General features: G+C 43.6%; 2 protein-coding genes across 2 annotated transcripts; both read left to right on the forward strand.

The window, feature by feature from the left end:
• The first annotated feature begins 54,274 nt into the window (after window positions 1-54,274).
• On the forward strand, window positions 54,275-110,323 carry ercc6 (excision repair cross-complementation group 6). Its single transcript, XM_014154371.2, has 24 exons — window positions 54,275-54,639; window positions 55,281-55,498; window positions 57,669-57,897; window positions 58,083-58,203; window positions 58,440-58,554; window positions 63,056-63,225; window positions 63,300-63,407; window positions 63,558-64,000; window positions 77,003-77,134; window positions 77,680-77,838; window positions 84,867-85,002; window positions 88,617-88,790; window positions 89,024-89,200; window positions 90,395-90,511; window positions 99,537-99,632; window positions 100,675-100,893; window positions 101,043-101,153; window positions 101,550-101,669; window positions 101,871-101,965; window positions 105,099-105,244; window positions 105,334-106,023; window positions 106,398-106,566; window positions 106,692-106,770; window positions 108,978-110,323. The coding sequence occupies exons 2-24, from the start codon at window positions 55,291-55,293 to the stop codon at window positions 109,428-109,430; spliced, it is 4,467 nt and encodes a 1,488-aa protein (XP_014009846.1). The 5' UTR covers window positions 54,275-54,639; window positions 55,281-55,290; the 3' UTR covers window positions 109,431-110,323.
• A 7,209-nt stretch (window positions 110,324-117,532) lies between these two features.
• Window positions 117,533-124,927, forward strand: drgx (dorsal root ganglia homeobox). Its single transcript, XM_014154370.2, has 7 exons — window positions 117,533-117,851; window positions 118,336-118,457; window positions 119,337-119,440; window positions 119,904-120,005; window positions 121,772-121,947; window positions 122,471-122,583; window positions 122,795-124,927. The coding sequence occupies exons 2-7, from the start codon at window positions 118,400-118,402 to the stop codon at window positions 123,196-123,198; spliced, it is 957 nt and encodes a 318-aa protein (XP_014009845.1). The 5' UTR covers window positions 117,533-117,851; window positions 118,336-118,399; the 3' UTR covers window positions 123,199-124,927.
• Window positions 124,928-144,179: the final 19,252 nt, after the last annotated feature.

Raw genomic sequence — 144,179 nt, forward strand, 5'->3', positions numbered from 1 at the left:
CGTAGGAAGGAGACCAAGGCGCAGCGTGCGTATCGTTCCACATCTTTATTATATTGTGAAACTTAACCAAACAAACTGTGACGACAGAGGTGCAACCTGCACTAACTTAAAATAATCTCAAACAAACACAGGTGGGAAAAACAACTACTTAAATATGATCCCCAATTAGAGACAACGATGACCAGCTGCCTCTAATTGGGAATCATACAAAAAACTCAACATAGAAAAAATAAACTAGATTCACCCCCCAGTCATGCCCTGACCTACTCTACCGTAGAAAAATACAAGCTCTCTATGGTCAGGACGTGACAGTACCCCCCCCCCGGCCGCAAAACTCCGGCCGCAAAACCTGAAACCAAAAGGGAGGATTGGGGGGGTGTCTAGTGTTGGTGGCGGCTCAGGTGCAGGACGAAGAACCTTCTCATCCCGCGGATCCTCCTGCATCGGAGGCGGTTCTGGTGCGGGACGAAGAACCCTCTCATCCTGCGAACCCGCCAGCATCGGTGGAGGGTCTGGAGCGTAGAGCTGGCACAACCCGTCCTGGCTGAACGCTCACTTTAGCCCGGCAAATGCGGGGCGCTGGCACAGGACGAACTGGGCTGTGAATGCGCACTGGTGACACAGTGCGTAGAGCTGGCGCAGGATATCCTGGACCGAGGAGGCGTACTGGAGACCAGGAGCGCTGAGCCGGCACAACCCGTCCTGGCTGAAGGCTCACTTTAGTCCAGCAAATGCGGGGCGCAGGCACAGTGCGCACCAGGCTATGAATGCGCACTGGAGATGCAGTGGACATCACCGCATAACACGGTGCCTGACTGGTCACACGCTCCCCACGGTAAGCACACCCGCTCTGCAGCGCTCTCAACGCCAACACCTTTCCCCGGAATCTTTCGTCGAGTTCCTCACTCGACTCCCTGACTGGCTCTGGTTCACCCCTCGGCTCCGCCGACCACTCCGTGCCCCCCCCACAATTTTTGGGGGAGCTGCCTCTCAGGCTTCCGTTGTTGCTGTGCTAATTCCTCGTAGCATCTCTGTTCCTCTTTTGCTGCCTCTATCTCCTCCCTTGGACGGCGATATTCCCCAATCTGCGTCCAGGGCCCCTTGCCATCCAGGATCTCCTCCCATGTCCACTCCTGGCCACGCTGCTTGGTCCTTTGGTGGTGGGAGATTCTGTCACGTTCGTCGTAGGAAGGAGACCAAGGCGCAGCGTGCGTATTGTTCCACATCTTTATTATATTGTGAAACTTAGCCAAACAAACTGTGACGACAGAGGTGCAACATGCACTAACTCAAAATAATCTCCCACAAACACAGGTGGGAAAAACAACTACTTAAATATGATCCCCAATTAGAGACAATGATGACCAGCTGCCTCTAATTGGGAATCATACAAAAAACCAACATAGAAATAATAAACTAGAACACAACATAGAAAAAATAAACTAGATAAACCCCCCCAGTCATGCCCTGGCCTACTCTACCATAGAAAAATACGAGCGTGACAGGTGTTCTGAAAATGGAGAAAGAGCAGACCATTCAACAGCGAATTCAAAGATACACCCATCCATAAAGGGATTCGCAGTGGCATTGTTTTTCCACAGATTTTTTTTAACCGTTTCAACGGATGTGCTACTTTGTCCCGATCCTGCTGTTTCAACTCTTTCTCTCAACCTATGAATGCTCAGCTATGAAAAGCCAACTGACATTTGCTCCTGAGGTGTTGAACACCCTCTATAACCACTGTGGTTATTATTTTGATGTAAAAAGGGCTTTTGTAAAATACATTTGATTGATTGTTTTCTGTGCTGGAAGCTGTGTATTGGCTAACTGTCTGTAAGGACCGACGCTGGAGAAGAGAAACAGGTACGGGGAGTTGAACATTTAATGTGGAACAGACATCGAACAGGACAGTGTTAGAACCGGCTATACAAAGACAAACAAACTTTAATGCAGAAGCAGGGAACAGAGCGGGGAACCAGACAGATATAGGGAAGGTAATGACAGAGGTGATTGAGTCCAGGCGAGTCCAATAATCGCTGATGCGCATGACGGGGGGAAGGCAGGTGTGCGTAATGATGAAGCCATGAGTGCGCAATGCTGGGGAGCCTGGCGCTCGAGGGGGAAGAGCGGGAGCAGGCGTGACAGTACCCCCCCCCTCTAGGGGCGCCACCCGGCGTCCCACTTGGACGAGCTGGCCGAGACACGAGCGCTGGACAAGCCGGCTGGGCGTGAACCCCCGACGAACCAGCAGAGGTGTGAGAGTCTGCCGAGCCGGTTGAGGCATAGGAGACTGACGATCCGGCTGAGGCATGAAGGCCTGTCGATCCCGCTGAGGCGTGGGAGCCTGATGTTTCGGCAGAGGCGTAGCAGCCTGACAGGCCGGCTGGGCGTAAAAACCTGACGATCCGGCTGAGGCTTGACGTGGGATGGGAGCCTTCCAAGCCAACCAGGGCAAGAAACCTCTCGAGCCAGATAGAGCGTGACAGCCCGACGAGCTGGCTTAGGCACCCCCGGTTTCATCGGTGTCGGGCCACGGACAAGTTTATCTGGTTACGCTTGAACCGGTTGTTATAGGGGACACGCTAACTAATACTATTTTTACATAAGGTGCAGGCATTAGGTCTATGTCTTGAAAAAAAATTACAGCAGGCTAGATTTACTAAATTAACTTTGCCTTTGCTTCTGGATATGTGCGCTTTATGGCATGCAGGGGTGAGACGCCATACACATCGTCCAATTCTCCCTTGTGCCCATAGGGTGAACTGGCGATAAACTGCCAGCCTGAATGCTGTGCAAACAAAATCATAAGAAAAGTTAGTCTGATACCGTAACTAAATCACAATGTATTTATGAGATCACCCCATTATTGGTTAGAATGAGATTTTATCAATCATGACGCTGTCTGCAATTTCGATCTCCGGTCGTCTAATCAAAAGGTAAATGTATTACCATAGCGCCAAACCGTGTTGGTGATAAATATCGTTATACGTTACTAATTATATATTCTTTGTGCTGTATCGCCACCGTCTCTCTTCAACACCATCTCTCTTCAACACACACACTTCTACTCTTGCTATTATCTGGCCGCATCCCCACTTACAGCTGTTTGTGTTTGGCTACGCAGAACCTCTAGCTGAGGTGTTTCAGGCTGCATGTCTGTGTTACATGTTACTGCTACGAGAACAAACTCTTTGATCAGGGTGTCACGACTCCTACCGTGGGTAGCACCCCCTCCTGTTCGGGTGGTGCTCGGCGGTCGTCGTCGCCGGCCTACTAGCTGTCACTGATTCCCTTTTCCCCCTTTTCGTTTATTGTGTGCCCTGTTTTTGGTTTGGGCTGATTAGCTGGGCTATTTTAGCCAGGAGGCCCGCCTGCTCTGTGTGCGGGATTATTTGTTCGTTGTATAGCTTGTGAATGCACGCTCATTGTATTTTGAGGTACGAGTGCATATTTTGCGCCGACCTGTCCTGTCCCATGTGTTTGGGCACTTTGGTTTTTGTGTGCGCTCTAGTTCGCTGTTTGGGCGGCTTGTGTTTTGCCGTTGTGTGTTTAATAAATAACACTACACTGCATTCTCTGCTTCCTGCTCCTGACTCTGCACCCACTACGCCCAAGCGTTACACAGGGGCAACGATCGGCTCAAACATGAACGGCTTCAATAGGTTTATTGGCTCACTAACTAACATTATTTCATTCTCTGTAATAAACTAATTCTCAGACTCTGAGCTACTCGGTTAAATTTAGCCATTTCTGAAAGTTCTAAAATGTTCTCTCATGCCAGTGACGCAACAATGCCAATATGACGATTTACAGTTAGCTGGCGTTCTAAATCCTAGTGTTTCCGTTCCCCTTTAATTACATGCAGTGGGATTGTGAAACGAGATAGTGTTTCCATGTGACACTCATTGAAAAGGAACAGGTTCACTGTCACTACCTTGCTGTCCAACCAATTGTTCATGAAATGCAAAAAAAATGTGCCATATATATTTAGGCACTCTTAGGTCTCTAATCAAATTGTATTTGTCACATGTGCTGAACACAACATGTTTAGACCTTACAGTGAAATGCTTACTTACAAGGCCTTAACCAACAATGAGGTTTTAAAAAAATAAGTGTTAAGTAAAAAACGGATGAGTAAAAAATTTAAATAAAAAAGAATTAAAGAGCAGCAGTAAAATAACAGTGTGAGGCTATGTGCAGGCGATACCGGTACAGAGTCAATGTGCGGGGACACAGGTTAGTCGAGGTAATTTAGGTAATATATACATGTAGGTAGAGTTAAAGTGACTATGCATAGATAATAAACAGAGAATAGCAGCAGCATAAAAGAGGGTGGGGGGGGGGGACAATGCAAATAGTCTGGGTAGCCATTTCATTAGCTGTTCAGGAGTTTTATTGCTTGGGGGTAGAAGTTGTTAAGAAGCCTTTTGGACCTAGACTTGGCGCTCCGGTACCGCTTGCCGTGCGGTAGCAGAGAGAACAGTCTATGACTAGGGTGGCTGGAGTCTTTGACAATTTTTAGGGCCTTCTTCTGACACCGCCTGGTATAGAGGTCCTGGATGGCAGGAAGCTTTGCCCCAGTGATGTACTGGGCCATGCGCTCTACCCTCTGTGATGACTTACAGTCGGATGCCGAGCAGTTGCCATACCAAGCGGTGATGCAACCAGCCAGAATGCTCTCGATGGTGAAACTGTAGAACTTTTTGTGGATCTGAGGACCCATGCCAAATCTTTTCAATCTCTTGAGGGGGAATAGGCTTTGTCATGCGATCTTCACGACTGTCTTGGTGTGTTTGGACCATGACAGTTTGTTGGTGATGTAGACACCAAGGAACTTGAAGCTCTCAACATGCTCCACTACAGCCCCGTCGATGAGAATGGGGGTGTGCTCGGTCCTCCTTTCCCTGTAATCCACAATCATCTCCTTTATCTTGATCACATTGAGGGAGAGGTTGTTATCCTGGCACCACACGGCCAGGTCTCTGACCTCCTCCCAATAGGCTGTCTCATCGTTGTCGGTGATCAGGCCTACCACTGCTATGTCATTTGCAAACTTAATGATGGTGTTGGAGTCATGCCTGGTCATGTAGTCATGGGTGAGCAGGGAGTACAGGAGTGAACTGAGCACATACCCCTGAGGGGCCCCCGTGTTGAGGATCAGCGTGGTAGATGTATTGTTACATACCCTTACCACCTGGGGGCAGCCCGTCAGGAAATCCAGGACCCAGTTACAGAGGGAGTGTTTAGACCCAGGGTCTTTAGTGTCGTGACGAGACTATCATTAATCTGATGACTGTTATTTCTCTAATCAAACTAATTATGTTTAATTGTCATGTAAGAATGAATTCATTAGGAATTTGGGGCACCACGGGAAATACATCTAGATGTTCCGCTAGCGGAACACCGCTCCAATATCCAATGATAGGGCGTTGCGCGAATTACAAATCCGAAAACTTCCATTTTTCAAACACCATTTTTAAAGACAAGACTCTCCTTTATCTAACCACACTGTCCGATTTCAAAAAGGCTTTACAACGAAAGCAAAACATTAGATTACGTCAGGAGAGTACCCAGCCAGAAATAATCAGACACCCATTTTTCAAGCTAGCATATAATGTCACAAAAACCAAAACCACAGCTAAATGCAGCACTAACCTTTTATGATCTTCATCAGATGACACTCCTAGGACATTATGTTATACAATACATGCATGTTTTGTTAAATCAAGTTCATATTTTTATCAAAAAACAGCTTTTTACATTAGCATGTGACGTTCAGAACTAGCATTCCCACTGAACACTTCCGGTGAATTTACTAAATTACTCATAATAAACGTTCACAAAAAACATAACTATTTTAAGAATTATAGATACAGAACTCCTTTATGCAATCGCGGTGTCCGATTTTAAAATAGCTTTTCGGTGAAAGCACATTTTGCAATATTCTGAGTTGATAGCCCGGCCATCACAGGCTAGCTATTTTGACACCCACCAAGTTTGGTACTCACCAAACTCAGATTTACTATAAGAAAAATGTGATTACCTTTGCTGTTCTTCGTCAGAATGCACTCCCAGGACTTCTACTTCAACAACAAATGTTGGTTTGGTTCCAAATAATCCATAGTTATATCCAAACAGCGGCGTTTTGTTCGTGCGTTCAAGACACTATCCGAAGGGTAACGAAGGGTGACGCGCCGGCGTGTATCGTGACAAAAAAATTCAAAATATTCCATTACCGTACTTCGAAGCATGTCAACCGCTGTTTAAAATCTATTTTTATGCGATTTTTCTCGTAAAATAGCGATAATATTCCGACCGGGAGACGTCGTTTTTCGTTCAAAGACTGAAAATGTAAAATGGACTCTTCACGCGCGCGCCCGTCTCATTGTTCTCAGATCGACCACTATCCAAAATGCGCTACTGTTTTTCAGCCAGGGACTGCAGAGTCATCATTCAATGTTCTGGCGCCTTCTGAGAGCCTATGGGAGCCATAGAAAGTGTCACGTTACAGCAGAGATCCTCTGTTTTCAATAAAGAGGCTAAAGAAGGCCAAGAAATGGTCAGAGAGGGCACTTCCTGTTTGGAATCTTCTCAGGTTTTGGCCTGCCATATGAGTTCTGTTATACTCACAGACACCATTCAAACAGTTTTAGAAACTTTAGGGTGTTTTCTATCCAAATCAAACAATTATATGCATATTCTAGTTTCTGGGCAGGAGTAATAACTAGATTAAATCGGGTATGTTTTTTATCCGGCCGTGAAAATACTGCCCCCTATCCTAAACAGGTTAACGAGTTACTATCTCTCAACTTAAACTCTAAAGATATACAGATGTCTCTTACATCATTAACAGTCAATTATTACCTCATCAGTCTCATTCTGAACATTGCATAATCCGTTGATCCGCAAGAACCCTAGCCCTTTTGAATATTCAGTACCACACAAATTGATTTAATCATTTATTTATTAACTAACTAAATAATAACAAAAATACCATACACACTTACATGAGATACAATTCCCTAGTGGACTGACATGATATGACGGCTTCTTACACAATGGAAAGGGGGTGGGGAAAGATAAAGCGAGGGAGCGGCAAAGAGAGTCAACTTATCATACATACATTTGGAAACTACGCTCACAGTAACCAGAATAATTAGCACCCTAACCACCGCTCATTCAGATTAGAAATTATATATATTTACGCATAGATGTCTTGCTCTGTCGTCTCTCTGTTGAAACCAATCGATCCGTCTATGGGTAGTAGCTCGATATAAGGCTCTGGTTGTCTACCAGAGGTCACAATGTATTTCTTAGTTGTAGAGCTTCTCTGGTCTTGGAGTGTTCGTTAAATAGATACAACCGTTGGTACGTCTGATCAGAGGGGATTGTCTTCCTTCCCCCTCGTGTCTTTAGTCAAAGTTCTTGTGACACTTTTTCATGCACAGCTGCAGACTGACTGTTCTGGTCTAGTCTTTACCTTCTTCACTCGTGTTCAGAGTTTTTAACCATTTCGTAACGTTCAGCTCGCACTGTATGTTGGCTGGTCTTTGGAGTTTAAACTATTTTTAGCCATAAATATTGTTCCCATATTCACTCTCTGGACAAAAAGGTTTTGGTGGCAAAAGTCTCTCTCTACACAAAGAAGTTTCAGTCTTCCAATACTGCAGGCCAAGGAAGAGTTTCTGCACTCTGTTAGATCATAAAACCGTCCCAACTCCCCACCTCTCCTCTCCTGTGGGAGAGAGAGGGGGGGGGGGTCTGGCTATCTGTCAGCCATTTTCAAAGCTGATATGGCACCTTTGATCCTCACCAAGTAGAGAGAGTCATGACATTAGCTTAGTGATGAGCTTTGAGGGCACTAAGGTGTTGAACGCTGAGCTGTAGTCAATGAATAGCATTCTCACGTAGGTGTCCTTTTGTCCAGGTGGGAAAGGGCAGTGTGGAGTGCAATAGAGATTACATCATCTGTTGTGATGGTATGCAAATTAGAGTGGGTCTAGGATTTCTGGGATAATGGTGTTGATATGAACCATGACCAGCCTTTCAAAGCACTTCATGGCTACAGACGTGACATGCGGTAGTCATTGTAGTACAAAATATAGATGTACTACACCGGCTTAGCTTCAGACCGATGCATTTCACAGCTTGGGAGGAAAAAAGAGTGTTTCGCTTTGGACTTGACCCTGAACTCCCCGCCACCCGACCATCCTCATCACTCCTTTACCCAAACTCCCCCTATTTATGCCAGGTCCTGTGAACTTCTCAGCTACTGCCCTTAACCCTGTTCTGCTCTCGGCCTTGTGTAATGAAGAGCTCCTTGAGGTCCAGGGTCCAGCTTTCCACAACATATAGTCCAAAAGATGATCTTGACCTGTTTGGAACTAATTTAAATTAAATTAAATGTTATTGCTAACATACACATATTTAGCAGATGTTATTGCGGGTGTAGAAAAATGCTTGTGTTCCTTGCTCCAACAGTGCAGTAGTATATATCAATTTACAGCAATACACAAATCTAAAAGTAAAAGAATGGAATTAAGAAATATATAAAAATTAGGATGAGCAATGCCGGAGTGGCATAGACTAAAATACAGTAGAATAGAATACAGTATATACATATGAGATGAGTAAAGCAGTATGTCAAATCAAATCAAATTTTACTGGTCACATACACATGGTTAGCAGATGTTAATGCGAGTGTAGTGAAATGCTTGTGCTTCTAGTTCCGACACTGCAGTAATATATTACAAGTAATCTAACAAATTCACTATGACTATTTTATACACACAATGTAAGGGGATGGAATAAGAATATGTACTGTGCATATAAATATATGGATGCGCGATGGCCGTGCAGCATAGGCAAGATGCAATAGATGGTATAAAATACAGTGATGAGTAATGTAGGATATGTAACATTATTAAAGTGGCATTATTTAAAGTGATAGGATACCTTTAATAAATCCATTTATTAAAGTGGCAAGTGATGTTTAACAGTCTATGGCCTTGAGATAGAAGCTGTTTTTCAGTCTCTCAGTCCCAGCTTTGATGCACATGTACTGACCTTGCCTTCTGGATGATAGCGGGGTGAACAGGCCGTGGCTCGGGTGTTTGATGGCTTGATTATCTTTTTGGCCTTCCTGTGACATCGGGTGCTGTAGGTGTCCAGGAGAGCAGGTAGTTTACCCCCAGTGATGCGTTGTGCAGACCGCAATATTCTCTAGAGAGCTTTGCGGTTGAGGGCGATGCAGTTGCCTTACCAGGCGGCGATACAGCCCGACAGGATGCTCTTGATTGTGCATCTGTAAAAGTTTGTGGGTTTTAGGTTACGAGCCAAATTTCTTCAGCCTTCTGAGGTTCAGGAAAAACACTAGACCAGAGATTGAAGATATCCATGAACACTCCAGCTAGCTGGTCTGCGCATGCTCTGGGGACGTGGCTAGGATGCTGTCTGGGCCGGCAGCCTTGCGAGGGTTAACACGCTTAAATGTCTTACTCACGTCGGCCACGGAGAACAGAGTTTTAATAGTCACCGTAGGAACAACATCCCCTATACACTTCCTGATGAACTCAGTCACCGTGTCCATGTATACGTCAATGTTATTCTCAGAGGCTACCCGGAACATATTGCAGTCCATGTGATCAAAACAATCTTGAAGCATGGATTCCGATTGGTCAGACCAGCGTTGAATAGATCTTTTGCACATGTACTTCTTGTTTGAGTTTCTGCCTATAGTAAAAATGGAGTAAAATGGAGTCGTGATCTGATGTGTCAAAAGGAGGGCGGGGGAGGGCCTTGTAGGCATCTGGAAAGTGTGAGTAGCAGTGGTCAAGTGTTTTTCCTAAGCGAGTACTATAGTGTATTGATAGAACTTCAGTAGCGTTATCCTCAAATTTGCTTTGTTAAAATTCCCCAACTACAATAAATGGGGCCCCAGGATATGTGGATTCCAGTTTGCATAAAGTCAAATGTAGTTCCTTGAGGGCCGTCATGGTATCGGCTTGAGGGGGAATAAACACGGCTGTGACTATAACCAAAGAGAATTATCTTGGTAGGTAGTGGTTGTGAGGTATTCTAGGTCGCGTGAACAAAAGGACTTCAGTTTCTGTATGTTATCACAATCACACCATGAGTGAAGCATACACCATGCCTCTCTTCTTCCCGGACAGTTCTTTTTTCCTGTCTGCGAGATGAACTGAGAACCCAGATGGCTGTTTGGACTAGGACAGTATATCCCGAGAGAGCCATGATTCCGTGAAATAGAGTATGTTACAGTACCCGATGTCTCTCTGGAAGGAGATCCTCAGCCTTGTTTACTCGTCTACTTTATTGTCCAGCTTTATTGTCCAGTCTGAGTCAGACTAGAAGTCCACTCCAAATACCTCTTTTCCGGCGGCGTCTTGGAGCAGCCTCTAGGATAAGTTCAATTTCCCTGGGGGGGTACGTACAAAGGATCCAATTTGGGAAAGTCTATATTCCTGGTCGAAATGCTGGTGGGTTACCGCCGCTCTGATATCCAAAAGTTATTTCCATCTGTATGTAGTAACACAAACATTCTGGGCTAATAATGTAAGAACTAAAAATAACAAAATAGTTACTTAGGAGCTACAACCAGGCCTCCCCCATCAGGGTCTGTCCACATTTTTCTACCCAGACTACTGTGCACAGTAGTGAGTGTAATGAAGGTTACGTATGTAACCACGGTTATGTGAGTTATATGGATCACGCCAATGTATTGGTATCACTCTGCAATGGAGGGATACATCCGAGGTGAGGATTTACAGATGTACACCTGTATCACATCTGGGGTCCTCCCCTATATGTTACCTGATTCAGGAAACTAGGCAGATGTTGCAAGTCACGACTTCACAGGAGAGCTGTTTGAACGTAAAAAATATTTTTTTATTAAAATGCGTTTTTTGGGCAGAAATGCCTTCTTGAACATGTGACGTTTCATGTGCCTTAATATCAAACTTGTATGCCATCTGTAAATATGAATAAAATTGTTAAATTACGAGCCTAGTTGGTTTAGCCACAGAAAAAGTGATCAACCTTCCTGCTAGCCATGATTGGCTGAGATAATGAGTGGGCTGGACAATCCGAGAGATGAGTTTTGATCGGTCTGCCACATAGCATGTGTCTGTCTATTGGAGCTGGTCAGTATGTCTAGGTAATCGTGTCAAACGCGGCTTTTAAATGTTTTTATTGCATAGTAAAACTGCATAAACCTTATGTCAAGTTAAAGTGTACTGTTAGCAAGCTAACTTTAGCTGGCTGGCTCGCTAGCTAACACTATGTGTATGCTTTCCACTTTCTTGAGGACGAGTTTTGAAATCAGTGAAATTCCAGTATGATAGCTAAGGAGATGGAGAAAACACCACTCTGGATTTCGTCGTCAAACTAAGGGCAACCATGCATGACATCAGACAGGAGACGCGTCCAACCATGATATATACTGGTAAGATAGTCTAGCTAGCTACATTTTCAGATATTACACGTTTCTAATTTTGACAGAAAGTGGTTTCATTTCAAGTGTACTGTTCGCTAGCTAACGTTAGCTGTCTGGGTCACTAGCTAATTTTGTGTATGATCTTATTCTTCATATCTCAGACACATTTGCTTGACGAGTTACAGCCATAGAACCTGGTTGGTTAGCTAGCTACCTGCAGATTCATGCAGGGTAGTAACGCAAAGAGTTCTGATTATGGTCCATTGTTTAGCTAACTAGCTAGCAACATGTCTTAACAAAAGACTCCACTCTAATTTTGACAAAATATTTTCATTTCAAGTTAGTGTACTGTTAGCTAGCTAGCTAATGTTAGCTCACTGGCTAGTTAACTAACGTTACATCATACGTTGGGATTCATTATTTACCTAGCTAGATATCTAGCTACATTTCTTAACAAAAGACTCTCATCTTAGTGTGCCAGAGCGCAGAATAACTGATGCATTTTTGGATGCTTAATACTGGTTGAATATGTCCGTGTCAGTAAACATCGGCAACAAAGCGTAATAACATTTTTGCCAGCAGCACTGTTACTGTCACCAACCCTCTGGATAACATGAAAACTGCCTAACCAGCTCTGCTAGGGGGAGTAAAATGGTCATAGTGGGGTGTTCTCTCATTATGTACCTGGAAGTAGCTAGCCAATGTTAGCCAGTTAGCTTGGGTGTTTGACTGTTGTTGTGAGGTCAGAGCTTTTGGAACAACCGTACTTATTGGCCAGAGCGTCCTGTGTGCGCCCTGAACATGAAATGCTCTGAACTTACGAACGTACAATCTGACAGCACAGTTGCAGTCACCAACGCTCTGGATAACATAACAGACTAACAACCTCTGCTAGGGCAAGTAATGTTCAGTGAGCTGTTCTCTCTCTCTTAGATGTATGGTAGTAGCTGGCAAGTTTGTACAGAACGCGTGGATCAACCCTTAAAGAGATGGGTGGGGCTAAGGCTTAGGAGGGTGTGAACAATGCTGAATGGGTGTAGACAAAGAAGGGCTCTCCAATTGTAGTACCAAAACATTGAAAGACAGTTTTCTCAAAAGTGAGTTTACAGGTTGATCAACTTTCAAAGCATAATTACTTTCCCATTGTTTCCTAAATGCAGTGTATGAAATACCATTTTGTAGCTCTGAGTCTCTACTTTTATCCAATGTAAAAAACAGAAATTCAAATGTTGCTACATAAGACCGAGTCCAGGTGGTGAGTCACATATGTAGACCCCATGGTCGAGACACATGTTCTCTACATAATTTTTGAGACGCGTCTAGCATCGTAGAGGATTGGAGTGATCCATATAGATCACATAAACGTGGTTACATACGTAACCTTCGTTATGTTTCACTATATTGGATCACTCCAATATATTGGTATACCAGTACCAGAGGGACCTGGCCAGCCAGCGGCGAAGTCCCAGTGCAGGATCGAGACGCAGGGGCCGTCAATGTGGAAGGGGGTCCTGGCACAGTCCCCGGAAGGGGAGGCGACACCCAGGACCACTGAAGCAACCGCAGAGGGAGGTGCCACATTTACCCGATAGTACCTAGCAAAGGTGCAAGAGGAAGCCCAGCTGGCTACAGCACATGTATCAGAAAGGGGCACTCCTCGCAGTAGAGCCCAGGACACAGCCACACCTTGTGTTGAATGTGCCACTACAGATCCCAGCACTGGCCTGCCAGCCAGACAGTATGCTGTCGTAATCGTGTCCACAATCCAGTGAGAGAGCCTCTGCTTTGATAACTCAGCCCCCAGGAGTCTCTCACCATAGCAGACAAAGAGCTGGTCTTTTGTTCTCATCGACCGTGTCCGCTCCACATAGGCAGCCAGTGCCCCCACTGGGCATAGCATGCCGGAGGGAGGCCCTGTCTCCCCCGCCACTGCCGGGGGGTCATAAGCAGACAGGATAAAAGGGATGTTCACATGCCTGTCTGACAGAACCTTTGGGAGAAATTAAGGGTTTGGGCGGAGAGATATACTCCTCCCACCGGAGTCCATCCGGTAGCACTCAGAACTTACCGAAAGAGCATGGAGCTCACCCACCCTCTTCATGGAAGTAATCGCTAACAAGAAAGCCACCTTCATTGAGAGGTATTTCAGGGAGGCTGCCAAGACCACATCCAGATCCCAGCTCACCATTGAGCGGGTCCTAGCTGGACGCAAGCGACAAACCCCCTTCATAAACCTGTAGACCAAGAGAGGGCGCCCCACTGGCCTGTCCATCCACCCCACATGGCAGGCAGATATAGCGGCCAAATACCCTCTCAGTGTAGAGGCTGCCAAGCCCTCATCCAATCGAGACTAGAGGTATTGGAGGACATACTGCACCTCGTATGACTCGGGCACAACCTCAATACCAGTGTAAGATCAGAACAACCGCTAGCGCAACTGGTATGCCGCGTTTGTAGCTGGTGCCCTTGCACTCTGCATGGTATTCATTACGTCCTCCTGTAGTCCTAACATGGACCATTGGTGCCATTCAGTGGCCAAGCCCACAGACTGAGGTGTGCGGTCTCGGATGCCACAGATTTTCCCCGGCCTGAGACAGCAGGTCGGGTCTCAGGGGCAGTTGCCAAGGTGACCCAGACAATAGGGACAGAAGGCTGAACCAGGGTAGTCTGGGCCAGTATGGGGTCACCAGCAGCAGACGATGCTCCTCCATCCTGGTCCTGCCCAGCACAGCCTGGATCAGGGGAAAAGGGGGGAATGCGTAAGCTCCAGCCCTGGCCAATCATGAACCAGAGCATGGAGTACCACAGGCGGCAGTGTGCATTGTCCAGGGAGGCAAACAGGTCCACCTGCACCCTCCTGAACTTGTCCCACTGGTGTGGCACCACCTGGGGATGTAGGCTCCAGTCCCAAGGTGGCGGGCCCTCCCTCGAGAGCATATCTGCTGCCACATTCAGGGTGCCAGGTACGTGCGCTGCGCGTAGAGATGCTAGACATCCCTGAGCCCAGAGAAAGAGCTCCCGTGTCATAAGATGGAGGCGGTGGGACCTCAGTCCACCCTGATGGTTGATGTATGCCACCACTGTGGTGATGTCCCTTCTCACCAGGACATGCCTTCTAATGTGCAAGGAAAGACCACACGGCCAGCAGTACAGCTTGGAGCTCTAGTGAATTAATGTGCTTGCCTCTCCAAGGGGGTAGCCAACAGCCACTGGCCAACCTGCCCTTGGTCACACCCCCCCCCAGCCAATCTGGGAGGCGTCTGTGATGACCAGCTCCCGGTGGCACATCCTCAGCATCTCCACCCCACCTGAGAGAAAGGAGCGACAGCGCCACCTCAACAATGCCCGGAGGCAATGTGCAGTCACCCGCAGCTGGCGGTGACGGTGGGAGTTGAACCACTGTTGAAGAGACCGGAGATGGAGCAAGTCCAGGGGAATCAGCAATGAGGCCATCGTCAGCAAGCCCAACAGGCGTTGGCAGGTCAGGGCGGATAACACCTGCCCCTGCTGAAAGTGGTCGAGGCAAGATAAGATCGTCTGAACCCAGGCGAAAACCGTTTCAGGTTCTCCTGGTCCCTATCTACCTTATCGGTCTGCTCCAGATTGTCATCAATCCCTGGACCAAATGTCAGCCCTGGGGTGATGGGAAGAGTGGTAAATGTGCTCAGGAGAGCAGCTTGCAGATGGGATTGGGCCAGCCAGAGATGGTGCCGGGAGAAAACCACATGAGCCATGGCCCGTCCGTTTGCGCGGACCACATCCCTCTGGAGCAGGGAAAGCAGGCAAGAAACCTCCAGCGCTTCCCGGAAGAGCTCCTCTGTGCCCTCCTGCAGCCGGGGCAACAGAGTTTGCAGGTAGGCCTGAAGCAGCATGGCCGCGTTGTAAGGTGGTCAAGAGAGCAGAGGGACCCATATGTGGCTTTCAAGTCCGCATCAAAGACTTTGGGGGGTCCCGGTTTCAGTCGCAGGTTCCTCCCTATAATCTCCCGGTCCATGGTGTCCATGGTCGGGTACTCCCGAAGTCCGAATGGTCCACACAAAACAGGCATCCAGTAGGGCGTGCCACCGCCCTCTCCACCGCCCTCTCCGTTCAAACCCAGGCAGTGCATACAGCAGGTATGCGGATCCCCAGAGGGGATGCCACCATCACACCTGTCACAAAGGCAAGCCATAAGCTCTGCCAAGCCTTCAAGGCCACTGAGCAGGGGTGCGACGCCATGGGAGAGCTTATGTCATGACCCGCTTGGAGGAATAGGAACCTGGTGAGTTATACCTTACCTAGTACCTCTGCAAAAACAGGGAAGACCCATGTGGGAAAAGCAGGCAGAGAAAAACCAGCAACCAATTAATGGATTTGATTTATTAGTTTTTTTTGTTTTTGTTATACAACAACTGCAATATTGCCTCGCCGGTTTAATATCCAAGCAGTAAAAATAGCACCATATGATGGAGTAACTCCTTTAAGGAACTCCAAAGTTAATGTCTCAGCGCAGTGGAAAGCCCACCACGATACTCTTACTCTCTGCAGGGGAAAGAAAAAGAAAAAAACCCTGCAGGGTAATTAGCAGAGAACTCCCGCCTATGGCATGGGGAGCAGAATGTTAACAATTATTTTATGTATTTTGTCAACGTTTATGATGAGTAATTTAGTAAATTCACCGGAAGTTTTGGGTGGGAATGCTAGTTCTGAACATCACATGCTAATGTAAAAAGCAGTTTTTGATATAAATATGAACTTGATTGATCAAAACATGCATGTATTGTATAACATAATGTCCTAGGAGTGTCATCTGATGAAGATCATCAAAGGTTAGTGCTTCAATTAGCTGTGTTTTGGGTTTATGTGACATATATGCATGCATGGAAAATGGCTGTGATTGTTTTTGGCTATGTACTCTCCTAACATAATCTAATGTTTTGCTTTCACTGTAAAGCCTTTTTTGAAATTGGACAATGTGGTTAGATTAACGAGAGTCTTGTCTTTAAAATGGTGTAAAATAGTCGTATGGTTGAAAAATTGAAATTATTGCATTTGAGGTATTTGTATTTCGCGCCACGTTCTTCCATTGGATATTTGGCGAGGCATTCCGCTAGCGGAAATGCAAGAGGTTGCAAGAACAAGCCAGTTGTCAAGTTGTGTAAGATAAATTACAGTTTGTGGCAGTAAGAGCCACCATACTAATGGAGGCACACGAAGTCGTAGTGTAACGCTAATGAAACACAAACCACGGGCAGAAGATACAGATAAACCACGCGCAGCAAGTGGCGCACTCAAGAGGAGGGGCTGGCCATGTGGCCAGCTGTTCCAGGCTGCAAACAGCCAGTGAGTATACTTCCACGCAAGATATTACACTTACCAGTGACTTACCAAACGAACTTCAGAAAGTTTTTACCTCAATCCGTACGGCCGTCCGCCGAGAAATGAAAGAGAACGTGTTGTCTATTTATAAGGGCGGACCCCAGCCGCGAAACAGGTGTACACGGGAGTAAATCTGTAAATCCTCACCTCGGATTTATCCCACTGCCGCGGAGTGATACTAATGTATTGGAGTGATCCATATAGTAAAACATAACACAATAGCTCTGTATGAAGGAAGTTAGATATACAGTGCTTTCAGAAAGTATTCAGACCCCTTGACTTTTTCCACATTTTGTTACGTTACTGTCACGACTCCTCTCCCTGTTCGGGTGGCGCTCGGCGGTCGTCGTCACCGGCCTACTAGCTGCCACCGATCCCTTTTTCCCTTTTCTGTTGGTTTTGTCTTCATTGGTTTCACCTGTGTTCTATTATTGATTAGTTGGGTATTTAAGCCCGTTTCCCCACCTGTTCTGTGTGTGGGCTTATTTCTGTCGTTCACTGTGTTTCGTGTAGTGGAACGTGTTTTTTGGATCCTTGTGTTTTTGATTACACCCTGTTGTTGTTCTTGGGTGTATACTCTCTTTGACGGTGCATTCATTAAAGCCCGATAGCAAACACTCTTGTTTCCTGCGCCTGACTACACACCCACTACATCAAGCGTTACAGTTACAGCCTCATTCTAAAATTGATTAAATAAAACAAAATCCTCAGCAATCTACACATAATACCCAATAATGACAAAGTGAAATGTTTTGGGGAAATTTTTGCAAATGTATTCATTATTTGCATTCAGACCCTTTGCTGTGAGACCTTAAATTGAGCTTAGGTGCATCATGTTCCCATTGATCACCCTTGAGATGTTTCTGCAACTTGATTGGAGTCCACCTGTGGTAAATTCAATTGATTGGACATGATCTGGAAAGGCACACACCTGTCTATATAAAGTCCCACAATTGAAAGCGCATGTCAGAGCAAAAACCAAGCCATGAGGACGAAGGAATTGTCCATAGAGCGCTAAGACAATATTTTGTCGAGGCACAGATCTGGGAAGGGTAACAAAAAAATGTCTGCAGGATTGAAGGTCCCCAAGAACACAGTGGCCGCCATCATTCTTAAATTGAAGAAGTTTTGAACCACCAAGGCTCTTCCTAGAGCTGGCCACTCGGCCAAACTGAGCAATCGGGGGAGAAGGGCCTTGGTCAGGAAGGTGACCAAGATTCCGATGGTCGAATCAGACCTCTAGAGTTTCTCTGTGGAGATGGGAGAAACATCCAGAAAGACAACCATCTCGGCAGAACTCCACCAATCAGGCCTTTATGGTAGAGTGGCCAGAAGGAAGCCACTCCTCAGTAAAATGCACATGACAGCCCGCTTGGAGTTTGCCAAAAGGCACCTAGATTCTCTGGTCTGATGATACCAAGATTGAACGCTTTGGAAAGGGAAAGGCAGGGGGGGTACCTAGTCAGTTGTCCAACTGAATGTATTCAACTGAAATGTGTCTTCCTCATTTAACCCAATCTCTCTGAATCAGAGAGGTGCGGGGGGCTGCCTTAATCTACATCCACGTCTCCAGCACCCGGGGAACAGTGGGTTAACTGCCTTGCTCAGTCCCGAATACCAAGCTTCATGTCCGGAGGAAACCTGGCACCATCCCTACGGTGAAACATAGTGGTGGCAGCATCGTGCAATAGGCATGTTTTTCATAGACAGGGACTGGGAGACTAGTCAGGATCGAGGCAAAGATGAACAGAGCAAAGTACACAGAGATCTTTGATGAAAACCTGCTCCAGAGCACTCAGGACCTCAGACTGGGATGACGGTTCACCTTCCAACAGGACAATGACCGTAAGCACACAGCCAAGACAACGCAGGAGTGGCTTCGAGACAAGTCTCTGAATGTGTTGAGTGGCCCAGCCAGAGCATGGACTTGAACCCGATCAAACATCTCTGGAGACACCTGAAAATGGCTGTGCAGCAACGCTCCCCATCCACCATGACAGAGCTTGATATGATCTGCAGAGAAGAATGGGAGAAACTCCCCAAATACAGGCGTGCCAAGCGTTTAGTGTCATATCCAAGAAAACTCAAGGCTGTAATCACTCCCAAAGGTGCTTCAACAAACTACATTTAAGTCATTTAGCAGACACTCTTATCCAGAGCGACTTACAAATTGGTGGATTCACCTTATGATATCCAGTGGAACAACCACTTTACAATAGTGCATCTAAATCTTTTAAGGGGGGGGGGGGGGTTAGAAGGATTACTTTATCCTATCCTAGGTATTCCTTAAAGAGGTGGGGTTTCAGGTGTCTCCGGAAGGTGGTGATTGACTCCGCTGTCCTGGCGTCGTGAGGGAGCTTGTTCCACCATTGGGGTGCCAGAGCAGCGAACAGTTTTGACTGGGCTGAGCGGGAACTGTGCTTCCTCAGAGGTAGGGAGGCGAGCAGGCCAGAGGTGGATGAACACAGTCCCCTTGTTTGAGTAAAGGGTCTGAATACTTATGTCAATGTTATATTTACGTTTTTGTATTTTTATAAATTTGCACTGTATGTTGAATCAGGGACCACACTATTGCAGAAATTCACACACACACATACGCACACACACAATCAGGCACACGCTCTTGCATACCCACAAAAACACACACACACACACACACGCACACACACACACACACACACACACACACACAGTCTCATTAGCAGAAATAGAGCTGTATTCCGGTGGTGTGTGTCTCGGTGCTCTAAAACATCTTATTTCAAATAGGGATAATTCTCTGCTGTCATGAAAGTCTGGACCATTCTGGCTCACTATTAAACTGGTGAGTGTGTGTTCAGCGTCGTTTTCCACTGCGGACCACATGGTTGTGATTAAACCCATATTAAACCCACAGACAATAGAGCAGTTCTATTAAATTGTGTTACAGGCAATTCTATTGGGCAGAGTAAATACCAAACATATCTACAACACCACACAGCCACAACACACAAACCACCAGAGAAATGACTGGGACTGTTTCAAAGACTACAGATGACTCCCTTGAAAAGTCCAAACTTATTAAGGAACAGAACTGGATGACTATAACAGCCATCTAATTTGACAGTCCAAATCATTGAGGAGATGACAGTGCATGCTTATGCACTGTAGATCAAAGGTACCGACCTCACATGGAGATCTCTTGTGTCACTGAGTGTGACTAGTGTGTCACTGAATAGTGATTGATGTTGATTGGCAGAGAGAGCTCTGTTGGCAAGTGCCTCTATCTGTTTTGAAACATTAGAGGGGTCATATTAGTAGTTGGTCCCGTGTGGCTCAGTTGGTAGAGCATGGTGTTTGCAACGCCAGGGTTGTCGGTTCGATTCTCACGGGGGACCAGTACGGGGAAAAAAAATCCATGAAATGTATGCATTCACTACTGTAAGTCGCTCTGGATAAGAGTGTCTGCTAAATGACTAAAATGTAGTTGGTAGCCCAAATCATTCAGAAGCTACAGAAGTTTTTGTGAGAAGAATGATTTTTGGGATGTCTACTGTTTTGACAAAAAGCGCTCTAGCTCTACCACCTTCCACCACTGATGCGGAAGGCCGACATCATCGGATACGGTGGATTGAGATGCTTAAACAGATGGATTTTGATGGGGATAGTACTTTTAGAGAGTACTAATGTTACTGTCCCCACTATAACTGTCACGCCCTGATCTGTTTCACCTGTCTTTGTGATTGTCTCCACCCACCTCCAGGTGTCACCCGTTTTCCCCATTATTCCCAGGGTATTTATTTCTGTGTTCTCTGTTTGTCTGTTGCCAGTTCATCTTGTCAAGTCAACCAGTGTGTTTTTCCAAGTCTGTGTTGTTCTAGTCCTCCCGGGTTTTGACCTTTGCCTGTCCTGACACTGAGCCTGCCTGCCTGACCATTCAGCCTGCCCTGACCTCGAGCCTGCCTGCCACTCTGTACCTCCTGGTTTATGATCTTTTGCCTGTCCACGACCTGTCTCTTGCCTGTCCCTTGTTTTATAATAAATATAAGAGACTCAAACAATCTGCCTCCCGTATCTGCATCGCCCTGTATTGTTATAATAACAACAAAATGCTTAAATACATGTCATCCTTTAAATATTTGATTGAAATACTGTAGAATTCCTTTCATTCCTATGAAGCGGGTTTTCCCAAACCTCTCCTCGTACCCCAACTCCCAGGCATTTCTCATTTTTGTTTTTACTCTAAACTGGCACACCTGATTCAATTAGTCAAAGGCTTTATGATTAGCAGGCATGCACAGCACACACCCCTATCTGTATGGTATTACAGTTTTTCTCAATTGCTAAAACACTAAAACCCATTGGCTGAACAAAGTTCTCAGTTGCCTGGACTCATTTAGCTAATTATGCAGTCTGTTGTCAATACCTTAAACCATTTCACATGGTAAAACACAATTTGCAGATCTCACTTAGACTTTTCAGCAAAACTCTAAACACATTCTCATTCTCAAAACACATTCTGCACTCTAATGCACATGTCATCCATACTGGTAAACACAAGTGGCAACAATCAAATACAAATAGAGAACACATGTCATTGATTGAACACAACCACTCAAAATTGATTTAACCTGTTTCAAATGATGCGACACAACCAATATAAGTCAGTTCAGAGAGCAAACAGGTTGTTGAAGGTGGGAAGGAGAAAGTCTGAGAATGGATAGAAGAAACAATGTGAGAGGACGAGTGCGTATGCGAGGTGGGCGACAAAGAGGAGGAGGAGGGCAAGAAAGGGGAAGAGGAGGACGAAGAGGAAGAAGAAGACAAAGAGTGGAAATATCTGATGAAATTCGAGCAACAGTTATAGACCATGTTCTTGTCCATGGACTGACAATGAGTGCAACCCAATTTGAGCCGATTTTCTGTGTCCACCATAGTAAGGACATTCAGAGAAGAGAACAGGTACAGTATACTACTGTATTTTTGTAATTGCAAATTTACTGTACTACACTATATGCAGCTGTTTCAGTAGACATTTGTAAAGTTAATCACTGTATCTATTTTACTGCATGAATATGTTTTGTAAATGCACAACTACTTTTTGTAGAATTGCAAGGCTGCCACATGCAGGTGGAAGGACAGCTATATTCACTCGGGAGCAAGAGGCCGGTCCTTCAAGATAATGCAATACGACTCAGAGAAATCCAGGAACGAGTGATACAAGACAACACACACTTCCAGGGAATCGACAGTGTGAGCATTTCCACAATTGACCGTGTCCTCCATAGTAACAGGATGCGAATGAAACAAGTATACAGAGTACCTTTTCAGGGCAACTCACCAAGGGTGAAAGAACTGTGAGCTCAGTACGTGCAAATAAGTGTACATTCAGAAACATTTATTGTAATCCAGATTGTCTGCAGTACTAACACATACTATGTGAATGACATTACTCTTCAGTACATACAATGTATGTGAATCAGAAGTGCATACAGTAGGCCTAATTGTACTCTACAGTATAGCACTGTCTCTGTACGACTTACAAAATCCTACATACAGTATATTGTATTTCTACACAGACAATATTTGACTTGGAATCCTTGGACAGACCCCATGAGTTCATCTTTGTCGATGAAGCAGGCTTCAATCTAACAAAGAGGAGAAGGAGAGGCCGAAACATGATTGGACAGCGGGCTATTGTTGAAGTCCCTGGTCAACGAGGTGGCAATGTCACAATCTGTGCTGCTATCAGCAACCATGGTGTTCTACATCACCATGTTACACTCGGGCCATATAACACCCAGCACCTTCTAACATTTATTGCCAATCTAAGAGATTTTATTTGAGCAGCAGGTTCAAGAGCAGCAGGGTCAAGAGCTAAATGAGAATCCCATTCCCACCTATGTGATAGTGTGGGACAATGTCAATTTCCACCGAGCTGCTCAGGTAAGGGAATGGTTTAACATCAATGGGCAGTTTATGAACTTGTACCTCCCTCCATACTCACATTTCCTGAATCCGATTGAGGAGTTTTTCTCCTCTTGGAGATGGAAAGTGTATGATAGACAACCCTACACCAGAGTAAATCTGCTGCAAGTCATGGATTTAGCCTGTGGTGATATAGGTGAGGAATCATGTCAGGGCTGGATATGGCACACAAGAGGCTTCTTCCCCCGTTGCCTCAGGAGGGACAATATTGCTTGTGATGTCGACGAAGTGCTCTGGCCTGACCCAGCCCAAAGACAAGAAGAAGCACATTGATCACATGTTTACTCCTTTGATTTTTGTCCCTTTTAGTATTGTATATTGTAGTACAGTGCATTGTAGGCTGTATACTGTACAATGGACAAATTGTATGGCCCTGAACATTGTGCTTTCCATTTATTAACAGTACTGACTGCTCAATAGATTTTGACTGGTTGCAGGTTCATATCAACAAAGAACAAGAATTACAGTATCACAGAGACAAAGGACAAGTTTGTGAGATGCAGGGTACAGTACTGTAAAAATAGGGGTACAAGGAGGAGGAAGAACAAAAAACAAAATTGCAAAGAGCAAAGCAGAGTAGTAATTTCTGATCAATTTTGAGCTACTATGATAGAACATGTTTTCGTTCATCAAAAGACAATGACGGAAAAATATTCATATTTTTTTAGATTAAAAATGTACTTCTCCCTGAGAATTGTATGTTTTGAACAATGTGTTTTCTATTTTTCGGTGTATTGTTTACTGACTGCTTGAGAGTGTATATCATTTTGATCACTTTGTTTATGATTTGAGAGCAGTGTTTGATTTTGAACACATTTTGCGAGAGGAGTCAGAGGTTATGTAAATAGTGTTTGAAGATGAGGTTTTGTGTTTAATGTTTTCAGGAAATGGAGCAAGGTTTCAGAAATTGTATTTTAGCAATTGAGAAAAACTGTAAATGAATGGCTCTTCTAAGAGTTGTGCATCAAGTAGACAGGTAGAGGGCGCTACAACAAAAAGGCAAAACAACAGCAGTTGTTTCTCTCCCCCTTCGTGACCCTCTCCCATCCTCTCTCATCCCCTTCTCCTCCCTCCTGTAACTGTAAACCTGCCACAGACAGCCTACATTTCTCCTACAGGAACACACACACACACACTAAAAAATGTTCCACCGGAGGACAGAACAATGCTGCTGTGTGACAAACAGGAGGTGAGTTAATCCAGGTCAGAGCTATAGAGAGCTACAGAAGGGGAAAGGTGAAACAAACAACAGGAATATGTAAGGACTATTTTACACCATTTTAAAGACAAGACTCTCGTTAATCTAACCACACTGTCCGATTTCAAAAAGGCTTTACAACGAAAGCAAAACATTAGATTATGTCAGCAGAGTACCCAGCCAGAAATAATCAGACACCCATTTTTCAAGCTAGCATATAATGTCACATAAACCCAAACCACAGCTAAATGCAGCACTAACCTTTGATGATCTTCATCAGATGACACTCCTAGGACATTATGTTATACAATACATGCATGTTTTGTTCAATCAAGTTCATATTTATATCAAAAACCAGCTTTTTACATTAGCATGTGACGTTCAGAACTAGCATACCCCCCGCAAACCTCCGGTGAATTTACTAAATTACTCACGATAAACGTTCACAAAAAACATAACAATTATTTTAAGAATTATAGATACAGAACTCCTTTGTGCAATCGAGGTGTCCGATTTTAAAATAGCTTTTCGGTGAAAGCACATTTTGCAATATTCTGAGTACATAGCCCAGCCATCACGGCTAGCTATTTAGACACCCACCAAGTTTAGCCCTGACCAAACTCCGATTTACTATTACAAAAGTTTGATTACCTTTGATGTTCTTCGTCAGAATGCACTCCCAGGACTGCTACTTCAATAACAAATGTTGGTTTGGTCCAAAATAATCCATCGTTATATCCAAATAGCGGCGTTTTGTTCGTGCGTTCAAGACACTATCCGAAAGGGTAAATAAGGGTGACGAGCATGGCGCAATTCGTGACAAAAAAATTCTAAATATTCCATTACCGTACTTCGAAGCATGTCAACCGCTGTTTAAAATCAATTTTTATGCCATTTTTCTCGTAAAAAAGCGATAATATTCCGACCGGGAATCTGCGTTTAGGTAAACAGAGGAAAGAAAACAAAGCATTCGGTCAACGCGGGCACGCGCCTGAGTCTCACAGTACTGTAACCAGCCACTACCCAAACGCGCAACTTTTTTTCAACCAGAGCCTGCAAAGCCACGATTCAGCTTTTTGCCGCCTTCTGAGAGCCCATGGGAGCCTTAGAAAATGTCACGTTACAGCAGAGATCCTTTGTTTTGGATAGAGATGACAAAGATGGCCAAGAAATGGTCAGAGAGGGCGCTTCCTGTTTGGAATCTCTCAGGTTTTGGCCTGCCATATGAGTTCTGTTATACTCACAGACACCATTCAAACAGTTTTAGAAACTTTAGGGTGTTTTCTATCCAAAGCCAATAATTATATGCATATTCTAGTTACTGGGCAGGAGTAGTAACCAGATGAAATCGGGTACGTTTTTTATCCAGCCGTGTCAATACTGCCCCCTAGCCCTAACAGGTTAACGTTCTGCTGCCTTCTGAGCGCCTATGGGAGCCGTAGGAAGTGTCATGTTACAGCAGAGATCCTCAGTTTTCAATAAAGAGAGTGTAGAAGGCCAAGAAATGGTCAGAGAGGGCACTTCCTGTAAGGAATCTTCTCAGGTTTTTGCCTGCCATATGAGTTCTGTTATACTCACAAACACCATTCAAACAGTTTTAGAAACTTTAGGGTGTTTTCTATCCAAATCAAACAATTATATGCATATTCTAGTTTCTGGGCAGTAGTAATAACCAGATTAAATCGGGTACGTTATTTATCCTGCCGTGCAAATACTGCCCCCTACCCTAGAGAGGTTAATGGACAGGTCTCGTGCTTCGGGGTAATGGGTACTATGGCGAGGCCAAGTATTTTTAGGCCGGTACGCGCTATACCAGCGCCCTGCATTTACCAGGGGGTAGTGGGCATCCAGCCAGAAAAGGCGATGCCAGGTTTGAGCTCGAGACCGCCAGTAAGCCTCCACGGTCCAATATATCCTGTTCCCGCTCCACGCACTAGCCTGGAGGTGCGTGTTCCCAGTCTGGCACGTCCAGTACCAGCACCACGCACCAGGCTTCCAGTGCGTCAGCCCAGTCCGACTCGTCCTGTTCCCGCTCCCCGCACTAGCCTGAAGGTGCGTGTTCCCAGGCTGATAACCCCAGTACCAGCACCACGCAACAGGCTTCCAGTGCGTCGGCTCAGTCAGGAGTCACCAGAGCTGCCCGTCAGTCAGCAGTCGCCGGAGCTGCCCGTCAGTCAGGAGTCGCCGGAGCTGCCCGTCAGTCAGGAGTCGCCGGAGCTGCCCGTCAGTCAGGAGTCGCCGGAGCTGCCCGTCAGTCAGGAGTCGCCGGAGCTGCCCGTCAGTCAGGAGTCGCCGGAGCTGCCCGTCTGCCCGGAGATGCCGGAGCGGCCCGTCTGCCCGGAGATGCCGGAGCGGCCCGTCTGCCCGGAGATGCCGGAGCGGCCCGTCTGCCCGGGGATGCCGGAGCGGCCCGTCTTCCCGGATCTGCCGGAGCGGCCCGTCTGCCCGGATCTGCCGGAGCGGCCCGTCTGCCCGGATCTGCCGGAGCGGCCCGTCTGCCCGGATCTGCCAGAGTGCCCGCCGCGCTGGATCTGCCAGAGTGGCCCGTCTGCCCAGAGTCTGCTGATGACCCGAAACCAAGGGAGTCTAGCAGCAATCCTGAACTAAGTAAGCCTGACAATTTAAAACGAATTATGATTAACTGTATAACTAATAAGTCTGCCTATAGTGTGGAGTGGAGGAGGTCTACGTACGATCCGGAACAAGGGGAGTTGTTGTTTTGGGTTTTGTTTATTTAGGAGGTGCGTCCGGGGTCTGCACCTTTGGGGGGGGGGTACTGTCACGTCCTGACCAGTATAAGGGTTAATTATTATTGTAGTTTGGTCAGGACGTGACAGAGGGTATTTGTTTTATGTGGTTCGGGGTGGTGGTTGATTTAGTAGGGCATTTGATTTATGTATTCCGGGGGGTTTGGGCACTGTGTTATGTTTATGTATTTCTATGTTTAGTCTAGTGAATCTGTTTCTATGTTTAGTTAATTGGGGTAGGGACTCTCAATTGAAGGCAGGTGTTGTCTATTTGCCTTTGATTGAGAGTCCTACATATTAGGGTGTGTTTGTGTTTGTAGTTGTGGGAGATTGTTTCTTGTTTAGTGTGTGTGAGCCTGACAAGACTGTTTTGTTGATCGTGAGTTCGTTGTGTTTATTATTTTGGTGTTCACTTTTGAGTTAAAATAAACTTCAAGATGAGCATCCACAATCCTGCTGCATTTTGGTCCACCTTTCCCGACGACAACCGTGACAGCGTAGTGCAGATGCCAGCCTATGGAACAAAAGTTTGAAGGAGTTCCTCCTTTCTAAACTCCCCTGTGGTATTGTGCTCCATATAGTCAAAAACAAGTTTAATTTAAGAACACCACGAGTGGGTTTTTTATTGCTCAATCTTATTCGTGCTGATTAAAAAAATTATACTACAGTGTTGGTGAATACTTGTTGGTGAATACTCATTTCTGATTGGCTAGCAGGGCATGTTAAAATGGACATTAAAACTACACGTTCTGGGTAATACGAAACAACGGTATCATCTCAGTGGTTTCTTCTCTGGCGAACTCTCATTGGCTATTGCTATTCACTGTTCTCAAAACTTGTTTTTGCACATCTCACACTCCAAGAGCACTGCCGATTTTGTGCCGATAAAACCAAACAGCTGGTAATATAGCGCATATAGAGCATTGGGCCAGCATTGGGTCGCTGGTTTGAATCCTTGAGTCGACTGTGTGGAAAATCTGTCGATGTGCCCTTGAGCAAAGCACGTAACCCTAATTGCTCCTGTAAGTCACTCTGGATAAGAGCGTCTGCTAAATGACTAAAATGTACAATTCTGGGATGGCTCAAAGACGGGATCGGTATCCCTCAGATTGCATCTGTGACCCACTCACATTAAACAAGGGTCGGTGATGGTGGTGCACCCTGAAAAGGCAATGACATGGGGATTTTTTCTCAGATCTCAAAAACTTGTCTGGGAGAGCTAAATCTGTGCCTAAATTAGGTTGTGTACGCCTGGCTTTAAATATCACCAGTAGCTCTGATTAAAATTGGAGCATGTTTTTAACATTTTATGTAACCTTTATTTAACTAGGCAAGTCAGTTAAGAACAAATTCTTATTTACAATGATGGCATACCCCAGCCAAACCCAGACGACGCTGGGCCAATTTTGCGCCGCTCTATGGGACTCCCAATCATGGCTGGTTGTGATACAGCCTGGAATCGAACCAGGGTCTGTAGTGACACCTCTAGCACTGAGATGCAGTGCCTTAGCCTGTTAGGGCTAGGGGGCAGTATTGACACGGCTGGATAAAAAACATACCCGATTTAATCTGGTTACCACTCCTACCCAGTAACTAGAATATGCATATACTTATTACATATGGATAGAAAACACCCTAAAGTTTCTAAAACTGTTTGAATGGTGTCTGTGAGTATAACAGAACTCAAATGGCAGGTCAAAACCTGAGAGATTCCTTTACAGGAAGTGGCCTGTCTGACCATTTCTTGAACTTCTTTTCCATCTCTATCTTTTACTAAGGATCTCTGCTCTAACGTGACACTTCCTACGTCGTCCATAGGCGCTCAGAGCCCGGGAAAAACCTGAATGTCGTCATCCCAGCCCCAGGCTGAAACACATTATCGCCTTTCTCAAGTGGCCGATCAAGGGACTCTGGGCTTAGGCGCGTGACCCGACCGCCCCCGCCTTTGTGATTTTTTTCCTCTGTTTGCCGAAAAGGAGATTCCCTGTCAGAATATTATCGCTTTTCTACGAGAAAAATGGCGTAAAAATTGATTTTAAACAGCGGTTGACATGCTTCGAAGTACGGTAATGGAATATTTAGAATTTTTTGGTCACGAATTGCGCCATGCGCACGACCCTTCTTTACCATTTCGGATAGTGTCTGGAACGCACGAACAAAACGCCGCTATTCGGATATAACGATGGATTATTTTGGACCAAACCAACATTTGTTATTGAAGTAGCAGTCCTGGGAGTGCATTCTGACGAAGACAACAAAAGGTAATCAAACTTTTATAATAGTAAATATGATTATGGTGAGTGCTAAACTTGCCGGGTGTCTAAATAGCTAGCCCGTGATGCCTGGGCTATGTACTTAGAATATTGCAAAATGTGCTACCACCAAAAAGCTATTTTAAAATCGGACATATCGAGTGCATAGAGGAGGTCTGTATCTATAATTCTTAAAATAATTGTTATGCTTTTTGTGAACGTTTATCGTGAGTAATTTAGTAAAATGTTAGCGAATTCCCCGGAAGTTTGCGGGGGGTATGCTAGTTCTGAACGTCACATGCTAATGTAAAAAGCTGGTTTTTTATATAAATATGAACTTGATTGAACAAAACATGCATGTATTGTATAACATAATGTCCTAGGGTTGTCATCTGATGAAGATCATCAAAGGTGAGTGCTGCATTTAGCTGTCTTCTGGGTTTTTGTGACATTATATGCTAGCTTGAAAAATGGGTGTCTGATTATTTCTGGCTTGGTACTCTGCTGACATAATCTAATGTTTTGCTTTCGTTGTAGGGCCTTTTTGAAATCGGACAGTGTGGTTAGATTAACGAGAGTCTTGTCTTTAAATAGCTGTAAAATAGTCATATGTTTGAGAAATTGAAGTAATAGGATTTTTACGGTTTTGAAAATCGCGCCACAGGCTTCAAGTGGCTGTTACGTAGGTGGGACGAATTCGTCCCGCCTAGCCCAGAGAGGTTAAACTGCTGCACCTTAGAGGAGCCCAAAAGGACACAGCTCAAATATTTTTCCTCCTCCCACCTGATAGGGTTGGTAAATTACCAACCGTGGCACCAGGGTTGGAATTCAGCAGAGCTCTGGCTTTTACAAGTCAAAATTGCCAAAGAGGGTGCGTTTGACACTAGCGCTGCCAGCCAAAAATAGAGCCCAAAGACTGGTAATTCTTGACTGTAATGTTTAATCTGAAATAAAGTGGTGTAATCTCTCTGTCCTTGACAAAAAAAGCTTTTTTGAAGGAAGGTGTCATCTAAGTACATTTGCATGTCTAAAGCAGAATGATGCCATGCCATGGGCCCAAGGACTAGAGGTTGGGTTCCATAAGCTCGACTGAAGACTCAAGAGTAAGCAGGTCCGGAGGGGAATCCAAGGGAGTAGTAGAGTGGGGATTCCAGGACAGAGTAGCAGGATGACGAGATGTGGGACTGGAGACAGAGACCAGAGTCAGAGCGGACAGAATGAGCAGAGATTATGATCTGACAGCGTGGAAGTGGCAGGGCTGTGTATTAGTAGAGGTCTTGATTATGGAACAGGTTGCAGCTGGTGGGGATCTGCTCTGACTCCAGCACACCTGTCTCCGCCCACACAATCACACACACACACACAGAGAGAGGGAAAGAACACTGGGGGAGGCGGCAGGTCAAGGAGACACAGGATGAGCAGTAGAGGGCGTTGCAGGAGCAGATGTGACAGTGCGGGCCATCTCTTCCTGTTCTGGAAACAGACTGAATATTCATTTGCAGTATTTGTCCAGAAAGTGAGGATTTGTAGGCCCTGTCTTAAACATACAGTATGTACCCAACTTATGTGCTATCTGTCACCTGGGGCATACAGGTGAATTGGTCCAAAATATAAAGGACAATGGTTTAAGGCCCAGTACTGTACGCCCTTCCTCCCTTTGAGGGGTCAAAATGTATCTCTCTCTTTCTTTTCTCTCTCTCTCTCTCTCTCTCTCTCTCTCTCTCTCTCTCTCTACATTAACCAGATAACTGACTATTGGAATGTGTGAAAGAATAATACTAAAGTATTCATGTTTGGTATATATCAGAAAAAAATTCACTGTGGAGAACTTTGATGCCATACATACAGTGCATTCGGAAAGTATTCAGACCCCTTGACTTTTTCCACATATAGCCTTATTCTAAAACAAAATGTGTTTTAAATTCCGTATCAATCTACACACAATACCCCATAACGACAAAACAAAAACAGGTTTTTAAAAATGTATTACAAAATCATAATAAAAATATCACAATTACACAAGTATTCAGGGTTACTCAGTACTTTGTTGAAGCACATTTGGCAGCGATTAAAGCCTCGAGATTCTTGGGGATGACGCTACAAGATTGGCACACCTGTATTTGGGGAGTTTCTCCCATTCTTCTATGCAGATCCTCTCAAGCTCTATCAGATTGGATGTGGAACATCGCTGCACGGCTATTTTCAGATCTCTCCAGAGATGTTCTATTTTGTTCAAGTCCGGGCTCTGGCTGGGCCAGTCAAGGACATTCAAATCAAATCAAACTTTACTTGTCACATCCTGACCGGTTGCATCACCTCCCGGCATCTGACCGTAAGGCGCTACGGCCCAGTGCATCACTGGGGCCAAGCTTCCTGCAATCCAGGACCTACAGTACATACTAGGTGGTGTCAGAGGAAAGCCCCAAAAATTGTCAAAGACTCCAGTCACCTAAGTCATAGACTGTTCTCTCTGCTACCGCACGGCAAGCGGTACCGGAACGCCAAGTCTAGGACCAAAAGGCTTCTTAACAGCTTCTAAATAGTCTCACAAAGCATGGGAAACAGTGTTTAAACCCTTTACAATGAAGATCTGTAAAGTTATTTGGATTTTTACGAATTATCTTTGAAAGACAGCGTCCTGAAAAAAGGACATTTCTTTTTTTGCTGAGTTTAGCCAACGCTTGGCATTGCACACTACTCGGCCATAGAAACCCATTTCCTGAAGCTCCCGACGAACAGTTCTTGTGCTGATGTTGCTTCCAGAGGCAGTTTGTAACTCAGTAGTGAGTGTTGCAACTGAGGACAGAGGATTTTTAGGCACTTCAGCACTCAGCGGTCCTGTTCTGTAAGCTTATGTGGCCTACTACTTTCTGGCTGAGCCGTTGGTTGCTCCAAGACGTTTCCACTTCACAATAAACACACATACAGTTGACCGGGTCAGCTCTAGCAGGACAGAGATTTGAAGAACTGACTTGTTGGAAAGGTGGCATTCTACTACCGATGTTTGTCTATGGAGATTGCATGGCTGTGTGTTCGATTTTATACAGCTGTCAGAAATGTGTGTGGCTGAAATAGCTGAATCCACTAATTTGAACAGGTGTCTATATACACTTACACTATATATGCAAACGTGTGTTTTCAAGTATAGACTTAAGACGAGACCTTCTGATGACCAGTAGGAGACAAGCGAGGATTGGGAACCAGAGGATGACTGTTCCGAGGATAGCTCCGATGATAGCTCCATTGATGGTTATGGAGTCTCCTGAACTGGATGTGCCGTCTTTTCCAGGGCACCAACAATTAAGTAATGTGTGAAGATGACATTGTTGGCCAGCATGTGTCTATCACCTACAACGAGAATTTGAGGCAGCTTTCTACTTTTCTTCAGCTTCATATACACAAGTGCACGTACAAAGACTATGTGACTGGTATAGTGTGATGGCTTTCCACCATCGAGCTCAAGATGAACTCAAGGGGAACAGCAGTCATTTTGGAATGACTGGAGATGTTCCTACAGTCCAAATTTACAGTCCAGGTTATATATTTGTCCTGTTTAGACTTTAGCCTAACATCTCTCTATTGCTTTGTGCTTGACTTGAATTGTGCAAATGGTTTCCGTCATGACTACATTTTAGGTTTATTGAATATTTATTTCCTGTCCACTTTCTCCCCTGCTCTGTTATGTGGAACTCACAGCGCACCTTCAAGTACAGTATGCAGGCAGGTGACTTCATTTTGGCAACCAACATTCTGCTCTCTGGAAACAACTACGTTTTGGCAGGAGAAGAGGGCTGTAGTCATTGACCACCATGTGTCATCCATATATGAAGTGGTACTATATTTTATGTCATCAACATAGTATTAGCTTTGTAATGTATTTTGTTCTCACATTACTTCTGATGTTTCATTTTCTGATTACTAAATGTCTTTTTTTTTTGTGTGTAGTTTATTCTAGCTGACGGCAGAATGGACTCCTCAGGTAAATTAGAAGAATATGTATATTGTGTTTCACTTTATATGATGTGCCACTACTTTCCATAACAGTGCAAACTTTGTGTACTTGTGTGATCTTTCCCCACAGAGGGGTAGGTTGGTTATGAAATGTGTATTTCAGTCTGTTATCCCCACATGCTTCAAGATGGCCACCATTGTCCCTGTACCTAAGAAAGCTAAGGTAATTGAACTAAATGACTATCGCCCCGTAGCACTCACCTCTGTCATCATGAAGTGCTTTGAGAGACTAGTAAAGGATCATATCACCTCCACCTTACCTGCCACCCTAGACCCACTTCAATTTGCTTACCCCCCAATAGATCCACAGACGATGCAATCACCATCACATTGCACACCACCCTGTCACAAGAGGCACTATGTAAGAATGCTGTTCATTGACTACAGCTCAGCATTCAACACCATAGTACCTTCCAAGCTCATCGCCAAGCTCGAGGACCTGGGTCTGAACCCCGCCCTGTACAACTGGGGCCTGGACTTCCTGACGGGTCGCCCCCAGGTGGTGAAGGTAGGAAACAACACCTCCTCTTCGCTGATCCTCAACACTGCCCACAAGGGTGCATGCTCAGCCCCTTCCTGTACTCCCTGTTCACCTATGACTGCGTGGCCAAGCACGCCTCCAACTCAATCATCATGTTTGCAGACATCATCACAGTAGTAGGCTTGATTACCAACAACGATGAGACAGCCTACAGGGAGGAGGTGAGGGCTCTGGGAGTGTGGTACCAGGAAAATAACCTCTCACTAAATGTCAACAAAACTAAGGAGATAATTGTGGACTTCAGGAAACAGCAGAGGGAATACCCCCCTATCCACATCGATGGGACTGCAGTGGAAAAGGTGGAAAGCTTCAAGTTCCTTGGCGTATACATCACTGACAAATTGAAATGTTCCACCCACACAGACAGTGCGGTGAAGAAGAAGCAACAGCTCCTCTTCAACCTCAGGTGGCTAAAGAAATGTGGCTTAGCACCTAAAACCCTCACAAACTTTTACAGATGCACAACTGAGAGCATCCTGTCGGGCTGTATCACCGCCTGGTACGCCAACTGCACCGCCCACAACCGCAAAGCTCTCCAGAGGGTGGTGCGGTCTGCCCAATGCATTACCAGGGGCAAACTTCCCGCCCTCCTGGACACTTACAGCACCCGATGCCATAGTAAGGCAAAAAAAGATCATCAAGGACATCAACCACCTGAGCCACTGCCTGTTCACCCCGCTATCATCCAGAAGGCGAGGTCAGTACAGGTGCATCAAAGCTGGAACCGAGAGACTGAAAAACAAATTCTATCTCAAGGCCATCAGACTGCTAAACACCCATCACTAGCACACCAGTGGCGGTTGCCTGTTGACATAGATTGGGAATCACTGGCCACTTTTAGAAATGGATCACTAGCCACATTAATAATGTTCCGTATCTAGCATTACTCATCTCATATGTATAAACTGCACTCCACACTATTCTACGGTATCTTAGTCACTTTTAAATTGTGTTTACATATTGCATCACCCCTTTCATATGTATGTACTGTATTGCATTCTATACTACACCACAGACTGTTAAACAGCCATCTCCAGCACATCAGAGGCTGCTGCCTAAAGACATAGATTAGGAATCACTGGCCACTTTAAGGAAATGAAACACTAGCCACTTTAATATTGTCTCCGTATCTTGCATTACTCATCTCATAGGTGTAAACTGTACTCTATAGTATTGTATGGTATCTTAGTCACTTTTATTGTTTGTAAATATTGCATCAACCATCTCATATGTATATACTGTACTCTGTGCTATGCCACTATCTTAGTCCAATGCCGCTCTGACATACATGTATATACATTCTTAATCCATTCCTTACTTAGATTTCCGTGTATTTTGGGTATATGTTGTGAAACTGTTAGATATTACTTGTTAGGTTATTACTGCACTGTCGGAGCTAGAAGCACCAGCATTTCGCTACACCCGCAATAACATCTGCTAAACACATGTATGTGACCAATAAAATTTGTTTTGATTTGATTTTCATTCGTTTATCTGTCAATACTTTTCATAGTTTATTGTGCACAGTTTTGCACGTATATCACCATCGAGAATGAGTCAAAGGATATCATCCACAATGTCACGGTGGATAAGCAGGAGACGCAGAGGAACTCTGTCGTGGTGGAAAAGCAGACCTTTATTAGGACAATTGACCAGCTTCTCTTGGAGGTCAAGTTGAAGGAGATCTACACTGACTTCGGCATGAATGAGTAAGTGCACCTCTGTCTAGGTGTATGTAGGACCTATATTGACACGTGATTGCACAATGTTTTATAATTTTTTACCTACATGTTTTGTGTGTTTTTGAGTTTGAACGTGGTTATTCCAATCTGTATTGTCCTACTTCCATTACAGATCCAGAGAAAGGAAAGTACAAGGACTCTAGTATTCTTCATTCCCTTGACATGTGGCGTGGCAGCAAACATCTGGGCAAGAAAGTAAATGCGGTGAGTGTAACTACAAATGACGTGGTCTACTGATAATAACAATTGTTGATATTGGTCCATAAACACACAAGTGCATTTGAAATGTGCTATTTTTTTTTACATATCCCAATTACCAGAGAGCTTGCGTAGGCTACCCTGGAGCAATTGGAGGTTAAGTGCCTTGCTGAATAATACAACTTTTTCTAAGAAGTCCAGGATCCAGTTGCAGAGAGAGTTGTTTAGTCCCAGGGTCTTTAGCTTAGTGATGAGCTTTGTGGGCACTATGGTGTTGGACGCTGAGCTGTAGTCAATGAACAGCATTCTCACATAGGTGTTCCTTTTGTCCAGGTGGGAAAGAGCAGTGTGGAGTGAGATTGCGTTATCTGTGGATCTGTTGGGGCAGTATGCGAATTGGAGTGGGTCTAGGGTTTCCGGGATGATGGTGTTGATGTGAGCCATGACCAGCCTTTCAAGACACTTCATGGCTACCGACGTGAGTGCTACGGGACGGTTGTCATTTAGGCAAGTTACCTTCTCATTCTTGGGCACAGGGACTATGGTGGTCTGCTTGAAACGTGGGTATTACAGACTCAGTCAGGGAGATGTTGAAAATGTCAGTGAAGACACTTGCCAGTTGGTCCGCGCATGGTCCGTGTACACGTCCTGGTAATCCGTCTGGCGGCCTTATGAATGTTGACCTGTTTAAAGGTCTTGCTCACATCCGCTACGGAGAGTGTGACCACACAATTGTCCGGAATAGCTAGTGCTCTCATGCATGCTTCAGTATTGCTTGCCCTTGAAGGGAGCAAAGAAGGCATTTAGCTCATCTGGTAGGCTCGCGTCACTGGGAAGCTCGCAACTATGTTTCCCTTTTTAGTCTGTAATAGTTTGCAAGCCCTGCCACATCCGAAGAGCGTCAGAGCCAGTGTAGTAGGATTCAATCTTAGTCTTGTTTTGACGGTTTGCCTGTTTGATGGTTCGTCTGAGGGCATAGCGGGATTTCTTTTAAGTGTCCGGAATAGTGTTCCGCTCCTTGAAAGCGGCAGCTCTAGCCTTCAGCTTGGTGCGGATATTGCCTGTAATCAATGGCTTCTGGTTGGGATATGTACGTACGGTCACTGTAGGGTCAACGTCGTCAATGCACTTATTGATGAAGCCAGTGACTGAGGTTGTACACTACTTAATGCCATTGGATGAATCACGGAACATATTCCAGTCTGTGCTAGCAAAACAGTCCTGTAGCGTAGCATCCACGTCATCTGACCACTTCCGTATTGAGCGAGTCACTGGTACAGCCTGCTTTAGTTTTAGCTTGTAAGCAGGAATCAGGAGGATAGAATTATGGTCAGGTGTGCCAAATGGAGGGCGAGGGAGAGCTTTGTATGTGTCTCTGTGTGTGGAGTAAAGGTGGTCTAGAGTTTTTGAATGAGCATTTTCTCATTTGCTTATGGTCTTATAATGCTTGTTGATTGCTGTCTTAGTGCCAGCATCGGTTTGTGGTGGTAAATAGACGGCTATGAATAATATAGATGAGAACTTTCTTGGTAGATATTATGGTCTACAGCTTATCATGAGGTACTCTACCTCAGGCGAGCAATAACTTGAGACTTCTTTAATATTAGTCTTGAGGTATTGCTCGCATTAAAATCTCCTTCAATAAAACCGATTGCTCTGTGGTCTCTGGAAGTGTTGCTGATTTTGTCCACAACTACATTCAGAGATTGCACAAATACAATTTAAATGAGATGACTGTTATGCTCCGATAGTAGACTCATCCGATTAGCACATCGGTCCTTTTCCTGTCATGTAAATTGCCTATGCTAATCATGAGGATTGTGAGCCAATAGTCTTTTTAAGCACAAATTATATGCATACCAGGCACTTATTACCATTTCTTTAGTAATGCTGATTAATTGAGGTGGTGTCTGGGTAGAAGTGTAATCATGTGTAATGGTCTTTCTCTCCCTGGAATGATCTGTTATACCAAACACAGGCAGGAAAGAGTTCTGGACAATCCATCATTCTGGTCTGGATCAAAGACATCGTCAACCATTTCTGGCTCTGTTGTAAAACTGCAGACAACATAATGCAGTTCATAGTAACTACTCCATTTACCTGAGGAAACAACTACAGTTCATTGCATTGATATGATTACCATTTACTCTGCAGGGTATACAGTGCATTTGGAAAGTATTCAGACCACTTCCCTTTTTCCACATTTTGTTACGTTAAAGCCTTATTCTAAAATCGATTTAAAAAAAATTCCCTTCTTCAATCTACACACAATACCCCATAATGACGGAGCAAAATCAGGTTTTTAGAATTGTTGCAAATTTATTCAACATAAAAAACAGAAATACCTTATTTAAGTATTCAGACCCTTTGCTATGAGACTCGAAATTTAACTCAGGTGCATCTTGCTTCCATTGATCATCCTTGAGATGTTTCTACAACTTGATTGGAGTCCACCTGTGGTCAATTCAAATGACTGGACATGATTTGCAAAGACACACCCCATTCTCCTGTCTATATAAGTTCCCACAGTTGACAGAGCAAAAACCAAGCCATGAGGTCAAAGGAATAGAGCTCCAAGACAGGATTGTGTTGAGGCACAGATCTGGGGAAGGGTAGCAAAAAATGTCTGCAGCATTGAAGGTCCCAAGAACACAGTGGCCTCCATCATTCTTAAATGGAAGAAGTTTGGAACCACCAAGTCTCTTCCCAGAGCTGGATGCCTGGCCAAACTGAGCAATCGGGGGAGAAGGGCCTTGGTCAGGCGGGTGACCAAGTACCCGATGGTCACTCTGACTGAGCTTCAGAGTTCCTCTGTGGCGATGAGAGAACCTTCCAGAAGGACAACCATTTCTGCAGCACTCCACCAATCAGGCCTTTATGGTAGAGTGGCCAAATGGAAGCCACTCCTCAGTAAAAGGCACATGATTGCCCGCTTGGAGTTTGCAAAAAGGCACCTAAAGGACTCTCAGACCATGAAAAACAAGATTCTCTGGTCTGATGAAATCAAGATTGAACTCTTCGACCTGAATGCCAAACATCACGTCTGGAGGAAACCTGTCACCATCCCTACGGTGAAGCATGGTGGTGGCAGCATCATGCTGTGGGGATGATTTTCCGCGGCAGGGAATAGGAGACTAGTCAGGATCGAGGGAAAGATGAACGGAGCAAAGTACATAGAGATCCTTGATGAAAACCTGCACCAGAGTGTTCAGGACCTCAGATTTGTGCGAAAATTAAGCACACAGCCAAGACAACGCAGGAGTGGCTTCGGGACAAATCTCTGAATGTCCTTGAGTGGCCCAGCCAGAACCCGGACTTGAACCCAATCTAACATCTCTGGAGTGACCTGAAAATAGCTGTGCAGCGATGCTCCCCATCCAACCTGACAGAGCTTTAGAGGATCTGCAGAGAAGAATGGGAGAAACTCGCCAAATACAGGTGTGCCAAGCTTGTAGCGTCATACCCAAGAAGACTTGAGTCTTTAATCGCTGCCAAAGGTGCTTCAACAAAGTACTGAGTAAAGGATCTGAATACTTATGTAAATGTGATATTTAAGTTTTTTATTTGTAATAAATTAGCAAAGATTTCTAACAACCTGTTTTTGCTTTGTCATTATGGGGTATTGTGTGTAGATTGATGAGGGAAAAAAACGATTTAATCCATTTTAATATAAGGCTGTAACCTAACAAAGTGTGGAAAAAGTCAAAGGGTCTGAATACTTTCCGAGGGCACTGTATGTTTACTCACTGTTCAAATGTGGTGACATCACTGATCCCAACTGCTACCTGCCTTTATCCATTATTTCCTGCCTCTTCAAACTCCTGGAGCAGATAGTGAACACCCAGCTTACCCACTACCTGAGCCATAACCACATCCTCTCCAAGTTCCAGTCTGGTTTCCGAAAAGGTCATATCTGCATAACAGCCACAACCAAGGTTCTCAATTACATGTTCTCCTCCCTGGACAAAAAGCATATCCCTCCAAAGCATTTGACACAGTTACACTCCTTTCTCATCAATAACCTCAAAGACATCAGCCTCTCTGACAGCCCCCTCTGCTGGTTATCCAACTGCTTCACAAACATGTATGCCTATTTTGTTCTCCAAAAGAAAATACAATGTTAATAAAAACTCTCTAGGTATTCATTTTATTTTACATAGGGTGTATTAAACACAATCAGAAGTCTCATCCCCAAACTGTGGCCTCTCTCTCGCTCTCTCGCTCTCTCTCTCAATCTCTCGCTCGCTCGCTCTCTCTCTCTCTCTCTCTCTCTTTCTCTCTCTCTTTCTCTCTCTCGCAATCTCCCGCTCTCTCTATCTCTCTACAAATAATCATTATTCATTGATGGCCTCTGTGAGTCCTTGGTTGGGGGAGTTGTTGTATGTCTAATTGTGAAGGGTGTGTGTGTGTGTGTGTGTGTGTGTGTGTGTGTGTGTGTGTGTGTGTGTGTGTGTGTGTGTGTGTGTGTGTGTGTGTGTGTGTGTGTGTGTGTGTGTGTGTGTGTGTGTGTGTGTGTGTGTGTGTGTGCTGTAGCAATTCAGGGTATTGCGGGCCCCAATATTGAGAACAAAGGGGTATAAGCTTGACAAATGTAAGGCCTTAGCTGGGATCTGAGGTCAGAAGGCCCCAATATTGATGACAAACAGATGTAAGCTTTACCGATGTAAGGTCTTAGCTGGGACATGTCTATTAAGCATCCTCTTATACATTTGAACTTTCCCAAACCCATTATACCTCTTCAGCCCCCCCTTAATTGAAGTGGATCTACTTGTTAAAAAGATCTCTGCTTGGGGGATACAGCAGAGTCATTTTCTCAACAGTCTTAATTACATTACATTTTGGGGAATATGTCATTACTATATCATAGGGCCATTTGGGGACAGGGCCTACATGTACAGCATATGTGGATATTTAACATGCTGAGCCAGTGTCTGTTCTACTGAGCCAGCTGAGCCAGCTTCCAAGTCTGTTCTACTCATTATGTTTGGTGGGACGTTGATGGAACACTCTCCTAACCCACAGGAAACTGGACACACAAATGTTCTTGTAATGTTCTCTAGAACATTATTAGCTTATATTCTGAGAACATGACAACCATATTCTGTGTAAGTGTGGTGGTACGTTGATGGGATATTCTCCTAACCCTCAGAAAACTGGACACATTAAGGTAATGTTCTCCTAGCTTTAACGCCAAAACATGCTTAAATGGTTCTCAGAAGGTTTTCGCTAACATAGTTCCCCTAACTAATGAAAAACTGGACTCTCAAACATTAGGGGAACATTACGGGTAACATTACAAAAACATTCTCTCTCTCTGGAATTGTTAGACGGGTCACCAGTTTCATCAACAGTTTAAATTACCTGGTTATCCACCCCTGCAACTGCTTTAAGATTGTAGTTGTGTTCCCTGTGTTTTTAATGACATTCGGTGCACACTACCCATGTTGTAGATATGTTGTTTTCTGTTTTATGTGTTGAGTTTTCAGGAATTTTCTTCTTTGCTTAGGTGTATGGCTCTTATCTTGATCAGGTCTTAATTGTAAAAAATATCATTTATTTTTGTTAAAGTTTTTACCTTTATTTAACCAGGTAGGCTAGTTGAGAACAAGTTCTCATTTAAAACTGCGACCTGGCCAAGATAAAGCAAAGCAGTGAGACACAAACAACAACACAGAGTTACACATGGAATAAACAAGTCTACAGTCAATAACACAATAGAAAAAAAAGAAAGTCTATATACAGTGTGTGCGTGAGGAGGTAAGGCAATAAATAGGCCATAGTAGCAAGTAATTACAATTTAGCAAATTAACACTGGAGTGATAGATGTGCAGATGATGATGTGCAAGTAGAAGTACTGGTGTGCAAAAGAGCAGAAAAGTAAATAAAAATAATATGGGGATGAAGTAGGTAGATTGGATGGGCTATGTACAGCTGCAGCGATTGGTTAGTTGCTCGGATAGCTGATGTTTAAAGTTATTGAGGGAAATATAAGTCTCCAGCTTCAGCGATTTTTGCAATTCGTTCCAGTCATTGGCAGCAGAGAACTGGAAGGAAAGGCGGCCAAAGGAGGTGTTGGCTTTGGGGATGACCAGTGAGATATACCTGCTGGAGTGCGTGCTACAGGTGGGTGTTGTTATCGTGACCAGTGAGCTGAGATAAGGCAGAGCTTTACCTAACAAAGACTTATAGATGACCTCGAGCCAGTAGGTCTGGCGACTAATTTGTAGTGAGGGCCAGCCTTATTAGAGCATACAGGTCGCAGTGGTGGGTGGTATATGGGGCTTTGGTGACAAAATGGATGGCACTGTGATAGACTGCATCCAGTTTGCTGAGTAGAGTGTTGGAGGCTATTTTGTAAATGACATCACCAAAGTTGAGGATCGGTAGGATAGTCAGTTTTACTCGGGTATGTTTGGCGGCGTGAGTGAAGGTGTCACGTCCTGACCAGTAAAGGGGTTATTTGTTATTGTAGTTTGGTCAGGACGTGGCAGGGGTGTGTTTGTTTAGAGTGTTTCGGGGTTTGTTGGGCTATGTTCTGTTTAAAGAGGGGTGTTTGTTTAGAGTGTTTCGGGATTTGTGGTTAATGTTCTATGTTAGTATATTTCTATGTTCGTTCTAGTCTTTTTAGTTCTATGTGTAGTTTATTTGGGTTGACCTTCAATTAGAAGCAGCTGCCCCTCGTTGCTTCTAATTGAAGGTCCTATTTAAGAGGGGTGTTTTTTCTATGGGATTTGTGGGTAGTTGTCTCCTGTTTTGTGTCTGTGCACCTGACAGGACTGTTTAGTGTCGTTTGTTGTTTTGTATACGAGTTTCTTTTGTTTTTCCTTCTTTTTATAAAAATAAAGAAGATGAGTATACATGTTCCACTGCACCTTGCTCTACTCCATACGACACTCGTGACAGAACTACCCACCACAAACGGACCAAGCAGCAGCAGAGGAACTATGTGGACTATGTGGAATCATGGACATGGGAGGAGATCCTGGACGGGGCAGGACCATGGCACCAGGCTGGGGAGTACAAACGCCTTAAGGAGGAGCTGGAGGCAGCCAAGGCAGAGCGGCGTCATTATGAGGCATTATACGCGCCGATGGGCAAGTACGAGAGGCACCCCCAATAATTTTTTGGGGGGGGCACACGGGGAGATTGGCTAGGGCAGGCAGTAGACCTGAGCCAACTCCCCATGCTTATTATGGGGAGCGTGTGGAGACGAGAGCGCCGGTGTATGCGGAAGTGCGCACGATCTCGGCCATGCGCACGCGCAGTCCGGTTCGAGTGATCCCAGCCCCTCGCAAGTGCCGTGCTAGAGTGGGCATCCAGCCTGGAAGGAGGATGCCTGCGCAGCGCATCTGGCCACCAGTGTGCCTCCTAGGCCCAGGCTACCCTACGCCTGCTCTACGCACGGCAACCATCAGGCCTCTGCACAGCCCAGTTCGCCCTGTGCAAGCACTCCGCTCGTGCAGGGCTACTATTACCATCCAGCCAGGACGGGTTGTGCAGGAGGTGCGCTCCAGACCTCCAGTGCTTACCCATGGCCCGGTGTATCCAGGTCCTGCTCCTCGTACTAGCCCTGAGGTGCGTGTCTCTAGTCTGGCGCCTCTAAAGCCAGCACCACGCACCAGGCCTCCAGTGCGTCAGCCCAGTGTAGTACGTCCTGTTCCCGCTCCTTGCACTAGCCTTGGGGTGCGTGTCTCCGGTCTGGTACCTCCAGTACCAGCCCCACACACCAGGCCTCCAGTGCGTCAGCCCAGTCCAGCTTGTCCTGCTCCTGCTCCTCGCACTAGCCCTGTGGTGCGTGTCCCTAGTCTGGCGCTTCCTAAGCCAGCCCCACGCATCAGGCCTTCAGTGCGCAGTCCCCATCCAGAGCTTCCGGCAACAGTGCCTCGTCCAGAGTGTCCGGCGACAGTGCCTCGTCCAGAGTGTCCGGCGACAGTGCCTCGTCCAGAGTGTCCGGCGACAGTGCCTCGTCCAGAGTGTCCGGCAACAGTGCCTCGTCCAGAGTGTCCGGCGACAGTGCCTCGTCCAGAGTGTCCGGCGACAGTGCCTCGTCCAGAGTGTCCGGCAACAGTGCCTCGTCCAGAGTGTCCGGCGACAGTGCCTCGTCCAGAGTGTCCGGCGACAGTGCCCCGTCCAGAGCTTCTGGCGACAGTGCCCCGTAGAGAGACGGCCCACAGTCCGGCGCCGAGAGAGACGGCCCACAGTCCGGCGCCGAGAGAGACGGCCCACAGTCCGGAGCCGAGAGAGACGGCCCACAGTCCGGAGCCGAGAGAGACGGCCCACAGTCCGGAACCGAGAGAGACGGCCCACAGTCCGGAACCGAGAGAGACGCCCTACAGTTCGGAATCGGCGCAGCCAGAGTCGCCCTACAGTCCGGAATCGGCGCAGCCAGAGTCGCCCTCCAGTCCGGAGCTCCCAGAGTCGCCCTTCAGCCCGAGGTCTCCAGCGATGCACATCAGCCCGAGGTCTTCAGTGATGCGCCATAGCCCAGAGACTTCGGGAGGGGTAATATTTAATAAGTATTTAGCGGGGGTGTACAGGTTAGGTTGGGGAGTAAGGCCGGAGCCTGATCCACCTCCATAGTAGGTGTGGTTGGGGAGGGGGGGGGGTGTAGCACAAGAACCGTCGGTGACAGGAGCAAACCCTCCCTTCCCTCCCTTTAGTTTGGGATTATTTTTGTTTTGGAGTTTATTTTTTTGTTTATTTTTTGTGTGAGGTGCATCCGGGGTCTGCACCTTTGGGGGGGGTACTGTCACGTCCTGACCAGTAAAGGGGTTATTTGTTATTGTAGTTTGGTCAGGACGTGGCAGGGGTGTGTTTGTTTAGAGTATTTCGGGGTTTGTTGGGCTATGTTCTATGTTAGTATATTTCTATGTTCGTTCTAGTCTTTATATTTCTATGTGTAGTTTAATTGGGTTGACCTTCATTTAGAAGCAGCTGCTCCTCGTTGCTTCTAATTGAAGGTCCAATTTAAGAGGGGTGTTTTTTCTATGGGATTTGTGCGTAGTTGTCTCCTGTTTTGTGTCTGTGCACCTGACAGGACTGTTTAGTGTCATTTGTTGTTTTGTATACGTGTTTCTTTTGTTTTTCCTTCTTTTTATAAAAATAAAGAAGATGAGTATACATGTTCCCACTGCACCTTGGTCTACTCAATACGACACTCGTGACAGAAGGAGGCTTTGTTGCGGAATAGAAAGCCCATTCTAGATTTTATTTCAGATTGGAGATGTTTAATATAAGTCTGGAAGGAGAGTTTAGTCTAGCCAGACACCTAGGTATTTGTAGTTGTCCACATATTCTAAGTCAGAACCTTCCAGAGTAGTGATGCTGGTCGGGCGGGCGGGTGCGGGCAGCGAACGGTTGAAATGCATGCATTTCGTTTTACTAGCATTTTTTTAGCAGTTGGAGGCCATGGAAGGAGTGTTGTATGGCATTGAAGCTCGTTTGGAGGTTTGTTAACACAGTTTCCAAAGAAGGGCCAGATGTATACAGAATGGTGTCATCTGCGTAGAGGTGGATCAGGGAATCACCTGCAGCAAGAGCGACATCGTTGATACATACAGAGAAAAGAGTCGGTGTCACGGCTGTCTGAAGAATGGGACCAAAGCGCAGCGTGTGTATCATTCCACATTTTATTACACCTGTGAAACTATGCAAGACATACAAATAAACTAATGAACAAAACAACAAACCGTGACGAAGAGGTGCAACATACACTTACTCAAAATACTCTCCCACAAAAACATCCACTTAAATATGATCCCCAATTAGAGACAACGATGACCAGCTGCCTCTAATTGGAGATCATCCCCCCCAAAGCAGCATTGAAAGTCCCCAAGAACATAGCGGCCTCCATCATTCTTAAATGAAAGAGGTTTGGAACCACCAAGACTCTTCCTAGAGCTGTCTGCCCGGCCAAACTGAACAATCGGGGGAGAAGGGACTTGGTCAGGGAGGTGACCAAGAACTTGATGGTCACTCTGACAGACCTCCAGAGTTCCTCTGTGGAGATGCGAGAACCTTCCAGCACTCCACCAATCAGGCCTTTATAGTAGAGCAGCCAGAAGGAAGCCACTCCTCAGTAAAAGGCACATGACAGCCCGCTTGGAGTTTGCCAAAAGGCACCAAAATAACTCTCAGATCATGAGAGACAAGATTATCTGGTCTGATGAAACCAAGATTGAACTCTTTGGCCTGAACACCAAGCGTCACGTCTGGAGGAAACTTGGCACCATCCCTACGTTGAAGCATGGTGGTGGCAGTGGGTGTTTTCAGTGGCAGGGACTGGGAGACTAGTCGGGACCGAGGGAAAGATGAACGGAGCAAAGTACAGGCAGATCCTTGATGAAAACCTGCTCTAGAGCGCTCAGGACCCCAGACTGTGGTGAATGTTCACCTTCCTACAGGACAATGACTGAAAGCACACAGCCAAGCCAACGCAGGAGTGGCTTCGGGACAAGTCTCTGAATGTCCATGAGTGGCCAAGCCAGAGCCCAGACTTGAACCCGACCGAACACCTCTGGAGAGACCTGAAAATAACTGTGCAGCAACGCTCAACATCCAACCTGACAGAGCTTTAGTGGATCTGCAGAGAAGAATGGGAGAAACTCCCCAAATACAGGTGTGCCAAGCTTGAAGCGTCATACCCAAGAAGACTTGAGGCTGTAATCGCTGCCAAAGGTGCTTCAATGAAGTACTGAGTAAAGGGTCTGAATACTTATGTAAATGTAATATTTCTGTTTTAATTTCTAATACACGTGCATACATTTCTAGAAACCTGTTTTTTCTTTGTCATTATGGGGTATTAAGTATAGATTGATGAGGGGAAAAAACGATTTAATCCATTTTAAAATAAGGCTGTAACGTAACAAAATGTTGGAAAAGTGAAGGGTCTGAATACATTCCAAATGCACTGTACATAGCAATGGTTGTCACCGAAAAAGATTTACGAGGTGTCATAATGGTTGTCACTAGTTACCACAACCACAAAGTAATAAACCCTGATGATTTCTAAAATGTCTCTACCTCGGAGCGCGAGGCTTCCACTAAGGGTCAGGATAAAGATGAGTTTGTGACAGTAGGAGTACTTTCTTTTTTTAAGTGGACCTTTGCCTTTTGGCTGTTCCATCTGTGGGTTCGTGGTGGGTGAAAACAGAATTGGGTGCTGTGGAATCAGTGAAGGTAACCAGAAGTGGTCTTGTGATAATTGTTTGTGTTTCTGCTGGTCAGACGGAGCAGGCACTCCGCGTTAAACGAATGGGGACAAGAGAGGTGCATTGTTTTGCTCTCAAGGAAAGGGCGCCATTGACAGGAGTGATTACTGGGGTAGGGGTAAATATGAAAGATGACCAACTGAAGGGGAAGATTCCCGGTGTTTGTGATGCTCATTGTTTGGTGTGACGCAGACAGGGTAGCGTGAGTGGTGTCTGTCATTTAGAGTTTTGTTTTTGTCTTTGCCCGACAAAGACAAAAGTGATATTAGGATATATAAGTTATCCAGTATGAGCTTTGTGCTGAATACATTATGCTGTTACAGGTGTCAAGCTTATGGGTATGTGGCAGCAGTGTGAAGGAGGGAGGATCCTAGGTGTGAGCAGTGTGCAGAAGGGCACGATACAAAGGAATGTGTAGTATTGGGGAAATTAGTGGTACAGTATGTGTTAATTGTAGGAGTGCCCATGGGGCTGGGGATCAGAAATGTCCAGTGCCAGAGAGGCATGATTGAGGTTTCCAGGGTTAGAGTAGCGCAGAAGTTGTTGTATGCTGAGGCAGTGAAGAAAGTAGAGGAAGATGGATCAAGGGGGAGGGATCCTGAAAGGAGTGGTGTGAGTAGTAGATCTGTACCAGTACAGAGGGATAGGCCAACAAGTGATATACAGTGAGGGAAAAAAGTATTTGATCCCCTGCTGATTTTGTACGTTTGCCCACTGACAAAGAAATGATCAGTCTATAATTTTAATGGTAGGTTTATTTGAACAGTGAGAGACAGAATAACAACAAAAAAATCCAGAAAAACGCATGTCAAAAATGTTATACATTGATTTGCATTTTAATGAGGGAAATAAGTATTTGACCCCCTCTGCAAAACATGTCTTAGTACTCGTTGGCAAAACCCTTGTTGGCAATCACAGAGGTCAGACGTTTCTTGTAGTTGGCCACCAGGTTTGCACACATCTCAGGAGGAATTTTGTCCCACTCCTCTTTGAAGATCTTCTCCAAGTCATTAAGGTTTCGAGGCTGATGTTTGGCAACTCGAACCTTCAGCTCCCTCCACAGATTTTCTATGGGATTAAGGTCTGGAGACTGGCTAGGCCACTCCAGGACCTTAATGTGCTTCTTCTTGAGCCACTCCTTTGTTGCCTTGGCCGTGTGTTTTGGGTCATTGTCATGCTGGAATACCCATTCATGACCCATTTTCAATGCCCTGGCTGAGGGAAGGAGGTTCTCACCCAAGATTTGATGGTACATGGCCCCGTCCATCGTCCCTTTGATGCGGTGAAGTTATCCTGTCCCCTTTGCAGAAACCCCCCCCCCCCAAAGCATAATGTTTCCACCTCCATGTTTGACGGTGGGGATGGTGTTCTTTGGGTCATAGGCAGCATTCCTCCTCATCCTAGACTGATCATTTCTTTGTCAGTGGGCAAACGTACAAAATCAGCAGGGGATCAAATACTTTTTTCCCTCACTGTATGCTTCAGAAAGATTGAATTTTTAGCATTTATAGAAATGGCTATCAACTGAACTGCAGGGATGGAACGTAAGTCACAGAAAATTGAGGTGGTGGTGTGCATAGAGGTATTTGGGTTTGCGATACTTGACGTCAGGAGAGTTACAGGATGTGTTAAGTGGTGGTATCCCATCCATTCAAGCTGTTGGCCTGAGGTAAGAGAGGAGTATGTTTTTACGTTTTAGTCATTTAGCAGATGCTCTTATCCAGAGCAACTTACAGTAGTGAATGCATACATTTCATACATTTTTTTTTTCCTGTACTGGTCCCCCGTGGGAATCAAACCCACAACCCTGGTGTTGCAAACACCATGCTCTACCAACTGAGCCACACGGGAGTTAACCCTAGTGAGTGTAGGGTTAATGGTAGGGTATTTGTTTTTTTATTAATATTATTATTTTATTTATTATTAGGCTTTTTCTCTCATGTTCTAAACTCAGCAAAAACAATAAACATCCTCTCACTGTCAACTGCATTTATTTTCAGCAAACTTAACATGTGTAAATATTTGTATGAAAATAACAAGATTCAACAACTGAGACATCAATTGAACAAGTTCCACAGACATGTGACTAACAGAAATGGAATAATGTGTCCCTCAACAAAGGGGGGGTCAAAATCTAAAGTAACAGTCAGTATCTGGTGTGGCCACCAGCTGCATTAAGTACTGCAGTGCATCTCCTCCTCATGGACTGCACCAGATTTGCCAGTTCTTGCTGTGAGATGTTACCCCACTCTTCCACCAAGGCACCGGCAAGTTGAACCCGGACATTTCTGGGGGGAATGGCCCTGGCCCTAGCCCTCACCCTCCGATCCAATAGGTTCCAGACATGCTCAATGGGATTGAGATCCGGGCTCTTCGCTGGCCATGGCAGAACACTCAGAACACTCAGAACGAGCAGTATGGCTGGTGGCATTGTCATGCTGGGAGGTCATGTCAGGATTAGCCTGCAGGAAGGGTACCACATGAAGGAGGAGGATGTCGTCTCTGTAACGCACAGCATTGAGATTGCATGCAATGACAACAAGCTCAGTCCGATGATGCTGTGACAAAACGACCCAGACCATGACGGACCCTCCAGCTCCAAAATCGATCCCGCTCCAGAGTACAGGCCTCGGTGTAACGCTCATTCCTTTGACGATAAATGCAAATCCGATCATCACCCCTGGTGAGACAAAACCGCGACTTGTCAGTGAAGAGCACTTTTTGCCAGGCCTGTCTGGTCCAGCGACAGCGGGTTTGTGCCCGTAGGCGACGTTGTTGCCGGTGATGTCTGGTGAGGACCTGCCTTACAACAGGCCTACAAGCCCTCAGTCCAGCCTCTCTCAGCCTATTGCGGACAGTCTGAGCACTGATGGAGGGATTGTTCGTTCCTAGTGTAACTCGGGCAGTTGTTGTTGCCATCCTGTACCTGTCCCGCAGGTGTGATGTTCGGATGTACCGACCCTGTGCAGGTGTTGTTACACGTGGTCTGCCACTGCGAGGACGATCAGCTGTCTGTCCTGTCTCCCTGTAGTGCTGTCTTAGGCATCTCACAGTACAGACATTTCATTTTATTGCCCTGGCCACATTTGCAGTCCTCATGCCTCCTTGTAGCATGCCTAAGGCACGTTCACGCAGATGAGCAGGAACCCTGGGCATCTTTCTTTTGGTGTTTTTCAGAGTCAGTCAACTAACTTTAATTGCCTACTGTCTGTAAGCTGTTAGTCTTAACGACCGTTCCACAGGTGCATGTTCATTAATTGTTTATGGTTCATTGAACAAGCATGGGAAACAGTGTTTAAACCCTTTACAAATGAAGATCTGTGAAGTAAATTTGAATTTTTACTAATTATCTTTGAAAGACAGGGTCCTGAAAAAGGGACGTTTCTTTTTTTGCTGAGTTTATAAGGGAGTTATACTACAGTCGATTAGGTAGCGGGAGGTCAGGAGAGGAAGATGGCGGAAGTGGTTGATGAGTTCGAATTAAGCAGCACGTCAAGTACATTTTGACGAATGTTCTGAATGGACAACAGTAATATCAAAAACTGGAACAAAGAGGATAATTGTCTGAAATTGGAGTGGATGATGAGTGCTTAAATGATAATGAATCACTTCTTGTTGGCAAGCGGTTGTTGAGTAAGGATGCAGATGTGGGAAACCAGTTTGAGGTGTTGAAAATTGTGAATTTTTCGCTTGGAAAACTGGAGTCTGTCAGAGTGACCAGGAGTGGTCTTATTTTTATTCATTGTATTCTGACGAGCAGAGGAAGATGGCAGTTGGCCTCAAAAGAATCCGGACAACAGAAGTTTTGTGTTTTAAACTTTGGAGTAGAGCACCCGTCAAAGGAGTCATCTCAGGGGTGACGACTTATGATCAGGTTGAATACCTGAAGAGAATTCCTGGTGTGGTTGGTGCCCGGCGTCTGACCCGCAGGCCGAATGGAGAAAAAGAAGAAAGTCTGTCGGTCCGGTCGTTTATTGATTAAGTGCAATTACCTACGTATGTGAACCTTGGTTATGAAAGATTTGCCGTAAGAGATTTCGTCCCCAAACTACCGCTGTGTAAAAATTGTAAAGGATTTGGCCGTGTTTCTAGTGTGTGCAGACGAACAGAGTATACTGAAGAACAGTTTTTCGAAGAACAACGGTGTTGCAGTTGTGGTGGAGATCATGATCCTGAGTTCCTGGAGTACCCTGTAAGGGCGAAGGAAATTGTGGTGGCAAAAGTCAGAGCGGTCAATTGAATCTCCTATGCGGAGGCAATCAAAAGAATTGAGAGAAAAAAGTGATGCCATTGAAGAGATGGTAGTGGATATACCACAGCCTGTAGTAAATGTTTGCTGCCAGACAAAAGATACCCTGTGTGTTGAAAGTTTTTTGTGGAATACTTTGCAGAAGTTAAGAAAGCTATGTTGGAAAATACCTCCCTGCGGACCTGGCATCCTTTCACTCACTCCTCTCTACATTCTCCTCTTCTGTCTCTGCTGCTAAAGCCACTTTCTACCACTCTAAATTCCAAGCATCTGCCTCTAACCCTAGGAAGCTCTTTGCTACCTTCTCCTCCCTCCTGAATCCTCCTCCCCCCCCCCCCCTCCTCCCTCTCTGCGGATGACTTCGTCAACCATTTTGAAAAGAAGGTTGACGATATCCGATCCTCGTTTGCTAAGTCAAACGACACCGCTGGTCCTGCTCACACTGCCCTACCCTGTGCTTTGACCTCTTTCTCCCCTCTCTCTCCAGATGAAATCTCGCGTCTTGTGACGGCCGGCCGCCCAACAACCTGCCCACTTGACCCTATCCCCTCCTCTCTTCTCCAGACCATTTCCGGAGACCTTCTCCCCTTCCTCACCTCGCTCATCAACTCATCCTTGACCGCTGGCTACGTCCCTTCTGTCTTCAAGAGAGCGAGAGTTGCACCCCTTCTGAAAAAAACCTACACTCGATCCCTCCGATGTCAACAACTACAGACCAGTATCCCTTCTTTCTTTTCTCTCCAAAACTCTTGAACGTGCCGTCCTTGGCCAGCTCTCCTGCTATCTCTCTCAGAATGACCTTCTTGATCCTAATCAGTCAGGTTTCAAGACTGGGCATTCAACTGAGACTGCTCTTCTCTGTGTCACGGAGGCTCTCTGCACTGCTAAAGCTAACTCTCTCTCCTCTGCTCTCATACTTCTAGACCTATCTGCTGCCTTTGATACTGTGAACCATCAGATCCTCCTCTCCACCCTCTCCGAGTTGGGCATCTCCGGCGCGGCCCACGCTTGGATTGCGTCCTACCTGACAGGTCGCTCCTACCAGGTGGCGTGGCGAGAATCTGTCTCCGCACCATGCGCTCTCACCACTGGTGTCCCCCAGGGCTCTGTTCTAGGCCCTCTCCTATTCTTGCTATACACCAAGTCACTTGGCTCTGTCATATCCTCACATGGTCTCTCCTATCATTGCTATGCAGACGACACACAATTAATCTTCTCCTTTCCCCCTTCTGATAACCAGGCGGCGAATCGCATCTCTGCATGTCTGTCAGACATATCAGTGTGGATGACGGATCACCAGCTCAAGCTGAACCTCGGCAAGACGGAGCTGCTCTTCCTCCCGGGGAAGGACTGCCCGTTCCATGATCTCGCCATCACGGTTGACAACTCCCTTGTGTCCTCCTCCCAGAGTGCTAAGAACCTTGGCGTGATCCTGGACAACACCCTGTCGTTCTCCACTAACATCAAGGCGGTGACCCGATCCTGTAGGTTCATGCTCTACAACATTCGCAGAGTACGACCCTGCCTCACACAGGAAGCGGCGCAGGTCCTAATCCAGGCACTTGTCATCTCCCGTCTGGATTACTGCAACTCGCTGTTGGCTGGGCTCCCTGCCTGTGCCATTAAACCCCTACAACTCATCCAGAACGCCGCAGCCCGTCTGGTGTTCAACCTTCCCAAGTTCTTTCACGTCACCCCGCTCCTCCGCTCTCTCCACTGGCTTCCAGTTGAAGCTCGCATCCGCTACAAGACCATGGTGATTGCCTACGGAGCTGTGAAGGGAACGGCACCTCCATACCTTCAGGCTCTGATCAGGCCCTACACCCAAACAAGGGCACTGCGTTCATCCACCACTGGCCTGCTGGCCCCCCTACCTCTGAGGAAGCACAGTTCCCGCTCAGCCCAGTCAAAACTGTTCGCTGCTCTGGCACCCCAATGGTGGAACAAGCTCCCTCACGACACCAGGACAGCGGAGTCAATCACCACCTTCCAGAGACACCTGAAACCCCACCTCTTTAAGGAATACCTAGGATAGGATAAAGTAATCCTTCTAACCCCCCCCCCCTTAAAATATTTAGATGCACTATTGTAAAGTGGTTGTTCCACTGGATATCATAAGGTGAATGCACCATTTTGTAAGTCGCTCTGGATAAGAGCGTCTGCTAAATGACTTAAATGTAAATGTAAATGTAAAATAGGAAACCACTAGACTCATTTTTTGGTCAGAGTCAGGGTTTTGGATCAATGCTACTAGGAAAATCTGTTTAACGTCTCCAGGAAAATCTGGAATGTGTTGGAGGAAAGTGTGGATTTGGTGAGACTAACAAGAAGGGGTCTTATTTTTTTGTGAATGTCTGTGGAGCAGAAGAAGAGTGTTTAAAGACTGAAAAAGACATCGGAGTGGAATGTTTCCTGCATGGATTTTCGTAGCAGAGCGCCTATCAAGGGGGTATTTCTGGGGTGGCGCAAGAAATAAAGGCAGAGGATAATATTGAAGATATCGATGGATTGGTTGATACACGTCGACTGACTTGTATAGTGGGCAGAGAAAAGAAATTCACTTCATCCATGCTACTGTTCTTTGATGAAGAGTCTCTACTTTCTCAAATAAAGTTAGGATTCATGAGATAACCTGTAAGAGCTTTTGTGCACAAGCCCCTTCAGTGTCATAAATGTAAAAGAGTTGGTCATGTGTCAAGTGTGTGCAGAAGGGAAGAATATCATATGCCAGATGAAGGGAAATGCTGCAACTGTGGAGGTGAGCATGCGCCTGAATTCTTGGAGTGCCCTGTTAGGGTGAAGGAGAATGAGCTGGCAAGGGTAAAGCGTGTCCAGCGTGTATCCAATTTGGAGGCGGTGAGAAAATTGGAAGGAATGAGTGGCAGGGAAGAAACAATAGTCGTAGAGCCACCACAACCAGTGAAGGTTTCTCATCAACTGGGGGATAGTGAAATGCTACATGTTAAAAAGGTGGACTTACTATTATTTATTGCAATGGTCATAAACTGTACAGCACAAGTGGAGAAGAAGTCTAAGAAAATTGGAATCACTGTGAATGCCGCTGAACGTTTTTTGGGTCTTCATGATTTCACAGCTGAGGCGGTGCAAGAAATCCTGTCGGTGAATGTACCATCATCACAGGCCCCTGAGCCTGTGTAGGGATGTATTTTGGAGTGGACTGTAATTGAAGAAGTGTGATGGGTTTTCTTAATTGATGTATTTTATTTTGTATGATGTCGTTTACCCCTTTCCGAAATGTTTTTTTGGGGGTTTCTTATACAATACCGCGTCCAGCTGGTGGCGGTAATGCACCATTACAATTGGATGCCAACCGTCGTTAAACACCATCGAAGAAGAAGAAGACGAAGAAGAAACGCCGTGTCCACGCCGTATCGTTGGTGGCGGATGTGTAATCGCCAATATACCATAGGAAAGAAGTGTAGGTGGCAGTAATGCCACATTTATTGGATGCCAACCGCCGTTAAACCTCATCGTAGAAGAAAAAAAAGATATCTTCTTAAAATTGGATTTTAAACCTATCCACACGGTTAACCTTATGCCTAACCCTAAATTAAGACTTAAAATAACATTTTTGTTTTCATACGTTTGTATAAAAATTATACGATATAGCCCATTTTGACTTTGTGGCTGTGCTATCTAGTGGAAAGCATCACAATAGGAGTAGCCAGGTTGCTATGTTGTGTAACTTCGCGATTTGTAAGTATCATAGCTAGGCTAAAGACATTAACATTACTTTTTGTATTTCATTGTAATTGTAATGTAAGTGCAGAAATGGGCGAACTTTGAGACGTTATATCAGCCTCGTTTCATTGATAGAGACTAGACTATTTTCTGTCAACAATGAATTTGCTGTCGACAACGTTTCTCACACAACTATCTAGCTAATTAGCTAGCTACTAGCTCGGGAATGTAACTAGTTAGTAAGGTTGAACTTGTAGTTTCTAAATAAAACAAGATTGAACTGCTAACGTTATTGATACTAGCTAGCAAACGTTACATATCTAACGTTAGTTAGCTAACTCTGCTAACGTTCAAATTATGAGTCTGTAATCTAGCTAATGTTAGCGATTGGACCTAATCTAGTATAATAACTACAGCAGCTAGAGAGAGAGAGCTGAATGGATTATTTCAAAATCAAGTCATGACATATTCTATTTATTTAGCTAGCTATTGGTAAGTGTGTAGTTTAGAGCTGAATTAGTCTTCGAAATAGATAGCCATAGTTACAGATTAAAGAGCCATGTGTAATTTTGCAATCTGTTCACATCTCTTTCCCTGTGTGTATCTGTGTATTTGCACTGCATTTGAATTAGATGGTTTAATCTTTCTGTCTCAAGATGTAACAGGATGCCAGTAGAAGATACTGAGGACCAGGTTCCTCTTTCCCTCTTCAACCCGGCGAGTGCTGCTCTCACCCCGGGAGGAATGGAGGAGGATGGGGCAAACAGAGGAACTGCTGGATGCTCAATCTCCATCACTGGGACCAGCCAGGGGGACACTGAGCAGCCTGCAATGGCCTGCCCAGATAGCACTGGATCTGGGGAGGGCAGCAGTGGTAAGAAGACGGATAGTATGGGTTCACAAACTCAAATAAAATCTTCCAGTGAAATGCTTACTTACAAGCCCATAACCAACAATGCCATTTTAAGAACAATAAGTGTTAAGTAAAAAAAATGATAAGTGAAAAAGAACAGAAGTAAAATAGCAGTAGCGAGGCTATATACACGGGGTACCGGTACAGAGTCAATGTGTGGAGGCACAGGTTAGTTGAGGTAATTGAGGTAATATGTACATGTAGGTAGAGTTAAAGTGACTGCATAGATAATAACAGAGAGTAGCAGCAGCAGTGTAAAAGGGGGGGGATACAAATAGTCTGGGTAGCCATTTGATCAGCTGTTCAGAGTCTTATGGCTTGAAGGGAGAAGCTGTTAAGAAGCCTTTTGGACCTAGACTTGGCGCTCCAGTACCGCTTGCTATGTGGTAGCAAGGAGAACAGTCTATGACTAGGGTGGCTGGAGTCTTTGACAATTTTAGGGCCTTCCTCTGACACCTGTCCGGTATAGAGGTCCTGGATGGCAGGAAGCTTTTCCCCAGTGATGAACTGGGCTGTATGCACTGCCCTCTAGTTCCTTGCGGTCGGAGGCCGAGCAGTTGCTATACCAGGCAGTGATGCAACCAGTCAGGATGCTCTTGATGGTGCAGCTATATAACTTTTTGAGGATCTGAGGACCCATGCTAAATCTTTTCAGTCTCCTGAGGGGGAATAGGCTTTGTCGTGCCCACTTCACGACTGTCTTGGTGTATTTGGACCATGAGAGTTTGTTGCTGATGTGGACACCAAGGAACTTGAAGCTCTCAACCTGCTCCACTACAGCCCCGTCGATGAGAATGGGGGCGTGCTTGATCTTCCTTTTCCTGTAGTCCACAATCATCTCTTTTGTCTTGGATCACATTGAGGGAGAGGTTGTTATCCTGGCACCACACTACCATGTCTCTGACCTCCTCCCTATAGGCTGTCTCATCGTTGTCGGTGATCAGGCCTACCACTGTTGTGTCATCGGCAAACTTAATGATGGTGTTGGAGTCGTACCTGGCTATGCGGTCATGAGTGAACAGGGAGTACAGGAGGAGACTGAGCATGCACCCCTGAGGGGCCCCCGTGTTGAGGATCAGTGTGGCAGATGTGTTGTTACCTACCCTTACCACCTGAGGCGGCCCGTCAGGAAGTCCAGGATCCAGTTGCAGAGGGAGGTGTTTAGTCCCAGGGTCCTTAGCTTAATGAGTTTTGAGGACACTATGGTGTTGAATGTTGAGCTGCAGTCAATGAATAGCATTCTCACATAGGTGTGCCTTTTTTCCAGGTGGGAAAGGGTAGTATGGAGTGCAATAGAGATTGCATCATCTGTGGATCTGTTGGGGTGGTATGCAAATTGGAGTGGGTCTAGGGTTTCTGGGATAATGATGCTGATGTGAGCCATGACCAGTCTTTCAAAGCACTTCATGGCTGCAGACGGATCAGTTTGAAAATGTCAGTGAAGACACTTGCCAGTTGGTCAGCGCATGCTCGGAGCACACGTCCTGGTAATCCGTCTGGCCTTGTGAATGTTGACCTGTTTGAAGGTCTTACTCACGTCGGCTACGGAGAGCGTGATCAAACAGTCTTCCAGGAACAGCTGATGCTCTCATGCGTGCTTCAGTGTTGCTTTTCTCGAAGTGAGCATAGAGGTAATTTAGCTCATCTGGTAGGCTCGTGTCACTGGGCAGCTCGCGGCTGTGCTTCCCTTTGTAGTCTGTGAAACATAAGATATTGCCGTTTTTAATGTCCCGTTAGTAGGATATTTGTGATCGTAGCTCGTCTATTTTGTTATCCAAGTAAGTTGTCTAATAGGACTGATGGTAGAGACAGATTATCCACTCGCCTGTCGGATCCTTATAAGGCACCGTGACCTACGTCCCTGATATCTCTGTCTCTTTCTCATGCGAATTACGGGGATTTGGGCCTTGTCGGGTGTCTGAAGTAAATCCTTCAAGTCTGACTCGCTAGTACGAGGTGAGTAATCGTCCTGATATCTAGAAGCTCTTTTCGGTCATATGAGACGGTGGCAGAAACATGTACAAAAAAGTTACAAATAACAGTTGGTTAGGAGACCTCCGACGCCATTATATCATTACTCCTCTGTTGTTCTTAGTGACAGTGACCGTGTGTGTCTGTACTCTGTTCTTAGCCATTAAGAAGTCTGGAGCCCTGCTACACATTGACCGTCAGCGTATCCAGGCTGTCAGTGCCAGCTCCGGGGCTGCAGAGCTGCAGGGTCTGGGCGTCGCCGTGTACGACCAGGATGTATTGGAGCAGGGGGTCTTGCAGCAGGTGGACCAGGCCATACACGAGGCCAGCCAGGCTGCAGCCAAGGCTGAGGCAGAGAAGGAGTACCAGTCTGTACTAGACGATGTCAGGTATGGAGGGTATGGCCTTTGGCTAGGCTGGGTGAAGGTTAATCTAGCTAAGTCTAAGGGTTAGAACTGGGTTGGTAGAGCAGTAGAGTACAGGAGAGGTGCTGGGGTATAATTGTAGTTGCAGCAGGTATCGGTCAGGCTGCACCCGTGTCAGTTCTGTACTAATGTATGTGTGTGTGTTCCAGGTCATGTATGGCAGCTCTGAAGCACATTAATAAGATCATAGAGCAGCTGACTCCCTACGCTACTTCCAGTAAAGACATTAACAGGCAGATGGAGTCTGTCAGACGGCAGAAAGACAACAAGGTGAGGAAAACTGCTGTAAGGAATGTCGCTGTGCTATGCAAGCCGTGATCCACTGTTCTTCAATGGATTAGCTCTTGTTAAGTTTACTAGTGTCCGCTTGTTGCGGATCCTCTTGTGGCCAGCACTTTCTCTCTCCTGATTTGATGCTCCTCCTGTCCTGGATAAGTGATGATGGGGCTGGTTATGATGATGATGTTGATGATGATGATATTCAAGATGAAGATGTCTCTCTGCAGGAGAAGCAATTGAAGAAGATCAGAGCAAAGCAGAGGAGACTACAGGCCATCCTGGGGGGAGAGGACACACAGAAGATAGAGGCTGAGCTACTGCTGGAGGACGATGGGGACGAAGGTGAGTTACTTCTCACTAAAGGGATCTTTTTGCCCTGTCCCATTCTCTGCACATTCTCCGTACTCTATGGTCTCTAAATTATTTTAAGAATGTGAAATGTCAGAATAATTGTAGAGAGAATAATTTATTTCAGCTTTTATTTCTTTCATCACATTCCCAGTGGGTCAGAAGTTTACATACACTCAATTAGTATTTGGTAGCATTGCCTTTAAATTGTTTAACTTGGGTCAAATGTTTCGGGTAGCCTTCCACAAGCTTCCCACAATAAGTTGGGTGAATTTTGGCCCATTCTTCCCGACAGAGCTGGTGTAACTGAGTCAGGTTTGTAGGCCTCCTTGCTCGCACTTGCTTTTTCAGCTCTGCCCACAAAATGTCTATAGGATTGAGGTTAGGGCTTTGTGATGCCCACTCCAGTACCTTGACTTTGTTGTCCTTAAGCCATTTTGCCACAACTTTGGAAGTATGCTTGGGGTCAATGTCCATTTGGAAGACCCATTTGCGACCAAGCTTTAACTTCCTGACTGATGTCTTGAGATGCTGCTTCAATATATCAACATACTTTTCCTTCCTCATGAAGCCATCTATTTTGTGAAGTGCACCAGTCCCTCCTGCAACAAAGCACCCCCACAACATGATGCTGCCACCCCCGTGCTTGACGGTTGGGATGGTGTTCTTCGGCTTGCAAGCCTCCCCATTTTTCCTCCAAACATAACAATGGTCATTATGGTCAAACAGTTCTATTTTTATTTCATCAGACCAGAGGACATTTCTCCAAAAAGTACTATCTTTGTCCCCATGTGCAGTTGCAAACCATAGTCTGGCTTTTTTTATGGTGTTTATACTTGCGTGCTATTGTTTGTACAGATGAACGTGGTACCTTCAGGCGTTTGGAAATTGCTCCCAAGGATGAACCAGACTTGTGGAGGTCTTGGCTGATTTCTTTTGATTTTCCCATGATGTCAAGCAAAGAGGCACTGAGTTGGAAGGTAGACCTTGAAATACATCCTATCAGAAGCGTCTAAAGCCATGACATAATTTTCTGTAATTTTCCAAGCTGTTTAAAGGCACAGTCAATTTAGTGTATGTCAACTTCTGACTTGCCAAAACTATAGTTTGTTAATACTAAATGTGTGGAGTGGTTGAAAAACGAGTTTTAATGACTCCAACCTAAGTGTATGTAAACTTCCAACTGCAACTGTATGTGTGTGTGTGTATATATATATATATATAATATATATTAGTACCACAAACGTTTGGACACCTACTCATTCAAGGGTTTTCATTTATTTTGACTATTTTCTACATTGTAGAATAATAGTGAAGACATTAAAACTATGAAATAACCCATATGGAATCATCTAACCAAAAAAGTGTTCAACAAATCAAAACATATTTGAGATTCTTCAAATTAGCCTTAATGACACACTTGGCATTTGCACACTCTTGGCATTCTCTCAACCAGCTTCAGCTGGAATGTTTTTCCAACAGTCTTGAAGGAGTTGCCACATATGCTGAGCACTTGTTGGTTGCTTTTCCGTCACTCTGCGGTCCAACTCATCCCAAACCATCTCAATTGGGTTGAGGGCGGGTGATTGTGGAGGCCAGGTCATCTGATGCAGCACTCCATCACTCTCCTTCTTGGTCAAATAGCCCTTACACAGCCTGGAGGTGTGTTGAGTCATTGTCCTGTTGAAAAACAAATGATAGTCCCGCTAAGCGCAAACCAGATGGGATGGCGTATCACTGCAGAATGCTGTGGTAGCCATGCTGGTTAAGTGTACCTTGAATTCGAAATAAATCACAGACCGTGTCACCAGCAAAGCACCATCACACCACCTCCTCCATGCTTCACGGTGGAAACCACACATGTGGAGGTCATCCATTCACCTACTCTGCGTCTCACAAAGACACAGCGGTTGGAACCAAAAATCGCAAATTTGGACTCCAGACCAAAGGACAAATTTCCACCGGTCCAATGTCCATTGCTTGTGTTTCTTGGCCCAAGCAAGTCTCTTCTTCTTATTGGTGTCCTTTAGTAGTGGTTTCTTTGCAGCAATTCGACAATGAGTCAAATGGCGCAGTGGTCTAAGACACTGCATCTCAGTGCAAGATGCGTCACTGCAGGATCTGGTTTGAATCCAGGCTGCATCACGTCCGGCCCTGATTGGGAGTCCCATAGGGCGGTGAACAATTGGTCCAGCATCGTTCGGCTTTCGCCGGGGTAGGCCGCCATTGTAAATACGAATTTGTTCTAAGCTGACTTGCCTAGTTAAATAAAAAATGAAGGCCTGATTCACGCAGTCTCCTCTGAACAGTTGCTGTTGAGATGTCTGTTACTTGAACTCTGTGAAGCATTTATTTGGGCTGCAATTTCTGAGGCTGGTAACTCTTTGAACTTGTCCTCTGCAGCAGAGGTAACTCTGGGTCTTCCTTTCCTGTGGCGGTCCTCATGAGGGCCAGTTTCATCATAGCTCTTGATGGTTTTTGTGACTGCACTTGAATAAATTTTCTAAGTTATGTATATTTTCCAGAATTACTGACCTTCATGTCTTAAAGTAATGATGGACTGTCGTTTCTCTTTGCTTATTTGAGCTGTTCTTGCCATAATATGGACTTGGCATTTTACCAAATAGGGATATCTTCTATATACCCACCCCTACCTTGTCACAACACAGCTGATTGGCTCAAACGCATTAAGAAGGAAAGAAATTCCACAAATTAACCTTTAACAAGGCAGCCCTGTTAATTGAAATGCGTTCCAGGTGACTTCCTCATGAAGCTGGTTGAGAGAATGCCAAGAATGTGCAAAGCTGTCAAGGCAAAGGGTGGCTACTGTAAAGAATCTCATATAAAATACATTTTGATTTGTTTAACACTTTTTTTTTGCTTACTACATGATTCCATATGTGTTATTTCATTGTTTTCCACAATTTAGAAAACAAAATACAAATACAAAAAAAAAAACTTGAATGAATAGGTGTGTCCAAACTTTTGACTGGTACTGTATATATGGTGCATCCGGAAGGTTTTCAGACCGCTTCACTTTTTCCACATTTTGTTATGTTATAGCCTTATTCTAAAATTGATAAAATTAAGCCATAAAGTCGACAGGAATTGTCCGTAGAGCTCCGAGACAGGATTATGTCGAGGCACAGATCTGGGGAAGGGTACCAAGAAATGTCAGCAGCATTTGAAGGTCCCCAAGAACACAGTGGCCACCATCATTCTTAAATGGAAGAAGTTTGGAACCACCAAGATTCTTCCTAGTGCTGGCCGCCCGGCCAAACTGAGCAATTGTGGGAGAATGGCCTTGGTCAGGGAGGTGATCAAGAACCCGTTGGTCACTCTGACAGAGCTCCAGAGTTCCTCTGTAGAGAGAACCTTCCAGAAGGACAACCATCTCTGCAGCAATCCACCAATCAGGCCTTTATGGTTGAGTGACCAGACGAAAGCCAGTCCTCAGTAAAAGGCATATGACAGCCCGCTTGGAGTTTGCCAAAAGACACCTAAAGGACTCTCAGCCATGAGAAACAAGATTCTCTGGTCTGATGAAACCAAGATTGAACTCTTCGACCTGAATGACAAGCATCACGTCTGGAGGAAACCTGTCACTATCCTTACGGTGAAGCATGGTGGTGGCAGCATCATGCTGTGGGAATTTTTTTCAGGGACTGGGAGACTAGTCAGGATCGAGGGACAGCTTAGCAGAGCAAAGTACAGAGAGATCCTTGATGGAAACCTGCTCAGGACCTCAGACTGGGGCAACGGTTCACCTTCCAACATGACAATGACCCTAAACACACAACTAAGACAAAGCAGGATGGCTTCGGCCAAGTCTCTGATTGTCCTTGAGTGGCCCAGCCGGAGTCCGGACTTGAACCCGATCGAACATCTCTGGCGAGACCTGAAAATCCCTGTGCAGTGACGCTCCCCATCCGACCTGACAGTACTTAAGAGGATCTGCAGAGAAGAATGGGAGATAGACCAAAATACACAGTGCATTCAGAAAGTATTCAAACCCCATGACTTTTTTTCACATTTTGTTTCGTTACAGCCATATTCTAAAATTGATTCATTGTTATTTTCCCTCCCTGTGTAATGATCATGCTGTTTAATCAGCTTGCTGATATGCCACACCTTTTTAGGTGGATGGATTATCTTGGCAATGGAGAAATACTCACTAACAGGGATATAAACAAATTTGTTCAACATTTTGAGAGAAATAAGCTTTTTGTGCGTATGGAACATTTCAGGGATTTTTTTATTTCAGCTCATGAAACATGGGACCAGCACTTTAAGTGTTGCATTTATATTTTTGTTCAGTGATATATATATATATATATATATAATGGTGTGTATGGACAGTATATGAATAGAAAATGTGTATACAGCAGTTGTTATAATAGGATGAGCCATGACTACAATACAGTATATACATATAAAGTGGGTGAAACATTATGTAAACATGATTTAAAATATTGAACCTATTTTGTTCTAACAGAGCCCGGCCCATCTACTCTGGGCAGTATGCTGATGCCGGCACAGGAGACGGAGTGGGAGGAGCTAATCCGGATGGGTCACATGACACCGTTTGGAACGAGGGTCCCTCAGAAGGAGGAGAAGAAGGAACCACGCAAGTTCATGCTGTCTGAAAACTCTGGCTTCGACGCTGTAGGTGGATCATTTTTTTCATTGATTGGTTGATCGGTTGATAGGTTGATTGATGTGTTATTGTTATTGTTCAGTACCTGGCGGACCAAGCTAAGATGGCGGTGGACAGGAAGAGACCTGCACCCCTAAAGCAGAAGAAGAAGACTGCTGTGGGCAAGGAAGGGAAAAAGACCAACGGAGCGGTGGGTGATTTTGTGTGTGTGTGGAGATTTAGGTACCATTAATTCCTGAATCTGTGACTCTATGGCTACTTATGGTGAAAAGCATTATATCTTAATGCATTTCATGATTATTATTATGACTATGTTTATCATCATTCATACCATTACTAGGCTCTCCCCTCCTACTCTGTGGATAAGAAGCTCCAGAAGCGAATGCGTAAGCTGCAGAGGACCGCTCTGAAGGCCCACCCTAAGGCCCCGGCTAAGGGGGTCACGCCGATCCCCAAGCCCAGGACGAAGCTTCAAGCTGGGGGAGATGAGATGGACAGTGAGGGGTCCGAGTACCTCCCCAGTGATGAACTGATGGACCCCGAGAGAGAAGAGGGGGAGGACCGAGATGAGGGCTGGGGAGAGGAGGATGAGGTTGACTACTATGAGTTAAAGCCCTACAGGAAGAAGAGTGAAGAAAAGGGGGGGAAGAAGGGGAAAAGGAGAGAGCGTGACGAGGAGTATTACCCCGACAGCTCAGAGGAAGACGAGGGTTCAGGGAAAAAGGGAAAAGAGAAGCTGAAGAAAGACGACGGAGATGTGGAGTTCTTCAAACAGAGGATACGGTAAAAAAAAACGTGCCTTCAGAGTATATTGTAAACACACACCATCTACCTGTAAATTGACCTTATCAGCATCCAGGCTGCCAACACCAACTTTGGAACATTCCTATGAAAACACATTCAAACATAGAAGAGCTGGGCAGGGCAAAAAACTGATGTTAAAGGTGTAGCCTAATCACTAGTAGGTTAGTCCTTACCTCTTAATTTTTTGGAGAGACATGCAAGACTATACTCTTTGAGCTTTTCAAATGAAAGCGGTGCAGTTTTATCAGTTAGGCTGTATGAATATGTTGAAAAGTAAGTCTAAATGAATGAACTAAGCCTTATTGTTTTGTCATACTTATTTAATTAGAATTCGACTATAATATTGTAAATAAGCACAAATTGCAGTCTGTAGTTTATCATCTAGTCATTAACGGTGTGAAACGATTATATCGGATATCGAGATATTTGGAGTAGCATGTTGTAGAAGAGGTCTCCCCAAATATCCCCCAACCCTACTGCACACATTTAATATTAAGACAGTGCTAACAAGATTACATATTTATAGACACTAACTAAATAGTGTTGGCATGTGTCCTTTCTCTGCACTACAAGCTACACAGTTGGAATGATAATACTACATCACCACTCATTCCCTGTCATTTCAGCAAGCCATGACACCCAACCTCTCAGATTGTTCTGAAATAGTTTCTGTAGTTAGAAACAAATAAGAGTAGCATTCCTGAAAGATTATTTTGTTGAAATGTAATTTGATCTCTCTGAAATAAATGTATTGCACACAAATTGTCCATTTAAACTTAAAAGATTCATATAATCTTCAATAAATAGTACCGAACATTCGATTTGGACCATAATTCTTCAGAACAATGAGTAAGCAGGGTTCTGCGCTAACTTTTTCCAACTGGTGGCACTGGTGTTACCAACTTTTTCAGTTGGTGGCACCAGCACATGATTTGATAATGACTTGGCCTGTGTCCCATAATGTGCCGGCATTCCATACAGAACTGGGCTAATAATGACTAGCCGTCTTTTTAAATTAGCATGCCCTTGTGTTCTTACATTGATTTGGATAGATTTACTCTAACGGCATAGAAAATAGTGTTAAAATAAAGTGCAAAATCTAAGTACCATGTGTTCATTTCGGCGAAATCCTCTAGAGGGCAGAATTGGGGGAAAAAAATTGCAAGTTTTTGCTCTCAAAACACAATGGAATGTTCTAAGTCCACAATAATGCTTAAACCACACCAGGGGACCATTGTTTAGGTCTGGGAAAAATCTAAGAAATGTAAAAACATTGTGTAGTTACCCTTCGGTTCAGGTGTGGACCAGCCAGACAGTTGTTTGGCTAGCGGTGTTTCTGTAGTGCACTTGTGATGGAGTTTTCAAAACAAATGGCCACTGGATTGATTCAAATTATCATGATTCTGCCAGTAGGGCATAGGCTACTTTCTAGTTCTTCTGCTGTGTGTGCGCGTCTGGTAGCGATACTCTATCTATTCTACTATGTTCCTTTCGGCAGGGTTAATACTTGCCTGGCCCCCGAACAAAAATCTTTATCTTTACCCCTCTAACAATATCACGATACTTTTATCTTTCATTTGCGGGCTGATCAAGTAGCCTATGCATGGTTCATACAGACATTGGCAAGTCAAATTCAAGGACTTTAAAGGACTTTTTCAAGCACTTCATTGTAATTCCCTATTGAATTGTTGTAATAGCCTATAATAGGCCCAAAAATGTATATAAAAAAACCATGCATAATGATTTTAATAGGCCTACACGCTGCATTGACATTCACACTATTTCTACGTTGTAAAATATGTTGAAATAATGTGGGCATTGTCATACTACATCGACTGCATGCTCCCGACACACACTAATGAAGTCTGTCCATGTGGTAGCTAGTCAGTCTCCCCATTTGAAATGTTGAAGAGTTATTACTGTATCATGTGTTAAAACGAAAAGCTATTAAAAACCTGATTCCCTTTAATGGAACGCATTGTATGGAAAACCAAGTTGAAGGCAACATTCGATGTTGTCTTGCTCATAATAACCGCATATGGTTTTTACCTCAACAGACTAGGGCAACACCCTTCATTTGAGACGGCGGGAAACAAATGAAAGTGCCACTATCTCTCATAAAATCTGATCAGAAATGAAATCGCAGAATAATTATATTGGAGCAGTAAAACTTCTAAATTGGCTACCATAACTTAAATTACTTCAAGGACCAAAGAGCCTCGAGGCAATGTCGGATTTTCAAGGTAGGCTAGTCCATGATGACTGAATTGCGCATTGCAAATATTCAAACGAGACGTTGATTTTTTTAAATTCCTGATTTGCATACACATTCTTGCCTTGGCATTTACTGGTAGATATCACAACTTGGAACATCTTTCCTACCTCTACAGCTGTCGGTCTTCGCTCCACGCAACAACCAACTGCCCGACAGAATATCTATAGGTTATATGAGTGCAGCGAGCGTGTGATAAGTACTTGATATAACAAACTTTCTAGGCACAAACTGTGTTCAACATCGGGTCCTGACACACACTGCCATGGGCATTCCCATGCTGTTGTTGCTTCTTCAGAAAGTTTGTTTATTTTTGGTAAATTGCACATTACTGTTTAAAGAAATCATGATGATTAAAAAAGCAAATTGTGAACCAAAAACGAACCTGATTATCAATGTTTGTCGCATTGCCAAGTCAAACTGGTCGCAGTATCGAAACCTGGTAAGACATTAGGAATCCAATAAAAAGGATCAAAGCTACCCACGGACCCCCCACACACACACACACACCAATCCCACCCCAATAACCAGTATACAGTATCAGTTTTCTATGTTTAACAAGTATACTGAACAAAAATATAAACGCAACATGCAACAATTTCTAAGATTTTACTGAGTTACAGTTCATATAAGGAAATTAGTCAATTGAAATAAATTCATTAGGCCCTAAACTATGGATTTCACATGATTGATAATATAAATATGCATCTGTTGGTCACAGATTCCTTTTTTAATAAAAAAAAGTAGGGACGAGGATCAGAGAACCAGTCAGTATCTGGTGTGACCACCATTTGCCTCATCCAGCGCAACACATCTTCTTGACATATAGTTCATCAGGCTGTTGATTGTGGAATGTTGTCCCACTTCTCTTCAATGGCTGTGCGACGTTTCTGGATATTGACAGGAACTGGAACACACTGTTGTACACGTCGATCCAGAGCATCCCAAACATGCTCAATGAGTGACATGTCTGGTGAGTATGCAGACCATGGAAGAACTGGGACATTTTCACCTTCCAGGAATTATGTACAGATCCTTGTATCTCTGTGCATTCAAATTGCCATCGATAAAAAGCAATTGTGTTTGTTGTTCGTAGCTTATGCCTGCCCATACTATAACCCCACCGCCACCATGGGGCACTCTGTTCACAACGTTGGCATCAGCAAACCGCTCGCCCACACGATTCCATACACTTGGTCTGTGGTTCTGTGGCCAGTTGGACGTACTGCCAAATTCTCTAAAACAACGTTGGGAGGCGGCTTAAGGTAGAGAAATTAATATTACATTCTCTGGCAACAGCACTGGTGGACATTCCTGTAGTCAGCATGCCAATTGCACGCACCCTCAACTTTAGTCATCTGTGGCGTTGTGTGACATAACTGCGCATTTTAGGGTGGCCTTTTATTGTCACCAGCACAAGGTGCACCTGTGTAATGACCATGCTGTTTAATCAGCTTCTTGATATGCCACAGCTGTCAGGTGGATGGATTATCTTGGCAAAGGAGAAATGCTCATCAACAAGGATGTAAACATTTTTGAGAAATAAGCTTTCTGTGCGTGTTGAACGTTTTTGGGATCTGTTATTTAGCTCTTGAAACATGGGACCAACACTTTACATGTTACATTTATATTTTTGTTCAGTGTAGTTTAAAGATGTGTTTGCATAATTGCATCTTCATCCCTTGTGATGTATTTCCTGTGAATCTGGTTGTTTTTCCCCCCCATTTAGAGAAATTAGCCATTGAAGTCACTTGCATTATTTACCATAATTTAGTGTTTAAGTACCAGGTTTTTCCCACTAGATGCCGCTTTTCCTGCTGCTGCCAGCACACCGTTTTATCAATTTTTCTGGTCTCTTGTGTTTATTAAATGGATCGCAACATTTTCTTTGCAACTTTGGGTAGAAAACCAATAGCTTTTGCTCATGATGAAAATAAATTGTGTGGTCAAGCCAGTCCTCTATGAAAGCAATTCAGTTGGTCCTTTTCTTAGCAACCTAATGCTTCAACCCAGCTCTCCTTAAATAGTCCAAATGGCAGTTCATATATGAAGGCTTTTTCTACAAGCCCAAAACTTTGATGGAGAAATGGGCTAGTGTCTCTAAAATGTTGTGAGTCCTAATAAAATAATACAATTATAAACCATTGCATGGCAGTTGTATATTTTCCAATACAATTATTAGAAAACATCTCTATGTAATGTGATTAGTGACATTTACCTTTAAACCCAGCCCAATACAATTACCCTTGCAGAACACTATACAGTGTGTGTTTGGGACTTTAACTCTTTGAAGACCATTAGAGAACATAACATTGAAACCATTAGAACTGCTGTTGGTCTAACTAATCCATACCTTTTTTTTAAGGAAATAAACCACACACACAGAGGGGCTGTTTTCCTGGACACAAATTTAGCCTAAGAGAAGGACAAACTGAATTGCTTTCGTAGAGGACTGGGTTGAATTGTGAGGATGACCACACAATTTATTTTCACCATGAGCAAAATATATAGTTTTTTTACCTAAAGTTGCTAAGAATATGTTTTATCCATTTAATAAACACAGGAGAGCAGCAAAATGGATAAAAGTATCAGGAACAGCAGCATCTAGTGGGAAAACCTTAGTACTTTCACACTAATTTCTGGTAAATAATGGAAGCACTGTTTTCCATTCCTGCCGACTGCGGCTAATCAGCCGGTTACATACTCGTTTTCAACCGGCTACTTTTTCCACTTCATATTAACTAGGCTATTTTTTAAATTTAAGTTTCAATTCGCTACTCAAGCCCTCTTCCGCTAGAATGAACAATATGCATCTTCTAGCAATGTATTGAAAGGATAGGCGCCTGTCGGTCACAAAGCTAGCGATGACCGGTCAATGAAGTCTGCTGTCTGTCCAGCCTCCCGGTACAATTTGTGTGCGCTCTGGTTGGTTGCCTGCAGTCGAATTTCTTTACAGGGAGGAGGGAAAAAGCATGATGCTCGTGAATTTGCACGTCCCATGTAATGTCAGTGGTAACAATGAGTCGAAATCCACTTAGCCTTATTTGTATTATTGTTTTCTGGAACATTTTTCTTTTCTTTTGCGTGTTACATGTAAGCCAGCCACGTGGCGTCGTAGCCTACTTTCCAGAAAGTGACGTGTGTGTGTGGTTTACTGAATCTCAACGGTGAGAGAGCTGCTCATTTGGCTCCCTAATTTGCATAGGCTACTGGTAGGCCTAGCTTTTTGCGATTATCTGCAGATAAATTATGAAAATATTCGATGAAGATAGTGAATCATCGCTGCAGCAATAACTAGTGGAGAGCCTCATTCTGGTCCATGATAATTAGGGCCCTCACGGAATCCAGGCATTAAAAAGGAATTCAACAATTAAAAAAAAATTTATTGACCTTAGTTAGGGCTGGGCGGTATACTCATGGTATTGATGCCCGGACAGGTTTGTGTTTTTACTTTACCTTCTATACCGGTATTTGAATATTTGGTTTGTTAAATGTGATAGGCAGTGTGTAACATCCATTTTTATAGTTTACTTCGCTACCAGTGGTGGTTCTAGACCATTTCAACTGGGGGGGGGGGCAAGCTGGGGCCAGTTGTACTGTTAGAGGGGCCAGTTACATTAGACGTTATTGTTGTCATCGTTTTCTTCACTGCATTGCAGGCATTAGCATGCAAAAGACCATGTTCCGAGTTGCCACTGTCTAATAATGGATGTAAAAAAAGAACGATAGCAAAAATTTGTTATGTAAAAATTATTTCATACTCCACATTTAGGGAGGCCACAAGGGGATCCAAAATTGTTGTCACAGGGGCACTGACCCCCCCCCAGAACCGCTAGTGTTCGCTACTTGGGTCATCTCTGCCGCTTTCCACACAGACCTAGCCACGCCCCCTGTCACTCAAGGAGCGCATTTGATGTTCCTCAACCACGAGACTAGTGAAGGGCATTCGTTCGGCTCAGCTCACCAAAAAGAGCCGGCTCTTTTGGCTCCCAAACAGCTCTTTTAAAAAAATATGTTTTGTATTTTTTCAAGTTAAACAGTTTGCGATAGTTTGACTATGATTGGTGTTAAAACGGTTCTAATTCAATTATTAAATGAAATCATACTCTACCTTAACCACAATGTATTTAAAAATGCATTGGTTTATGAAAAATAATGCTATTAAAAATTTGCATTTAAAGTATAACATTTTAATGTATATAAACAAAGTGCATATAAATCTAACCATTCAAAACAAATACAATCTGAACATCATAATAGAATATAGGACCATATCAAAGAAAAATAAATAACAATGTGCAAAACTGCAGCATCCCACTTAAAACATTAAACTGTTCCTTCTTTTCTCTCTCTTCTTTATTGCCATGTTATAATCAGCAGCACACAGCAATGCTGACCATATTTTGCTTTTATGAGAGATTTGCATTCAGAAATGCAAGCTACCTCACTTTTCAGGGGCTGATGCAGTTTCTTCTCAGTAATTATTTGTCCCGTTTTCGAGAAGACCCTCTCAGAGGGAACGGATGTGGCCACGATGCAGAGTCTCCCTGTCATGACTTTTAGTAAGCCGTGGGTAGACAAAGGCCTTGTTCTTCCACTAGCTCAGAGGATCTGCAGATCTTTGGAAGAGGGGCTCCTCCAAATAGGATCGGACCTCCATTATGGCATCTACTAAGGGATTCCTTCTTGCTGCATCCCCAGTTGCTCTCTCGTCAAACAGCATCCAAACAGCAGACGTTTGTGGCACTACTGCTGGTGCTTCTGTTCCATCTGATCCCTCTTCTTCCTGTTGCCCTGGTGCCTGAGCCAGCTGACTGCTGGGGCTGTCCCTCCCTGCTGCTGAGGTTATTCTTTGAAGAGCCTCATCAATCGCTCTGGCATCACTGAAGGCTAACTTCTTAAACCTGGGGTCAAGTGCAGCGGTTTCTGATAGCACGTGATTATAGTCCATTCAGTGGAACTTTCTGTCCATTGATGAACATAGGGTGTCCAACTCTGTGGTTACATTTGCTTCTCTCTGGCAGCTGGCTGTGATTCGCTGCAGACCCTTACACAGGAGTATCATTTTTTAGGCTGTCACATAGCTGAAAAGAGAGAACAGTAACTTATTAGTTCAGGTTCATGTTTTGTCCACAGATACTACATTCTCATCTATTGCTCATATACATGGATCATACTGGAGTAAATAATGATGTAGTAATAACTGCATACTGTACCTCTCCACTGATCTCCACAGTGACCTACTCAAAGGGTTCCAGGACTCTGCACACTTCCACCACCTCCCATTCCTTTTGGGTCAGAGCATCAACAGGTGCATTGGCAATGGCCAGGGTAGAGATGATGGCATCCTTTGACTCAAGAAACCTCTTCATCATATAAAATGTTGAATTCCACCTTGTAGTGCAGTCTTGTTTAGGCCTCAGCTCAGCCATCCCCATCTGGCGTGTAGACTTTAGTTGTTCAGCACCTACTGTGCTCCTGTGGAAGTATTCCACAGCTGCTTTCACTTTGTCCACAGTAGGCTTCATCACCTTCAGAGCATCTCTTACAATCAGGTTGATTGGTTATGTTAGCTGCATTGTCGCTAACACAACAGACCACTTTTCCATCTACTTGCCATTCTCTGGCCACTCTCAACAGTTTGCCAAGTTCTCTGAGGTGTGTCTGTCGCTGAACTCAAAGCAGTCCAGAAGACAGCTAGACATTGAAAAATCTTCAATGAAGTGACATGTAACCGACATGTAAGAAGTGGTTACCCTTGATGTCCAGCAGTCAGTGGTAAGACAAACTGCAGTAGCTTTTTGGGCTCTTTCCCACACTGAAGCCTGTATGCTCTTGTACAGTTGTGGAGTAAGTGATTTTGAAAGGGTTTTCTTGTTAGGAATTGTGTACATTGGATTTAGACTATTGCTATAATTTCTAAATGAAATCAAAAATAGCTGCTGACCAGTGCAATATCTGCTGACCAGTGCAATATCAATTTGGCTTTGTTTTGCCTCAGACTTTGGCATAAACTGGTCCATAGAAGACTGCGTTGCTGTGGGTTGCGGAGTAGGTCTACTTGACTGAGTGGCTGGCTCCACCACTATCACTAGCAGGCCCGCTAGTTTCTCGACGCTCCACTACAGCTAGCTTCACAGTTGGGTGCACAGTTCGCATCTGCTGGTGTAGGTTGTGCGTAGAACCGGCTTTATATGAGATCTTTTTTGGCAAGTTCTACACTATGCTCTAACATTGTCTACATTATTAAAATGCATCCAAATGCTACTTTGCTTCCGACTCATTTTCCAGCTGTTGTTTTCACAGCTGTCCTTCCTCTCTCTCCTCGGCTGCTAAGTGTGTGACTGTGAGGGAGTTGGCTCGGCCCTCCCTCACGCATCTTTGGTTCATTGGTTGACACTGCGTGTCTGATTGACAGGAACAACAGGTGAGGCTGTTAGTCTGAGCAGACAGTCAGAACGAATGTGTGTGCGCTTGAGCATTTAGGCCTATAATAATAATAATAATAATAATAATAATAATAATAATAATAATAATAATAATAATAATAACGAATAAAAAATAAAAATAAAAACAAATAATAATATTATTATTATTATTTGTTTTTATTTTTTATTCGTTCTTTGAATTAGTTAATTCTATTCATTTAAATCTTTTGATTATTCGTATCTTCATTTAAAAAAATATATATAAATAGATTCGGCTCTTCTGATATGCAAGCCGGCTCTTACTGCCGACTCGTTCTCGAACGTCCCGTCACTACACGAGACACTTGCGTTCAGTCTGCATGGTCAGTGCAGCATATGCAACACTGTTGATGACAACGATGCAGTTGCCACTTTGCTTCTTAATATAAATCTACTAGCATTCTATAATTACACTATTAGCTTGTTTCTTACATCTGCAAACAGCTAGTTTGTCTTTTCTTAGCAAGTTGTTCCTAAATCTTGTTAGCCACTAATGCTAATCGCTAGTTAGCTAATCATGTACTGAGTAAGAGCAAGCGTACTTAGCTATACTGCCTGATAATACTAGTGATTGTGTAGACCTAAATCAGCATGTTGTTTGTGCAACAGTGTCTTCTAAATTAGAGGTAAACGCAAAGAAAGAATATTTTAGCTTCATGAAGTTGCTAAGAGAGAACATTCAATGTAGCCAAAGATTTTAGGGTCCCCTAGGAAACACCTATCCTAACCTGTCACAATAACTCCTCCCTGGCATTTTCATTCGTTGTCATGTCAAGCAACACTGTATTAAAAGTGCCCACTATTATATTCTAACTATATAATTAGAATAGACATTCTATTCCCATGATTCCAACAGTTAACCCACGTGTTTTGCTCTAAATCGCAAGACAAATTGCAACATTTGGTTAAAAATAAGGCCCAGATTATTTGCCCATATTGTGCAGCCCTACGTGGCAGTGTGGAAATGATCTCAAATGCAGGAATTGATGAAAATTATGACTTTTTTGGGGTTGAAGTTGAATTGAATGGTATAAACCAATCAGAATGGAGAAAGACCCATTGAAATCACTTAGAATATATGTGTTGCCACCCTAGAGTCACGCACTACTCATAAAGCAAATTTAGAACTTTCATTATTAAAAAACATAAAATACCGTCATACTGTCAATTTTTTTTGTACAACAACTTTGTGTAGCTTTTAGCGTTGATGCTAATGAAAACAACATTATTCTGGTAAAAATTCTTAAATGTGAACTGCAAAGTAGCCTTTGCTTATCTGGCACAATTGTATGATTATTTTCATTAGTCCAGTGGGTATTTGTTTTGAAAACTCTACCATCACATGTTCGCTACAAAAACACAGCTAAAAAAAGGCTTCTTGTTAGGTGCACACTTCAATTAAAAGGTGTCTACACCCAAAAATCGAAACAGAATTTGGGAAAGAACAAAATGGAATTAGGCAAAAAATATAACTGATTTCATAGGGCCCTACTTAATGAACATTTGACATAATTTTACCTTAAAGGTGCAGTCAAACGTGATTTGCCTGTGTTTGATATACATTTCCACACTATGAAGTTGGAATAATATTGTGAAAATTATGATAACCCTTTTAATGTAAGCACTGTTTGAAAAGACTGCCTGAATTTTCAGCTTGTTTTGGTGGGATGGAGTTTTGGCCTGCCCAGTAAATGAGTTAATAGACCAATAAGAAATAATTCTAAACCTCTCTGCCAATAACAGCTAGATTTCAGTTTCCCCTCCCCACTCAGACCACTCCCTGACAGTCCTAGCAAAATTCTTGCTTGAGAAATTGCTCTTTGCTAAGATTTTTTAAATTTAACTAGGCAAGTCAGCGAAGAAAAAATTCTTATTTACAATGACGGCCAAACCCTAACCCGGACGATGCTGGGCCAATTGTGTGCCGCCCTATGGGACTCCCCATCACAGCCGGTTGTGATACAGCCTGATATTGAACCAGGGTCTGTAGTGACGCCTCTAGCACTGAGATGCAGTGTGTTAGACCGCTGCGCCACTTGGGAGCCCAGTAAGAATCTATTTTTGTTTATTTTCAAACATTTTCATTGAGAACAATTACAGTAAGGTACTTGATTGTTACCCAGAAATGATTTCATATTGAGATAAAAACAGCTGCATTGGACCTTTTAAGATGTGTGTATATAGCCCTTTTATTTTAAAATTTAACCTTGAATTTATTTTTCAAGATAATGTGGGCTATTTACTTCATTATTCTGTTTTAATAAAATACATAATTTGAACAAATATCATTGTGGCATTTCATATCTTAAATAAGACTTTAATCTCAAGAGAAGACAGGCTAAAGGTTTAATGTTCTCTTACTTAGAAAATAGTCCTGATCATAGACGATATTCAAAATGACTAACTATTTGTATTTATTATGGATCCCCATTGGCTGCTGCCAAGGCAGCTTTCTGGGGTCCAGCAAAATTTAGGCAGTTTATACAATAGATAGAATTCATATATTCTCAGTAATTTAAATTGTAAAATCATGTCTTACATAATACAACAACAAATGTTTCCAATCTGGGAGATAAACTTGATAAAGTATTCAATAACTTCGGTGTATTTCAGATGGAATCAAAGCATTAGTATGTACTAGGGGCTGCTAAAAACATAGTTCCTTTAACAATTTTGTTTAAACCGAGTACTTGTGGAAAACGCTGATGCAAGCAACTTCATTGGCTAATTTCTCTAAACAGGGGAACAGCAACAAATTCACAGAGAATACATTATAAAAGATGAAGAAGCAATACTCCAAGCAGCAGCGCCATAGTCCTTGTCAAAGCTGATAGTATACTGGTTGTTGGAGTGGGATTGGCGTGGGCTGTGGGTGTTTCGTAGGTGGCTTTTGACAATTTTATTAGATTCCTCATGTCTTACTCATTGTTAGGAAGAATTATGTTCCAAATCAGATTCATTGACTATATGAATCCCATCAATTTAAATGGACAATTTGGGTACAATCAAATAGCTTAATTTCTCAGATCAAATTATATTTCAACAAAATAATGTTTCAGGAATGCTTATCTTATCCGTTTCTAACTACAGAAACGATTTCAGTACAATCTAAATTGGTGGGTTTCGAAAATCCTCTTTCTTGTGCTTTTTGAGGTGGAATGACTCAGGAGGCTGAGAGAGCGGTTAAGAAGAGCGAGAGGGACGGGAAGGGAGTGAGAAAGGACAAGAGAGGGACAGGGGGAGAAAAAGGAGAGAGAGGAAGGGAAGTGTGTAGAGAGAAAAGCGTAATAAACTGAGCCGATGCCTTGACTTAATTAGTGTGGCTGGTCTCAGCAGGCCAGCAAAGAGCAGCAGTCTCCCAGCCTTAGTGACAGGACCAGGACCAAATGAAGATGGATTCCGGTCCTCTCCCTCTCACACCTTTCCTAGGGAACCCACTCCACTAATTGTCTGTATCAATCTTCATTTGCTGTGTGACGACTCTGCCACTAACTGCCCTCTCGCTCTATGCAGCTAGTCTATTAAAAATACACGTGTCCTGGCTGGTCTAGTGGTAATCCCGCAGCCTCCGGCACACGTCTATTGTGCCGGCATAGGTTTGAATCCAGCCTACTGCCCTTTGACACAGCCTCTATCTTTCCACACTATCATCTTTTCTTTCTATCTGTTCAAAAATGTCAGAAAAGACAATGTAAATAAATATATATATATATATATATATATATATAAAAATTCAACTGCCTTAGATTGCCCTCCTTAAAACGGCTTAAGAATTCCCTATGCTAACTGATAGTGATTACACCAATTACTCACACATCCCTTTGGGTTTTAAAGAGCAAGGTTTGGGCCCCAAATGTTTAGTGGTCTTGTTTCAGCATGGGACATCTCTGCAGCTCAGATGCACATAAGGGTCTGGGCCCATATTCATAAAGCGTCTCATAGTAGGTGTGCTGATCTTCGATCAGTTTAATGAAATTAGAGGTGGGACCTGATCCATGATCGGCAGTCCTACTCTGAGACACTCTGTGTTATGGGCCCAAGTGTTGTATGTGGAGAGATCCAGATGGGGCTGTTGGGCCTTGGGGAGATTGCTGAGGGAGATTTTGCTGAGTCAATACAGGAGTGTGTAGAGGGGGTGTGCGGGGCTGTAGTGACTGTTATGTGACAGTAGCACCTGCTCCCCTTAGGAGGAGGAAGAGGAGGAAGGATGAGAGTAGTGATGACTGTTTTCTCTTTTTACAGGAGGTGGAGGCGGCTGCGGCTGAGAGAGAGGGAGGAGAAGAGAGAGAGAGGAGAGGAGGAGAGTGACCAGAGTGATGCTGAGTTTGATGAAGGATTCAAAGTGCCTGGATTCCTCTGGAATAAACTCTTCAAGTAAGTAACAAACAAAGTAACAGCTTTTCCCAATTGTCACTGTATTTTGTAATGTTTATGACTAATGTTTATGTTGATACCTGTTGAATATGAACTCTGATAGTGTAAATGATCATATACATAAAGTATGATTATAAGCCGTGTGTGTGGACCAGTTTATAAAAAATACATTCAGTTTTAGATTGGTTTTATCATCACTACAGAACATCATTGTAAGTATAAGTGAAGCGTATTGAACTTAAAGCAGGCAGATTGTTTTGGACTGTATTCAGTTGAGTAACTGAGTCTGAGTTGAGTAAAAAGTACTCAAGTAGAAAGTGAGCGAAGTGGCTCACAGCTGATCAGTTTCTACACTTCCGGTCTCTTTATCTGGAATCGTTACTGATAATGACCTGACGATTAATTTACCACTACACACACTATGCTCTTTGTGTTTGGGAGGGGGTGGATTTTTGACAGACAGGGATGTTTGTGTGTGTGTATATTAACAGCTGTGTGCACGCGTGTGTGTTTTATTTCTCTTTCTGTGTGTGCGTCTGTTCCAGGTACCAGCAGACAGGTGTGAGGTGGCTGTGGGAGCTACACTGCCAGCAGGCAGGGGGGATCCTGGGGGATGAGATGGGTCTGGGTAAAACCATCCAAGTCATAGCATTCCTGGCTGGCCTCAGCTACAGCAAACTACGCACACGAGGGTCCAACTACAGGTACACATGGACACACAGGCATGCACACACATACACCTGACCTGGGTTCAATTATTATCTAAAGTCTTTCAAATACTTTGAGCATTTGCTCTAGCCTGCCTAGAGGGCCAGGTGGGTGGGGTCTGCATTATTTGAACTTTTATATTAGTTCCGTTGCAACAGGCAAGCTCAATCAGGCATAGATCAAGTATTTGGACCCTAGAGATAGATGGAGATCACTCCTTGGAAATAACACATTTTTGCATGGACATTGCCATTGAGGACTTTTATAAAGTAGTCAACTGGGTGGAACTTCCTATGGGTTAATGAAGGATCACACAATTCCATCCAGCTCATCAGCAGGGAGCAGCTAAAGAATTATTCTTGTGAGCAAACATTACATTACTGCTGGTGGGTTAAATTGCCAACCTTGGCTTTATACCTGTTCAAACAACAGACTCCAGGTGGCAGTATGCACCCTTTCAGTTTGTTTACCAATTCAGTAGTAGTAGAATAAGAAAATTAACTACTTTATAATGGAGATGGCCTCAATTGTGCTGCTCATGCCCACAGACGCCATAATGGGACAGTTACAAAGATTTGTCGTCTAACTAAGTCTATGATTTGGACCCAGGTCTGACGCTCGCACGAACACACACAAACTCTAGCCGTTATGGTGTGTTCAGACTGGGAGTCTGTGTAGTAATGAATATTTCATTAGGGTGATTTGTGCTGGAGAGTTTTAGTCTGAATTATTAAACATGTTTCAATTATTAGACTCCTCTCATTCTCTACTGCAGACACCAAAGGAAACGCGGACATGACAGTGTGTGTGTGTGTGTATGAGAGAGAGATTCTTAGTGGACATGGTCACAGGGGCAGAGGGGGCCAATTAAACGTGAAACACATTAAAGCACGTTGAAGGCGGGGCCCACTGGTTCCACACACACACACACACTCCAGAGGGATTGAACCTCTCTGATGGTCAATACTCTGTCTGCTGTGAACGTCCACAAATTGATTGTTTGCAAACTCAATTATGCCTCTATCAATGGTTTCCACCAAGCAGAGGTTCATGGCAGTTAGGGCTGTGACGATAATTTAATAACCGTGTAATTGACGGTTATGGATAAAGAACGTCATGAAAACAAAATAACCATCAAAACCGTTGAAGTACGCCTACATTCATTTTCAGATTTAAAAAATCATATTAACTTTGTTGTCGTGTAGCTAAACTTTACCTAATAGTGGGAGTGTTTACTAATGACTATAATCAATTGTTTTGCTAACTTATCCATTAAACTTTCTACATCCTCCTCTTTTCAACTGTCCTTTTGATGCTCAAGCAGCTGTAGAGCGCAATAGGCTATGACACTTAAGTAAAAAGTGTTTTGATGTGTCGACTTTCTTTTATACAAAGCACGTTTTCATTGCTTGCTAGTAAATAAATACATGTATTTTTTTTAAAAAAAAACAGTTGACAAGGTTGTTCTGGCTCTGAGGCCTATAATGCGGTAATGTTGTGTCAAATGGACAATGTGCCAATCCTCATATCGGCCTGGTCCTGGCCAAAAATACCGCCCTCTTATCCCGCAAAGTAGAATAGTAGCCTAGACTATACAGTGTTGGCCCGCAAAGCACTTTTATGAATGTGGTAGCCTACCATTTGTAAAACAGACAATTTTAATGATAAACACTGTCATTAATTCTGTTAATACATGTATTAATTAGTAATTTATAGTTCTCATTCTCGGAGTAGAAATGTTGTTTGCAGAGTTCACAACCTGCTACATTTATGAAAAACACGTTTTGGTTTATTTCATAGCATAATTGACATGCTCCATGTAAGCAATGAGCGTGTGTCTTGTTTCTCTTTCCTGGTAATTTTGACGCAGCGTGTGCGCCTGAGCACACACAGAAGTACCTGGCCTGCAAATGTAGGAAAGTGCCCATTTGGGGATGTCTGATTTCTGATTGTCTTAACTCACCACCACTAATAAGTTGGGCTTCTGTCATTTTTTTCTTCACCTCACACAGTAGGTCAACAAAGTCAGTTTTTATCATTTAAGAAAAATGTTTTACATCCATTCACGCTGAACAAAAATATAAACGTGACGTGAAGTGTTGCTCCCATGTTTCATGAGCTGAAATAAAAGATCCCAGAAATGTTCCATACGCACACAAATCTTATTTCAATCAGATCTGGGGCACACATTTGTTTATATCCCTGTTAGTGAACATTTCTCTTTTTCCAAGATAATCATCCACCTGACAGGTGTGGCATATCAAGAAGCTGATTCAACAGTATAATCATTACACAGGTGCACCCTGTTCCGGAGACAATAAAAGGCCACTCTAAGATGTGCAGTTTTGTCACACAACATAATGCCACAGATGTCCAACAGAGCTGTTGCCAGATCATTTAATGTTAATTTCTCTACCATAAGCCTCCTCCGTTGTTTTAGAGAATTTGGCCGTACGTCCAACCGGCCTCACAACCACAGACCAAGTGTAACCACGCCAGCCCTTGACCTCCACATCCGGCTTCTTCACCTGCGTGATCATCTGAGACCAGCCACCCTGATGAAACTGTGGGTTTGCACAGCCGAATAATGTTTGCCCAAACTGTCAGAAACATCTCAGAGAAGCTCATCTGCGTGCTCGTCATTTTGACCTGACTGCAGTTCGACGTCGTAACTGAATTCAATTGGCAAATTCTCACCTTTGATGGGCACTGGCATGCTGGAGAAGTGTGCTTTTCACGAATTAATCCCGGTTTCAACTGTACAGGGCACAATTACTGGAAGCTGAAAATGTCCCAGTTCTTCCATGGCATGCATACTCACCAGACATGTCACCCGTTGAGCATGTTTGGGATGCTCTGGATCGATGTGTATGACAGCGTGTTCCAGGTCCCACCAATGTCTAGCTACTTCGCACAGCCATTAAACAAGAGTGGGACAACATTCCACAGACCACAATCAACAGCCTGATCAACTCTATGCGAAGGAGATGTCGTGCAGCAGATTTTTAAGGTATCTGTGACGAACATATGCATATGTGTTCCCAGTCATGTAAAATCCATAGATTAGGGCCTAATTATTTTTATTTAAATTGACTGATTTGCTTATGAACTGTAATTCAGTTAAAAAGTTGAATGTTGGGTTTTATATTTTTGCTTAGTGTATATTCCTCACAGTATTTGAAAAATCTTTCCAACACTCTCCCCCTCGATAATCGGCATCGCTGATAAATAGGCTATGGACATGTTGCATGTATTTCTTTATATTTTAATGGTTGTCAATTATATCTTCATACTATAGCTTGTGGCATCAACGCTTGTGGCATTGATTGACAATTGCTTTTATTGGGGGGGGGGGTCTCTTTAAGAATCAAACACTCCTGTCATGATTTAATCTTGGATTTTTCAGTAGCTTAGGCTACATTATGTCTCATTACTGCGTCCTCTATTTGAAGAACATTTTATGCCACTGCCATCGAATGTCACAAACAGCAGGGTTTGTGACATTATGTGAATATTTTGGGTAAAGTAGAAAACCCATCGGATTTCATTTGAATGGTTTTGTGCGTCAAAATAGGATCTGTTTCTCTTTTTTTTTCTCTTTTTTAATTACAGGAAAGTCAACAGATAGGCATACACTACTGGTCAAAAGTTTTGGAACACCTACTCATTCAAGTTTTTTTTTTTACTCATGACAGCTTTGCACACGTGGCATTCTCTTAACCATCTTCTTGAGGTAGTCACCTGGAATGCATTTCAATTAACAGGTGTGCCTTCTTACAAGTTAATTTGTGTAATTTCTTTCCTCAATGTGTGTGGCAGGTAGCCTAGTGGATAGAGCATTGGGCCAGTAACTATAAGGTTACTAGATCGAATCCCCGAGCTGACGAGGTAAAAATCTGTCGTTCTCCCCCTGAACAAGGCATTTAACCCACTGTTCCTAGGCCGTCATTGTCAATAAGAATTTCTTCTTAACTGACTTGCCTAGTTAAATAAAATAAAATGTGTTTGAGCCAGTCAGTTGTGTTGTGAGAAGGTGGGGGGTATACAGAAGATTTGGTCAAATGCCAAGTCCATATTATGGCAAGAACAGCTCAAATAAGCATAGAGAAACTACAGTCCATCATTACTATAAGACGCAAAAACCATGTGTAGCTCTATGATGAAACTGTCTCATGACGATCGCCACAGGAATGGAAGACCCAGAGTTACCTCTGCTGCAGAGGATAAGTTCATGAGTTACCAGCCTCAGAAATTGCAGCCCAAATAAATGCTTCACAGAGTTCAAGTAACAGACACATCTCAACATCAACTGTTCAGAGGAGACTGTGAATCAGATCATGGTCGAATTGCTGCAAAGAAACCACTACTAAAGGACACGAAGAAGAAGAGATTTGCTTGGGCCAGGAAACACAAGCAATGGACATTAGACCAGTGGAAATTTGGCCTTTGGTCTGGAGTCCAAATTGGAGATTTTTGGTTCCAACCACCGTGTCTTTGTCAGACGCAGTGTGGGTGAACGGATTATCTGGATTTGAGTTTTTCCCACCGTGAAGCATGGAAGAGGAGGTGTTATGGTGTGGGGGTGCTTTGTTGGTGACACTGAGTTATTTAGAATTTAAGGCACACTTAACCAGCATGTCTACCACAGCATTCTGCAGTGATACGCCATCCCATCTGGTTTGCGCTTAGTGGGACTATAATTTGTTTTTCAACAGGTCAATGACCCAACACACCTCCAGGCTGTGTAAGGGCTATTTGACCAAGAAGGAGAGATGGAGTGCTGCATCAGATGACCTGGCCTCCACAATCCCCCGACATCAACCAAATTGAAATGGTTTGAGATGAGTTGGACCGCAGATTGACGGAAAAGCAGCCAACAAGTGCTCAGCATATGTGGCAACTCCTTCAAGACTGTTGGAAAAGCATTCCAGGTGAAGCTGGTTGAGAGAATGCCAAGAGTGTGTAAATGCCAAGTGTGTCATCAAGGCTAATTTGAAGAATCTCAAATATAAAATACGTTTTGATTTGTTGAACACTTTTTTTGGGGGGGTTATTACTACATTATTTAATGTGTTATTTGGTAGTTTTGATGTCTTCACTAATATTCTACAATGTAGAAAATAGTCATATAAAGAAAAACCCTTGAATGAGTAGGTGTTTCAAAACTTTTGACCAGTAGTATACAGTTGACGTTGGAAGTTTACATACACTTAGGTTGGAGTCATTAAAACTTGTTTTTCAACCACTCCACAAATTTCTTGTTAACAAACTATAGTTTTGGCAAGTCGGTTGGGACATCTACTTTGTGCATGACACAAGTAATTTTTACAACAATTGTTTACAGACGGATTATTTCACTTATAACTCATTGTATCACAATTCCAGTGCGTCAGAAGTTTACATACACTAAGTTGACTGTGCCTTTAAACAGCTTGGAAAATTCCAGAAAATGTTATGGCTTTAGAAGCTTCTGATAGGCTAATTGACATCAGTTGAGTCAATTGGAGGTGTACCTGTGGATGTATTTCAAGGCCCACCTTCAAACTCAGTGCCTCTTTGCTTGACATCATGGGAAAATCAAAAGAAATCAGCCAAGACCTCCACAAGTCTGGTTCATCCTTGGGAGCAATTTCCAAACGCCTGAAGGTACCACATTCATCTGTACAAACAATAGCACGCAAGTATAAACACCATTAAAAAAAGCCAGACTGTGGTTTGCAACTGCACATGGGGACAAAGATCGTACTTTTTGGAGAAATGTCCTCTGGTCTGATAAAACAAAAATTGAACGTTTTCTCCATAATGACCATCATTATGTTTGGAGGAAAAATGGGGACGCTTGCAAGCCGAAGAACACCATCCCAACCGTGAAGCACGGGGGTGGCAGCATCATGTTGTGGGGGTGCTTTGCTGCAGGAGGGACTGGTGCACTTCACAAAATAGATGGCATCATGAGGAAGGAAAATTATGTGGATATATTGAAGCAACATCTCAAGACATCAGTCAGGAAGTTAAAGCTTGGTCGCAAATGGGTCTTCCAAATGGACAATGACCCCAAGCATACTTCCAAAGTTGTGGCACAATGGCTTAAGGACAACAAAGTCAAGGTATTGGAGTGGCCATCACAAAGCCCTGACCTCAAACCTATCGAAAATTTGTGGGCAGAACTGAAAAAGCGTGTGCGAGCAAGGAGGCCTACAAACCTGACTCAGTTACACCAGCTCTGTCAGGAGGAATGGGCCAAAATTCACCCAACTTATTGTGGGAAGCTTGTGGAAGGCTACCTGAAACGTTTGACCCAAGTTAAACAATTTAAAGGCAATGCTACCAAATACTAATTGAGTGTATGTAAACTTCTGACCCACTGGGAATGTGATGAAAGAAATACAAGCTGAAATAAATCATTATCTCTACTATTATTCTGACATTTCACATTTTTAAAATAAAATAAAGTGGTGATCCTAACTGACCTAAGACACGGAATTATTACTAGGATTAAATGTCAGGAATTGTGAAATGCATTTGGCTAATGTGTATGTTAACTTCCGACTTCAACTGTATATCTTTCTTTTGACTCCGTTTAATGTTGTCAATATGCAACAGATCCTCCATCCTGGCGTTTCTGTATTTGTAATAACCTGAATAATAAGAATAAAATGCCATGATAATAAAAAAAGTGTTAATTGCTTGTTTCAAATGGGTTTTATTAAGCTGCATGTCCATGTAACAAGTGTACGAACCTGAGCTGTTATGTCAGTGACCGTGTACATTGGCTTGGCCAACTACCGTAACCTCATTTTCCAAGACTGTCACAGCCCTAATTTGGCTATTTATGTCAGTATAAACACAGTGTGAATGAACCATAACATGCCAGCAGCCTGACTGAAACGCAAAGCCTGAACTTTACGTGTGTGTGTGTGTGTGTGTGTGTGTGTGTGTGTGTGTGTGTGTGTGTGTGTGTGTGTGTGTGTGTGTGTGTGTGTGTGTGTGTGTGTGTGTGTGGTGTGTTGTGTTTTTATTCCAGGTACCAAGGACTAGGTCCTACAGTGATAGTTTGTCCAGCTACAGTCATGCACCAGTGGGTCAGTGAGTTTCACACCTGGTGGCCCCCATTCAGAGTGGCTGTCCTACACGACACGGGATCCTTCACCCAAACAAAGGTAAGGGGTGTGTATTCAGGTGTTTACTTGTGCTGTATCTTTTCTCCTGTCAGCATTTTGTGGAGGATTCCGCGCTGAGGGAGATGTAAATTAATTAGTGGTACACTAGTAGATATTAATTACTTTATGCTGTAGATCGCACCCAGCAAGTTGTGTGGGTGTGACACAGTGATTAATGGGTGATGCAGGTTGGGCTGGGGGGGGGGGGATACCTACTGTAGGCAGTTGTACAACTGAATGCATTCAACTGAAATGTGTCTTCCGCATTTAAGCCAACCCCTCTGAGGGCGTGATTTTTTTTTTTTTTTAAGGGGTTTCCTTTGGGGGGGCACCAAAGACCTGTTTATGCAGAGTTGGCTCCTCATGCCTCCCCCTTCTTTAATAGTGAAGAGCTACATACTCCACATGCACTTTTAATTAACCAGTCTCTATGGTACTGAGAAATAATGCGTCACCATCAGCTGGCGATGTGAGGACTGGAGTTCAGTGAGGTGACATGTTCTCAATGATAGAAATGTAATGAGTAGAGCTGACACAAGTCCCTGTTCTTCCTGAAAGACAAGCGTATCTGTTCTACACAATACATTTTTATTTTTATTCTCTGTAGTACCAATTTACCCTACCGAATAAATTCCTTTTAAAGGGCAAATAAAAGTCACAGAATAAAAAGTTATGTTTTATATCTTCCTAACATGCTGACCACACCGCTCACGTCGCAAAATAAATGGACAGATGCATGTTATTCAATCATTGCACCCACACTGCTCCCGTGAGACAGCGAGCGTCTGCGTGGCCAGCGCGCGAAAATAGAAGTTGGTTCTATTTGTGACACTCAACGCGCTGCAAGTCCTGCCTCTCAAATCTCATTGGTTTTTAGAAGCATATACCCTTGTGGGTGGTTGAAAGATGAACTGACATCCACACTCAAGTCGGTTGTAGTAATGCCCTGTAAAGTTGGTTGCCAACCGCCATATCGAGTCCAAAGAAGAAAAAGAAGCCTGTAGGAAGGAGGGGCGATGATGAGAAACGAATTCGGTTTACCGTTTTATCTGAATTAATTGTCGGAGTAGAGGACCTTGTGTATTTCAGGTAAAATAACCCAATGTTTATATCCCAGGACAGATTAGCTAGCAACAGCAAGCTAGCTAAATTGTCATAAATGTTTAATGCAAATTTGACCTGTCCACAAATTATTATAATTGGTTCAGAGTTTGTTTTGATATTTCAATCTGTGTGTCCTGATCGCTTCTGGTGTGGCTGAACAAAATCAACGTGCGCACACAGACAGGCGCACACACACGCGTCTGGTTTGGCCAGCATGTAAGTCTGAGAGTGGTTTTAACCTTCCAGACTTGGAATTGTATCAACACGCCACCAAGGGCTTTTACTTGCGACATGTACACTCAGCAAAAAAAGAAACGTCCCTTTTTTAGGACCCTGTCTTTCAAAGATAAATCAGAAAATTCCAAATATCTTCATTGTAAAGGGTTTAAACACTGTTTCCTATGCTTGTTCAATGAACCATAAACAATTAATGAACATGCACCTGTGGAACGGTCGTTAAGACACTAACAGCTTACAGATGGTAGGCAATTAAGATCAGTTATGAAAACCTAGGACACTAAAGAGGCCTTTCTACTGACTCTGAAAAACCCCAAAAGAAAGATGCCCAGGGTCCCTGCTCATCTGCGTGAACGTGCCTTAGGCATGCTGCAAGGAGGCATGATGACTGCAGATATGGCCAGGGCAATAAATAGCAATGTCTGTACTGTGAGATGCTTAAGACGGCGCTACAGGGAGACAGGACGGGCAGCTGACCGTCCTCACGGTGCCAGACCACGTGTAACAACACCTGCACAGGATCGGTATATCCGAACATCACACCTGCTGGACAGGTACAGGATGGCAACAACTGCCCGAGTTACACCAGGAATGCACAATCCCTCCATCGGTGCTCAGACTGTCCGCAATAGGCTGAGAGAGGCTGGACTGAGGGCTTGTTGTAAGGCAGGCCCTCACCAGACATCAGGCAACAACGTTGCATATGGGCACAAACCTACCGTCGCTGGACCAGACAGGACTGGCAAAAAGTGCTCTTCACTGACGAGTCGCGGTTTTGTCTCACCAGGGGTGATGGTCGGATTCGCGTTTATCGTCGAAGGAATGAACTTTACACCGAGGCCTGTACTCTGGAGCGGGATCGATTTGGAGGTGGAGGGTCCATCATGGTCTGGGTCGGTGTGTCACAGCATCATCGGACTGAGCTTGTTGTCATTCTAGGCAAATCTCAACGCTGTGCGTTACAGGGAAGACATTCTCCTCTCTCATGTGGTACCCTTCCTGCAGGCTCATCCTGGCATGACCCTCCAGCATGACAATGCCACCAGCCATACTGCTCGTTCTGTGCGTGATTTCCTGCAAGACAGGAATGTCAGTGTTCTGCCATGGCCAGCGAAGAGCCCGGATCCCATCGAGCACATCTGGGACCTGTTGGATTAGAGGGTGAGGGCTAGGGCGGGCCATTTTTGCTCAGTTTATTTAAATGCACTAAAGAGGAACACTGGGTACATATAGAGGATGCTCATCCCTAGAATATTTTTACGTGTTCATTTTCAAAGGATAAAGCTAAGCACATTAACAACTTCATAGTTAAGAACACTATAACAATAATGGAAGAAACTAAAACGTTTTCTTCAAGAACCAATATCCCTCCCTAAAAACACCACTATGGAGCAATCCTTGTATAGCTTTTCAGAACTCACAGATAAATTGGTCTACTTGGAAAACTAAAGGCACAGAAACCTTTAATGACTTGGTAGTAGGAAATACATGTATTTCCATGACAGAATTTAAAAAGCAATTTTGGACTGACCAATGTAGATATTTTCAATAGTTTAATATCAAGAAATTTCGACTTTATATATTTTCCAACATTAGAGCCAAAAACATGGATGTCGATTAAGGTAGCCCCCCCCGCACCTCTCCGATTCATAGGGGTTGGGTTAAATGCGGAAGACACATTTCAGTTGAATACATTGTTGGACAACTGACTAGGTATCCCCCTTTCCAATCTTGTGGGAACCCTATTTGAGTCAGAATAGGATATTCATGTGGATGGGTAAGATATACCAAACCTTATAGAGAGCCTATACAACTGACAATCTCTTTGAAAAAAAAATATAAACTACTGGAACCAAGACTTAAAAAGAACTTACATTGGCACAAGATCGGAATGTTGGAACATAACACAATTACAGTTAATGAAAATGTACGCTTAATAAACTCAAATTTACACGTGACAATATTCTCATTCTACAGTACAACTAAATAATCCATGCCTTCTTGGAATGCTATAAAGTCCAAAAGTTAGTGAATGTCAGAAGTATTACATTGTAATTGTAATCTGTCTGCATATTTCAAGACATGGCATATGAGGGTGCAGTTGGACGATACTTTTCTATACTTAACTGGAATTCAACCAATCCACCATCGTTAACTCAATGAAAAGGTGAAATGGTTTATTATCTAAATGTTGAAAGTGCGTGGGTACTCCATGTGGCGGAGAGTCATTTGGGCACTGGAGAGTGATGCGGGGACTGACTTTCTCTCTCTAGGAGAAGTTAATATCAGAGATGGCAGCATGTCATGGTGTCTTGATAACGTCGTATTCAGCCGTGAGGATCATGCAGGAGTCCCTGCAGCGATACGACGGCTGGCACTACGTTATACTGGACGAGGGACACAAGATCCGCAACCCTCACGCTGGAGTTACCACTGCCTGCAAACAGGTACGCTCACACAGCTCAATAAACCATTGGTCAGCACCCCTGGTCCTGGATAGCTACAGTATAAGTATGTAGTATAGTGTTTTGATCCAGCCAAGCTGCTAATCAAGATTTTTCTTCCCTTTACCCGCTTGCTCTCTCCTCTCTCCCCCTCTTTTTCTCTCTCTCACACACACCCACCTCTCTCTACCTCTCTCCTCATCTCTCACTCTTTCACTCCCTTTCTCCATCTCTAGTTCCGTACTCCTCATAGGTTCATTCTATCTGGCAGTCCTATGCAGAACAATCTGAAGGAGCTGTGGAGTCTATTTGACTTTGTCTTCCCTGGCAAACTGGGCACGCTGCCTATTTTTATGGAACAGTTCTCTGTACCCATCACCATGGGGGGATACAGCAACGCTTCACCTGTACAGGTAACACACAGACACACAATTTGGCATCAAAGAAGCTCTCGTCATTTTCGGAAGCAGGGAGTTGATCTTACAGTTGTTAAAAGGTCATTTCTCAGGATTTGACCTCACATTTGTATTCACATGGAGGGGATGGAAGAGAGGTAGGGGATGGATAGAGGGGATGGATAGAGGGGAAAGAGAGGGAGGTAGAGGGTGGACGAAAGGGGGGGGGGGGGCGTGAGAAGGGATGGACAGAGAAAGAGGCGGTGAGCTGCTAAACGATGATCCTCAGTCATTAGTGTCCAGTCATTAATAACTCACCGACTGGATTTAATTATTTAACTGGCTCTAGAGGTAACACACACACATTGACTGGATTTAATTATTTAGCTGCTTTTAGATGGCCATCCATGTTTCCGCTGTCGATAATAAAAAACCTTTACTAATTATTGAAGTTATTAAATGATGAGCGGGCAAAGCGCTCTTTCTCTCTATAGCTCCCCCCCTTTCCCTTTCTCGCTCCTGTCTTTCTCTCTAACCCCCCCATCTGTGTCCATCTTCCGTCTCCCCTCCCTCATCTCACTCTCCCTCGCTCTTTCTTTCCATAGTCCTATCTTTCTCTCTCTCTCTCTCTCTCTCTCCCTTCCTTCCTCCCTCTCCTTTCTAGCTCTGTGTTATATAGTGCCCTGCAGCTGTAACACTTTTTGCCCCCTGCTGGCTGTCCGTCTGATCTCACCCCCCCCAGTGAGGTGGATGACTGATGAATGAATGGTCAACAAACGGTTAAAGGGTTAAATCGTGACCCTGGGCTGAGGCCGTTTACTGGATCACACACTATAGGCAGCTGATGAAAGGGAGAGAGGTCCCCCTCTAGAGACCACCATAAGCACTCTGATCAATGTTTAATGGCCCAATCTGCTGAGAGGGAGGAGTGGATAGAGGGAGGTGGGGGGGGCTAAACGACAAAACATGCCCCAGGACAAATGTTCCATTATAGCATTATAGGTGTCGTAGTCAAGTGTTTGTTCATCTGACCCTTCAGAAGGCGCGCGTCTGTGTCATGTATGTTTACCCAAGGGGCTGTTGAACCATTGTGTTGGTGTCTTTGTTGTCATTTGTTGTAATTGTTTGTTGTGCGTCTTGGTTGTTATAGGTCCAGACTGTGTAAAATTGTGCGTGTGTCTTGAATTGTTGTGTGTCTTTGTGTTTTTCTAGGTCCAGACAGCGTATAAGTGTGCGTGTGTTCTGAGGGATACCATTAACCCTTACCTGCTCAGACGGATGAAGGCTGACGTGAAGGCCAACCTCTCTTTACCTGACAAGAATGAACAGGTGCGCGTCTCTTTCAGTCCCTCTCCTCCTTCTCGTCGCCTTTCTGTCCCTCATGTAGCGGATACCAAAAGAGGCTGTAGTCTTTTTGCAATTCTTTTTACAGTTTACAATTCTACGTGTTTGAGGAAAGGGAAATAAGAATAATAGCATAAAGAACAAGGCAGTATCACACTGCAGACCTGTTCCTGCACAATGCCAAGCAAACCTCAACGAACCACAGGTATGTAAAATGTGCCCATTATGAGTTGTATCGGGCGTGCCGCGTCTAGATCGGCGCTGTCCGCCCGCCGTAACTGAACCCGTAGTTAGCGCTGTTTTCGCGGTGACTGTCCGTGTTCCTGTGCGCCATTTTAATAGCAAGGCTCAAGCCACGCCCACCTGAGAACACATCATTCTTAACCATTATTTGGCTGTGTGTGAGAAGTGGATAATACATTTGACAACTAACTGTGACTTCACCGATTGCTTTCAAAATAGAAACTGACAATATTCATACCTGTGCAAAACCAGCTTTTCTGCTGGACTTTCCACTATCGGGGGAAAAAAGGACGGAGGTACCATCACAAATTGTAGACATAGAACAACATGGTTTTGACCCACGTGTTTTTCAAAGTTGATATCTAGATGGGCAAGTACAGTACGTGATGAGAGAATAGAAAACGGTCTCTTTCCAGTAAGTGTTCCCCTTTGCCGATTTAGAAAATTGTTGATGTTTTTGTTTAGATGATAATGAAAACAAAGCGCAATATATGGATTAATAACGTTGGCATGTGTGGTTACAAATAAGAACATTTTTATATTTGACATTCAATTGAATACCTGAATTCCCAACAAAATGTCGAGATTCCATTTATTTTCTTTTTCTCATTATACAATTGTCTACGTGTAATAATACAGTCAATATTTGATGGGTTTTTACAATTTCAGTTGTCTTACATCATTATGCAGCTGTTACAATTTATCAGAATGTGTTTTTTACCTTCTCAATTTTGACGACCGTTGCTAGTTTTAATGGGTTCATCTTGGGGTTTACCAGAGGTCTGAAGTTTACATACGCTTAGGTTGGAGTCATTAAAATTTGCTTTTCAACCACTTCACAAATTTCTTATTAACAAACCATAGTTTTGGCAAGTCGGTTAGGACATCTACTTTGTGCATGACACAGACCATTTTTCCAACAATTGTTTACAGACAGATTATTTCACTTATAGTTCACTGTATCACAATTCCAGTGGGTCAGAAGTTTACATACACTAAGTTGACTGTGCCTTTAAACAGCTTGGAAAATTCCAGAAAATGATGTCATGGCTTTAGAAGCTTCTGATAGGCTAATTGACATCATTTGAGTCAATTGGAGGTGTACCTGTGGATGTATTTCAAGGCCTACCTTCAAACTCAGTGCCTCTTTGCTTGACATCATGGGAAAATCAAAAGAAATCAGCCAAGACCTCAGGAAAAAAAATGTGTAGACCTCCACAAGTCTGGTTCATCCTTGGGAGCTGTTTCCAAACGCCTGAAGGTACCATGTTCATCTGTACAAACAATAGTACGCAAGTATAAACACCATGGGACCACTCAGCTGTCATACCGCTCAGGAAGGAGACGCGTTCTGTCTCCTAGAGATGAATGTACTTTGGTGCGAAAAGTGCAAATCAATCCCAGAACAACAGCAAAGGACCTTGTGAAGATGCTGGAGGAAACGTGTACAAAAGTATCTATATCCACAGTAAAACAAGTCCTATATCGACATAACCTGAAAGGCCGCTCAACAAGGAAGAAGCTACTGCTCCAAAACCACCATTAAAAAAAGCCAGACTACGGTTTGCAACTGCACATGGGGACAAAGATCATACTTTTTGGAGAAATGTCCTCTGGTCTGATGAAACAATAATCGAACATTTTGGCCATAATGACCATCATTATGTTTGGAGGAGAAAGGGGGAGGCTTGCAAGCCGAAGAACACCATCCCAACCGTGAAGCACTGGGGTGGCAGCATCATGTTGTGGGGGTGCTTTGCTGCAGGAGGGACTGGTGCACTTCACAAAATAGATGGCATCATGAGGCAGGAAAATTATGTGGATATATTGAAGCAACATCCCAAGACATCATTGAGGAAGCTAAAGCTTGGTCGCAAGTGGGTCTTCCAAATGGACAATGACCCCAAGAATACTTCCAAAGTTGTGGCAAAATGGTTTAAGGACAACAAAGTCAAGGTACTGGAGTGGCCATCACGAAGCCCTGACCTCAATCCTCTAGCATATTTGTATGTAGAACTGAAAAAGCGTGTGCGAGCAAGGAGGCCTACAACCCTGACTCAGATACACCAGCTCTGTCAGGAGGAATGGGCCAAAATTCACCCAACTTATTGTGGGAAGCTTGTGGAAAGCTACCCGAAACGTTTGACCCAAGTTAACAATTTAAAGGCAATGCTACCAAATACTAATTGAGTGTATGTAAACTTCTGACCCACTGGGAATGTGATGAAAGAAATAAAAGCTGAAATAAATCCTTCTCTCTACTATTATTCTGACATTTCACATTTTTAAAATAAAGTGGTGATCCTAACTGACCTAAGACAGGGAATTTCTACTAGGATTAAATGTAAAAAATTGTGAAAAACCGAGTTTAAATGTATTTGGCTAAGGTGTAATGTAAACTTCCGACTTCAACTGTATATGTGTATCTATTTTACTCAGGGCTTCTCCCAATGAATTACAACACCACCCGCCCTCCCTCAGCCTTTTTCTCTATCCTGACTGGCTCCCTGTGAATAGTACTGGCTGTGCTACAGCACCTGTGCACACTGTTCAGTAGTGTAATCACTCGTTTCTCTGTTGACTGGAGGAGCAGGCATTCATTAGGGTGGCTAGCTAATACCTGGTTGGATCTCACACACCTAGACCAGTGTTTCCGTTGGCCGGATTTTAGCTGATTTTTATTGTAATAAATGTTTTAGCTGATAAATAAAACTGCCGCTGGCCAATTGTCTTGGAGAAAAATACAGATACAGAGCCTATGAGCGGAAAATCTGTCAGACAGCTTCTCAAAATCTCATTCAATGCTGCTGGACTGAAATATGTGCTTTTATAAGTCAAATCATTCCGTTACAAATCTAAATGCAATTGTGTGTTTGTACTATTTGTATTTCTCAACTGGTAATTGTAGTGCGCTTCCCATTCACCTTTCAAGTGCATATAAGCAATAGTAGGCAGGCTTCAGCGTGTCACACAGCACTTTGCAATAACCTGGAGGCAGTATGCATTTTGAAAATGGTTTGAAATCTGAACGTTTTACTTTATATTATGAGGCATGTCTTACCTTGGTTCAAAATAAAAATCTGACCATTGAAACTTGGAGGCAATTATTTTATAATGACTTCCATATGCTATTGAAACCAGTTGGCTTTTTCGCTCATGTTCTAAACTCAGCAAAAACAGAAACGTCCTCACTGTCAACTGCATTTATTTTTAGCAAACTTAACATGTGTAAATATTTGTATGAAAATAACAAGATTCAACAGCTGAGACATCAACTGAACAAGTTCCACAGACATGTGACTAACAGAAATGAAATAATGTGTCCCTGAACAAAGGGGGGGGTCAAAATCTAAAGTAACAGTCAGTGTCTGGTGTGGCCACCAGCTACATTAAGTACTGCAGTGCATCTCCTTCTCATGGACTGCACCAGATTTGCCAGTTCTTGCTATGAAATGTTACCCCACTCTACCACCAAGGCACCTGCAAGTTCCCGGACATTTCTGGGGGGAATGGCCCTAGCCCTCACCCTCCGATCCAACAGGTCCGAGACGTGCTCAATGGAATTGAGATCCGGGCTCTTTGCGGCCATGGCAGAACACTGACATTCCTGTCTTGCAGGAAATCACGCACAGTATGGCTGGAGGCATTGTCATGCTGGAGGGTCATGTCAGGATGAGCCTGCAGGAAGGGAGGAGGATGTCTTCCCTGTAAACGCACAGCGTTGAGATCGCCTGCAATGACAACAAGCTCAGTCCGATGATGCTGTGACACGCCCCAGACCATGACGGACCCTCCACCTCCAAATCGATCCCGCTCCAGAGTACAGGCCTCGGTGTAACGCTCATTCCTTCGACGATAATTGCAAATCCGACCATCACCCCTGGTGAGACAAAACCGCGACTCGTCAGTGAAGAGCACTTTTTGCCAGTCCTGTCTGGTCCAGCAACGGTGGGTTTGTGCCCATGGGCGACCATTGTTGCTGGTGATGTCTGGTGAGGACCTGCCTTACAACAGGCCTACAAGCCCTCAGTCCAGCCTCTCTCAGCCTATTGCGGACAGTCTGAGTACTGATGGAGGGATTGTGCATTCCTGGTGTAACTCGGGCAGTTGTTGTTGCCATCCTGTACCTGTCCCGCAGGTGTGATTTTCGGATGTACCGATCCTGTGCAGATGTTGTTACACGTGGTCTGCCACTGCGAGGACAATCAGCTGCCCGTCCTGTCTCCCTGTAGCGCTGTCTTAGGCGTCTCACGGTACGGACATTGCAATTTATTGCCCTGGCCACATCTGCAGTCCGCATGCCTCCTTGCAGAGTGCCTAAGGCACATTCACGCAGATGAGCAGGGACCCTGGGCATCTTTTGGTGTTTTTCAGAGTCAGTAGAAAGGCCTCTTTAGTGTCCTTAGTTTTCATAACTGTAACCTTAATTGCCTACCGTCTGAAAGCTGTTAGTCTCTTAACGACCGTTCCACAGGTGCATGTTCATTAATTGTTTATGGTTCATTGAACAAGCATGGGAAACATTGTTTAACCTCTTACTTCTAGATGTTCTGCTAGCGGAACGCCTCGCCAATATCCAATGGTAGAGCGTGGCGCGAATTACAAACTCCTCAAATCCCAAAACTTCAATTTTTCAAACATATGACTATTTTACACCATTTTAAAGACAAGACTCTCCTTTATCTAACCACATTGTCCGATTTCAAAAGGCTTTACAACGAAAGCAAAACATTAGATTATGTCAGGAGAGTACCCAGCCAGAAATAATCACACACCCATTTTTCAAGCTAGCATATAATGTCACAAAAACCAAAACCACAGCTAAATGCAGCACTAACCTTTGATGATCTTCATCAGATGACACTCCTAGGACATTATGTTATACAATACATGCATGTTTTGTTCAATCAAGTACATATTTATATCAAAAACCAGCTTTTTACATTAGCATGTGACGTTCAGAACTAGCATACCCACCGAAAACTTCCGGTGAATTTACTAAATTACTCACGATAAACGTTCACAAAAAACATAACAATTATTTTAAGAATTATAGATACAGAACTCCTTTATGCAATCGCGGTGTCCGATTTTAAAATAGCTTTTCGGTGAAAGCACATTTTGCAATATTCTGATAGCCCGGCCATCATGGCTAGCTATTTTGACACCCACCAAACTCAGATTTACTATAAGAAAAATTGGATTACCTTTGCTGTTCTTCGTCAGAATGCACTCCCAGGACTTCTACTTCAGCACCCAATGTTGTTTTGGTTCCAAATAAACCATAGTTATATCCAAATAGCTGCGTTTGTTCTTGCGTTCAAGACACTATCCGAAGGGTGACGCGCCAGCGCGTATCGTGACAAAAAATGTCAAAATATTCCATTACCGTACTTCGAAGCATGTCAAACGCTGTTTAAAGTAAATTTGTATGCGATTTTTCTCATAAAATAGCGATAATATTCCGACCGGGAGACCTTGTTTTCGTTCAAACACTGAAAATGTAAAATGGACTCTTCACATGCACGCGCGCACCCGTGTCATTGTTCTCAGATCGACCACTTTCCAAATGCCCTACTGTTTTTCGCCCAGGGACTGCAGAGTCATCATTTTATATGTGTATATATATCCTCTCCAGCGTCTCATCCCGTCAGCGGGATCAAAATCCAGCGAAAAATCATATCGCCAATTAGCATTAAAAAAAAATCATAATTTAAAAAAAATAATAATTAATATATATATATTTTTTTTATAGATACACCTCTCCTGAATCGACCCACGTCGTCCGATTTCAAAAAGGTTTTACAGGAAAAGCAAATCATTAGATTATGTTAGATGAGTCCATCGTAAAAAGCAGCTTCATAGCCATTTTCCGACCAACCACTTGCATCACATATAACCAAAAAACAGCTAAATGCAGCACTAACCTTTTACAAACTTCATCAGATGACACACCTAAGACATCAGGTTACACAATGCATGCATTCTTTTGTTCAATAAAGGTCATATTTATATATAAAAACAGCATTTTACATCGGCGTCTGACGTTGACTAACGAATTTCCCCTCAAATGCGTCCCGAGAAACAATGCTACAATTCCCTAAATTACTATCCTATAACGATTTTTTAAATTTATATTGTCAATCTAACATTTATAGATGAATATCTCTTGAGAACACCTGTCATACCAGATTTTAAATTAACTTTACTGGGTAATCACACTTTGCGATAAAAGGAGATGCGATACTCAGAAAATGAGCTAATATACAGAGCTCGGCGCCATCTTGGAACAATCACATGTCACATCTCATCTTGTATAATATTGTCAATAATCGCCTACCTTTAGTTGTCTTCATCAGAAAGCATCCCAGGTCCACAACAGATGTATTTTCGGTCGAAAAAGTCCATACTTCACGTTCCATTAGCCTGCTGTTGGTAGCGCGTCCTAGGGCTCTCTCCAAGCGCAGGGCTGAAGTTCCGGATAAAATGAGATTCTCCCGCCTGTAGGTTCGTTCAAACATGTCAAACGTTGTAAAACATTAATCTTCAGGGCCTGTAACACCAAGAGAGCCAATAAGATTCGAGGGGGATGATTTCATTGCCTTTAAAACCGTTTCCAAAGGTGGGGGTAGACATGGCCGCCGGCGTCATAATGGTGATGGCCCATCCCCTGTGACCAATTTCCAATGACTCTCATTCACTGAGTTTCGACTGTATAAGGCTCAAACCACTGTGAAAAGACTGGCGACATCTAGTGGAAGCAATAGGAAGTGCTCACTGAACCATGGTTAACGGTGATTTATAGGGAAAGATGAGAAGTCGAGTCCACAATTCTGAATTCCACTTCCTGTTTCAATCGGTCTCGGGGTTTTGACTGCCATTTGAGTTCTGTTATACTCACAGACACCATTCAAACAGTTTTAGAAACTTTAGGGTGTTTTTTATCCATATATAATAAGTATATGCATGCCCTAGCTTCTGAGTTTGATTAGTAGGCCGTTGAAAATAGGAACGATTTTTTTTCAAAATGCGCTGTGGCGCCCCCTATCCTAGGGTATCCTCAAGAGGTTAAATATATATATATATATAATATTTATTATTATTATTATAATATTAGGTTGCTAATATGACTAGGCTTGTGCCCTTGGCTACTGGACAATAAAAGCAAGTTGATTTTAAATCAAATAAACGTCCCATTTTCAGGACCCTGTCTGTCAAAGATGATTCAGAAAAATTCAAATAACTTCACAGATCTTCATTGTAAAGGGTTTAACCTGTTTAGGATATGGGGCAGTATTTTCACAGCCGGATAAAAAACGTACCCGATTTAATCTGGTTATTACTCCTGCCCAGAAACTAGAATATGCATATAATTGTTTGATTTGGATAGAAAACACCCTAAAGTTTCTAAAACTGTTTAAATGGTGTCTGTGAGTATAACAGAACTCATATGGCAGGCCAAAACCTGAGAAGATTCTGTACAGGAAGCGCCCTCTCTGACCATTTCTTGGCCTTCTATATAATAACCTAATATTAGCAACATGCTAGTTGTTGCATCTTTTGAACTCCCCTCTTTCAAAATTTTGAACGGATATTTTCATCTGTCACATGAAACCGCTCGCATGTGTGGTGCGCTTTTGATGATAGATTTTCCGCTAATTGCATTATGGAACGAACATTCCCGTGTAGCCTACTGCATTGTGCGAATTGCTGCTCTTATAATGTGAAGAAATAATTGTTTATCAATGTTTTAAACTAAATGTTCTTATCTGTTGGCTCAGCCCTATTGCTTTTTACATAATTTTTTTACTGGTTATATGAATTTGGGGTCTATCGTCCTCCTACTGTCGCAAAGTCTACTTGGATTGGCATTTTCTTTTTTGCACAGAATGACAAGCTGACCAATAGAATAGGTGCATTTCTCTAATATGGGAGATTGACTAGTGATTTTGCTGTTCGTTACTCGTCTTGTTGGCTGAGAAAGTACAATGTGGCAGTTATTCCAACATCTTCAAAGTGCACATCGGAATTTGGTAAGAAGTGCGCGCCGTTGCATATTCTGTTAAGATTAATAACCATGGGCCTCCTGAGTGGTACAGTGGTCAAAGGCACTGCATCACAGTATTGCTGCATCACTACAGCCTGGGATTCGATCTCGCAACCAGCCGTGACCGGGAGTCCCATAGGGCGGCACACAATTGGCCCAACTGGGTTATGGGAAGGTTTGGCCTGCAAGCTGACTTCGGTTGTCAGTTGAACGGTGTTTCCTCCGACACATTGGTGCAGCTGGCTTCCGGGTTAAGCAGGCGGGTGTTAAGAAGCGTGGCTTGGCGGGTCATGATTTGGAGGATGCATGACTCGACCTTCGCCTCTCCTGATCCCGTTGGGGAGTTGCAGCGATGATACAAGATCGCAATTGGATATCACGAAATTGGGGAGAAAAAGCGGGTAAGAAAAAACACGATGAATACCCATCTAAATGTGATTTCCGTGAGTGGACGCCCTAATCAGGTAACGCACCTAATGCATGAGTGTCTGGTAAATTTCTCAAATGTCCATTAAATTCAAATGCTGCTGGTCAAATTTCCCGACACACACACACACACACACACACACACACACACTATTCTGTTCAGTTCATTAATTGTCTCCCTTGGGACAGAGCCTCTAGGCTGAAACCTCTTGTCTTTGATTTCTGCTCACACACTTGTTTCATCAAGGGGTTTTAAAGTGAAGGCTTAATACATGCGCATTTGTGTTTCTCCAGGTTTTGTTTTGCAGGCTAACAGAGGAGCAGCGTGAGGTGTATCAGAGCTATCTGGACTCCAAAGAGGTCTACCAAATACTGAATGGAGATATGCAGGTGAGTCTTACTCCCTCCTCTCCATTTCCTGTCATCTACCTCTTAGCTGGCTCTTTTGTTATTCATCAGAGAATTGTATCTATCAACATTTTTGATTGACCTTTTAGCTTTGAACAGTCAAGTCAATTGTCGTGCGAGCTTACATTCTTTTTCAGAAAACAAAAGTGCAGTGGTCAGGATGGTGGATCAAGCTAATAAATCTCAAGTTATGATCTGGATTGGAAATACACGTTCTGGCATCCCACTGAAAGACGAGTATCTAGTTAAGCCGGTTATTCTTCCAGGAATAAGATGGGCCTTATTCATTATTTAACACTAACGTTGGAGTACTACCCGGAGATGGTCTATAATGTCGAGATATGCCATTCTATGGGTTTTGCTAGACATGATGCATGCATAAAGCTTTCTATAGGGACCTGTATGTTATCTGTGTGTCATTCACATTAGGATATGTAAGGTCAGTGGTATGATAACTGATGCCTGGTCAGAGGAATGCTCTACAGTGGTTTTTGAGTGTATCTCTGACCCAAGGAAAGGCTTTTACACACCAACCGTTCTTCATCACTGCTCTATATTTCCTTGTGCGTGCGCGCACACACTCACACGCACTCTCAGTGGTCAGTCCTCTCCTTGATGTGGTCTCTGAATCCATTAACCCACATTACTAATGCAGCACTTGGCTAGTGCACTGCAAACACACAACACACCCTTTGTCTTCTGCAGGGAATTAGTTATGTCGGATCATTCATTAGGACCCTTATGGAAATAATTAGTCTGAAAATGTGTTTGTTTAAAGGGACCAACATCAATATGATCATGGCAATATAATCAAATGTAATGTTGTTGACTGAAAAGCATATTCTTTTCTAGCTTGCTGCTTTTTGTAGATCCTAACAAGGTAGATGCAAAAAATCAATCAATGCTGTGTTTACCAAATGTTTTTGTGCTATGATCAACCTGGGGAACACTGGCCTCCTAGTTCACAGTGACTGTTTTATTTATTAATACATTTAGATATTGTATTTTTATCTTTCATTTCCAGGTGTTCTCGGGCCTGATAGCACTGCGTAAGATGTGTAACCACCCGGACCTGTTCTCTGGGGGTCCCAAGATCCTGAAGGGTGTACCAGAGGACCAACTGACTGAAGAGGAACACTTTGGCTTCTGGAAACGTTCCGGCAAACTGATGGTGGTGGAATCACTGCTCCGACTTTGGTTTAAACAGCAACACAGAGTCCTGCTGTTCACACAGTCCAGACAGGTATGTGTGTGTTGTGGGGGGGGGGAAGACAGAGACATTGACTGGGTGGTTCTCAGGTTCCATGGAATATTAATCTGACAATCCTGTTAGGCCTAATCCACAATTCTCTCTTTCTTCCGCTCTCTCCCTCTCGCGCTCTCTCTCTCTAGATGTTGGGGATATTGGAGGTGTTTGTGAGGGAGAATGGCTACACCTATGTGAAAATGGATGGTACCACCACCATCGCCTCCAGACAGCCTCTCATCGCTCGATACAACGAAGTAAGGGTCTACAATTCTACCCTTTTCACACTTTCTTGCAGACCTGAACCAAACTGTGCTGGCTCAGATATTTTCTTTTCACATTGTCTTTTTCAGCATGCTTCCAGCAACTATGGTTGACGCGTAACCAGGCCTGCTCAGTATAGCTTGGTTTGGATCGGCTCGATTCGACTCAGTAGTGTGAAAAGACCTTTCAGTAAAAAATCTGAACGCTGGGGGTTAGATTACTAGTGTGAAAACAGCCTATTGTCGAGCCTGCTGCCCAGTGGCTTTAGGTATCTTCGCATATGGTCCCATGATCAGACATGTCCTGACGAGTGATAAAAAAGTAGTATAAGAAATAGTTCTGTATATGCTTTGACCACCATTATATCCTATTTTTCCTCTCCTCTCCAGGACAAGTCTATCTTTGTGTTCTTGTTGACCACCAGAGTGGGGGGGCTGGGAGTCAACCTGACCGGAGCTAACAGAGTCATCATCTATGACCCCGACTGGAACCCTAGCACTGACACACAGGTACACACACCACAGACCATAGGGTCGACAGACTCCATGGTACACAGACATATCTGTAACCAGTCAGTCGTTGCTTAACCATGAATCTCCTGCTATTGTGTTGTCCCCTAGGCTCGAGCACGTGTGTGGAGGATCACACACACACACACACACACTCTTATCACACTCTCACCCCCATGTCCCTGTGTTGTTGTCCTCTAGGCTCGAGAGCGAGCTTGGAGGATCGGTCAGAAAAAGGAGGTGACTGTCTATAGACTACTGACCGCTGGGACCATTGAGGAGAAGATCTACCACAGGTAGAAAGGGAAGGAGGGACACTTTATTCATATCACTAGCCATTCACCGAGGTACAGCCCTCACTTCCTGAGGGGGTTAAAATACAGACTTTGCATAGATCTGAGCTCGCTGCATTTTGCCAAAGGCATCAAGAAGGGTAACATTTACTTTCTCAGGCACCATTATTATATAATATGCCATTTTAGCAGATGCTTTCATCCAAAGCAATTTACAGTATTGTATGCATACATTTTCATATATGGACTTTTTTATTTGTCACATGCACAAGTACAGTGACATGCTTAACTTGCAAACCCTTCTCAACAGTGCAGTATTCAATATCAGAATAGGAGAACTAAAAAAACAAACACGAGAAATACATTTTATGTGCAGGTATACTGTATTAATTGAGGTAGATATGTACATGTAGGCAGGGGTTAGGAGAAAGTGACTGGTAGCAGGATGAATAAATAATAATAATAGTAAACAATATAGCAGCAGCGTAAGTGGTGGGTGGGTGTGTGCTTGGTGGTGAGTGTCAGTGTATGCGTGTGTGGGTTGAGACCTGTGAGTGTGCGTATTGTCAGTGCATATAGTCCATTGTGGGGGTAGAGGCTCTCGCTCTCTTGGAGCCTGTTGGTCCGAGACCTGATACTCTGGTACTGCCTGTTGGACGGAAGCAGAGAGAACAGTCTTTGGCAGGGGTGGCTGGAGTCTTTGGCAATTTTTAAGGGCTTCCTCAAATACTGCTTGGTGTGTATGTCCTGAATGGCTGGGAGCTCGCCCACGGTGATGTGCTGGGCTGTCCGCACCACCCTCTGTAGGGCCTTGCAGACAAGGGTGGAGCAGTTGCCATACCAGGCAGTGATGCAGCCAGTCAAGACAGGATCTAGTTGCAGAGGGAGGTGTTCAGTCCCAGGGTCCCAAGCTTGGTGACAATCTTGGAGGGGGCTATGGTGTTGAACGCTAAGCTATAGTCGATAAACAGCATTCTCACATAGGATTTTCCCTTCATGTCGAAGTGGGAAGGGCATCGTCTGTGGATCTGTTGAGGCGGTATGCAAACTGGAGTTGGCTCCAGGGTGTCTGGGGTGATGGTGTGGATGTGTCATGACCAGCCTTTCTAGGCATTTCATGATTACAGGTGTGAGTGCTATAGGGTGGTAGTCATTGTGGCAGGTTACTTTAGATTTCTTGGGAACAGGAACGGTGGATGGTCGTTTTGAGGCATGTGGAGATTTACAGACTGGAACAGGGAGAGGTTGAAAGTGTCCGTTACGACACCTGCCAGCTGGTCTGCTCCTGCCCTGAGTATGCGCCCTGTTATTCTGTCTTGCTCAGTGGCCTTATGAGTGTTGAGACGTTTAAAGGTCTTACTCACGTCAGCCTCGGAGAGCGAGTAATCCGGAACAGCGGGAGCCTTTATGCAAGGCTTGTGGTATTGTCAATGAAGAGTACATAAAAGGCTTTAAGTTCATCTGGTAGAGTGGGATCGTTGGGTAGCTCACGGTTGGCTGGTTTGTCCTTTATAATCCGTAATGCATTTTCATCCTTGCCCAATGCATTGAGCATTGGAGCCAGTGCAATAGGATTCCACCTTATTTCTGTATTGTCTTTTTTGCATGTTTGGTGGTTCTACGGAGGTTGTAGTGGAACTTTGTGTGACCGTGGTTACTTCCTTAGCCTCATGGTTAGCTACGTTGGCTGCAATAGCCCTATGTGTAGTGTGTCTGTCCTTTAGTTTAACATGTGTCTCAGTGTTAATCCAGGGCCTTTGGTTGGGAAAACATCTGACCTTTACTGTAGGGACAACGTCATCGGTGCACTTTCCGATGAAGCCGGTGCCGGAGGTGGTAAACTTGGCGACGTTGGCGAAGTCCTGAAACACAAGGGAGTGACTTGTAAGCGTGCTTGTTGGTCGTATAACAGTAGTTTTAGAGCCCTTAGTGGCACAGAACACTTGCTGGGAAAAGTTAGGCAGAAAAAACAATGTCTGAGTTTAATTCATCAAGTGGAAAAACATACATTTAACAATTTATGTTAAATGGGGAGTTGAAATTAAAGAGAAGCGAGGGCCAGAAAAGTAATGTTTGGGAAAGATTTGGTGAAGTGGTTAATAAAAATATTGATAGCAGTGCCAGCTATGTTATGTGTGTCGTCGTGAGAGCGGTATACAAATTCCACAGTCACAAGACGGGACTTCAAATAGGCCTATGGCATGTCAAGGGAACTGTAGCTTACTATTCAGGTGGGTTAAATGGACACTGAAATCTGGACACTAACTGTAGATCTATAACCTCTCACATATTAACTCCTGCAGAATTAAGCATTTCTTGCAGTAAAATTATACACCAAATGTTGGCAAAATTTTGACTCAGGAACAGGAGTGGATAAATAAATAATTTCAGGGTCTTAAGAGAATGCAAATGCACAGTTAGATACCATCTGTAGAGATGCTATCTTCATCAGCATCATAAAAGCTGACAGTATGTCAACCACATAAAATATGCATTCAAGCCAAACTGAAATCTTATCAGAAACATGTTGGGTTGTTTTCACAGCTTTATATTTCCTTACAACTGGTCAAAATGATATCAAAACATTTTGCACAGAGAATCTTTCCAGTTTTTACATTTTTATTGCATTTTCTCCCCGGTCTATACATTTCTTTGCTCTGTGAAAGAAGCAGAGATGACAGAACTTCACCGATGTCAACTATATTGAAGCATTCATTCTATCGATTTATGACATTGTTCTGGTGAGCAAGGGTTTACGTAGTCTTCTAGGGCAACATATAATGACAGAAGAGAAGCTGCATGTATCTAATTATAGACAAGTTGACTACCAAAGAGTAGGAAATTATAAGCAGTAACCTATCTAAATCTGTCCAAAAATTCCGCCATCTGACTGTAGCCTACAGCACATTTTCTATATTATCGGGTTAGGGTTGGGGCTTCAGATTTTCACTTTGTCACATATAGTTGGGAGATTTCGGATAGGTTATTAGCAATTGTGTGTGCGGGTGAACAAACAGCTGACCGACCACAGGACTACACTTACTTCTGGACCTTTTACTGTGTCCACGTTTCAAGTAGCTCTTCATCTATGATAAACTGAACTATTGAGATTCACCTCTGGTGTTTTTCCCTTCAGGCAAATCTTCAAACACTTCCTGACCAACCGCATTCTGAAGGACCCCAAACAGCGACGCTTCTTCAAGTCCAACGACATCTACGAGTTGTTTACCTTATCTAACCCTGACGGGACGCAGGGCACTGAGACCAGCGCTATATTTGCAGGTACACACACACGTGGTTCCGCCTGTCTTTCCTATTGGTTTTGTGTTTGTTTTTGTTTCCACTCGTTTTTATTTCCACTTATTGTCTAGGTACGGGTTCTGATGTCCAAGCTCCTAAGAAGCCAGTCAGACCAAGGTCTAACCATAGACACTCTGTAACAAATCACAATGTTAGCTCCACTGGAGGTGGAGCCATCCCTTCCCCATCGCCCCGGCCTGGGGACAGGACCACCCTCCTTTGCAGTAACATCTCTCTCAATAAGAGCAACAGGCTGAAGGACAGCCAGGAAGCCAACCAGGGCGAGGCAGATATTCCTATTGGACAGTCCCAGACAGAATGTGACACACAGCATTCTAGGGAGGAGGGAAGCAATGCTCATATACTCACAGACCCAGAAAGAGACCGAAACTCCATTCTGCCCCACAAACACAGAGACTCACCCGTGACCAGCCCAAACCCCCACAAACATTCACACACTAACGCCGTCAGTCCCAGCACACAGAAACACCGAGACAAACACAGTCCACGCAAGCACAGAGACTCTCAAGGACCCGGCTCCAGTCCCTACAAACACCGGGAGAAGAGGAAGCACTGTGACTCGACAGTAGAAGGACCTAAAAACAAACACGGGAAACAGGCCAAGGTTGAGGGTCATCGCATCTCCTACCTGGTGAAGAAGAGGAGCTACAAAGGACAAGAGGAGCGCGAGGGGCAGCCGGATAAACAGGACCAGAGACAGAGCGACGACTATGTACTGGCCAAACTCTTCAAGAAGTCGGGTATGTTTTTATGTTAATACATGTTTACAAGTAATGAAATACTTTTTTGTTGGTAGTTTATATGTCGCTTTAATGCTTATTCATGAAAGTTATTATAAAGTATTATCGTACTTTTCTTTACGCGTTTCAAAAAATCGGGTACCTCTGCACATGAGGCATTATTTGCCAGGTGAAGTTTTGTTGGACTGAAGGTGAAGCTCTTCGTTTAAACTGTAGAAGATGAACTAGCATGAACCAAACAGTGTTTTTGTGTGTGTGTTTTTGTTTGTGGTGTTTAACCACAATTGTGTTAATGATTTTGTCCTACAATCACAGGGGAAAGTAAAGCTACACAGTGCAACTTTAACCTTCTTCTCTCGGTCTCTCCTCTCTAGGTATACACAGTGTGATGCAGCATGACTCCATCATGGAGGCATCTAACCCAGACTTTGTCCTGGTGGAAGCTGAAGCTAACAGAGTAGCTAAAGACGCTTTGAGAGCTCTGAAGGTCTCCAGACAACACTGTAGACTGCCCTACAACCAACCTGCCCCAGCTCCAGCCAGGTACACACACAGCCTAGCCCATACACAGGCTAGCACACACAGGCTATCACTGTAGACTTCCACATTGAGTGGAGGATTATGGGTATTGTAGTTGAATATGTGTGTGGGTGGTTGTGTGTCTACAGGAAGAGGTTTGGTCAGAAGAAGAATCCTTTGCTGTCTGCTCCTCCTGCTACAGCTGTCCCAGCTCAGGAAAAATGCAAGGTAACTACACACCTCAACATCACAGAGGTAGAATCATATTTGTATTAGGGCACACAAAATAAAATGTTTTTCACAGGCTGTCTGCTGGTCCTTAAAATGTATTTTTAATTCATTTAGCTAAATGAAAGGCCTTTAAAATGTCTTAATGTCAGTTTTCAATGGTCTTAAAAAATTAAACTGGAGATGACTACTGTGTTTCCGCTATGTTGTGCAGCTGCTTAATTGTTGCCACCACGGCAAAATAAACAGTATAGTATACTGCATTGTCTTCATAATTCCTCTAATGAAAGTGCCCTGCCCATGTGCCTGTTTCGCCAGGACCTGCTGCAGTGATAATGAGCGAGCCACTTTTTACTGCCTTTTTCACTGCACTTATTTTGAAAAAAAAGTGTTCTGATTCTAGCTGTAAAAAAAACACAGCTATCCTGTGTAATATTCAGGGCATATAATTAACACCTGACAAATGCAGGTAGATTTTGGCATTGGTGGGTAAGTATGTCGAATTCACCAGCCACCTTGGCGTGTGGTAACTCTCCGGGCTCTATAGTGTGAGCATTTAATAAAAAAAAGTGCGAGTTGTGATTTTATAGCAAAATAAATGCTGCAGTAGCTGTTTTCAAAGTATTTCTGCCATTTTGTTTCATATCAACTAATACACAAAGAAATCTGAATCCTAAGGCTATAGCTATCCCACCTTGTGCAGCAACTCTGCCTGTCTGGGGGGCTGTGAGCACTGTGCGCTGAATAATTTGTTTTTAGAATTATTGGGCACAGGCATAAAAGTTGGTCTAATGTACTCCGAAGTCTACTAAAGTGAGACTTTGTCCTCGTGTTTCTTGGCAATTTACATTGTTTTGTTCACAAGCTAGGTTGCTTTTCAATGTTTGAGTTTGCTCTCGCTGCTAACAAAAAGAGACATTGTTGGCCTTTACTAGTGACATTATCATGGGAACATGTGATGACTCCAGCAGCCCTGTTACCAAGGTTACCTTAAAGGGGCAGCTAAAATGTTTTGTCTGATATTTTTGTTAAAATACTCAGGTCACAGAATATTACATTAAATCAAGCAATATACCACATTATTTGTAAGTAGTAATACATTTCTTGTTTTAGAAACATTACTAAGCATGCTCATCATTTCTTTGTGTTTCTTTGTGTAATTATGCCAAAAACAAATCAAAGTTGCTGCTAGATTTTTTTTAAATCTACCAACCACGGTGGCTGGTATCCAAAAAAGTTTGTTTTAGGCCATGGTAATACTTGTCACAGTTGAAGAGAGGATGTTCTCCGCTTTGTGCAGGTATATTGTTTTTTATTTCTCAGCTGTCTATTTTACAACCGAGATATCGATCTGAGATACGGAGTACGCAAAATTAGCATTGTCCATTGCAGGCTCATCGGCCTCTGCGAGCACATTGGGTATTAGGCTGTGACAGCAACGTTTTTGGGAGGGAATTAATCATTACTTTACTGTTAGATTAAAACATGGTTACTTCCAGTGAAACTTATACTTCGAGGTAGTGATCTAGCTAATGTGTTTCTATTTTACACCTACCCAGGTGAATTAACACCAAATATATTAATCTGTGATATTAGTGCACGTAAAGATGTAGGAAAATTAATCTCTATTAAACAAAAAATAGAGACCTATTTTAACAGTAAAATATAACAATGGACTAATTGTCAACCTAAAATGCATTACAATCACTGGATTAGGTTGCAGTGCACATCAAAATATCTTGAGTCATGCATTCCTGCCTAGATGAAAAAAGTTATTTGAATACCATCTCGGTAGTCTATTGCACTTCTTTATTAAAGCACTGTGAATGCCATTAGAAGATGATTAGCCTACACATTTTTTTCTATTAGTGAAGGTGTGAAGAAATATGGGAATATTAGCAGGTTTGTAGCGCACGCAGACCTCAATTAGTATTAAATTGCATTTCAATTGGCATTGAACAGGTCTTTAAAAAGTCTTAAATTCAACTTGATGGAACCTGCAGATAACCTGTTTCAATGGAAATTGAAATTTGTGTTTCTTATTGGACACATCCAGGTAGTCCCTCCATGTTTCGGTCTGTTTTCCTCTGTTAGGTGCCAAATGAACATGACCCTGCTGAAACATATAGTCAGATATTCTCTGTTCTCCATGTTCTTCGTTATTCTGTTCTCTGTTGTAACCCAGTGTGTCTGCTTTATCTGTGTAGGACGCAGCCATCATCAAGAAAACCATCGCAAGGAAACCCATCCCAGGGGGTCACTTCAGTGGAGAAGGGGTAGAGGTGGGAGGCTGTTCCTCTACTACGGCCCCCCTCTCTTCCTCCACTCTACTGGCCCGCATGAAAGCTAGGAACTACCTCAGCCTGCCCCAGGGAGAAGGGGATGAAGGAGGAGAGGAAGAGGGGGGTGCCCGTATCCCCTCAGGCCCTCCTGCCCCCCCTACGGAACACGATGAGCTCCTGGTGGAGCTGAGAAACTTTGTGGCATTCCAGGGAGCTGTGGATGGACAGGCCAGCACCAAGGAGGTCCTGGACCACTTCACCCCCAGACTGACCCAGACCCAGACCCCTGTCTTCAGAGAACTACTCCGAAACATCTGTAACTTCCACAGGGCAAAGGGGCAGGAGGGGACGTGGAGACTTAAACCTGACTACAGATAATGGGAGTAGGGAGAAGGGGAGAGGAGACTCACATCTGACTACTTGTAGTGAGGGTGAGGCAGAGAACTCTGGGTTGGTGGAGAGGAACTTGAGGCTCAAAAAAACATTTGACTGATGGCGAGGAGATAGGAAAGAGAACACAGAGAGGGAGAAGGGGACCTGAGTTACTGTAGTAGTTTTGTTGGGGGGGTGCTATTAATGAAAATGTCTATTTATTTTATTTTGTTGTTTATACCTGGGATCTACTTGAATTGAGACATTTTACATGTAACTGACATTGTAACTAGAAATTGATTACTGTTATTCTGGCAGCAGGAAATTATGCAGATGTTTTTAATTCAAAATAAGAGTCCCCCTACAAAGACATGTTAAACTTGGGGAATATGCAGTACAGCTGTTTTTCACAGCATTGCAACCACCTTTTAAGAAAATGTCTTGATCATTTGACTTACTTTTATTTTTAACCCCATAGAGACGATTTTCACGTCTTAATCCGCCGATGTCGCACTTCCTCGTCTGCGATGAAAGGTGGCAGAGCTAGAGCTGTGTTTGTCAAACCATGAGACATTCCAAAATATCAGTCTTCTCACGAAAATGTCTGCAGCGTCCGAATGGCCTACAAACTGTTACCCCCATATGGAAAGATGAAACTCTCACAAACACAATGTTGTGCTCTACGACCCCCACAAGCGTCTTGGGACCTCATTTGAAGTCAGTACAGCTGATCTGCCAACTTCTGTCTGTAGCGTCTGAACAGTTTGGGCTACACGCTAATATCTCTCACGAACACGTACACTACCGTTCAAAAGTTTGGGGTCACTTAGAAATGTCCTTGTTTTTGAAAGAAAAGCAATTTTTTTTGTACATTAAAATAATACAGAAATACAGTTTAATTACTATTGTAGCTGGAAACGGCTGATTTATTTGATGGAATATCTACATAGGCCCATTATCAGAAACCATCACTCCTGTGTTCCAATGGCATGTTGTGTTAGCTAATCCAAGTTTAGCATTTAAAAGGCTAATTGATCATTAGAAAACCCTTTTGCAATTATGTTAGCCCAGCTGAAAACTGTTGTTCTGATTTAAAGAAGCAATACAACTGGCCTCCTTTAGACTAGTTGAGTATCTGGAGCATCAGCATTTGTGGGTTCAATTACAGGCCAGAAACAAAGAGCTTTGTTCTGAAACTCATCAGTCTATTCTTGTTCTGAGAAATTAAGGCTATTCCATGGGAGAAATTGCCAAGAAACTGAAGATCTCGTACAACGCTGTGTACTACTCCCTTCACAGAACAGTGCAAACTGGCTCTAACCAGAATAGAGAGAGTGGGAGGCCCCGGTGCACAACTGTGCAAGAGGACAAGTACATTAGTGTCTAGTTTGAGAAACTGATGCATCACAAGTCCTCGACTGGAAGCTTCATTAAATAGTACCCGCAAAACACCAGTCTCAACGTCAACAGTGAAGAGGCAACTTTGCTGAGAACGCTACCTGCCTGCATGCATAGTGCCAACTTTAAAGTTTGCTGGAGGAGGAATAATGGCCTGGGGCTGTTTTTCATGGTTCAGGATAGGCCCCTTAGTTCCAGTGAAGGGAAATCGTAACGCTACTGCATGCAATGACATAGACGATTCTGTGCTTTTTACTTTGTGGCAACAGTTTGGGGAAAGCCCTTTCCTGTTTCAGCATGACAATAGAATAGAATAAAACTTTATTGTCCATCCAGGATGGAAATTTCTATTTGGCATCACCTTCATTAAAATAATCACATACACATACATTCTCACATCATACAGATTTAAACCAGTCAGTCCATCATATTGCATACACTAACAACATAGAGGACATTCATTAATTCATTCACAAACGACCACTGTCCCAACTGCACTCGATAGATAAGTACTTATACCGGTACAATTTACGTTGCATTTAGTAGTTCAACAGCGCAAGGAATGAATTAATGTTTCTTGGCTGCCCCTGTGCACAAAGCGAAGTCAATACAGAAATGGTTTGTCGAGATCAGTGTGGAAGAACTTGACTGGCCTGTACTGAGCCCTGACCTCAACTCCATCGAACACCTTTTGGATGAATTGGAACGCCGACTGCGAGCCAGGCCTAATCGCCCAACATCAGTGCACGACCTCACTAATACTCTTGTGTCTGAATGAAAGCAAGTCCCTGCAGCAATATTCCAACATCTAGTGGAAAGCCTTCCCAGAAGAGTGGAGGCTGTTATAGCAGCAAAGGTGGGAACAACTCCATATTAATGCCCATGATTTTGGAATGAGATGTTTGACCAGCATACTTTTGGCCATGTATTTATACCAGCATTTCTTTAGAAAGTTTACACCAACACTGGTATGTTGAAAGCTATACGTAAAGAAATACACTTTTAGTAAAATACAAATATATGTAATTGGATTACTTGTCTACACAACTTAAGTTGGTCTATTGAGCTGAGCAATGGGTTTAATACAGAGTGCTGGTGAGTCCTTACTCCACCCACTCCATTCACTGCAATTCAATACACAGCATATGAGTTACAATGCCACTGTAAAAGTGGGGTAGGGATTACTCAATATGGTCTGTAGAATCTAAATAGGGTTTTATTTCTTGGGGGACTGAGTCTACATACCCAGCCAGCACTTTTACTCCACCCATTCCAATAGTCCCAACGCAATACACAGTAGGCCTATAAATTACATATTGGCTTGGAGGGAAAAAAAGACTGGCGATGTGCGTTGTGTCCTATGGAATGGGTGTAGTAAAAGGCCAGCAACACTCCATATTATTCATTGCCCATGAAATTATACCGTACAGATTCTACAGACCCTACTGAGTACTCCCAATCCCACTTTTACATTAGCACAAATAATATTTTTTTCACTGTAAGACCAATATTGTCAACATACCAGTCTGAACATTGTATTTTTCAAGTAGCCTTAAAATAATGTTTTAAACATTTAACAAATATTCCATAAATTCTTTCTTGCGTTTGAAGCACAATTAAAATCGACATTGATTAAAAGGTCATATCTTTTGAATGAGTATCCATCCACCTTGCAATGTTTTGAAATGTGTGCTTTTATTAAGTTTCTTCATTACCATAGGAAAGTGATGTCATCCTTAGTGTTGTTTGCAGGATAGTAGTCAGAGATTGACTCTGGGGGAAAATACAATATGCATGGAGTGTACAAAACATTTGGAACACCTTCCTAATATTGACTTGCACATCCTTTTGCCCTCAGAACCACCTCAATTCGTCGGGACATGGACTCTACAAGGTGTCAAAAGCATTCCACAGGGATGCAATCCTAGCCTTGTGGCATGGGGCATTATCGTGCTGAAAAAAATCAATTTGAAAATGGATACACTGCTCCCATGAAGGGATACACCTGATTCAGATATCCTGAAATGTTGCTCCACTTTTACCAAGGGACCCATTGTGTGCAATGTTGACACGTGGTATAATGGATGCATGTACTCGTTGTTTTCTCCATACCCTAGTCCTCCCATCAGCATGAAACGTCAGGAACCGGATTCATCAGACCATGCAATGTTTTCCAATTCTCCAGTGTTTTTGTCCCTTAGCCCACTGCAGCCGCAACTCTATAAGGTCGTCATCTGTTGTACCCAATTCGTGTCAATGTACGACGAGTTGTGCATTCTTTTATTGGTCTTTGGGATCCAATGTTGCATTGAACTGTCAGTTGACTAACCGTAGCCCGCCCGTCTGTTGCTCTGCACAATTCGTGTCAACCTTCTTTTGTCCTCTTTCATTTATGACCCGTTTTAGACCACTGGCCTGCCATTGGCTGGATGTCCTATGGGTGGTGGACCATTCTTGATACACACAGGAAACTGTTGAGCATGAACAACCCAGCAGCGTTGTTGGTGCGCCTGGCACCTACTAACATACCGCGTTCAAAAGCACTTAAATATTTTGTCTTGCCCATTCACCCTCTGAATGGCACACACACGATCCAGGTCTCAATTTTCTTGAGGCTTAAACATTTTTTTTACCTGTCTCCTCCCATTCATCTACATTGATTTGAAGTGGATTTAACAGGTGACATCAATAAGGGATCATTGCTTTCACCTGATCAGTCTGTCATGGAAAGAGCAGGTGTTCCAAATGTTTTGTACACTCACTGTATATTAGAAATACAATGGATATTTGTGGTATTATACATTACTATGTTGAGGTCGGATTTTGCAATATTCCTAAATTAATATTTGTGCTGCTCTTGGAACAATTAATATTGAAACAAAAGTTGATGCGTTCATTCATACATTTTCTTAGGAGTTTCAAGGGGGGAGGTCAATTGAAATGCTCTCCTATACTATCTTCTCTCGTATCGACCAAAGATGTAACGACTTGATTTTTCCTGTTTTTTTTTAAGGCTGTTGAACAACTTTATGTTCTAAAACCAAGGGGAGATTGTGGTGAAATATTACGACATTGTAATAACTGACATCGTAATCAAACCTGATCTACCTCAATACCACGAGGCTGCTGAGGGGAGGACAGCTCATAATAATGGCCGGAATGGAGAGAGTCAACCACATGGAAACCATGTTTTTGATGTGCTTGATACCATTCTATTTATTCCTTCCAGCCATTAGTATGAGCCCGTCCTCCCCAATTAAGGTGCCACTGGCCGCCTGTGCTCTATACCCAGCATGGTCTCATAGGCTAGACGTAACATAGTAAAAGTAAATCCGGGACAAGCAAATGAATGTGATTTAGTTTTGTTTGATATGGTTACATAAAACAGAAGGTTAATTAAGGCCAAAACTAAAGTTGGGTGAGCGTGTACACAAACAAATAGCAGCCCAAAGGTTGCGTGTTCTAACATTATCACGGACAACTTTAGCATTTTAGCTAATTAGCAACTTTAATATATCATAGGAATTGTAATTCATAACATACCATATGAAATGGATGATGGACATCCACAAATGAATACATACCAATACGAAACATAACATATCATACCAATTGCAGTGTCCCGGATTTACATTTACTATGTTTTGTCTACACCCGAGTCCAGGTTGCTATATCTGTCAGTTGTGTAGATAGAAATGTGTAGATGCCAGATTTTATAGACACAAAACATGACTGCATTTCATAATGAAGGAATAAATCTTCCATAAAATCTAGTGTATAGTGTATTTATTTGTTTCTAAGTCTATGGAGATCCCAATTTTTTTCTAATTGTACAATGCCAACCACATACTTATACTCTGTAGAAAATATTTATTCTTAATTTACCTTCAGTTATCTTTCAAAATAGCTTTTCTTTCAAATCAGTTCATCCCCCTTTCTACTACACTCACGAGCAGTAGCAGCTCACAGGGGCTTTCTTAAATCACACCTGCCTTTTACAACCGCTGAGCAATGACTTTACCCAACCTCTATTAACCTATATTAGTTATTATGAACAGTGCATTTGACTATCAACGGTAGAAACATTACACACAGCTTTTTTCGTGTCGGTATACATGGGAGAAATATATTGATTGGTCCGAAATGGAATCAGATTGACCGCTTTAGTTCTTTTGAGCTCAAATAATTACCAGCATGCACTATTATACTTTACTTTAGGATTTTCTTTTGGAGCATAGCTTTTCCTGTGTACCAAACGAAGAGCGGCAAAAACCTATGGCCCAATTCCGAAACAATAAGTAGACTTGCGCAACTATACTGAACAAAAACATAAATGCAACATGTAAAGTGTTGGTCCCATGTTTCATGAACTGAAATAAAAGATCCCAGAAGTTTTTCATACGCACAAATAGCTTATTTCTCTCAAATGTGGTGCGCAAATTTGATTACATCCCTGTTACTGAGCATTTCTCCTTTGTCAAGATAATCCATCCCTCTGACAGGTCTGGCATTTTAAGAAGCTGATTAAACAGCATGATCATTACACAGGTGTACCTTGTGCAGTTTAGAGTGACCTTTTATTGTAATCAGCACATCACAACATTTGTTACACAATGCAACAGATGTCAAGTTTTGAGGGAGCATGCAATTGGCATGCTGACTGCAGGAATGTCCACCAGAGCTGTTGCCAGAGAATTGAATGTTAATTTCTCTACCATAAGCCGCTTCAACGTCATTTTAGAGAATTTGGCAGTACTGGACTCGCATCCGCAGACCACGGGTAATGTGTAACCAGAAAGGGAAGCTCAAGTGTGTGCTCGTGGAGAAGTGTGCTCTTCACGGATGAATCCCGGTTTCAACTGTACCAGGCAGATGACAGACAGCGAGTATGGTGTTGTGTGGGCAAGCGGTTTGCTGATGCCAATGTTGTCCGCGGTAATCCTTGAACAGAGTTCCCTATGGTGGTGGTGGGGTTATGGTATGGACAGGCATAAGCTGCGGACAATGAACACAGTTGCATTTTATCAATGTCAATTTGAATACAAAGAGCTACTGTGGCGAGATCCTGAGTCCCATTAAAGTGCCATTAATCAACAATCAACAAGCTGATCAACTCTATGCGAAGGTGTGTTGCGCTGCATGAGGCTAATGGTGTTCACACCAGATACTGACTGATTTCTCTATTTGAACTAACTCAGTATAATGTTTGAAATTGTTGCATTTCTATTTTTGAGAGTGAGAGTTATGCTAATGACCATTCTGATTTAAATATGTTCTATTCATGACCATAAATTCATATGAAAGTCTACTTGTTTTGCTCCTGGGTTCTAGAACAAGTTAAAAACAACATGGAATAGTCTTCCAGTCATTGCCCTAATGCTAGTTAGCATTGGTTCCCAGAACTACCACTAATTTCCTTCATACTGCAGGCAGAGACATTAAAATGGTATCCAGGAGTTCATCTGAGTCTGGGTATGTAAAACAAGGGCTTAAACGCAGGGAAACTCGCAGTATCCTTGGCTTGCACACATCACAATGAATGTGGTTCTAGCATTCTTCAGCCGCCAATCATCTAGCACGCTGTGTTTTAGGGACCACCTGCTTGCTGTAGGCCTTGATATCTGACTGCCGACATTTTTCACGCGATTCTACATGTAAAATCGTTTGGCACTCAGTTCGCAAATGGTGTTCAGAGGGGCTAAATAGCCTACTCTTTGCCAGAAAACGCTATTGTTGTGTTTGAGCCCTACTGTAAGTGAGTGACTGAGAGAAAGCTGCAGTTTACACTGACAGACTTCACATGATAAAGAGGGTCGTTACTGACACCACACACACACACACACACACACACACACACACACACACACACACACACACACACAGAGATTAAATATCTCTATACTATTAGAAAAAAACTGTTCTAAGAGTTTTACACTTGATTTCAATATTCTCCTTCCCTTTAGTCGGAAGTCGTAATAACAACTTTATTTTCAGCAGTGCATAAATTAATTACATGCATTTAATAACCAAAATATCATTATTATTCCCCCTTTTAATATAATAAATGCTGCACACAGGGGATGCACTTAATAGCGCATGGGCCGTAACTGCCCATTACCCGACTGTAACGATATTACAGACCCAATTACCTGCCATTAGCCCGGCTTCTCCACCTTATGTGCGTTGATCCAATCCCACCCTCCTCTTTCAAATTTCAGGTGCAGTTTGGAGCCTCATTTCGTCTCTCCATGGAGATTCCAGCGTCTGTGCTGTGATGTCCCAGATGCGCTTTAAAACTAATTGAAATGGTCCCGTGGTATATCGTTTATCCGTGGAAGCGATATAAATCGTGGGACCCCTTGCTGTGAAGAAAATCAAAATTCTGGCCATTGTGAATGTTATGATATGCGCAGCCCGTTGTAAAGTGGACCCGGTAACCCACCTAAGGAGCAATTAACGGCCTGGCAGTCAATCTCAAACCCAACAGAAGTCATCTTAGATTTTTAATATAGAAGCAACCAAATAAAGAATGTGTGTGTGTGTGTGTGTGTGTGTGTGTGTGTGTGTGTGTGTGTGTGTGTTTATGGTCAGGGAATAACCACTGACATAACAGCAGAATAATCTGCCGGGGAAAATATTTGAATTCTCAGATACCTGGGAGAGTTGATGTGTCTCTCTCACACACAGACAGAGAGAGAGTGAGGGAAAGAGGTCCCACTCACAGTGAGAAGACAAAGCCGCGGTAATCCGATTAGAACCAATTAAGCGTGAGATTCTAAAGGCAGCAAGAGCTGAAAGCCTCAACTCGCCGAAGACATCTGGACACTCCCAGAGAGAGAAAGGCAGAGTAGATAAACTCAGATAGGGATGGTGTGGGGGAAAGAGGGGAGTGAGTAAGAGAGGTTGTAGAGAGAGATAGTGACTGTTAAAGTGGATTTGCCGGTCCCTCAGACATACAGGAAACTCTTCGCGTACTCAGCATCCTCTCCTCCTCACGCCCTGGACCAGCACACGACAAATACACAGCAGGTATGACAGACAGATGGTATATCTATCATATATCTACCATGTTCTATCATAGACAGGCTGCATGTTTCATATAATTTACTATCATGTATTACCTTTTTTGCAAGAGACATCTAGGCATTATTTCTGATGCCCTGTCCCATCCTTATGGACAATTTTGATGAGGATTAATCTCCGCTAATAACTTTGATGTGAGCACATTGCATGCTATTTCATGTTTTATCCAATGTTTTATAGGCTAGTAATTTGGTTTGTTACGCAAATTACTTATTGTTCGTTTATTTCGGGGGAAGAGTAGGGAGTTTTGCGGAGTTTCTTTATTTTTCTATTTTGTCATTAATATGAACATTGTAATACTTACACTGACTAGGCTTACAATGTTTGTATTTCGGCCCGTTCCACTGTCAAATATTGATGCAGACCGCTTGGACACATCTTGACTCGTTATTCTCTGATTTGAGACTGCAATTATTTGATTTCTTTTCAGATTTCTCGGTGACATCGGGCTTTCGTACACAGCTCCATAGATAAACAAAGCCCGTAAAACCATCATGTTTTACTTTCATTGTCCCCCTCAGCTGGATGGAGAATGCTGTCGGACTAATACGCGTAAGTAGACCATAGCCTAATGCTGCAACTTTTGGGACCTCTTCTCCATAGATGGGCTAGAATGTGTTGACAGTTTTGATTTGGAAATACTAAATGTAGGCTACATCAGCCTATAACTTCTATATCCTTGCAATTGAGTTGAAATATTTGCAGCTTGACGCTACCTCGGAATTTGATGTAAGAAGAGTGGTTTAAGGGTTATGACTCATGAAAACTGTAAACATCTGAATAACATATTTGTATCCACTTTATTTCATTGTGGTAAATAAAGTATGTGTGATGTGTTCGCATCATTTCGTGTAAAATACTATACAACTGTTAACTTGATTAGCTGTGATACTATAAATAAATATATTACCGCATGTTCCATAAATGTTTTAAATGGTTGTTGCGAGTTTTTGTTTGCCTTTAAAGATTATACTTGTTTTTGAAAAAGCATGTTTTAATAGCGTATTTTTGTTTGTTTTATGAACCCACCCCTGTTTGAAGTGTGTGTGTGTGTGTGTGTGTGTGTGTGTGTGTGTGTGTGTGTGTGTGTGTGTGTGTGTGTGTGTGTGTGTGTGTGTGTGTGTGTGTGTGTGTGTGTGTGTTAGCCCCGGGGCTGAGGCGGGTGTGTTGTCCCGTCTGCGGCCACAGATGTTGGGTGTCATGCCTCTCAGACCGGGACATCAATGTTTCATGGCTCTAATAAGAGGAATATACAAGCAGATTATAGTCCGTTTCAATGGGCCATCCTATTTACTGACATCCTAAAAAATGAACTCCTGCTTGATCCCTTCGTTTTGATGTTTTCGCTGAAAACAAACACAAATGTATTCAATTTATTTATATAAACAAGTGTTTTTATTGAAAAATTTCTTCGATGATTTATGTTTTCAGTGAACACCAACGGGTTTGCCAACCATGCGTCAGCAGGTGATTTTGATGACGGCTTTCTGCGGAGAAAACAACGTAGAAATAGGACAACATTTACTCTACAACAGGTAGCAATCAATTATAAAACTCTGGACTGCTTAAAAATATCACTCTGTACATGGTTATAACGAATGTAATCTGATGTGAGCAAAACCATGCATTAGGCTGGCTAGCTAGCTTATACAAATGTAGGCCTCATAGTTCCATAATATTGTTGATAACGATTATTATAATGATGCTTCTCATTATTTCCGCCATAATAATAAAATGTAACCTATCACTTCCTTATTACTTGCACTTATTCTAGTTAATAGCATTTTGTTGCCTAGTTACGCTATTCATAGGCCAATATATAGGCCTATCGCTTCTGAAAGTAGACTAGGGTACTTACCAAAACAGGTATCTTGTAGATTCTGTATATTTCGTTCGAAAACCAACACACCAACATAAATTTACCATTTTGTGTAGTGTCATGAATAATAAACTCACGTAACTTTAAAACTCTTAATATAATACTTCTCTCATTCTCAGTTGGAAGCTTTGGAGGCTGTTTTCGCGCAGACTCACTACCCGGATGTTTTCACGCGCGAGGAACTGGCCATGAAGATCAACCTGACGGAGGCGCGTGTCCAGGTGAACACGCACGCTCACGCACACACAGGAATGAAGCAGTGGGCTCTGAGCACGTTTGACCAGAGAGGGTAAATTAAGGCACTCTGTCATTCTCCCGATGCTCTTTAATAACATCAACATAATGGTGAATATTAGATCAGGTTGATTAATCGGTCATTCATAATTAACCAGTGATAATGTTCTTCACTAATTTGTCCGCGTCTCAAAACAAAGGTACAAAAAATACATCCGTCCATTTCCGCAGCTCAGAAAAAAAGCAAAAGGGTTGCTTTTAAAGAGGGCAGTAGATACAAATGTTAAGACAGCATTAAATACGCGCTCACACACACACACACACACACACCCCTTTACATTGTTATTATTATTTTGGGGCAATTTATAACTACCCTGCCCTCCACATATGTGTGGTTATAAATTTGGCCAGTTGTAATTCAATTCAGTGTGTCCTGTATGTAATTTTCTGCATTCCAGATTTGCTTTTGGGTTTTGTTGTGAGCGCAGATCTAATTGTAGGAAATATAATAGTTAGGCTTTGCTTCCCCTGGGTCATCTTACTATTGCTTAAAGCCGACAGCGCGCGGGATAATGGAATCCCGAGCTGTAAATTAGGGATTGTAAACAAATTATTCCGGTCTAATCCGATTACAGCATTCCTATTATTAAATATGAACATGAATCGGCTGCAGCATGCAGGGATATTAAACTTACATTATTATTAGAAAATAAATGTATTTTCTGTTGTAGTGTTGTTGGCCCGTCTTTATTGTATCGTGTCAATGGGTTTCCCCCTCCTTAAAGCAGGTGCCAAATGGAGATTAATGTAGCAATTACCAGCCATTCAGAGAGACGAGATCACGACTCTTTAGCTGTAAGGTGCAGGGGTGAGATAGCCTGCCTCACAATCACAACAAGCCGCCGTATTGTTGTCCTGACACTAAACTAAACTGTTGTCCTTTTTTCGTACATTGACTGAATGGGATTCGTTTTTTTTTTGGTTGTTGACGTCCTTGTACCTAGGCTTTTGCACAATGGTGACTGTTCTGTCCCGCACAGTTGCTCCACCCCATTCCATTCACACACATCATGATTAATGCGTGTGGGAGTGCAGTCTTAATCGAATCTGATGTTGTCAAACAATCACTAAATAGGGGAATAAACGACTTCATCACAGCTCTCTCTCTAAAGCGCCCTGACTGTCAGTGGGAAGTCATTAAAATATGAGAATGAAAAATTGCTCAATTAAATGTTGTTATAGGCAATGACCTTCTTTCAATTAGGATATAGAAGTTGGCAGTATGTGGCGGGCTGGAGACTATGGGTGGGTGAAGTTTGGGAGAAGTCGCAGTGCAAAGTCACTCAGGCAGAGAGCTTCAGTCTGACACACACACACACACACACACACACACACACACACACACACACACACACACACACACACACACACACACACACACAGCGACATCTTTATCTTTATATTATCATGATCCAAAAATGACATATCCTTTTGATGAATTTGATAACAAGACAGAATAGGCCCAGACCATATTTCGGCGATGAGACATGGTTCATGAAATCTGTTTGTTTTCTGACCAACTGAATCTTACCTTCTGCTCCTGTATGCATAACTACAAAGATGCTGGTCTGGGTTTATAACATGTCAATATACATCACAAAATTCCTTCGATTAATTTAGATTGTACACGGGAGAGAGATTGCATGGCGCAACAGTGAGTTTTTTTTACTTCATCTCCTCTCCTCCTGTTTAGGTGTGGTTCCAGAATCGCAGGGCCAAGTGGAGAAAGACAGAGAGAGGGAGTACAGACCCTGACGGAGGGAAGGAGCAGATGAACGAGGGAGGCACTCCTCCGTCCAGGAGTCTGAACTCCCAGTCTCCTGTGGATCAGAGCAGGAAACAGAAGGAACCTTTGGAGATGCAGCAGAGGTAAGAGAACAGGGACAAGGACATAGGTGCATGAAGACAGGGTTGGCTGTATAGTCTAGCATAGAGTTTGTGGGGAGACTTCCCCACCAGAGTTAGGCCTCTTCTTTTCCCATTGGCCAGTGACGTTGAAGCTGTCCATTGTCATGTGGTGCTGAATGTCTCGAATTTGGGATTCTGATTTAGCAACAGTCCATTGTGCTTAAATCCCTCTCTCCCAGTGGCCAGTAACATTACAGCCGCTGTCCACTGTTATGTGGCGCTGAAAAGCAGATCTCAGGGTTCTGAGTGTACAGCTGTGTGTGGTGCTGAAGTCTCAGACCAGCCACTATTTGCTTGTTGTTTACTTCGGACCTTCCACATGTGATTCAGTCACCACAAATGTTAACCCACTCGTCTTCCCCTCCTCTCACTCCTCTTCCCCTCCTCACTCCTCTTCACTTTCCTTCAGTTGCAGGATAACCATAATCTCTTATCTCCTCTCGGAGTCATTTTAAACTAACCTCCCTCCTCTCTCTCCCTCCAGTATAAACCGAGGGGTGGGTCCTGGTGGCCCGTTCTTCCCCTCCTGTCTACCAGGAACCCTCCTGAACTCAGCCACCTATGCCCAGGCTCTGTCACATGTTGCCACAATGAAGGGTAAGTGAACACAGCTAACAGTTAACATAACGAACACAGTTGATGGTTAGAGGAGGAGGGTGGTGATGATGATATTGATGATGAACATACTCTACTGTAAAACAATATCCTGACCCTGTGTGTGTGTGTGTGTGTGTGTGTGTGTGTGTGTGTGTGTGTGTGTGTGTGTGTGTGTGTGTGTGTGTGTGTGTGTGTGTTTGTGTCTTACCAGGAGGTGGTCTGTGCTCATGCTGTGTTCCTGACCCCATGGGCCTGTCCTTCTTGCCCCCCTATGGTTGTCAGGGCAACCGTACGGCCAGTGTGGCAGCCCTGCGGATGAAGGCCCGGGAGCACTCCGAGGCCGTGCTACAGTCAGCCAACCTGCTGGGGGCCGGCCATGGGCATGGGACTGGAGTAGGAGGCATGTCGGTGCTTGGGGTGTCTGGGGCTGGGTTGACGAGGCCCGGGATGGGCCCTGCCCTGGGAGTAGTATCTGGATCAGTGTTGGGCGTCTCTGGAGCCGTGGGGAGAGGCTCCAGAGACGAGGCTCCCAGCCCAGGCTCCAAGACCCCGACTCAGGGTACCGGGTCTGACAAACACCCCCTCTGCCCCAAGGAACCACTGGAGAAAAAGTGAGTGTGTCTGTGTCGCTGCCCAGAGGAGACAGACGTACAGACAGTGTGGATGTACAGACGGAAGGACTGGGACTTAAAACTCCTGTGGTGTGAATGTGCCTACTGTTACAACTACTCTCCCTCTACCTACTCCTCCTAAAGCACAACTATGGACCTAGTCCTATTACTACTGGAGCAAGGAGAGAAGTGGTTACCCAGATATCATACTCTATGGAATCAACTATCAAGATATTGTATGAGTGTGATTTATTTATTGTGGGTGAATATTGCTGAATATCGTGGGGCCGTTGCGGTCCCCTTATAAGCACACGTACTGTACGTAGCTCATGGACTCTACATGGACTCTGAATAAACTGTGTGTGATGGAGACTACCACCCTGGCTAATAATGTGAATCTAAGGCATTTCCCCTTCTCTCTCATCTTGGCTACACGCTCTCCCTTGTGTATTAGGGTATTGTGTTACAGAAAGTCACCAGACAATATAACATGTTATGTTCCTCTTTTTTTAAACACATGTAAAACACAATGTGAAATATTGACACTTCTATAGTTTTCACTGGAGTCATGGTCATCAGTGTTCAGGTTTTTAAGCCAGCGACCAGAGAGAACGCTAACTACTGATTTATTTATGTCTCGTTTAACTGACAGTGGCAGTGTACATGAATCAACGTATTTGCTTTTACATCGATGTTAAAGTGCCACAGTTGAAGCTAATGTTGCTCTGTGGTCCCTTGGCTACGCTAACAGGGTAGGCTAACAGATATGATGACACAACAGTGGTGTTGATATCAGGGCTTTTGCTAATAGCAGTCTGCTAGCACGTCTGTGGCATTACTAGCGTTAGCCGACCCCGGATCACTTTAGTCCTGTTGTGACATGTTCTCTAAAACAATTAAAGGTGTAGTCTCTCCTGTTGCCTACCGCCACGGCCATCTGCTCCTATCCATTATTCATCAGTTTCCCTTAAAAGCTGGAGAAACTAGAGAACGCCACTCATAACCTCCTCTCTCTCTCTCTCTCTCGCTCGCTCGAGACGCATTGCCAGGTTACAATAGCCCATTTAACATGACACATGCTATTTATTAATACTAAAATGTATATTTACAAAACGATAGGCCTTTAAACCTAGAGGCTCCTTCATGGTTCATCAGTGATTGTTGATTTATTCATTTAGCCTTTAAAAAAAATGTTAAACCTCTTTTCTGTGTTGTCTTTCACCAGATCGGCTAATAAGACATAAACCAATCAGATTGAGAATACTTAATTGCAGCAAGAGAGAGTACACAGAGACCAGGATTTAGGCTGATTCAATTTGAGTCCTTGAGGATTTTCAGGAAATTACTTTTGATAATCAATAACACAATTAAGTCAACTACACACACATTAGCATGAATAATTGATGGTGAATTATGTATTACCACAAAGTACTGGGTTAATAATTAATGATGAGGGAGACACCCCGGTGACATGGAGGAGGGAGATAATGTCAGAAGTCCTGGCTCGAGCACTCACACTCTTATATTCACTCTATTCCTCTATCTTTCTCTCCCTCTATTTCTCTTGTTCTCTATCTATTTGTCTCTATATTTCTCCCTGTATCTTCTTTTTCTTTCTCTCTCTTTATTCATCTGTCTCCTCTCTCTTCTCTATCGCTCTCGTCTTTCACAATGAAATGTTCTGCATGCTGTGCATAGTTCATATATATTAATAAAGTGAAGACTTAATTGGATCTTTGAGTCATCGAGTTATATTGTTATAAAGTGAAGACTTTGTTGGATCTTTGAGTCACTGGGTTATATTGTTATAAAGTGAAGACTTTGTTGGATCTTTGAGTCACTGGGTTATATTGTTAGTGTGTTTATATCAGCAAGACCACTCATGATCTGTGGAGGCTGCTTCTTCTTCTTCTATCTTTATGGGTTATTTTGTTCTACATTCTTTCAACAAGACAAGCAAAATCTTCTATGAAACCAACAGCCGTGCATGTAGTTTGAGTTTGCATGATTATACTCTAAAATCGGAGTAAATTGCGATGCTTCTATCTAAAACGTTTGACCATTATTTAGTGATTGAGTTTTCCAAACCACTCATGTAACATTGAAATCTTGTCCAGATTCGTATAGTGAGGAAAGGCAAGTTCAACAAATTATTTGTATTTTTGGATTATGCCAGTATTTTTTTCTTTTTCAGAATATAAATAAATATATATACAGTACCAGTCAAAGGTTTGGACACACATATTCATTCAAGGGTTTTTCTTTATTTTTACTATTTTCTACATTATAGAATAATAGTGAGTGAAGACATCAAACTATAAAATAACACATAGGGAATCATGTAGTAAACAAAAAAGTGTTAAACAAATCCTTCTTTAAATAATGTAGATTCTTCAAAGTAGTCACCCTTTGCCTTGACAACGGCTTTGTACACTCTTGGCATTCTTTCAACCAGCTTCACCTGGAATGCTTTTCCAACAGTCTTGAAGGAGTTCCCACATATGCTGAGCACTTGTTGTCTGCTTTTCCTTCACTCTGCGGTTCAACTCATCCCAAACCATCTCAATTGGGTTGAGGTCGGGTGATTGTGGAGGCCAGGTCATCTGATGCAGCACTCCATCACTCTCCTTGGTCAAATAGCCCTTACACAGCCTGGAGGTGTGTTGAGTCATTGTCCTGTTGAAAAACAAATGATAGTTCCACTAAGTGCAAACCAGATGGGATGGCGTATCACTGCAGAATGCTGTGGTAGCCATGCTGGTTAAGTGTGCCTTGAATTCTAAATAAATCACAGACAGTGTCACCAGCAAAGCACCTCCACACCATCACACCTCCTCCTCCCTGCTTCATGGTGGGAACCACACATGCAGAGATCATCCGTTCACCTTCTCTGCATCTCACAAAGACACGGCGGTTGGAACCAAAAATCTCAAATTTCGACTCATCAGACCAAAGGACATATTTCCACCGGTCTAATGATCATTGCTCGTGTTTCTTGGTCCAAGCAAGTCTCTCCTTCTTACTGGTGTCCTTTAGTTGTTGTTTCTTTGCAGCAATTTGACCATGAAGGCCTGATTCACGCAGTCTCCTCTGAACAGTTGATGTTTTGATGTGTCTGTTACTTGAACTCTGAAACATTTATTTGGGCTGACATTTCTGAGGCTGGTAACTGTAATGAACTTATCCTCTGCAGAAGAGGTAACTCTGGGTCTTCCTTTCCTGTGGCAGTCCTCATGAGAGCCAGTTTAATCATAGCGCTTGATGGTTTTTGCGACTGCACTTGAAGAAACTTTCAAAGTTGTTGAAATATTCTGTATTGACTGACCTTCATGTCTTAAAGTAAAGCTTATTTCAGCTGTTCTTGCCATAATATGGACTTGGTCTTTTACCAAATAGGGATATATTCTGTATACCATCCCTACCTTGTCACAACACAAGTGATTGGCTCAAACGCATTAAGAAGGAAAGAAATTCCACAAATTAACGTTTAATTAACAAATTAACCTGTTAATTAAAATGCATTCCAGGTGACAACCTCATGAAGCTGGTTCAGAGAATGCCAAGAGTGTGCAAAGCTGTCATCAAGGCAAAGGGTGGCTACTTGAAGAATCTCAAATATAAAATATATTTTGTTTAGGACTTTTTTGGTTACTACATGATTCCATATGTGTTATTTCATAGTTTGGTGGTCTTTACTATTATTCTACAATGTAGATAATTGTAAAAATAAAGAAAAACCCTGCAATGAGTAGGTGTGTCCAAACTTTTGACTGGTACTGTATAATATATATATATATATTATACAGTACCAGTCAAAATATATATATATTTAAAAGTATGTGGACAACCCTTAAAATTTGTGGATTTGGCTATTTCAGCCACACCTGTTTCTGATTCAAATTTCTGCATTGCTAGAGCTGTCCCGGTCAACTGTAAGTGCTGTTATTTTGATGTGGAATTGTTTAGGAGCAACAACGGCGCACAGAACGCGACCGCCGAGCGCTGAAGTGCGTAACGCATAAAAATCGTCTTCAGTTGCAACACACACTACCAAGTTCACATACTTTTGGTCATGTTGTGTGTGTGTGTGTGTGTGTGTGTGTGTGTGTGTGTGTGTGTGTGTGTGTGTGTGTGTGTGTGTGTGTGTGTGTGTGTGTGTGTGTGTGTGTGTGTGTGTGTGTGTGTACAGTGCATTCGGAAAGTATTCAGACCCCTTGACTTTACACATTTTGTTACGTTTCAGCCTTAAACTAAAATGGATTCCCCTCATCAAACTACACACAATACCCCATAATGACAAAGCGAAAAAAGGTTTTTACACTTTTTTGCAAGTGTATTAAAACTAAACAGAAATACCTTATTTACATAAGTATTCGACCCTTTGCTATGAGACTCGAAAATGAGCTCAGGTGCATCCTGTTTCCATTGATCATCCTTGAGACTTGATTAAAGTCCAGCTGTGGTAAATTCATTGATGTCCTCTATGTCTCGGCAAATGTGTGACTACATGTAGCATATTGTCTCTTGTTCTTGTGTTAGGATGTTCTGTGACTGCTCTCAGGGAAGGGACTGATAGAAGAACAGAAAGTAGCACATTGTTACTTTGGCCCAACGCCTAGAAACTATGTGTGCAAGGTCATGATCAGTCTATTGCATCCCGAGAGCAGAGATGCCTAGTTTGTGCAAGAATATAAAGAATGCTGAAGGGAGAGCATCCCTTCAGAGCTTCTGACAGACTTGTACTTTGAGTATTACGTTTGTTGTAACCTCTCCGGCCGTGATAGTAAAGATCTGTTCATTTAACTTTGACTTTGAGTCCTTAAGTGGAAAGTTCCATGACAATTTGGCGTCACAAACTGGATAATTGATTCTACCTGTGGAGCTCGGCAGTGAGGGAACACCGGTAGCGCATTGCAAGTGAAGGCGTGCGGAGGGAAATTCCCGTCTGACCAAAGACGACGAGGACCTGCTCAGACCAGATACTCACTGTGGAATGCCCTGGAGAAAACACATCATCTACGAACCTGAAAAGACTGACTGACTTTCAGTGAATTTCAGTAAGTAAACTTAAAAAAAAAAATGGTTTGAGAAGCTTAGAAAAGGATCCAGAGTCCCAAAAGGAGACTATGTGGGGGTAGAGAGACCCCATCGGCAACGTTCTCTGTAGGTTTTCAGGGAATACTTACATAGGTCTGGGAACTATATGAAAGTTCTGGAAACACCATTTTAGGATTTTGAGAATAGTAAGTGATTGAGTGGAATGATTTTTGTATGATTGACTAATTTACTGAAAAAGGGAAATTAGTTCCCAGAATGATTGCGTTATGAGTAGAGTAAAGCAAATTGATAAGGTATAATTAAAAGTAATCATGGGTAAAAGTAGATATGAAGACCCAGATTTGGCAACAAAGGGACCCAGTAAGGTGATGGCAAAGAAATTTGGAAAAGTGGTACTGTGTCAGACAGAAGACTGGACAGCATGGAATGACCCCACGAAAGATGCTGTGAAGTTTGAAGAAGAGGTGAGAGCAATCACTGCCATGTATAACCCGAACGCCCGTGAAATTGAGGAAATACTCTTGTCGGTGTTTGAAGTTCAAGTGGAACCAGTATAAGGGAGGCTGGAACAGTGATGCAGTCAGAGCCAACCGTGCTGACCAACTTACTGCTGTGCTTGATAATGTAAAGACAACATACCAAAAGAACACAGACTGCCAGAAAATACATTCCACCATGATGAAGGCCGATGAGAGCTTTGAGGTCTATCAGGTACGAATGGAGAAGATCTTCCTCCAGCATCATGGTCTGACCCCTGACCAAGAACCATATGACAGCCTGCTGTGCCGTGCCAAGGAAGACCACTACATGCATTGGGTGGGAGACAAAGAACCTCGCTGATGTCAAACCTCACATCACCCATGCAGAAAGACAGATCAAGTCGAAGAACTCCAAGACTGGTGCTAAACTACAAGCTGCACAGTTGATGTTTTTCGCTGGAGGAGGAGGAGGAGGAGGATACCGTGGAGGTCAAGGACGAGGTCGAGGAGGAGGTAGAGGAAGGGTAAGAGGCAGAGGGCGAGGAACACAAGGCGCCTCTGGAGGGAGAGACTGGAGCTGCTACAACTGTGGCGGGGGTAGAGAGACCCTGTCGGCAACGTTGTCTGTAGGTATTCAGGTAGTACTTACATAGTTCTGGGAACTACATGCAAGTTCTGGGAACACCATTTTGACAGGAAATGACAGGAAATGTCAGGCCATCCATCTGTAAGCTAAAGTGCTGCTGGGTCAATCAAGTCTACATGAAAATGGTTAAAAAGCAACACATTTTAGGTTCTGGAAAGCCTAGTCAAAGTCCATACCTAATCTCAATTGAGATGTTGCGGCAGGACTTGAAAAGAGCAGTTCATGCTTGAAAATGTCGCTGAGTTAAAGCAGTTCTGCATGCAAGAATGGGCCAAAATTCCTCTACAGTGATGTGAGAACAACTACAGGAAGCATTTAGTTGTGGCACAACCAGTTATTGTGTTTAAGGGGCAATGACTTTTTCACAATAGGGGAATTGGGTGTTGCAAAACTTTGTTAATTAAATGAATAGAATAAGTATACATTTTTCTTGTTATTTGTAAACTCAGGTTCCCTTTATCTAATATTAAAAATATAGAAAATTAGAAAAGGGGCAAATACTTTTTCACAACACTGTGTGTGTGTGTGTGTGTGTGTGTGTGTGTGTGTGTGTGTGTGTGTGTGTGTGTGTGTGTGTGTGTGTGTGTGTGTGTGTGTGTGTGTGTGTGTATATATATACATATACACACACACACACGTATATATATATATTATCCAATCAAGCCGAATCAAGGATTACTTGATTAATCATCTCCTAATATTGTAATATGTAAATGTGTGAGTTCCAAAAATCCAATGACATGGCAGCTAATGATAATATTGTGTATAGTTATTATAACAATACTTATATAGTGTATACTTATTATAACAATACTTATTATAAGAAATGTACACTGCTTCCCAAAATGGAACATTTATTATATATGTGGCTGACATTGACATACGGTCTAAAACTCACACAAAAGATTCAGACAACACATTTAAATCTCTCCAAATTGAATACAGTAGATTTGGAATTTAATCATTAACAAAAACAAAAGATTCGGGGGTTATAATGGTTCCGATCATTTAAGTTTTGTATGGCACCCATAATTCACTGCTTTAATATCCCATAAACAAGTCAAGTTGCTATTGACATTCCCGCTGTGCATGTGGCATCTGTGATAATTCTCTGTCACCTAAAATAAGTCCTGCAGCAGTTTTGTGGAGCATTGTTGTATTAAATTAACTGGAGGGCAGCCAGAAACAGAAAGAGTGAATATGGAGGACAGGCATTTTAACTCTGTTCTACATGGCCATGTTAATGGACTTCTATTGTTGCAGTAATGAAAACATAATACTGTGCTGCAGAAAGAGAGAGATGTCCTGGACTCTTCACACTGAGACAACCAGCAGGATGAAGTTTACCCTGAAAACTGATCCGAGGTCAGTTATGTTTTCCCTCCCTAATGCTAACGAACATGGGGGGGGGGGCGCATTAAAGCTGATCCTAGATCTGTGTTTATAGGGCTATGCTAACTTCTATCCAACGGCAGAGAGAAACAGTGCAGACAGTATTCAGAGAAGAGACTGAACCTCCACCGTCATCATCACTGCTTTTAATTCCCGCATTAGAAATTATCGATAAGCCAATCAATTAGATCTGTTAGACTCATCTCTGATGGAGGTTATACCAGCATAGCATATTTTAACTCAGCAGAGTAATGCATTTGTCTGTCAGACGTCTGCCAGCTGTAACCACAGGCTGCTGACAGCGACACAACCACAGAGAGGCACCTGACTCAGCATGGAGAGGACCAGGACCAGCTCTCTGCTCTGGACCAGACTCTTGTCTCATATCAGACCCAGAGATGGCTCATTATTTAACTAGGCAAGTCAGTTAATAACAAATTCTTATTTACAATGACAGCCTACCTCAGCGAAACCCGGACAAAACTGGGCCAATTGTGCACCGCCCTGTGGTACTCCCAATCACGGTCAGATGTGATGCAGCCTGGATTTGAAACAGGTACTGTAGTGATGCCTCTTGTACTGAGATGCAGTGGCTTAGACCGCTGCACCACTCAGGAGCCCCAAAGCCATCAACATGACCGTCTTGGCCAGGTCTCATAAACTCAATGGGACGTTATTTAACCTAAATAAAGGTTCAAATAAAAACATTCTTCCAAATTTTTCTCCCTTGAAAAATGTATTTATTTGATACACAAAATTTAAAAAAATATCTCATAGATCGGGCGGCAGGTAGCCTAGTGGTTAGAGCGTTGGGCCAGTAACCGAAAAATGTCTGGATTAAATCCCTGAGCTGACAAGGTAAACATCTGTCGTTCTGCCCCTGAACAAGGCAATTAACCCACTGTTCCCCCAGTAGGCCGTCATTGTAAATAAGAATTTGTTCTGAACTGACTTGCCTAGTTAAATAAGTAAATGAAAATGTATGTATTTTTTTCAAGTTTAGGCTTTAGATCAATGATCAAAGTCAGAGCATAGGGTGAATCTCAGTATGAGTGCATTTCATCAGTGATATGTATCCATAGGTTTAGGGATACATACAGTTGAAATAGGAAGTTTACATACACTTAGGTTGGAGTCATTAAAACTCATTTTTCAACCACTCCACAAATTTCTTATTAACAAACCATAGTTTTGGCAAGTTGGTTAGGACATCAACTTTGTACATGACACAAGTAATTTTTCCAACAATTGTTTACAGACAGATTATTTCACTTATAATTCACTGTATCACAATTCCAGTGGGTCAGAAGTTTACATACACTAAGTTGACTGTGCCTTTCAACAGCTTGGAAAATTCCAGAAAATGATGTCATGGCTTTAGAAGCTTCTGATAGGCTAATTGACATCATTTGAGTCAATTGGAGGTGTACCTGTGGATGTATTTCAAGGCCTACCTTCAAACTCAGTGCCTCTTTGCTTGACATCATGGGAAAATCAAAAGAAATCAGCCAAGACCTCAGAAAGCAATTGTAGACCTCCACAAGTCTCGTTCATCATTGGGAGCAATTTCCAAACGCCTGAAAGTACCACGTTCATCTGTACAAACAATTGTATGCAAGTATAAACAACATGGGACCACGCAGCCGTCACACTACTCAGGAAGGAGACGCGTTCTGTCTCCTAGAGATGAACGTACTTTGGTGCGAAAAGTGCAAATCAATCCCAGAACAACAGCAAAGGACCATGTGAAGATGCTGGAGGAAACAGGAACAAAAGTATCTATATCCACAGTAAAACGAGTCCTATATCGACATAACCTGAAAGGCTACTCAGCAAGGAAGAAGCTACTGCTCCAAAACCACCATAAAAAAAGCCAGACTACGGTTTGCAACTGCACATGGGGACAAAGATCGTACTTTTTAGAGAAATTGTCCTCTGGTCTGATGAAAGAAAAATAGAACATTTTGGCCGTAATGACCATCATTATGTTTGGAGGAAAAAGGGGGAGGCTTGCAAGCTGACGAACACCATCCCAACCGTGAAGCACGGGGGTGGCAGCATCATGTTGTGGGGGTGCTTTGCTGCAGGAGGGACTGGTGCACTTCACAAAATAGATGGCATCATGAGGTAGGAAAATGATGTTGATATATTGAAGCAGCATCTCAAGACATCAGTCAGGAAGTTAAAGCTTGGTCGCAAATGGGTCTTCCAAATGGACATTGACCCCAAGCATACTTCCAAAGTTGTGGCAAAATGGCTTAAGGACAAAAAAGTCAAGGTATTGGAGTGGCCATCACAAAGCCCTGACCTCAATCCTATAGAACATTTGTGGGCAGAACTGAAAAAGCTAATGCGTGCAAGGCCTACAAACCTGACTCAGTTACACCAGCTCTGTCAGGAGGAATGGGTCAAAATTCACCCAACTTACTGTGGGAAGCTTGTGGAAGGCTACCCAAAACGTTTGTCCCAAGATAAACAATTTAAAGGCAACGCTACCAAATACTAATTGAGTGCATGTACACTTCTGACCCACTGGGAATGTGATGAAAGAAATAAAAGCTGAAATAAATCATTCTCTCTCTGACATTTCACATTCTTAAAATAAAGTGGTGATCCTAACTGACCTAAGACAGGGAATTTTTACTTAAATGTCAGGAATTGTGAAAAACTGAGTTTAAGTATATTTGGCTAAGGTGTATGTAACCTTCCGACTTCAACTGTACGTAAATGATCATAAATGCACCATAAGAAATGACTGGAGCATTTTGCAGGCTATGTGGGAGGACAGTGTACTGAAAAGGCTACAAAAAGTGTGATTATGCAGGCTCTGGACACCAAATCTACTATTATACTGAAGGAGAAGAGGAAAGGAGAAGAGGATCGTGGTTATGTACTTATCACGTCCACTAGGTGGTATCTTAGTCAGCTACTGAGTTCATTTTGTCAACAACAAAACCAAAACCAACAAACAACACATCATTTGTTTATTTGCTTCTTTACAAAGTGCTTCTGAAAGACATTCAAAATACTGACAAAGAAAGTTAATACAGAGTGATAAATTGTGCTTTTATTAAGTCCATCTCACACTATATTATTCACAGCAAGGGAGAAACCCTGTACACATTTCTCACTTCAGAAATGTGGATCTATTTATTGAAATCAAATCTAGTAAACATTAATATTTAAATCAGCGTTCACATCTACACAATGTGGTTGCATATTTGCATAAATACACGTTTTGTGTTCACTTTGCATAGACCTTTCGGTTTAGGCGACATACAGTATAATGGTTAAATTCCCCATGTGTCACTATTCTGACATATTCTAATCAGACCTTGTTGCAGAATCGCTACCACATTGTTTGACAATATTTCATGCACACCAACCAAACTGAGGTCTAAATAATAATCCAATCCATTTGATGTTTACACCGGTAACAGACGTAGCTAATGAGAACTTCGCTTTCTACAACCTGTTAAACTGCATCCCCAGAAGTACTATCAGCATTGAAACTGTTAAATACTGTAGATATCTACTGTGTTGTATTCTTATTCACTATTCACTAATATTAGTAAAAGTTCTAGGTGACCGTGACATATCGATCAAATGCACCACAAGAATATCATAGACAGCATATCACATTCAAAAATGGAATGGTAAACATTTCTGTAAAACAGTTAATAATAAATAGTCTTAATCTAATTCATAATTCCACTACAAAACTACAAAAAGATCAACATCAGCAATATAACAGCAAGCTTTACAAAATGTCTCAGAAGAGGGATATTTTCAAAAGAAAACAAAACAAAATAGTCAATTACAGCAGACAAAGATCTTAAATAAGTCACATATAAAGCCGCATCCCTTCACTCGCACCGCAACACACGCACGCGTGCATGCGCACACACCCGCACACGCACACACACACACACTGCTGCTACTGTCTATTATCTACCCGGTTGCCTAGTTTATTCTATTTATTTATGGCCAGACAATTATTTTATTTTATTTAGTATCTAATCTTTAACTCTGCGTTGTTGGAAAAGGACCCGTAAGTAAGCATTTCACGGTTAGCCTACACCTGTTGTCTACCAAGCATGTGAATTTTTTCATTTGATTTGTTTTTAAAACTATGTATTGGGCTTCTGTGAAATCTGTATTTTTGCATGTAAATGCAATCAAACACTTTAAAACATAGTTGTTTATTCCATTAGATGAAATGCTATTCAGCCTTTATAAGTCTCATTGATGCTTGAACCTCTGCTCTAGAGAGACCAGGGCTGTGTTCATTATCAGGGCACGTAATGGAAAAAGTCAATCTCAGTCCATTTTCTTCTGTTTGGTGCCTAATGAACACGATCCTAACAGGACTTGTGAAACAAAAGCTGTCAATCAGTGTCACCAGTCACCAGAATCCATAGCGAAGTCCTCCAGCTCGCTCATGGTGATGATATCACGGTGGGGGGCGGGGTTAGTATCATCACCGTCCACTGTGCCTTTGTCCAGCTGGTTGTGTGTGTCGTACGCAGCGTGTGTGTCATGGACAGTGCGTGTGTCATGAGCTGTGTCCATGTAAGGTGTCTGCTCTTGGCTGTAGCTCTGTCCATATGACTCTCTCTCCATTATCTCCTCCTCTCCTTCATAACACTGGCTGCTCCAGCCCTCTCCCTGCCTCTCTCCCTCCTCTGCCCAACCCTGACTCTCCTCTGTGGGCTGTGGGTCCTGGGTGGGAGACACCAAGGCAGACATCCCAGAGAGAGACCTGTGAGTGGGCAGGGATGATACGGGCATGGGCTGGTATCTCTGGGGGTATCCCTGGTAGAGCACATAGGGTCGACTTGCTGGAGGAGCCTGGGGCTGGGTGTATGGGGGATATGTTTGGGGTTGGGGCTGGGTGTATGAGTCTTCGGGAAGGGACTGGGGATAACACTGTGGCTGGGGCTGAGACAGAGAGCCTCCCTGGCCTGGCTGACGGACATTCAGTTGGACGTACTTCCTCGTCTCTGGGTCAAAGAAGGTCTTGGTCTTCACCTGGACAGGCATGTCCACCACAAAATACTGACCAGACCCCGGGTCCTGTAGAACCTTCTTCTGGGTTAAACCTTGGGTGAAGTGCTGGGGGAGGCTGAGGGAGGGTGGGGAAGGGTAGTAGGGGTCTACGTGGTATTGAGGGACATTCAGGTGGGAGGTGAGGGGGGAAGCCAGGGGTGAGACAAGGTGTCTGGGGTGAGCATGGTGGTGGTGGGTGGGGGAGGAGGGCACACTGGCCACTTGCGTTGTGACTCGGGGGTGGGAGACAGGGGGTGAGGCATGGGGTGAGGTGAGGGGAAGGGAGGCAGGGGCTTTGGCGTGGGGGGAGGCGTGGAAGGATGGGTGATGAGTGGATCCTAAATCAGTTGGAGAACAGGGGACACTGGAGATGTGAGTTGGGGCAAGGGGCAGGGAGATAGGGGCAGCGAAATGGGGGGAGGCACGAGCGTGACGGTTGGAGGATCGTAGCTCTGAGGGTGAGGAGTGGACACTAGCGACCGCATGGACCGGTTTCTCCACTAGGTCAGCAGTGCTGTCTGTCTCAGTCTTCGACTCTTTCTTTATCCTGCGGGTTGTGAGCCTCTTGGCTCTCCGTAGAGCTTTCTCACTCTTAGGAGGAACAGTCGGGGGCTTCCCCAGTGGCCGTCCTGCGTCACTGATAAAACTACAGGCTGAATCTGGCCTGCCATAGCCCCCCCTGCTGGTGAACTCAGAGTCAGACAGGTCGGCTATACTGGTGGCATAACTCTCAACATCCCCAGACATGTTGCTGATCATTGAGCGAGAGTCATCGTCGTCCAGAGCCACATTCCTCCTGGATAGGAGCCTGGAGTAGGGATATGTGTAGGTGGTCTCCGAGGGGGCGGTGAACTCTTTCGAGGGCTGAGTCTCTCGGATGCGGGGGAGTCGGTGTGACGAGATGGCGGAGTCGTGATATACAGGAGTCCCGGCGCTCTCTCTCAGCCTTTCATGTACACTCTCTCCTGTCCTCTCAAGCTCCTCGTCTCCCATCTCTGATCCGCTCCAGAGGGCTGAGCCCACCCTGAACTCTTCTCCAAAGCTCTTGTGGAAGAGTGGTTTGACTGACTTGGTGAGAGAGGAGCCTCTGAAGGTGTTGTCTTTGACTCTGAACATGGTGGGCTTGCCCCCGAGGGCAGGGGAGGAGGTGTTGGAGCGGGTGGAAGGAGGGGCAGGGGAGGTAGGGAGGTGAGGTCTACCATAGGACTCCCAGTCCTCAAGGTCCCCTCTGCGTGGGGAGGGCTGGGGGGAGAAGAGGGGTATGTCCCTGGGTCTGGTTTGACCCTCAGGGCTGCTGATGGAGTAATACTGGAGAGCATCCATCTTCTCCTTCTCTCTCTGTCTCGCCCTCTGCTTCTCCTCTTTCTTCTCCTCCTCTCTCTGTCGCTGTGGGTCTCTCCTCTCCTTCTCTTTCCTCTCTTTCTCTTTCTGTCTCGCCATCTTTTCCTCATTTCTTTGTCGCTGTTGCTCTCTCCTCTCCTCTTTCCTCTCATCCTCTTTCCTCTCCTCTTCTTTCTGTTTCACCATCCACTCCTCCTCTTTCTTTTCCTCCTCTCTCCGTTGCTGTCCCTCTCTCCTTTCCTCCTCTCTCTGTCTCGCCTTCCTCTCCTCTTTCTTCTCCTCTCTCTGTCGCTGTTGATTTGTAATATCTTCCTCTTTCCGATCCTCCTCTTTCTGTCTCACCCTCCTCTCCTCCTCTTTCTTCTCCTCTTTCTTCTGTTCTCTCTGTCGCTGTAGCTCTCTCTTCTCCTCTTTCCTCTCCTCCTCTTTCTGTGTTGCCCACCTCTCCTCCTCTTTCCTCTCCTCTTTCTGTCTCACCATCCTCTCCTCTTCTATCTGTGTCGCCCTCCTCTCCTTTTCTCTCCTCTCATCCTCTTTCCTCTCCTCTTCTTTCTGTCTCACCAGCCTCTCCCCTTCTCTCTGTATTGCCCTCTCCTCCTTTTTTCTCTGTTGCTCTCTCCTCTCTTCCTCTTTCAGATCCTCCTCTTTCTGTCTTGCTATCCTCTCCTCTTCTCTCTGTCTCGCTCTCCTCAACTCCTCTTTCCTCTCCTCCTCTATCTGTCTCAACCTCTCCCCCTCTTTCTTCTCCTCTTTCTGTCGTTGTTGTTCTATTCTGTCCTTCTCCTCCTCTTTCTGTCTCACCACCCTCTCCTCCTCTTTCTTCTCCTCCTCTCTCTGCCACTGTTGCTCTCTCCTCTCCTTCTCGTTCTTCTCCTCTTTCTGTCTCGCCATTCTTTCTTCTTCTCTCTGTCTTGCCCTCCTCTCCTCCTCTTTCTTCTCTTCCTCACTCTGTCGCTGTCGCTGTTGCTCTCGTCTCTCCTTCTCTTTCATCTCCTCATTTTTTTGTCTAGCCATCCTCTCCTCTTCTCTCTGTGTCGCTCTCCTCTCCTCTTTATTCTCCTCCTCTCTCTGTTGCTCTCTCCTCTCGTTCTCCTCTTTCTGTCTCGCCATTCTCTCTTCTTCTCTCTGTCTTGCCCTCCTTTCCTCCTCTTTCTTCTCTTCCTCACTCTGTCGCTGTTGCTCTCGTCTCTCCTCTTTCCTCTCCTCCTTTTTCTGTCTAGCCATCCTCTCCTCTTCTCTCTGTGTTGCTCTCCTCTCCTCCTCCTTCTTCTCCTTCCCTCTCTGTCGCTGTTGCTCTTTCCTCTCCTCCTCTTTTCTCTTCTCCTCTTTCTGTCTCACTCTCTTCTCCTCCTCTTTATTTTCCTCCTCTCTGTGACGCTGTTGCTCTCTCCTCTCCTTCTCTTTCTTCTCGTCCTCTCTCTGTCTCGCCATCCTCTCGTCTTCTCTCTGCGTCGCTCTCCTCTCCTCCTCTTTATTCTCCTCCTCTCTCTGTCGTTGTTGCTCTCTCCTCTCCTTCTTCTCCTCCTCTTTCTGTCTCGCCATTCTCTCTTCTTCTCTCTGTCTTGCCCTCCTTTCCTCCTCTTTCTTCTCTTCCTCACTCTGTCGCTGTTGCTCTCGTCTCTCCTCTTTCCTCTCCTCCTTTTTCTGTCTAGCCATCCTCTCTTCTCTCTGTGTCGCTCTCCTCTCCTCCTCTTTATTCTCCTCCTCTCTCTGTCGTTGTTGCTCTCTCCTCTCCTTCTTCTCCTCCTCTTTCTGTCTCGCCATTCTCTCTTCTTCTCTCTGTCTTGCCCTCCTCTCCTCCTCTTTCTTCTCTTCCTCACTCTGTCGCTGTTGCTCTCGTCTCTCCTCTTTCCTCTCCTCCTTTTTCTGTCTAGCCATCCTCTCTTCTTCTCTCTGTGTCGCTCTCCTCTCCTCCTCATTCGTCTCCTTCCCTCTCTGTCGCTGTTGCTCTCTACTCTCCTCCTCTTTCCTCTTCTCCTCTTTCTGTCTCACCTTCTTCTCCTCCTCTTTATTTTCCTCCTCTCTGTGACAGAGTTGCTCTCTCCTCTCCTTCTCTTTCTTCTCTTCCTCTCTCTGTCTTGCCATCTTCTCCTCTTCTCTCTGTCTCTTCCTCCTCTCCTCCTCTCTCCGTCGCTGATCCTCTCTTCTCTCTTCCTCTTTCCTCTCGTCTTCCTTCTGTCTCGCAATCACCATCCTCTCCTCATCTCTCCATCTTACCTTCCTCTCCTCCTCTTTCCTTTCCTCTTTGTTTCTCACCATCCTCTCCTCCCCTCTCTGTCTTATCTTCCTCTCCTCCTCTTTCCTCTGCTCCTCTCTCTGTCTCTCTCTCCTCTCCTCTTGCTTCTCCATGCTATATATGTCTCCCAGAGAGGCCTGTGTTGTATGTGTTTTCTCCATATATTGCGTTGCCTCTGTAGGGGAGAACAGGTCTTTTCCAGGCATGTCAGCATGTGTGGGTTGGGTCGGTTGTTGTGAGAAAGAGGGATTTCTGGTCTTAACGTCGACCTGTGAGGGTATGGCGCGAGCTGGCAGAGGAGCATTCTGGGACTGATAGAGCCTTTGGTTCCAATCAATCCCAGATTGGTTCCCAAGTTGGTACCCTGAAGTGGTTGCATGTTCTGGTTGTGGCACAGTGTCGTGTTTAAGAGAGTGTGTCTCTGTGAATCCCTCAGTAGTTTTTGCCTCATTGAATGAGATTGCCTGTTTTTCTTTTTCCCTCAGTCTGAATGTCCCTTTCTTTCTCTGTTCCTGCTCCATGGAAGACAACCCTCCTATCTTAGCCTCCATGTTTAGTTTGGAGGGAATCTCTGGTTCTTTCACAGATACTTCTTCTTTCCTTGACATCCCTCCGGTCACTGGGTGGTCTTGTTGTGCAGCTGTAAAGACTGGACATCTACTGCGGTGAGTTTGTATCATGGGAAAATATCCATCCTTTCTGCTTGGACTGTCCACGTTAGGAGGGGAATCTTCTTCTGTAGAGATCACCTTTAGTCTGGCGTAGTCTGCGATGGCAGTAGGGACAGTAGGCAGCACCTTATGTCTTGGTTTCACCTCTGGTTCACTTGGAAGTGCTGGGTTATGCTCTCTCTCTTTTGCTGTTGTTTCCACGTTGTTGTTCTCACTCACACCTGACACAACACGGATGGCTATACTATCAATGTGAACATTATTGTCACCAGTGGGTTTCTCTGTTCCTGAAGAAACATGTTTGGCAACTGACTGACTTTCAGTAGTTTTGTGGTTGTCAATCTCACTTATTAATGATACAACATGGATTGTAATACTTTCTATGTGTAAATTCTCCACTTGGCCATCTTGAACACTGATGTCTTTGTCACCTTGAATGACACTGCTCTTTGCCATTTCCACTGCTGCAAGGTCGGCTTTGCCGATACTTTCATTAGTAGGATGGTTGTTATTTGCGTAGTCGTTAGGGTTTCTTGCGGTGATGCTATGTTTAAAGAGGAGAGGTTGAGTTTCAGCCAACTGTTTATTTTTAGCCGATTTGACCTCTGCTGAGCGTCCATCTTTAACTGCAGAGGTATCATGGAGTAGAGTTTCCCTCTGAGACTGATCTCTCCCATGCGATGGAGGAATCTCCTGTGAATAATTCTCGTTCCTCACAGATTTGTCATTTTTTTCTGGATCTTTCTTTGTGGTTTCAGGTGCGCTTCTAGCCTGCCTACTCCCACTTATAACACATTCTGTTTTAGGATCACCTTTCCCTTCTGGCAACTGTGTTTGCTGTTTAACTCTGGCCTTTTCTGTAATTACAGGTTCAGCAAATGTAGTGTCTTCCCTTTTGCTTGTTACAATTGATTTAACTTCATTATCTGAAACTCTTTCATCTGCAATGGGAGCCATGGCTGGAGGAGTCTCTTGTTTCAAATGGCCTGAATTGTTGTTGGGAAGTTGACCTGAGCTGAGTTCTTTTTCCATGTTTATCTTATCTTTTACTGGGGTGAGTTGATGTGGAGTAAAAACGTTGTCTTCATTCACTGAGGGTTCTCTTATGGTCACCATTATCCCCATGATCTGCAAACTGTCACCAGAAATGGCCTCATTTTTACTTTCCTCCTTCTTTGACTGAAGCACTTCCTTTTCAGTTACATCACTGACCTTTGACCTGCTTATGGCCTGTTCCAGTGATGCTCTTGACTGTTGACCATCACTGACAGGCGATGCTTCAGTTTTAGCTGGCTCTTTATGTTCTGATTGAGGTGCTTCCTTCCTGATGCTGAGTTGGCTGTTGTTTGTTTGTTTTTCACCCCTGGATGGATCATTTTTAACGCTCTTCACTTCCTGTCCATTCTGACCTCTCTCTCTCTGTTCCTGGTGCTTGGTGGGGTTTCTTGATAAGAGTCTGTCTCGTTTACCAAAACCTTTCTCTTTGATGGCTGAGATCTCCTTTTCAGCGTGGGCCTTCAGTTTTGACGTCAGTATCTCTTGCTTGGTCTGGCCTTTCTCTTTTAGTGACAGAGCTCTGAATGAGGATGGATGGACATCTTTACTCATTGCTACAGTCTGGTCAGCAGGCTTCATCTTACTCTCAATCTGACTGGCCAGTTTGAATTGTTTGGATGACTCGCTGTACACCCATTGACCCTCATTCCCCCACTCATGTTTATTAGTAGCAAGTGCATCATTCTGAGTCTTTTTACTGTCATCTGTTGCAGCTACATCCTTAGAGGGCTGTTTGTTTTCCTTAGCTGAAACTGCATGACTGAACCCGTATTTCTCTCTCAATCTGTTGTAGTCATCTCCCCCCCTGTCTACCCTTTCATACCTGCTGATGGGAGAGACATCTTTCTGTTGGAGTGTTTTGTTCTCTGCCTTTACAGATATGTTGAGATTGGTGAATTTGTCGTCTGCTGCTGAAACGGCTTCGTTGACACTGTGCTTTTTCTCTCTCAGTCGCTCTCTCTTCACCTGTTCATAGTCTCTGGTAGTGAGGATATAATTTATACCGTATCTGTCCTCACTGGCTGACCATGAACTGTACTGAGCAGGTTCATCCTTCTTTGCTTTTGCAAGTTCTGCTTTAGCTAACTCTGCTTTAGCAGTTTCTGCTTTAGCTTGTTCTGTTTTAGCTAACTCTGCCTTAGCTAACTCTGCTTTAGCTATCTCTGCTTTAACCAACTCTGCTTTAGCTAATTCTGCTTTAGCTTGTTCTCCTTGAGTTTTAGCTAACTCTTCTTTATCTTTCTCTACTTTAGCCAACTCTGTTTTTGCTAGCTCTGATTGTTCTGCTTGAGCTTTGGCTAACTTTGCTTTAGCTAGTTTAGCTTTAGCAAGATCTGCTTTTGCTTGTTCTGTTTGAGCTTTTGCTAATTCTACTTTAGCTAGTTCTGCTTTAGCTTGCTCTGCTTTATTTTGTTCTGCTTTAGGTAACTCAGCTTTAGCTTTCTCTGCTCTAGCGCTCACTGATTTAGCTTGTTCTGCTTTAGCCAACTCTGCTTTAGCTATCTCTGGTTTCACTTGTTCTGCTTTAGCCTGCTCTGCTTTAGCTAACTCAGTTTTAGCTTTCTCTGCTTTTTCTAGTTCTGCTTTAGCTTGCTCTGCTTTAGCATGTTTAGCTTGAGCTAACTCTGATTTAGCTTGTTCTGCTTTAGCTAACTCTGCGTTAGCTAATACGGCTTTAGCTATATTTGCTTGAACTTGTTCTGCTTTATCTAGCTCTGCTTTTACTTGCTCGATTTTAGCCTGTTTTGATTTAGCTAACACTGCTTTATCTTGCTCTAATTTAGCTTGTTCTGCTTTAGCTAGTTCTGCTTTAGCTAACTCTGCTTCAGCTATATCTGCTTGAACTTGTTCTGCTTTATCTAGCTCTGCTTTTACTTGCTCGGTTTTAGCTTGTTTTGATTTAGCTAACACTGCTTTATCTTGCTCTAATTTAGCTTGTTCTGCTTTAGCTAGTTCTGCTTTAGCTAACTCTGCTTCAGCTATACCTGCTTGAACTTGTTCTGCTTTATCTAGCTCTGCTTTCACTTTCTCTATTTTAGCCTGTTTTGATTGAGCGAACACTGCTTTATCTTGCTCTATTTGAGCTTGTTCTGCTTTAGCTAGCTCTGCTTTAGCTAGCCCTGTTGTGTGCATCTTACTGGGGTCATTTGTAGTACTTTTGGGATATTGGTGACTGTTAATTGCACTAAATTCTCCATTTGTCTGTTGCAGTATTGCAGCAGTCCTATCGGTATACTGGTTGTGATCTTTTGCACATTGTGCTGTTGTAGCTGCATTGTCTCTGTATTGTCTGTTCTCATTCTTGTATGATGAATTCCACTGTATATCCTGGTCATATTGTTGTTTATCTACATATCCATCGTGTCTGGGTAGTTTGTTGTCTTCCACCCATGGGGCATGTGGCTTTCTCTGAAGAGGTTGCTCTCTTTCTGTCAGGGTGTTATGGACTGTATATGTTTTATCACCCTCCGAATACAGACTCTGTTTTCTGTGGTCTTGTCCTGTACCCCTGTACAAGTGATCATTTTGGTTCTGATGCTTCTCTTTGGTGGTGAGAGATTCCTCATTGACTCGATACTGATCTACAGTTCCATACTTGTCCATAAAAGTCCCAGAATAGTATTGCTCTTTTACGGTGTCTCTGATGATCTGCTGACTAAGAGGGTAGACTGTGTTTTGAGCAAATCTGTTTGACAGTTCCTCCTGATTGGCCAGTGTGTGGTTAGGAACTGGAATCATTTCCTTATATGGAAGGATATTTTTACCGATTAAGACTTCACCAGCTGGATGCAGCCTTCCATCAGATGCATTCTGCTCCCCCTGTACTCTCTTTTCTTGTTGTCCATATATATTCCACTCATTTCCATATTTCTGTTTTGGGTCCTGCTTCATTGTAGCTGCTCTGTGTGAGGGTAGAGACTGTTTGTCTCTTTCTATTAGCGCAGCGATCTCCCCTTTCCATGGAGGCACTTCTGTTGTACCTCTGTCATTCACACCCAAACCATATTTGTTCTCTCTTACTTGCTCATATCCACCTGCCTTTGTGTATCTCTCTAC

Source organism: Salmo salar, chromosome ssa18 (genome assembly GCF_905237065.1).
Source record: "Salmo salar chromosome ssa18, Ssal_v3.1, whole genome shotgun sequence".
Lineage (NCBI taxonomy): Eukaryota > Metazoa > Chordata > Actinopteri > Salmoniformes > Salmonidae > Salmo > Salmo salar.

Excerpts from the sequence above, each read along its gene's own strand:
- ercc6 (XM_014154371.2), top strand. The coding sequence starts at position 55,291 with ATGCCAGTAGAAGATACTGAGGACCAGGTTCCTCTTTCCCTCTTCAAC. Across the intron at positions 57,898-58,082 it reads TCTGTACTAGACGATGTCAG|GTCATGTATGGCAGCTCTGA; the intron begins GTATGGAGGGTA and ends TGTGTGTTCCAG. Across the intron at positions 89,201-90,394 it reads GCAACGCTTCACCTGTACAG|GTCCAGACAGCGTATAAGTG; the intron begins GTAACACACAGA and ends GTGTTTTTCTAG.
- drgx (XM_014154370.2), top strand. The coding sequence starts at position 118,400 with ATGTTTTACTTTCATTGTCCCCCTCAGCTGGATGGAGAATGCTGTCGG. Across the intron at positions 119,441-119,903 it reads CAACATTTACTCTACAACAG|TTGGAAGCTTTGGAGGCTGT; the intron begins GTAGCAATCAAT and ends TCTCATTCTCAG. Across the intron at positions 122,584-122,794 it reads ACATGTTGCCACAATGAAGG|GAGGTGGTCTGTGCTCATGC; the intron begins GTAAGTGAACAC and ends GTGTCTTACCAG.